Genomic DNA, 128,844 nt, shown 5'->3' with positions numbered 1-128,844 from the left:
CTGAAGTGGCAAAAATTGTCGGATACCTCCTAATATTGTACTGGACCTCATTTTGTCTGGTGTGGTGCAGAAATTTGACATGGCATAGGCCCAGCAAGTCATCCTGTATTAATACTGAGCCATGCTGCCTCTGTAGCCATCCATAGTTATGCAAGTGTTACTGGAGCAAGATTCAGTGCATGAAATGACCTATCGATTATGTCCCTTAAATATTCATGGGATTCATGTTAGGAGATCTGGGTGGCCAAATCATTCTCTTGAATTGTCCAGATTGTTCTTCAAACCGATCATGAATGATTATGTTATCCATAAAAATTCCATTGTTTGGGAACATGAAGTCCATGAATGGTTGCAGATTGTTTCCAAATAGCCTAACATAACCATTTCTAGTGTATGATTGGTTCAGTGGGAGCTGAGGACCTATTCCATTCTCTGTAAACACAACTGACACCATTATGGAGCCACCACCAGCTTACACATTACTTTGTGGACTACTTGGACCCATGGTTTTGTGGAGCCTGCACCACACTCAAACCCTACCATCAGCACTTACTAACTAAAATTGCTACTGATCTGACCAGGCCATGCTTTTCCAGTTGTCTAGGGTCCAACCAGTATAGTCATGAGCCCAGGAGAGGCACTGCAGTCAATGTCGTTATGTTACCAAAGGCACTCGCATCAGCCCTCTAACACCAAATGCCCCACATTGATTTCTGTGGTTGTTTCATGCAGTGTCACTTGTCTGTTAGCACCGACAACTCTATGCAAATGCCACTGCTCTTGGTCATTAGGTGAAGGATGTTGGCCACTGCATTGCCCATGGTGAGAGATAATGCCTGGAATTTGGGTATTCTCAATACACTCTTGACACTGTGGATCTCAGAATATTGCATTCCCTAGAGATTTCGAAAGTGGAATGTCCAATGTGTGCATCTGCAACTACCATTCCATGCTCAAAGTCTGTTATTCCCCGTCGTATGGCTATAATCACATCAGAAACCTTTTCACATGAATCACCTGAGTACAAACGACATCTCTGCAATTCACTACCCTTTTAAACCTTCTTCGGTACTGCCATCCATATACACGCATATTGCTACCCAAGACTTTTGTCATCTTAATGTAAGCTTACTGTTGTTGGCACTCATCACATTCTAGACAATAATTTTAAGGGCTGATGTACATTATGATGATTTAAAATACACTGAATATGTTGAGTTTTAAGATTCAATGTTTATGACAAAATCAGAGAGAGAGAGAGAGAGAGAGAAATATTTAAAATAAATGTATTTTGAAAATGTTAATTTTTGTAACTTATTTTGCACATTGTGTGATTCACATTGCCCAATAATCATCATAATATTAAAGGCAATAATTTTGATGATTTCAAAACTCAATAAAAGAATATAACTGTTCCTGTCTAAGCTTGCTTGCTTCATTTTTTTCCGCAACTGAATTATAAAATACTTGGAAAGACTTAATAGTATCCATCATGATAATGATCAATAAATAAAATTATTTTAGATTATTAAGGGGGGGAAAGCTAATGCATATTATAAATGTGCTAATTTGTTGTAAACTGAATTGGGGCATTCTCTTGTGGTTATACAATAGTTTATGTACACAAGAGCAGTAAGGAGTATGCAGATATTACACTGGTGTGATTCATGCTGTAACTGCAAGACTCTAAATCAAAATGTGTGGGGTTCTGTACACAATTAGTACAAATATTGTTTTTTGTCACTTGTTGATTTTTCACCTATGGCAGTACTTTATTAAAATGAAAAATAAGAAGTTGGATTGTAGTTCATAGTCCTTGTTAAAGCCAGTTCAAAAGTTGGAAGGAGACAAGGACATACCCCTCCAATACAGCCTTGCTTAGTGGAACTCTGTGGTATGCAAACCATTCTTCAGGTTAACTGGCACATTTCTGCTGTTTTCAAGAGCAGAGCTTTGACAGGTGATGAAGTCATTGCTCCAGTACAGATACTAATGTAGCAGTACTGTATTTGGTCTTATTTTGATGAATGTTAACTTGATGTCACTGTGGTTTTAGCCTGTCCATTACCTGTACAAATACGCCCACAGTAGTTGTGCCTCCTTCAAATGTGGCTGAAAAGTTGGTAGTTAAAAGTACCGGTAGACTATTTTAAACAATATTATCCACACCAAGATTATAATTCAGACACTTGAATTGCACTTTCATTGCCAAGTGAGCTAGTGATTATGAACAGCTTGAGTCTCATTTACTTAAATTATGCACAGATAAGCAGATATCCACATACTGCATTTGGCTGATGTTCGATAATGTGATTGTTTGAGTGCATTAACCTTACATTGAAGTAATTATTCACAAAAGTACAGTGTGGTAAACTAATATTCAACACCGCCACAGAATGATGCTCTTAATACACTATCTTTTAGATCTAACAGTCAAATTAGTATAAACATGATGCACACAGTAGTTATCACTGGGAAATAACACAATTCACAATCTGATCCTATTGTCAAGTGATCAGTAGACGTTATTATAAGATTAACACAGTCCATGAATGCAATTACACATTCACAGTCCAATTAATTATTTAAAACAATCCCTGGGTTATTAAATAAACCAATAGACAGAAAATCTAGATAAATTCTTGTGCTTCTTGTGAATTGTAATTTATACAACAACAACTGCAGTACATTTCCCTGTATCGACAGACATAGGTTCTATTCATTTCAGACTCACTGCAGACTGACTTAATATGGCCCCCAACATGCCTCTTTGGTAAGTTTACAATAATTAGAACAGGATGTAGTTATTGGTGTTTGCTTAATTTTCATAAATTACAACTAAAGATATAGATTACTGAGTAATATATATTAAAAACAAAGATTCCAAGACTTACCAAGCGGGAAAGTGCCGGCAGACAGGCACAATAAACAAAACACACAAACACACACACAGAATTACTAGCTTTCGCAACCGATGGTTGCTTCTTCAGGAAAGAGGGAAGAAGAGGGAAAGACGAAAGGATGTGGGTTTTAAGGGAGAGGGTAAGGAGTCATTCCAATCCCGGGAGCGGAAAGACTTCCCTTAGGGGGAAAAAAGGACAGGTGTACACTCGCACACACACACATATCCATCTGCACATACACAGACACAAGCAGACATATTTACAGGAAAAGAGTAAGGGCAGAGATGTCAGTCGAGGTGGAAGTACAGAGGCAAAGAAGTTGTTGAAAGACAGGTGAGGTATGAGCGGCGGCAACTTGAATTTAGCGGAGGTTGAGGTCTGGCGGATATCGAGAAGAGAGGATATACTGAATGGCGAGTTCCCATCTCCGGAGTTCGGATAGGTTGGTGTTGGTGGGAAGTATCCAGATAACTCGGACGGTATAACACTGTGCCAAGATGTGCTGGCCGTGCACCAAGGCATGTTTAGCCACAGGGTGATCCTCATTACCAACAAACACTGTCTGCCTGTGTCCATTCATGCGAATGGACAGTTTGTTGCTGGTCATTCCCACATTGAAAGCGTCACAGTGTAGGCAGGTCAGTTGGTAAATCACGTGGGTGCTTTCACATGTGGCTCTCCCTTTGATCATGTACACCTTTCGGGTTACAGGACTGGAGTAGGTGGTGGTGGGAGGGTGCATAGGACAGGTTTTACACCGGGGGCAGTTACAAGGGTAGGAGCCAGAGGGTAGGGAAGGTGGTTTGGGGATTTCATAGGGATGAACAAAGAGGTTACGAAGGTTAGGTGGACGGCGGAAAGACACTCTTGGTGGAGTGGGGAGGATTTCATGAAGGATGGATCTCATTTCGGGGCAGGATTTTAGGAAGTCGTATCCCTGCTGGAGAGCCACATTCAGAGTCTGATCCAGTCCCGGGAGGTATCCTGTCACAAGTGAGGCACTTTCGGGGTTCTTATGTTAGAGGTTCTGGGTTTGAGGGGATGAGGAAGTGGCTCTGGTTATCTGCTTCTGTACCAGGTCGGGAGGGTAGTTGTGGGATGCAAAAGCTGTTTTCAGGTTGTTGGTGTAATGGTCGAGGGATTCAGGACTGGAGCAGATTCGTTTGCCACGAAGGCCTAGGCTGTAGGGAAGGGACCGTTTGATGTGGAATGGGTGGCAGCTGTCATAATGGAGGTACTGTTGCTATTTGGTTGGTTTGATGTGGACAGATGTGTGAAGCTGGCCGTTGGACAGATGGGGTCAACGTCAAGGAAAGTGGCATGGGATTTGGAGTAGGACCAGGTGAATCTGATGGAACCAAAGGAGTTGAGGTTGGAGAGGAAATTCTGGAGTTGTTCTTCACTGTGAGTCCAGATCATGAAGATGTCATCAATAAATCTGTACCAAACTTTGGGTTGGCAGGCTTGGGTAACCAAGAAGGCTTCCTCTAAGGGACCCATAAATAGGTTGGCATACGAGGGGGCCATCCTGGTACCCATGGCTGTTCCCTTTAATTGTTGGTATGTCTGGCCTTCAAAAGTGAAGAAGTTGTGGGTCAGGATGAAGCTGGCTAAGGTGACGAGGAAAGAGGTTTTAGGTAGGGTGGCAGGTGATCGGCGTGAAAGGAAGTGCTCCATTGCAGCGAGGCCCCGGACGTGCAGGATATTTGTGTATAGTGAAGTGGCATCAATGGTTACAAGAATGGTTTCCGGGGGTAACAGACTGGGTACGGATTCCAGGCATTCGAGAAAGTGGTTGGTGTCTTTGATGAAGGATGGGAGACTGCATGTAATGGGTTGAAGGTGTTGATCTACGTAGGCAGAGATACGTTCTGTGGGGGCTTGGTAACCAGCTACAATGGGGCGGCCAGGATGTTTGGGTTTGTGAATTTTAGGAAGTAGGTAGGAGGTAGGAGTGCAAGGTGTCGGTGGGGTCAGGAGTTTGATGGAGTCTGGTGAAAGGTTTTGTAGGGGGCCTAAGGTTCTGAGGATTCCCTGAAGCTCCACCTGGACATCCGGAATGGGATTACCTTGGCAAACTTATGTGCGCTTGATCTGTATAATGAGGTGTGGTAGGTTGTGCCATTTTCTGTGTGATTGGTGAAGAGAGGTTTTTGACAGTTGGAAACAACATAAATTGCTGGGAATAGATCAAGTGAATGTTGTGTTGGAAGTTACTTGACACCATATAGATCTCTCCTACAGCCAATTCATAAGATTCGCTCATGGCACATGGAAAGGCACACCAGCACAAGTTAATACAAAGTGTAACAGCTGCGTTGTTGGGAACAGTGCTGACACTGTATGTCTGATGCGACAGTTGATATTTGCCTGTTACCTGTGATGATCAGAGGGGGTAAGTAACATTGAGCACTCATAACTGCTTTAGCTTATGAACAAGTATCCAAGAATCTTCTTGTAATGAGATGTTGTGAATAACATTTAATTCCTGAAATACGTTTCAATTGTACTTGTTATCCAACTGTAGCAAAATGACTATTGTAGTTTGCACATTTAACATAAGAGGCCTCACATGAGTTAACTGTATGGGAACCAACTCATTTAGACCACCTATCTTGGCTCATGCATTGTTCATCAACATTTCTGGAGTGTACACATTAAAATCACTGCCTTTCAGTGGTGCTATATACAGTGCATAATGTAAAACAGATGCCAGAATGGCTTCTTTGAAAAGGTTTAACTCAACTAAACTGGTGTGGCTGATTTCCATCCTCAGCTGTCAGCAATCGAAGCTTGTCTTCCATCTAGAATGACCTTGATGTCAGCAGGACATTATACCATAACCTTCCTTCCTTCCTTCTCTGAACAATAATAGAAGTTGGCAAATCTTGAGAATGAATGTCAGCAAGCAAGTTTGAAATCAGTAACATAGATTTGTTTATTTTCTACCATCTTGAATTATGCTTTAATGAGTCTTCAGGATGACTCTATGACTATGAACCTTGTGCATAGGATTATAGACGTCCAGCTGATTTTCCTAATAGACAATTGTGTTTGCTAAATATTGGAATTTTTGGCTTATTTCAATTCTTTTTGAAATTTCTTCTACTACCATTACAAGCAGTAATGGCAATATTTGCAGATGGTGACTTTGCGCTGTCAAGTAGTTTTCAGATAACTGTAGGGCGAAGTGTTCCTAAATTCTTTCCTTCACCTAAAATCTTAAAATGTCCTTTGTCTGCAGCTGTTATGATGCACCTCCCTAACATGTACCACAATAAATGTTACATTATTTCTTCATAATAACTTTGCTACATAATGTCTCTCATGTTGTGGGTTACTAGTTGGTTGCATTACATTAACCTGAGAAATTGTCCTTAATTTGTTAATATAGGTTCAGTGTCTAGGTCTCTGTTTCTGCTGCATAATATTCCATAAAAAGAGGCCCTGGGTTTTACCATTAACTTTGTCTGAAGAATTAACAATTTTGTTCACAATCAGTGTTAATTTGTCTCTTCACATCTGAACAAACATGCTTCATAATTACTACACTTTTTGAAATACACAATGTATAAAATATTTCTTTATCGTATCTTTCAAAAACCTTCATGCAAAACTATCTGACAGCAAGCTGAAAGTATCCTGGATCAATTCCATGAAGTACAAAACCAAACTGTAACTCTGCTAATTCAACTCTGCTGCAGTTGGTGCCAAAAATTATTCAAGAACCCTTGAGAACAGGTAGTCAATCAAATTGACATTAAGATAGCTTTTGTTATTGAAATTGCTTCTCATTTTTAATTCATATATTGCTTTCTGAAAATAGCTATTTACTTAAGACGTGTACCCCATATGGTTAATTAAAAAAGACTACAAGTTTTGAAAATATGAAAAATAGAAATTTCCTGTTATATTATAAATTTGATTTCTTTACCAATAGTAATGTTAATAAAATTATAAATGGAGACAGATAATGCTTGCATATAACATTGAAGGATAAAAATTATTGCTTCTAGTGTAGACATCTTTTCAAATGATATACCTTTAAAATTTTGACTGCTAATTTTCATGGTGTGAGATCCATACCTGAAAATATATTGATTTATAAACAATAAAAAATACTGATGCAACAATTGTATTTGACTGTCAGAAATCTCTATGCACATCTACAGATAAGACCTACGTGATTTATGTAAGAAAATCCACTCAAGCCTGGCTAAAATTTGATGGTATTGAACAATTCAGTAATATAGCAAAAGTTCCAATAGGATTAGATTTATTATGTGCATATGCTGCTGAAACACATTCACAGGATCAGTATTTGATTTGGGACTAAGCACCCTAGTCACTGCCACATTCAGATTTTGGGCAAGGTATTGCTGGAAATAATTTGTCAAATGTTTTGTACCTCCAAGTTTCTTGATTCTGCACTGTGTCACTCAGCAGCCTCCACATTTGGTCATTTTAGATTTTCGCCACTGGTCCTTGGCTGAGTAATGAATGTATTCTGTTGCAATCATTGTTGTCATAGCCCTCTGTTATGTCATGTGCTGGCCACCTGTGAGTTGCAGATGATCCTTACTGTCAGTAATGTAACTGTTGTATATTTTTACACTGTGCACGTTTTCTGATCAGCAAATTTATTTGTGCACATTATGCCTAAATATAGCCATGAAAATAAACAGCAAAGCGATATTTCTAACTGAAAATTTTAAGTTGTCTGCTCACTTTTTAAATGATCAGATAAATTTGGATGCTCAGCATGGGAATATTTCAAGAAAGAGAATGCATTTATTTTAGGTTCCATAGACCCATGTGTGAGCAGATCAGTGGGTATAGAGTGAGACAGATTTTACAAATTTTTTTTAGACAATAAGTGCACTGAACTTATGATAGTTCCAAATATAAGCTACCATGCATTACTTTAGTAAGAATACACAGAAATATATAAATTTGAGTTTAAGTTACACTGTACATTAGCAACTAATGATGAATACACCATACAGGCTACAAAAATAGATTTGAGCATACTAAGGAGATATGCACTGTGGTTAAGAAAGAAAGTCTTCTATACTATAAAATGATCCAGCTAGAAGTAACTGTCTTAGTTTTCTTCAAACTTGCCCATATTCCCTACCAGATCTTTAATTTGTGATACTTAAGCAGCATGGTGGTCGCTCCTAAAATAGTCTCTTGAAGAATCTGTGGATGCCTTGAAGAAACATAGAAATGTGTAATGACAGTGTGCAAAGCAAAAGTTATACAGAGTCAGGAATAATTTGCTCATATAAGTTAAGGACACCTTATTAAAAAGATGAACACAGAATGAGTAACAAACTTGGATACACATCAATAAGAGGCAGTTTTCTGAGGATATTATAATAAATAAGAACATCCAACAATTAAAAAAAATCAATAAACTATGTTGTTTTTTATAAGGCCAGTTTATTCAGTGACAGTAAGACTTCTCACAAGAAAATTAATTAATGTCAGAGTTACTGTGGAATATAGTGACAACACAGCTTGGTGCTATTGATTTTTAAGACACAATGTTAAAGTACAGTTCTAACCCGCATCATAGCTGAATGAAATATGGATACAAGCCCGTCATTCTGTGAGGAAAACTGTATGGCTGTATACATATAATTGATGTTCTCATGGCAAATGATGTGCTTTTTGCAGGCTGAAACTGCTAGTGGTTCCACGTTGAACTCGCTGGGCATACAACTCTCGGGAAACAAGCAACCATCACCAACAAAAGTCATGACAGTTTTACTATTGGGTCAAGAGAAACTAATGGAAAACATAAACATGCTGTGTTGGTTATTAAAGGCGGTGATAACGATGACAAAGAAAAGCTAACATTGTTGACTCTATAAGGGATCACTTTTGCTTTTTCAGTATGATACAGGAAGACTGAACTTGTGGTACTTGTAAAACATAAACCACATTCGTGACGTGAAAACAAAAGTGACTACTAGTTGTCAAGCATCCTCCACACCATTAACACGAGTTACATTTGCAGGCAGTGATGACTCATGCAAAATTGTACCAATGTGTTACAATGTGGTGGCCTACAGCCTTTTAACTTATGTTGGTAGTAAACATAACTAAGTGCATATGGGCCTATCAATTTTACATATGTAAATTGAACTGTTTAAATATATTTAAATTTTATAATTAATAGTTCAACTCTTCAAGGAATAAAATGAAATGAAAAAAGTTGGTATCAGCAGGACTGAAACTGGGGTCCTCAAATTACCTTTCTGTGCTTTAGACCACTCACCCATGGAGCCACTGTGACAACCGTCCCTTAAAACATTCTCATACTGTATATTTGTACTTCATGCTACACCCAGTTTTAAAGAAAAATACTGACCTGGTGCTGTGAACAACATAGGAGTCATAGTACTGGAAGAAATGGTGTTACATCAAAGCGTGCACAGCAGAAAACAGACAGCTGTATTGCTTCTCCGAGTTGACGGTCATTTCAGCACTTGACACTGGTTTCCAGTTGTCACAGAGAGAGCATTACAAAACATGTTTTCATCTGTTTTATTTGCATATTAGCACACATTTGAAGAGAAATGGCATAATTTTAGTGCAATTTCTGACTCACATTTGATGAGAAATGGCATATAATTTTAGGGTGATTTTTGGCTCACATTCAAAGTGAAATGGCATAATTTTAGTGCGATAATTACAGTGCACTGTAGCACATGGTAATGGGCCTCTGCTGTTCATAAGCAGTTCCACTAACTCTCTCACAGAATTGTTTGTTTCTGCTGTGTTTTCAGTCATGGTTTGTACAACTCACATGTTGTTGTTAAGAAATACCCTCTTTGTGCAAGTGTGATATTCTTAATGACACAATGCTGTCATCAGCAAGATTTAAACTGATTACCTTACTTTGTTATGAGTTGTTGCATTCACAAGCAGAGCTTTTGGCATTCTTATGAAAAACTTTAGGTTCCAATTTTTTTTTTTTTTTTTTTTTTTTTTTTTTTTTTTTTTTACATACATAAAAAGAACAGGAAGATGGAATCATGTTGTTCACTGGATAGCATTTGTTAAAGTAGAAAACTGTTATACTCCTATTATTTACAATTGTTGCATATTAATGGGTAGCATGGGATCATATTCTGTTATAGTTATAGTTAATGTTCTGCATGGTTTGAGGCACCATGTTGCGGACTGCAGGTTCCCTTCCGCTGGAGGTTCGAGTCCTCCCTCAGGCATGGGTGTATGTGTTGTTCATAGCATAAGTTAGTTTAAGTAGTGTGTAAGGCTAGGGACCGATGACCTCAGCAGTTTGGTTCCTTAGGAATTCACACACATTTGAACATGCTGACTGTGCAGCTGATGACAAACTGATGAGAAGTAAGGGCTGAATGTGGTTGTGAGTCTGTTGGAGGCAAATCCACAGCTAATGATGAAAACTGCAACACCACAAGGGACAGCAAATAATGAAATTATACTTATTGTGTATGTGCATTATAGTACAAAGAACACATTAATACATTTGTAGCTGATTGAGGATCCACAGAAACAGCAGACTGACATTTGTACATACAAAGCTGAAGTATATAGAAAGGTTCTGAAGCTAAACCACAGTTTTCAGAAAATGAAACATCACCAGAAGAGTCAAAAAAGGCAGTGCAGGCAGAAGGACCAAAATATTGGGAACACTGCTTTGAAGAAAGCAATAACTGCCTGCTGTCTGAAAAAAAAAGACAAGGTGGTAAAGAAAAGACATTTTAAACTTTACTTTGTATCAGGAAGTATTATTTTCAAGAAAAAAGACTGGTTTCTCACTTCCAAAAACTTCAACATTGATAAGATGGACATTATACTCCGCAGTTGATTTCCTGGTGTCTTTGCTGATGTTTATCTGTTAATATAACCATAGGCATGCACCAGAGGTTTCAAACAGTTGGACGGTGTGGAATTACTGTCTCGTGGGCGGTTTCCAGTTTCAATATAAACAGTTTGTGTAAAGTATTTTGGTTCAGATTTATTTTAAATGAATTTAATAGTTCAAAGAGTGCTTTAAAACAAAGAAATATTTCTGAATACCAAGTTGTAAATACAAAGGTGGCAGCTGCTCTGAAGTGGAAGTACTATCATTTGCACTCATCATCTACTAATAAATTCCAAGCAGATAATTTATTTCCCTGAAATAATTTTTATGGGAAAATATTGCAACAACAGTTAGTTGTTTTTGTCTACAAATTGCACACTGCATGAGCTACTGTTTTGCTTTTGCTCCTATGATGATATTAGTCAAGCAGGCAGTCACACTTAGTTTCACTGCAGGCCTAACCTTTCTTTTGCACACACATTGAATCTGTCATTTACTGGCTGGTTTGATGTTATCCATGATTTATTTTTAATCTGGCACAAAGTCTTCATCCTTCCACAATAAATGCTGATATTTTTTTAAAACTACCGGTTTGCTGGTTACTTTTTCTGCCCAGTTCTGGATAACATAGTAGGAGCCAGATGAATCTGCTCCTTTTTCTGGTAATCATTTTCCTTGGACTTCTACCTTCAACTATTCTTTTATAGTACTTCCTCATTTCTTACTTTATCTGTCCATTTAAAGCCGGCCGATGTGGCTGAGCAGTTCTAGGCGCTTCAGTCTGGAACTGCATGACTGCTACGGTCGCAGGTTCGAATCCTGCCTTGGGCATGGATGTGTGTGATGTCCTTAGGTTAGTTAGGTTTAAGTAGTTCTAAGTTCTAGGGGACTGATGACCCCTGATGTTAAGTCCCATAGTGCTCATATCCATTTTTTGTCCATTTAAATGTTAACAGCACTTTATAGCTCCTATTATTATTTTGTTGTTCACCATTTTTGAGTGCTGTCTCCTCCCAGAATGTTGGTAGCCATCATGGAATATTCTTCTCTCCTCTCCGGCATTCTAAGCAAGGTGACACTATTCAAGATGTTGGGTAGCTCTCAAAGCTTCTACAACTTTGAAACTTTTCTATACCCTTACCTGCCTTTTCCATCTATCTTTCCTCCAATGATGAGTTGCAGGAAACTGTACTTTTAACTTCAAAAATATCTCTAAAATACACCCTTTTTCTGTATTTGATGGTAATTTGGACTTTTATTCAGTGTTTTAATCAACTAGGTAAGGCACTGTGTCATTTGCTACATGATCTGTCCATGAGAATCTTAAAAACAGGTGGTACATCCACATTTCAAATACCTTTAGCATGTTCACAGAAGGATTTTCCCTTGTGCAGGCTTTTATTCTATACAGTAGTACTGATAAGGTTTGTCATTGCATGTTAAATCAAGGATCACATCTGCATACCATGTATTTGATGTTTAAAATATTCTTTGTTCAATGCAAATTCCAGTTTCTCTCTCTTCCATCTTGATCCCATTTTTCTTGTTAGCCTGAATTCTAAATATTTCTTTGCTTCCCTCTCTCATCCAAATTAATGATCTGATTGTCTGTCTTCTTTTTGCTGATGACGATGGCTTTTGTTGTTCAGAAACTGATATTAAGTCTAAACTCTTTAATGGCCTTGTCAGTTCTGTGAAGAAAGAATTGGAGGACTCATGTGATGTCAGCAAGAATTAGTTTCATATGGATAGCATATATTATTTAAACATTTGTCATTGATCTTTAGTCATTTATTGGCATCCAACCAAGGAATTTTGAAAAAGTGATCAGAGTATGTTTTGAAGGGAGTTGGAGATAATATGCTCCCTTGTCTGGCACCTTCAGTAGTTTGATCTTCTCTGAAATATGGTCTCCAGCCTGGAGTTGAGCCTTTTTATTCTAGTATAATTATGTAATTATTTTGATGTCTTTCCCATCAACACCGTATCAGTCTCAGTTCTTCTACAAAGATGTAATGTTTGACTTCACCACATGCCTTTTCACAAATTGTAAAGCAAGCTGGTTGAGATGTTTATGAACGAACAAGTAAGATCTGATTAGAAAACAGGACACCTTTTCTTCCAAGACCATTCTTAAATCCAAACTTTTATTCTGCTGATGTTCTGTTCTATTTTTGTACATAGCGGGCTGTGTGGAACTCTCAGATCATTAGGCTGATTAATCTGTGGTTCCTGCATTGTTAAGCATTAAGTGTCTTTGGCAAATCATGGAGGCAGATGTAAGCCATTCTGTCAATGTATTCCTGGAGTTATAAATGTGGTTGAACACCTTCTTAATTATGTTGACATTTGTGTCTACACGGTGAATCTGAACTCCAGCAACAACATTTTGGAGGGTGTTTTGGAATATTTTTTGAGTATTTTGGTAGTGGGGGCCAGTGGCCTCCTATCGTTTGCTTCAAAGTAAGTGCATTTCATTTGTGATTTTACCCTTGTTTATGGTATAACTTCAAGTCGAACAAATATATTTTAAGGAAGACGCAATCCATGAAAGTCACAGATCAAGTAAACAAAGTAAGACGTGTGTATACTTTAACAGTCAAATTATAACTGAGTCTGAGTCTAGCAGCCGCTGGCTGGCTGGCCACTTAGGTGGCTCTGCTGCTGCATGGCTGGCAGACAGCACCACATGTAGAGGACGTGCGTAACTGCGCGGTGGCACTTTGAAAGATCAGCGAGTCACAACAGTTTATCTTCGGATCTGTGTTGTGTCAGAAATATCTACACAGCAGTGAAAATATCAACAGTATGTGCTTTGTGTGTCATGTTTTGAAGGTATTTAATCTTACCAACAGCAAAGACACTTTATCCTTGTCCTCAAGCTAGTAATTAGCACTGCTTGGTTTCATCTTGGATTATTTCTCCAGCAGTGTTAAACGTACAGCAACAGTATCACACAGTAATATGGTTAGATTTCTTATGAAGAGTGTGCCAATACGTGCTTTGTATATGGGTACTCTGATTGCAATGGAAGAGTGGCATGACTACTATGTTTTGAGCTCTTCCCACAGCTCTGAGGGTTACTGCATAATGCTTTCGTAAATTTTGGTGAGTGCATGCTACAGGATTTTTCAGTACTGGGAAGGGTATTTTAACAGAAACAATGGTAACTGGGGACAAATTAAATAAATCATAATTACATTCTTACTCTTTGATGAACCGCTGGATACCATGGGTCCTTTATACCAAAATGCATTGAAAATACTCCAAACGAACTCCAAAATTTTGTCGATAGAGTTTGGGTTCACCCTTCGCAAGTTTGAGAATCTCTGTACTCACTTCTTCTGGACCAACTGTTTTTCCATTTGTTGCCTGGTTTAAAACTTTCCTTAATTCATCATCCAGAATTTCTGGATCCTCCAGCTGCTCCTCAGCATCACTGCATGTTGATGGATTATCAGTGAAGAGGTTTCTTTCACTTACTCTGCTTTATTCATAATGATATTGTCATCTGCAGCTAGTTTTTCTGTGCTGTATTACTGAGTAACTTGAGGTACTTCCTTTATCTTCTTACACAGATTAAAACTCAAGTTTAAATTAAAGTTGTTTTATTTATTTATATTGTTAGTTTATTCATGCTTCCTTTCTCTTTATTTTCTTCTTGATGACTCTTTGGATGTTTTTTCTTGTTGGTTTTCCCATTGTCTACATTTCATTTCTGTAAAATTCTGTACTTTGGACATGCAATTTCTGGAATTCCTTCTCTGTTCCATATGTATAAGGCACTAGCAGAGCCATATTACTAAAGGAAGCTGTCTACACATACGCCACTCACCTTTTGCTTCTTATCTAGCCTTCATGGGTAGTCTTACTTTTTAGTGAAACCCATGCATTTGAAACTATTGCTTGGTTTCATTATTACAAACTTTATATATACATAGATACTTTGCATATGTTTGCTTGTTTAGGTGTCTCACTGGCAACGGTTTTCTAGCACAAGTTGAAATTAAAATGGATATATGTAAAAGAATTACTTTATTGTTTTGTATTTTGTCATCATCTTTGTTGCTCAGTGTCCACTGATATAAATTTCCTGCATGCTGGAGGTAAGGTTTTAATTAAAAAAATATATACTTTGAAATGACCATTTGTAGGTATCCTATCTTAAAAACGGTAAAACAAAACTTTCAGCCAAACAGGCCATCATCAGAATAGACAACATAGACACCCTCCCCCCCCCCCCCCCCCCACACACACAAATGCAACTAATGCACACATGACCACAGTCTTTGGCTGCCAAGGCAGTAACACAAGATGGGAGAAGCTTCTTGTTTGTCATTGTCACCCACAGTCTTTTTACTTCTCTCCTTTTCACATTCACCCCCCTGCCTTGCCCACCACTCCTGCGTCTAACCTCCTGACTGTACCTAGCTGCACTAACCTCTCCTCACCTCACCCTATATGCTCCCAATAGCAACACTTTGCCGTCCTCCACCACTACCCTGCTATCCCTCCTTGTCCCCCCCACTCCAGTCTCCTCCTTACGCCCAACATGCAGCTGCTTCTCCCAACATGCGCTGCTGATCGCTGTCTGGTCTGAACAGCCAGAGACTGCAATATAGTGTGTGTGTGTGTGTGTGTGTGTGTGTGTGTGTGTGTGTGTGTTTGGTTGAAGTTTGCTCGACAGTCTTTTTGTAGTGCCTATCTGCGCTCTGCATCCCGCTATATGGTGAGTAGCAACTATCCTTTTCATTATGTTGTCATTATTCCATCCTGGATTTTCCAGTACAGTGTGGAACAGACATGACCCCTTCTTAGCACAGGCTATGAACAACTGCTACTAAAAAGAACAAAAACACTTGCAGTACAGTGACCTTACAAAATATCACTTTTACTTCCAGAGAGCTTACATTTACATTTAATTATTCATTTGTACAAAAGTTTTCAGGATAAATTACAAAATAGCAGTAATGACAATAATTTCAAATTTAATTACAGTTACAATATTAAATTGGGAATATGAAAAATAATTATGTTTGATCCATCATTTGTACATAATTTTTTTTTATTTTTGAATGTGATTAGAATAATGTTTTACTATTTGATCATTCATAAATGAAAATTTATATGAGTTCAGAAAAATGTTTTATGTATCAGACAGTCTAATTCTCAAAATATATTGGTAAGTACAAAATATAACAAAAATATGTCTGTGGATCACTTTCATTACCCTAGGCTGGAGAACTCTGTCACTTATTCTATCTCAGCGTCTTTCACAACTTTGATGTTAAGAAAGTCACCTTTCTCCTTTCTGGTACTAACACCACTTTTGTCTTCACTTGATTTATGCCTTGTATGATACTTCATGCAAAATAATGCTGTCTGTTTCATTCAAGCACTTTTCTAAACATTTATTATTAGTGCCAGAACTACAAAGGGCATTCAATAAGTAATGCAACAATTTTTGTGCCCAACTTCAGAAGAAAAAATGCAGAAGTTGGTGTGGGACATAATGGACTATTTCTGCTTCAACCTCTATAGTTTCACGAAGTTTCAATAGGTGGGGCTATACATAGCCTTCCAAATGGTATCTGCAATGGAGGTGCATTCCAAGTGGAGAGCTGCAATTGAGTTCCTTTTCATGGATAACCTGAGAATTGCAGATATTAGTAGGCAGTTGAAGAATTTCTACAGAGACGTGGCAGTGAACAAAAGCACAGCGAGTCAGTGGACGATGTGTCTGTTATCATCACAACAAAGTTACAAAAAACTGTCTGATCTCTTGTGTGCCAGCTGGCCACACACAGCTGTAGCTCCTGCAATGTTGGAATTTGTGGACACACTCAATCAAGGTGATCAATGGATCACAATCAAACATCTTGCTGCACATCTGAATGTCTCTGTTAGTGACATCCTCATCCACCAACTGAGGTTCTCAAAGGTGTGTGCCTACTTTCCTCACTATATGAAACATGGGTTCATCACTTTGAACTGGAGACAAAATGGCAATCCATAGAGTGGCGCCATGGCACAATTCCCTGAAGATAAAGTTCAAAGCCAAACCCTTAGTCAGTAAAGTCATGGTGGCAGTCTTCTTGGATTCTGAATGGGTTTTTCTGTTTGATGTCCTCCCTTATGGTGCAACAGTTAACTCTGAAGTGTATTGTGCTACTTTCAGGAAACTGAAGAAATGACTTCTGCATGTTTATCACCACAAAATGCAAACAAACTTCTCCTTCTTTATGACAACTCACGGCCTCAAGAAAGTCTGTGCACCTGAGAGGAGCTCACAAAACTTCATTGGGCTGCTCTTCCTCGTCCACCATACACTCTGAATATCATGTCTTCCGACTTCCATTCGTTTGACCCAATAAAGAATGCATTCCACTGGACGCAGTACATGGATGATGGGGAGGTTATTGATGCAGCAAGATGTTGGCCTTTTTTTTTTTCAAAGTTGACTGTTGCACCATAAGATTATGATGATGATGATCATGATGATGAGGTCCCATACTCCAAGGAGCATAGGGGATGATGTGGGAGACCCGCACCACTGTACTAGGCAAGGTCCTAGTGTAGTTAGTTTGCCATTGCTTTCCTCCGACTGTAATGGGGATGAATAATGATGATGAACAAAACACAATAATAGGGGACATCAAACAGAAAAACCCATTCAGAAACCCAGAAGATGGCCACCATGGCTTTAGTGACTGAGGGTTTGGCTTTGAAAATTTTTCATCAGAGGAAAGGTGCTATGACGCCACTCTATGGACTGCCATTTTGTTTCCGGTTCAAAGTGATGAACCCATTGTGATGAAGCAAGCTGGGATCTTTTTACTTCCTCTCTCATTTTCCCATCTGCCTCCTTAAGTTTGGTCCAATAAAGAATGAACTCCACTGGAAGCAGTACATGGATGATGGGGAGCTTATTGATTCAGCAAGATGTTGACTCTGATGTTGGCCAGTAGAGTGGTACCGTATGAGTATACAGGCCCTCCCAGTAAGGTGGCTCAAGGCTGTCACATTGGACAGATATTATGTTGAAAAATGGAGTTTAGTAGCCCAAAGAGTGGGGAATAATATAGTGTACTGGAATCCTGAATAAAATGAACCTGCTTTCAGAAAAAAATGTGTGTTAGTGCTTATTGAAAGCCCCTCATAATATGCCATTTGCAAGACAAAGCACTGGTGTCTGTCTCCTGTGCATCTCTTATGCTCATATTGTTAAATTTCTTTTACTTCCCTCATTGCTTCTTTGAAGTATTATTTGAACAAGAATGTTGAGTAGCTGCAAGTGTAACTTCACTGTTAGTAAAATGAACTTGTTCTGCTTGATCCTCCACTTTTATTATTCTTTGGCATTTCTAGACCTTGGTGCCTCTGTACTTTATCCCTATTTTGCTTGCAGTTTGTTATACTTTATTCCAACTTCAGTATTAAACGATATCTGTGGATTGGCAGTTATTGGAACAGGATTGCGGTACTGAGTAGGATTCATGCTGGCGCTATTAAATTCAGCAGCTTGGCATAGCATCACCAAGGAAAGTGGGCGAAGTACCATAGAGAAGTATTCGGCAGGTAAGTAGTAACATAAGAGGGTGAAAGATTAGTGAAGTAAAACTCCTATTTGATAGGACTGGGATTAAAATCTGATTTCGGCCATCCAGTTTTAAGTTTCCTGTGGTTTCCATAAATCATCTTGAGTTGAATAATTGGATGATTTCTTTGAAGTGGACATGACCAACCTCTTTCCCTATTTTTGTCCCATTCATTTGTAATGACAACGCTGCTGAAGGGATTTTAAACTGTGATTTTCCTTTGGTAAAGGGAAAAAAGGAAATTAGATTATCAGAGATTAAGCACGAGGTTTGATAAGCACTGGGGAAGGAATTGGTTGTGTCCTTTTCATAGAACCAGATCTGACATTCACCATAAGTGATTAAAGCAAACTATTTGAAACCTTAATCTAAATGACCAGTCAGATATTTGAATTCGCTCCTGCGTGTCCCAAGTGACGACCAATTGGAAGACTTGGACCAGGCCATTGAGCCACAAAAAATAAAAATAATAATTATTATTGTTCAAAGTTACTGGTATTAAAAAAAGTTGCAAGACAAATATGATTCTTTGTACAAGATGAGAAATAAAAGTGTTAAGTTGGAGAAAAAAGGGGAAAGAATTCTGTGGTTAAGTGTCAGAGTACAGATCCTTAAGTCTGGTGTTTGATCCCTGGTCAGTCCTAGGATTTTATCTGTCACTTATCACTTCTTTCCCCTTTAGAAATGTGAAAAATACTGAGTAGTACTGTGGGTGATAACGCAAGTTATACTGTAGTTCCCATATAAGTGACTGGATAAGTCAGGTCATTGGAAGACAAGGGCAGTCAACCAACAACAGCATCATGCCTAATAAAGCACTATCATGCTTCAACCAACCTTTGGATTAATGATAGCTTTAAATTTTTAAAAAAAATATTTGACTTCCTTATAATATACGAAGATTACTTGTAATAAAATTTTATTTTGAGAAATTAAATACTTTGTATCTCAACATTTGAACAATTACATGAGCAATATAATGCAAGGAACTAAGTCTATCTGAGATAGTTCACTCTCCTTAACTCCATTCACATAGCAAGGGAAAATCACTGTTTACAAACAACAAATCTCATACCACATATTACTACTGGAGATACTGAATGTATACAAAAAAGGGTGAAACGAATGGTCACAGGTTTGATTGAATAATGGGAGAAATCACAGAAATGTTGAAAATCTGAACTGGAGATATCTACATCTACAGCTACACTATAACCACTGTGATGTGCAAGGCTGAGAGTACATTCTGTTGAAGCAGTTATTAGGGCCTTTTTTCCTGTACCATCCACTTATGGATCACAGGAACAATTGATTGTTTCTGTGCCTCTGTGCATGCTGTATCCACCTATCAAACTTTGTCTTTGTGGTCCCTGTGGGAGTGTTATGTAGGGGCTGGTAGTATATTCCTAGGTTCATCTCTTGAAGTGGGTTCCAGAAACTTTCTAAGTAATTTTACATGTGATGGCTTGCACTTTATCTTCAAGTCTCTGGCAGATCAGTATACATTTGAGCCATATTTTAGGCTGAGTTACATGAGTGTTTTGTCTACAGTGTCATTTGTAAATTGATTGCATTTCCCCAGTATTATACCAGAGAACTGCAGTCTTTCATCTGCTTTATCGGCAACTGAGCATATTTGATCATCCCATTTAATGTCCCTACATATCATTACGCCCAGGTACATGTACAAGTTGACCAATTCCACCTGTGACTCATTGAGACTATAGTCACAGGATATTACATTTTTTTCATTTTGTGAAGTGCAAAATTTTGCATTTGTGAACATTTAAAGCAAGTTACCAACCTTTACATCACTCTGCAATCTTATCAAGATCTGAATGAATGTGAGGTGTGTTCAAAAAGAAACTGAACTCTTGAATAGGGTGCCAACCAGCAGAGGGAGCATGGTATGGCTACTGAGCACAAATAGCAGCAGGACTAGACAACAAATTGCCATTTGCCATGTTTCATTCTGACTGTTAGTAAGTGAACTACAGCCATTGAAGTAAGCACTTGCACAAGCTACACATCCGATTAATGCTGAAGTGACAATGACAGAGATTGAAGAACAATGTGTAAGTGTGAAATTTTGCTAAATACTTGGCAAAACTTTAAACTGGGAGGACTGTTCAAATAACACACAGTGCTATGAGTGGTTTAAGCGTTTTCAACAGTTCGGAATATCAGTCGGTGATGATCCCAAGCCTGGATGACCTCCCACATCAACAGCTGACAACCATGTCTAGATAGTTCATGCTGTGGTTCCTGGAAATTGTCATTTGACTGTTCAAAAAAGTTACTCAAAAACCTGTGTCAGCATGAGGGATGCTGTGCACAGGAAAAGGAATAGGCTGTGGAAAAACCAGACTTGGGTGTTTGAGAGGTTTGTGGTAGGTTGTAATTAAATGAGGGGCTAACTCATAAACAAATTCAGCATAGAGTCCAATGAGGATCTTTGTTCAGTTTTAAGGATTTCAGCTGTTTCTCAGCACCTCTGACATATATATGTATTTCACTCATCTTTTCAGTGGGACAATACTCCTGTAAAGGATACTTGAAAAGTGAATGAAGTGTTTTTGATTTTATTTGTTTAGTTAACACAGTTATGGTTGCATATGAATTGTTAATTTTCATTTTTGGATGACTAGTTTCAATCTTCTAGAGAGGTCATCATCAGATCTACATTCTGTGAAGAGGGACAAAACATAATGCTTCAGTTATAATCAAAATGGACATTAATATACAGTAATGTAGCAAAAAGGCATAGCAAGAAATACCCTTTTTACTGCAGCTTTTTACTACATTACAGCATATTAAAGTGTACTCTGCTTCTGAAGCATTATGTTTTATTCCTCTTCAAATAACATAGATCTTCTCTTGAGAAGATCAAAACCAGTCATGTAAAAATAAAAATTAACAACTTATATGTGAGCATGACTATGTTTACTAAATAAGTAACAAAATATTAATAGATCGCTGTTCACTTGGTATAATGTTCCAAAACATTTTTGCTTTTGCTTTGCTACCCTCAATTTCAGTTCCTATCTTGTCCATGATAGACTGGACACTAACTTTTGTGCCACTAGCAACCAATACATATGACCAGAATTTCTTTGGATTGTCTAAAAGAACATCCGGAGTATTCTGCAAAGGTATTTATTGAAGACTTAACATATTGCCCTCCTGACAGCCAAATGCACTTCATTCAACATCTATCTTTAGCCATCTACTTTGTTTTATATGTTATTTTTAGAATTGACTGTATAACATGGAGGACCTCTCCAGTTACAACCTTCTCTATTGGATAAATATCTGTCCAGTGCGTCGTAACTGTTCTTTTAATTTGAGGCATATTTTCAAGTTCCTCACCGATATATGTTATCCATAAAATCGTTTATAGTGGGAAAAATATTGAATACTTCCAGTACCTAATCAGTGAACAATCTTGGAGAGAAGTATATGATACCTCTAATACTAACAAAAATATGGAACATTTTTTGAACATTTTCAAGCATAATATTGACATAGCTTTTCCACAAAAGAAAGTTATTTCCAAAGCCCAGATAGATTCAGAAACTGGATTACACCAGGCATCAGAGTATCTTGTAAAAGGAAGTGGGAACTTTTTCTGCAGTCAAAAGCTAACAACAGTCCAGAATTTATTAATTATTGCAAAAAATACAAGCTAGTTTTGAAACACATCATAAAGGAGGCAAAAATTAAGGAAAATGACAAATATATTATGAAGTCATCCAATAAAACTAACTCCATGTGGAAAGCTGTGCAGGGTCTTATGGGGAAGAAGACAACTCACAAAAATATTGTGATATCACATGATGGCAAGAATGTCACTGACCTAGGGAAGTTGCAAACAGTTCCAATTCGTACTATGCAACTGTTGCTGGGAAATTAGTGAAGGAAAAATTTAGAAATCCACCTAATACAAAATGGAAAGAACTTTCATCTACTGAAATAAATAATATATCCATGTTTCTCAGTCCAGTAAGCCCAACAGAGCTCATAAATACCATTAATTCACTGAAGAGCAAGTATTCAACTGCTATTGATGATATTCCAGATTATGTTATAAAAATAACAGAAAGACAAATACTTTCACCTTTATTGTACATATGCAATTCATCCTTATCATGTGGTGTCTTCCCTCAGCAACTGAAAATGGCAAAAATAATACCGCTATATTAAAAAAGGTGATCATCAATGTATGAGTAACTATAGGCTTGTGTCTCTATTGTCAGGTTTTTCGAAAAGTATTGAAAAAGCGTTCCTTTCAAAACTAATTACATACTTTGACAAGAATAATAATATTCCTGAATGTCAACATGGCTTCAGACCACAGAGATCAATTGAAACTGCCACTTTCAATCTGATAAACCATGTCTTAAATGCAGTGAACAACCACAGAAATATCTCAGGTGTATTCTTGCACCTAACAAAAGCTTTTGATGTGATTGATTATTCTATATTCCTGAGGAAGCTCGAATGGTATGGTGTAAGAGGTGTGCCAAATCAGTGGCTCAAATCATATTTGGAATATCACTCTCAGGTAACTGAAATTGAGTACACAGAAGGAAATGAACTCCAGGTGCACCTTTCAGAACCATGTGAACTAACTCATGGTGTTCCACAGGGCTCCATTTTATGTCCCTTTCTTTTTTAGTCTACATTAATGATTTCCCATCACACGTTAGGGATTCTGAACCAGTACTGTTTGCAGATGACACCAGTCTATTGATTGAAGGGAATAATGAAGAAAATCTTACTGCATCTGCAAAAGATATTACAAAAGGAGTGTCTGAATGGTTTACCCAAAACAGACTAATAGTTAATCCCCAAAAAATGGTACTCATGAATTTCCACGCTGATCAAAATAAAAATCTGGCACAACCTGTAATATGTATAGGTAACCAAAACATTAGTTCTGTCAATGAAACTAAATTTCTTGGGATTCATATCCAGGAAAATCTTAAATGGAACACTCATATCACAGCTCTAAATTCAAAACTAGCAAAAATGAGCTATGTGGTAAGAAATCTCTGGAACAGTACTAATGCAGCAACAGTTAGGGCTGTATATTTTGCTCGAGCACATTCAATACTGAAGTACGGTATCATTTTCTGGGGAAATGTACATCAGGCCATAACAGTTTTCAGGAAACAAAAGTCAGTTATAAGAATAATGAGACAAGGGAGCAGCAGAAAATCATGCAAACCTTTCTTTAAAGATCTAAAGATCCTACCCCTTCCCTGCATTTATATACTGGAAGTAGTCACTCATGTCAAAAAAAGCATACTGAGAAAAGAAAACCTTTTTCCTAAAAAAAAGTGTCCATGATTACAGTACCTGGGCAGACAATGACATACATGTCAGTTATTTGGATTGTGCCAAAAAGGTGTATATCATGCAGGAACAAAACTTTACAACAGATTACCAAGACATATAAAATCTCTTACTGAACTACAAAGCTTTTAAAAATCTGTGACATCCTACCTTCTGAAAAACTGCTAATATTCAATCTCACAGTATCTTATGCAAGAATTGTAGCTGGTTACCAAGCCCCCACAGAACGTATCTCTGCCTACGTAGATCAACACCTTCAACCCATTACATGCAGTCTCCCATCCTTCATCAAAGACACCAACCACTTTCTCGAACGCCTGGAATCCGTACCCAGTCTGTTACCCCCGGAAACCTTCCTTGTAACCATTGATGCCACTTCCCTATACACGAATATCCCACACGTCCGGGGCCTCGCTGCAATGGAGCACTTCCTTTCACACCGATCACCTGCCACCCTACTAAAAGCTCTTTCCTCGTCACCTTAGCCAGCTTCATCCTGACCCACAACTTCTTCACTTTTAAAGGCCAGACATACCAACAATTAAAGGGAACAGCCATGGGTACCAGGATGGCCCCCTCGTATGCCAACCTATTTGTGGGTCCCTTAGACGAAGCCTTCTTGGTTACCCAAGCCTGCCAACCCAAAGTTTGGTACAGATTTATTGATGACATCTTCATGATCTGGACTCACAGTGAAGAACAACTCCAGAATTTCCTCTCCAACCTCAACTCCTTTGGTTCCATCAGATTCACCTGGTCCTACTCCAAATCCCATGCCACTTTCCTTGACGTTGACCTCCATCTGTCCAATGGCCAGCTGCACACATCCGTCCACATCAAACCCACCAACAAGCAACAGTACCTCCATTATGACAGCTGCCACCCATTCCATATCAAACGGTCCCTTCCCTACAGCCTAGGCCTTCGTGGCAAACGAATCTGCTCCAGTCCTGAATCCCTCGACCATTACACCAACAACCTGAAAACAGCTTTCGCATCCCGCAACTACCCTCCCAACCTGGTACAGAAGCAGATAACCAGAGCCACTTCCTCATCCCCTCAAACCCAGAACCTCTCACAGAAGAACCCCGAAAGTGCCCCACTTGTGACAGAATACTTCCCGGGACTGGATCAGACCTTGAATGTGGCTCTCCAGCAGGGATACGACCTCCTAAAATCCTGCCCCGAAATGAGATCCATCCTTCATGAAATCCTCCCCACTCCACCAAGAGTGTCTTTTCGCCGTCCACCTAACCTTCGTAACCTCTTGGTTCATCCCTATGAAATCCCCAAACCACCTTCCCTACCCTCTGGCTCCTACCCTTGCAACTGCCCCCGGTGTAAAACCTGTCCTATGCACCCTCCCACCACCACCTACTCCAGTCCTGTAACCCGGAAGGTGTACACGATCAAAGGGAGAGCCACGTGTGAAAGCACCCACGTGATTTACCAACTGACCTGCCTGCACTCTGACGCTTTCTATGTGGGAATGACTAGCAACAAACTGTCCATTCGCATGAATGGACACAGGCAGACAGTGTTTGTTGGTAATGAGGATCACCCTGTGGCTAAACATGCCTTGATGCACGGCCAGCACATCTTGGCACAGTGTTACACCGTCCGAGTTATCTGGATACTTCCCACCAACACCAACCTATCCGAACTCCGGAGATGGGAACTCGCCCTTCAGTACATCCTCTCTTCTCGATATCCGCCAGGCCTCAACCTCCGCTAATTTCAAGTTGCCGCCGCTCATACCTCACCTGTCTTTCAACAACTACTTTGCCTCTGTACTTCCACCTCGACTGACATCTCTGCCCTTACTCTTTGCCTTTAAATATGTCTGCTTGTGTCTGTGTATGTGCGGATGGATATGTGTGTGTGTGTGTGTGTGTGTGTGTGTGCGAGTGTACACCTGTCCTTTTTTTCCCCTAAGGGAAGTCTTTCCGCTCCCGGGATTGGAATGACTCCTTACCCTCTCCCTTAAAACCCACATCCTTTCGTCTTTCCCTCTCCTTCCTGAAGAAGCAACCATCGGTTGCGAAAGCTAGTAATTCTGTGTGTGTGTTTGTGTGTTTTGTTCATGTGCCTGTCTGCCGGCGCTTTCCCGCTTGGTAAGTCTTGGAATCTTTGTTTTTAATATATTTTTCCCATGTGGAAGTTTCTTTCTATTTTATTTACATCATCATTAATTTGAACCCAACAATTACGTTTGTTATTGTCTCTGTTGCATTTCGAAATCTTCTCTATCGTCTTACTTTCTCTTTTCGTTTGTACAAGAAGTTTCACTTTGTATTCATCTTCCATTTTTCCGTTATCTACCATACATTTTATCCTGCCTAATTATACTCAATAATACGTAATTTACTTCCAAACCATAACCTAAAATTTTCAACGCTTTCAACATAACCGTTGCTATAAAATCCATTGTTCCAAGTTTACAAACATTTCGTGTAAACTCGTGAATACTATTTCACAGCTTCAGTTCCTTTCACCCATTACACAACCATCTCAGTTTTTTCCAACAACTTTCGTTTTATTTCCATTCCCGTTTTTCCCACATAACTGATCATTTTTTAGCAGCTTCCCAAAGGTTTACACGTTATTATTTCTTCATCAAACAATTGTTAGCCTCATTCTCATAACCTGCCAGTACATAACCAGTCCTTTGAATACATTTACACACATGTTCTTCGAGATTTTATTCGAAAATTTTTTTCGAATTTTATTTTTTCGGAAATTATTTTTTCGAAACTTTTTTCGAAAAAAATTTTTTTTTTCGAAATTTTCTTGAATTTCCCCACCCTTTAACGTGATCTGGAGACAACATAACTACCCAACCTTTGCACCCATTGTTGTTCACCAACCTAAGTTCAGCACATGATCAACATAGCTCATCTCAAACCAACACTTTTTCGACTTTTTTCACACCTTTATCTCTCCCTATATAAATCTCTATTTACTTTCACTTTAACCTCATATTACCCTTTCCACCTACTAATACCATGTCAACCTCACAACATCCCTACAACGACCCCATTAAATTTTATTTACATTCCCTCCGCAAACATGCCTTCATCCTAGCCAGATTACACTCCCATATTTTATTTACTCAGGCTTGTCTGACATTTGGCATTACTCCCAAAGGCCTCACACTTAAAGTTCCCATCTCTGGCTGCAATCCTTCTTTCCATCAGTCCTTATACCAGTTCCAAACAGCACAATCCATAGCCCTCACCCGCCTAATCCTTCACCTATACATCGACTCGGCCAATGAAGACACCCGTCAACTCCTATCCCAAATCAAAGTCCTCAATCTTTCCTCTCCCACATCCACACCGGCTGTACATAGCATCCTCCTACAGGCCAACCGCAAATTAGAACAACATGCCACCCTCCACCTCAAAAAACTATCCAATCTCCTGGTTTCCCACCTACGGAAAGGCAACTCACTCACCCTCCACAACCTTTCCAACAAACCTCAACCTCCTCTCATTGCACACAGACCCAGTCTCTCCCATCTACTCAATCTCCCACTTCCAGCTCCACTCCCCCCAACACCTCAAAATTCTAGTCAACACAATCTGGAACCACAACACCCCAATTCAGTAGTTAACCTTAACTCCAAATCCCTCTCCCAATCCGAAACCTCTGTCCTATCCAAAGGCCTCAGCTTCAGCCCCACTCCCAGGTTCAACCAAACTGCCCTTGTCAAAGATTTACTGTCCTACACTCATAGTCTCTGCTGGAAATATCACTTTGCCACGAAGAAAAACAATCCTGATCCCACTCCTAATGATCCAACTCCCCAAGACACTATCCAAATTGAACCCTGCCTGCAACAGTTCCATCCTCCATCACAGCGGGACCCACCTCCTCTTCCTCAAAATCACCCTCTCCAAACCTTCCAGGAATTTCTCACTTCCAGCCTTGCCTCTCAATCTTTCTTGAAAAACCTTAATCCTACTCCCAACATCACCACAGCCGAAGCCCAGGCTATCCGTGATCTGAAAGCTGACCGATCCATCATCATTCTTCCGGCTGACATGGGTTCCACGACCGTGGTACTTGATCGTCGGGAGTATGTGGCTGAGGGACTGCGTCAGCTTGCAGACAACTCTACATACTAAGTTTGCCAAGGTAATCCCATTCCTGATGTCCAGGCGGAGCTTCAAGGAATCCTCAGAACCTTAGGCCCCCTACAAAACCTTTCACCTGACTCCATCAAACTCCTCACCCCACCGACACCTCGCACTCCTACCTTCTACCTACTTCCTAAAATTCACAAACCCAAACATCCTGGCCGCCCCATTGCAGCTGGTTACCAAGCCCCCACAGAACGTATCTCTGCCTACGTAGATCAACACCTTCAACCCATTACATGCAGTCTCCCATCCTTCATCAAAGACACCAACCACTTTCTCGAACGCCTGGAATCCGTACCCAGTCTGTTACCCCCGGAAACCTTCCTTGTAACCATTGATGCCACTTCCCTATACACGAATATCCCACACGTCCGGGGCCTCGCTGCAATGGAGCACTTCCTTTCACACCGATCACCTGCCACCCTACTAAAAGCTCTTTCCTCGTCACCTTAGCCAGCTTCATCCTGACCCACAACTTCTTCACTTTTAAAGGCCAGACATACCAACAATTAAAGGGAACAGCCATGGGTACCAGGATGGCCCCCTCGTATGCCAACCTATTTGTGGGTCCCTTAGACGAAGCCTTCTTGGTTACCCAAGCCTGCCAACCCAAAGTTTGGTACAGATTTATTGATGACATCTTCATGATCTGGACTCACAGTGAAGAACAACTCCAGAATTTCCTCTCCAACCTCAACTCCTTTGGTTCCATCAGATTCACCTGGTCCTACTCCAAATCCCATGCCACTTTCCTTGACGTTGACCTCCATCTGTCCAATGGCCAGCTGCACACATCCGTCCACATCAAACCCACCAACAAGCAACAGTACCTCCATTATCACAGCTGCCACCCATTCCATATCAAACGGTCCCTTCCCTACAGCCTAGGTCTTCGTGGCAAACGAATCTGCTCCAGTCCTGAATCCCTCGACCATTACACCAACAACCTGAAAACAGCTTTCGCATCCCGCAACTACCCTCCCAACCTGGTACAGAAGCAGATAACCAGAGCCACTTCCTCATCCCCTCAAACCCAGAACCTCTCACAGAAGAACCCCGAAAGTGCCCCACTTGTGACAGAATACTTCCTGGGACTGGATCAGACCTTGAATGTGGCTCTCCAGCAGGGATACGACTTCCTAAAATCCTGCCCCGAAATGAGATCCATCCTTCATGAAATCCTCCCCACTCCACCAAGAGTGTCTTTTCGCCGTCCACCTAACCTTCGTAACCTCTTGGTTCATCCCTATGAAATCCCCAAACCACCTTCCCTACCCTCTGGCTCCTACCCTTGCAACCGCCCCCGGTGTAAAACCTGTCCTATGCACCCTCCCACCACCACCTACTCCAGTCCTGTAACCCGGAAGGTGTACACGATCAAAGGGAGAGCCACGTGTGAAAGCACCCACGTGATTTACCAACTGACCTGCCTGCACTCTGACGCTTTCTATGTGGGAATGACCAGCAACAAACTGTCCATTCGCATGAATGGACACAGGCAGACAGTGTTTGTTGGTAATGAGGATCACCCTGTGGCATACCCAAACTTCACAGCCATCAACTGTTCTTTTGACAAAACGTAATTCTTCAAAGGAGGCTCATAGTAAAAAGAGTTCTCCATCTCCACCGAGGCACGTTTCTTCTCGTGCGCCACCCAGCGGTTGCCATCCCTGGCCGTCATCAGTTTCGCCTGGCCACACTGCTGGTAGCCGATCATCTGGCCTTTCACCGGCAGAGGAAGCTGCCGCTCCTGACTAGCTCAGGAAGGTGGCAGACGCAACTGTTGAGTTGATGGACCATGACTCACCACCTTTCATAATGACACTTCTTCAATTGAATATTTGCGGCATTTGGTCCAACCAACAGGAACTAAAATTGCTGCTTCGAATGCACTGCCCGCTTATCGTAGGTCTCCGAAAAATGAAGTTACGTCCATGCGATTGTATTGACCTGGTACACTATACCTCCGTGCGTTTTGACCTACCCCCTGTGGCAGGTATTCCGGCTCATGGAGGGGTCATTTTGCTGGTTCGGGATGATGTCTATTACAATCCAATCACATTGCACACAGATCTGCAGGCAGTTGCCATCCGAATTACTCTCCCCACTTTCACATTTTCCATTTGTACTGTTTCCACTCCATCATCGTCTGCCTGTACTAGGGCAGACATGGTACAACTGATTGCTCAGCTTCCTACACCATTTTTGTTGATTGGAGACTTTAATGCCCACCATCCCCTTTGGGGCTCTCCAGCCTCCTGCCAGAGAGGTTCCCTCTTGGCTGACCTTTTCAACCACCTCAATCTAGTCTGCTTAAATACCGGTGCACCCACCTTCCTTTCGGACACAACACATACCTATTCCCACTTGGACCTCTCAATATCCGCTATCCAACTTGCACATTGGTTTGAGTGGTTTGCGCTGTCTGACACATACGTGAGCGACCATTTCCACTGCATAATCCATCTCCTGCATCACACCCCTTCACCACATTCCACTCGCTGGAACATCTCCAAAGCCGACTGGGGGCTTTTCACCTTTTGATGCACGGCCAGCACATCTTGGCACAGTGTTACACCGTCAGAGTTATCTGGATACTTCCCACCAACACCAACCTATCCGAACTCTGGAGATGGGAACTCGCCCTTCAGTATATCCTCTCTTCTCGATATCCGCCAGGCCTCAACCTCCGCTAATTTCAAGTTGCCGCCGCTCATACCTCACCTGTCTTTCAACAACTTCTTTGCCTCTGTACTTCCGCCTCGACTGACATCTCTGCCCTTACTCTTTGCCTTTAAATATGTCTGCTTGTGTCTGTGTATGTGCGGATGGATATGTGTGTGTGTGTGTGTGTGTGTGTGTGTGTGTGTGCGAGTGTACACCTGTCCTTTTTTTCCCCTAAGGGAAGTCTTTCCGCTTCCGGGATTGGAATGACTCCTTACCCTCTCCCTTAAAACCCACATCCTTTCGATTTTCCCTCTCCTTCCTGAAGAAGCAACCATCGGTTGCGAAAGCTAGTAATTCTGTGTGTGTGTTTGTGTGTTTTGTTCATGTGCCTGTCTGCCGGCGCTTTCCTGCTTGGTAAGTCTTGGAATCTTTGTTTTTAATATATCTTTCCCATGTGGAAGTTTCTTTCTATTTTATTTACATCATCATTAATGTCTACTTGGGTAAACTAAATATAATTAGTGATAAACAGTTTGGATTTAGGAAAGGCAAATCCACAATGGATGCAAGGGACTCCCTCGTAAAATTAGTACTAGATGTGTTTGAGGCTAGAGATTATGCCCAGGCTACATTTTGTCATCTGAGCAGAGACTTTGACTGTGTACAGCATGACAATGTGCTGAATAAGCTAATTTACTATGGTTTTGATGACAACAGTATAAATATGTTCAGGTGTTTTCTAGAGAACTGTCAACAAGTTGTATGCATTGATAAGAAGAAATCAAATTTGGTTAACGTTAAGTACGGAGTGCCTCAAGGGTCGGTGCTTGGACCTTTACTGTTTATACTAATGATAAATGACCTGCTCTTGTTCATAAATTCCCACACAATATTATATGCTGATGACACAACTTTTATATATAAAAACTCTGATCTAGATACACAGAAAACACTGACTGAAAATACCCTTGCTCATTATGGTTCAAAGCTAATGGCTTCTTACTAAATGAAAACAAAACCCAGACACTATACTTTGGACTCAAAGAGATTCCTAACAACCAAGAAACTGTCAAATTTTTAGGTGTTACTATTGACAATAAATTAACATGGGAACCACACATTAAACATATATTGGCTAGGCTTTCAAGAGTTATTCATATAATTAGAAATTTAAAAAGACATGTTCTCAATGACTATTTGAGATCAGCATATTATGCCTCCTTTCAAAGCACCATCTCTTATCGAATCTCACAATGGGGTAGTAGCTGTCATGTAAATGACATTTTTCTTCTATAGAAGAAAGTAATAGGAATAATAGCGGATTCTAATAAAACAGAACGTTGTAAGCCTCTGTTTATTAAATTGCAGTATCTTACAGTAGTAAACTTATTAATCTACAATGTTTTATTGTACATTAGAAACAATGTCTCTAATTTTGTGTTGAGAAGTGATAGTCATAGCCATAATACTAGAAACAGAAAATCTGTAGATGTGCTATATCATATATTATCAAAATCGCACAACTCCTACCTAATTCTTGGCCTAAGGATGTTTAATACACTAAGTGCTGACTTTAAAGAACTGCCTGTAAATATTTTTAAAGCTATATTACGCAAGCTACTAGTGAACAATCTGTTTTACACCATTGATGAATTTTTTGAAGATGAAAATACTGTATTCTAATGTGTACCTATTTTATGTAAACCAATTTACATCAATATAGTAGTTTATGTAGAAATATTTGCTCTTGACTCTGTCTATTGCTGTAATCACCCAAATAACAATAAAATTTTATTATTATTGTTATTATCATCTTTTATTTGATGCGCACATTTTCTGCACAGAGCTTTGAGGTTATTCATGCACTTTTTGGTGATCTTGTTGCCTTTGCAGAGGATTAGTTGGCACTTCCTCAGCTTTATAGGTGATTTCTGTCCCATATCGTCTTCCTTTGCTTGATGTTCATGCTCTTTCACTCCCTTGAGTTCATACACCAGCTGAAGAACTTCTCTCTTTCCTTTTTCTTGTTCGTTAGTATGTGGTACATGACTCACGCTTTGTTGCCACCATGTCCAAGATGTTGTAGTAGACATGTATTGGCCATCTCCTACATGCAACCTTTGTAGTATATTTATGGTCATTTGATCAACTATGTCCTCCTCACACACTGTTGCAATGTACAAGTTTATGGTTTCAGGTTTCTTCTTTCTGCCCTTGCTTGTTGCTACTTCAGCATGCAGTGTACTTGGAAGAATGACATTTTTGTTCTTCTTTCCTTGTTATACAGTCATGGTGCAGTCTGTGTTGCCACTGTTGTGTAGGATGGTGGGGGAACATTGGGCTTCCTTACTTCATTGGGGATTTCACAATGCATCTTGTTTTTTTCACCCAGAAATGAAGTTTTCTTTCCTTTGAGTTTCATAGCAATCTGAAGGGACATAAAGAAGTTGTGCGTCATCGCATTTCTTCCTTGATTTACAAATGACTCCATGAGATGCAAAGCAAAGTGCTCTTAAATGGCTGTTCTCTCTGTGTGTATCCTCTTTGCCAATGCATGAGAAAGCATAATATACATACTTTGTCATTATATCGACAGCCAATGAGATTTTCAGACCATATTTGTCTGGTTTGTTAGACATGAATTGAATGAACCTGCATCTTGTTTTGCTTGGTAATAATTGCTCGTCAGTGGTTATTTTTCTGCAGGGCAATAAGAAAATACTGTTTTCAACGAACTTTTCCCAAATTTGAGATACAAGAGTGAATTTTTTGGATATTAGGCGTTCAGCTTGAGTTGATTTTTCATCGAAACAGAGATATCTGAGACGCTTCTGAAATCTGTCCATTATCATAATATCCTTAATAAAACTAGGCCGCCAAGGGTGATCATAGCTCAGCCACAGACATACCTTTTGTACAAATGATACCCCGAGTATGCACTACGGCTATTAGTGTCTCCATTTTCTCAAGTGACACTGTCAATGTAGTAATTGCATGAAAATGTAATCACATGTCAGTTCTAGTATAATATATTTGTCCAATGAATACCCATTTATCATCTGCATTTCTTCTTGGTGTAGCAATTTTAATGGCCAGTAGAGTATGATGCTACTCGCTTTTTCAAGAATTTTGGATAAAACTGCCAGAAGTGAGATTGGGCGGTAGTTGTTAGCATACGATCTATCCCCTTTTTTATGCAATGGTTTAACAATAGCGTATTTCAGTCTATCTGGAAATATTCTCTGCTTCAGTGAGCTACTACATATTTGTCTGAGAATCTTCTTATTTGTTGGGAACAGGCTTGGAGTACTCTGTTGGAAATGACATCAATTCCATGTGAGCTTTTGCTTTTGAGTGATTTTATTATTTTCCTAATTTCAATAGGAGAGGTGAGTTGAATTTCAATTTGATCAAATTGCATAGGTACTTCCTCTTCCATATACTGCCTTGCATTATCTAATGAATACGTGGATCCTATTTTCTCTGCAACACTTAAAACATGGTTATTAAAAATGTTTTCTAGTTCTGGCTTCTTGTTAACAAACTTTTCATCGCGTATGATAGTATTACAGTCTTCCTGTGCTCTTGGTTGCCCTATTTTCTTTTTCACAATATTCCAAATTGTTTTAATTTTAGTATCAGAAGTGCTAATCTCAAGACATAATTCACATATTTTTCTTAATACACAGCAGTAGTTTTTAAACTGTTTCAGGATCATTACTCCTCCTGGTTTGTACTACCTATTTCTGTGATGAATATCACTTATTTTGTTCAGGAAAATATGCACAACTGAAGCTGCAAATTGATTTGTGCTGCATCTCAAGCCTGCATCCTTCAATGTACATGCTCCGATATCAGATTGAACATGTTTAAAAATATTCATTATGTCTGCTTACACAAAATAATCCAGCCATCCAATTCAGTGTACAATAATAAGTTTCGTGGTGTTAAAGATGACATACAAAAAGGTACATTAGACACTTGTGGAGAAGGGGTGTCGATAAGCTAGAAAGAAACCATAGTGTTCGAATTCAGTAGAGAAAACACGAGTATTGAGCCTCAGATTTAAATGGATAGAAATAGAAAATGAAGCAATAATTTGCTGATGTGATTGACACAACATCTTCTCCAAGGTAACTGGAGGTTTTAGAGTGCCAAATGTCAAGCCTGAAAGCTACGTTGACTGCTGTTAACTGGGACAAATCATCAAAGCATTGGCCCCTGCATTGCGAAGGCGACAAAGTACAGAGAAAAGGAGAAAAATAGAGCGACAGAACCATACGGACTTTGGAAAATCATGTACAGGTGAGGTGCAAGACATTACTTTTTCTGTTATAAGACAGCCAATGGAACTGACTTTCACTAAATGTACATTTATCTTATATAATTTTTTGTTTATACCGTTTCTTAGTGTTTTACAGTTCATATCGTAGTTCTGCTTGTGCTACCACACTTCAGACAATGACATAAAAGATGTAAATTTCCCTTTATAAATTTTGAAAACTAAAATTTACGTAGTACTGTATTTTTTCGTCTTTATTAAACTTTTATTTCCAGCTATACTCAACATTAAAACCGTACAAAGCAACTTTATGGAGTTCGAGTGCCATTGATGTGGTAGCAGACGATATTTTGTCTAGGACGATTTTGAATTCATGCTGTCTGCAGAGCAGGAGAATATAATACAGTAATTAAACAATCTCATTTTTACAGTTGTATTTAATTTCAGTGTGTTTATATGTACTACCAGTGGTATTACAATGTAGTGATGGGCTGTAAGGATCAGGTTGCATTCGTGTTGCGCCTCGGGGTAAACACCACTGAAGCTCGCACGTCCCGCCAAAGCTTGCCTTGCTTCGTGAACTTGGAGCTGTAGTTGCTCGTCAGGTGCTAGCCACAAATCCAGTGCTGCCAGTAGCGGAGAAAATCGGCATTAATGGTAAGATGTTCATTTGACCCCAAGCGCTGCTGCGTGCGTCACGTCAGCTATCATATGAGCACAAAACACACGGGTAATGTTGCCAGTACTGCAGAACAGAGTCGGCGCTGCCCTCCCCTCTCCGCCTCCCTCCAGAGATAAACTGCGCGGGCAAGGCGAACCTCCTACCCATCCCGACAGCCACCGCGTGAATCGTGGACTTGCCGTAACCAAGCAGTGAGTACCAGTAAACCCCTCTTCTTCAAAGAATCTAACTTTCATAATAGCTTCAGACTTGTGATTACTTTACAAATGAGACAGTATGTTAAATTCTGACGTTACGCATGCAAACGAGGGTTTGCAATTATCGATATGTTCAAAGCTATTAGAAGTCGCAAACTGTACTCATTGTCAAACACTGAACGAGTATAGTCTGGAATTTGCTCACCGTTTTAAGCAAAAATTAGTTTGTTAAGCATCTCAGTATTTATGACGTTGGATCTCCTGAGCTATGTCTCGTACAATATTAATTTTGGAGGTATATCCAGTGGTATATGTGGGTACTGTTCGCAAAATGTGTTGCGAAAGTTAGACGTTAGAAGTAAATAAGTAATTAATTAAAACGTGTTACCTGATGCTAAAGTTTCACTGCACGAAAAACGAAAATGGAGAAATTGATGAACTTCTTTTATCATTTTGAGTGTGTGTATGCGGAGGGTGGGGGGGGGGGGGGGGGGAGAGTAGGGTGATAGCCATAAAAAAATCTGGGTTTTTACCCGCAGTGAGTTTATAATTCGCGCAAACTAAGTTGACACTTCGCACGGTGGGTGATGGGAGTGACTGTAAATGTGGAATGCCTTTACCGTCGCAGGAGCAACTGTGAATGTGGAATGCCTTTACAATCACGACCACCCACGCTCTGCATAGTGTCAACTTTGGTTGTGCGTGTAATATCTGTCTCAAGACGCACATACAGTTTGTAACTGCAGTGCCGGTATTACTGTTTTAAACCTTTAACAATAGATTACACCTATTAATGAGTGTATAAGAGAGACAATCTTCAATTGGTATTGGATGCTATAAACCGGGTTAGTCGTTTAGAAATATAGATCCTCTGCAGTAAGCTTCACAGCGGTCTTCAGAGTTCGTATGTAGATGCAGACATGAAATTCGAATAAAACGTGTGGGATAATGAGGGCATATTGCACAGTAATCCGACCTCTGTATGGAACGAAATTTCGCCGTAACCTCCACAGTTGTGTGTCGCACGGTGAAACAGCGCGACACAATTTGGGAAAACCTGACCTATGGTAAGTTAAGTGGCAGAAATTAGGAACCTAACAGCGCAGCCTTTGGTACTAGGGAACGAGAACACCGGCGTGTCTGAACGTGTTCAGCATTGCACCATGGATGAAAACTTAAAACCTACATCGGTTGATGTCAGGGAATAACAACAAATGGCAAAATAACGCCCAATCTGATCACCCAATCAGTAGAGTCCGTGCAGGATACGATGACCAGTGCACACTGACCAATTTTCGTCCAAAGCGCAGGGGGAGTTCATTCTTTTGTTTGGAAGGGGAGGCCGAGACTGTCTGTTACTTTTCGGCCAATCGGCAGTGACTGAATCGAGGCGCACGCCCTGGAGTCTTTTTCAAACGATTTTATAGGAACTATTTGGTAAAAAATCATTGCCATTATTTCATTAATGGTCATGGTTATTGTGATATTTACACAGAAGAAAGATACTGCATGAAATTCGAAAAGTTTGCAATGAAAAACAGGGTCACAATGATTTTGCATTTGGTGCATATTACGTAACGTTTTGCTGCATACGAAATGTAGCTAACATATACAGGGTGTTACAAAAGGGAACGGCCAAACTTTCAGGAAACATTCCTCACACACAAAAAGGAAATTTGTTATGTGGGCATGTGTCCGGAAACGCTTACTTTCCATGTTAGAGCTCATTTTATTACTTCTCTTCAAATCACATAAAGCATGGAATGGAACCACACAGCAACAAAACGTACCAGCGTGACTTCAAATACTTTGTTACAGGAAATGTTCAAAATGCCCTCCGTTAGCGAGGATACATGCATCCACCCTCCGTCGCATGAAATCCGTGATGCGGTGATGCAGCCCTGGAGAATGACGTATTGTATCACAGACGTCCACAATACGAGCACGAAGAGTCTCTACATTTGGTACTGGGGTTGCGTAGACAAGAGCTTTCAAATGCCCCCATAAATGAAAGTCAAGAGGGTTGAGATCAGGAGAGCGTGGAGGTCACGGAATTGGTCCGCCTCTACCAATCCATCGGACACCGAATCTGTTGTTGAGAAGCGTACGAACACTTCGACTGAAATGTGCAGGAGCTCGGTGGTGCATGAACCACATGTTGTGTCGTACTTGTAAAGGCACACGTTCTAGCAGCACAGGTAGAGAATCCCGTATGAAATCATGATAACGTGCTCCATTGAGCGTAGGTGGAAGAACTAAAATGAGCTCTAACATGGAAATTAAGCGTTTCCGGACACATGTCCACGTTTCCCTCCAATACTAAATTGGTGATCACCTGATGCTTCGGAACATGTCCTACCAACCGACCGATCCCTTCTTCTAGTCAAGTTGTGCCACAAATTCCTCTTCTCGCCTATTCTATTCAGTACCTCCTCATTAATTATGTGATCTACCCATCTAATCTTCAGCATTCTTCTGTAGCACCACATTTCGAAAGCTTCTAATCTCTTCTGTCTAAACTATTTATCGTCTATTTTTCACTTCCATACATGGCTTCACTCCATACAAATACTTTCGGAAAAGACTGTCTGACACTTAAAATCTAAACTGGATGTTAACAAATTTCTCTTCTTCAGAAACGCTTTCCTTGCGATAGCTAGTCTACATTTTATATCCTCTCTACTTCGACCATCATCAGTTCCTTTGCTCCCCAGATAGCAGAACTCATTTACTACTTGAAGTGTCTCATTTCCTAATCTAATTCCCTCAGCATTACCCTATTTAATTCTACTACATTCTATTATCCCCGTCATGCTTTTGTCGATGTTCATCTTATATCCTCATTTCCGTTTAACTGCTCTTACAGGTTCTTTGCTGTCTTTGACATAAGTACAATGTCGTCGGCAAACCTCAAAGTTTTTATTTTTTCTCCATAGATTTTAATTCCTACTCTGAATTTTTCTTTTGTTTCCTTTACTGCATGCTCAATATACAGATTGAATAACATCGGGGATAGGCTGCACCCCTGTCTCACTCCCTTCCCAACCACTGCTTCCCTTTCATGTCCCTCGACTCTTATAACTGCCATCTGGTTTCTGTACAAATTGAAACTAGACTTTCGCTCCCTGCATTTTACCCCCACCACCTTCAGAATTTGAAAGAGAATATTCTAGTCCACATTGTCAAAAGCTTTCTCTAAGTCTAAAAATGCTAGAAACGTAGGTTTGCCTTTCCTTAATCTATCTTCTAAGGTAATTCGAAGGGTCAATATTGCCTCACGTGTTCCAACATTTCTACGGAATCCAAACTGATCTTCCCCGAGGTCGGCTTCTACCGGTTTTTCTATTCGTCTGTAAAGAATTCGCGTTAGTATTTTGCAGCCGTGGCTTATTAAACTGATAGTTCGGTAATTTTCACACCTTTCAACACCTGCTTTCTTTGGGATTGGAATTATTACATTCTTCTTGAAGTCTGAGAGTATTTCGCCACTCCCATACACCTTGCTCACAAAATGGAATACTTTTGTCATGGTTGGCTCACCCAAGGCTATCAGTAGTTCTAATGGAATGTTGTCTACTCCTGGGGCCTATTTTCAATTTAAGGCTTTCGGTGCTCTGTCAAATTCTTCACGCAGTATCGTATCTCCCACCTCATGTTCATCTACGTCCTCTTCCATTTCCAAAATACTGCCCTCAAGTGCATCGCCCTTGCATTGACCCTAAATATCGTTGATGAAGAAACAATACAGCGTAACTGACAAACAGCCGATTGTTCGTTTTTCAGTCAGATGATGTCGCTGACCGTACGCGCATCCGCTCTTAACGCCATAATGCCGAATTTTTAATTATTTACCATGAAAAAATTATCTAAAACAATACCGCGTATGTGACACAGCAAATAAATAGATGCCAATACCGCGGAACTGTAGAGAATTAAATACCGCATATCCACAATCTATGAATACTGTAAACAATATCGCGTAAATACAAAAGCGCGCACAGCCACAGCACATTGTTACTGCATTATTACGTATTTAACAGTGCTTGAAAGTGGTTCAATGCTTGTAGCTTGATTCGTGATAATGGACAGCGATATAGATGACTATGTTTTTACTGAAGAAGAAATTGTTTCTCAGCTCATGAAAGCGGAGAATCGTTCCTCAGAGTGACTGACAGCGGTAAGAAAATTGTTTTATTATTTGCCTTTGAATCTTAGTAGCCCGGCAAGCGTCTTATTGTGATATAAATTGGAACGCCCACACTTCAATCGTTCTGTGCTTTATACATTTCTGCCAGATTTCTAGACTGTCCTCTTTCTTGTAGGATCTCCCATTAATGTAGAACAAACAACAGGCGAGAAAAGTCGTAACGCTGAAGTTACATTTACCGAAGAAGAATTATTTTCGTATATGGGGTTCCTGCAACATCTAATGACGCGGGTAAATTTTCTTGAGATTATTGTTAATAGTATTACTGATGCCGTCGTTCTCATAAATAGATGAATTTGAGCTTCATCTTTGTCTGCTTAAATGAATTTATAGATTTTTTGCATCTAGAAACTTCAGTGGCTGTATCCAACAATGCTCAAAATGAAACCACAGCCACAGTTTCCACTAGAGACTACAGTACTTCACATTCATTGCTATGCGATGGTGCTCATTGTTTGCCAAGCACTCTGGACAAATTATCGGACGATCATGGGAGCAATAATGATGCTGACAGTGAAGGCCAAGAATTTTATGATAACGTAAGCAGTGACAGGAAAAGGAAGTCTAAACCACATCCTGAAGATTGGAAGAAAAATGCCAATAAAATGCGTAGACAGGAATTGGATACAAAAGAACTCGAATTGGTAATATCACTCATGATACGCCGAGAGAGGCACGAAAATTAGGTTCTACATGTACTTCGAAGATGTGTCAGAAATCTGTTCAAAGGAAGTCTCATCAATTTTCTGCTGATGATAGGCAGGCAGTATTTAATACATTTTGGGAAACGATGTCATGGGATCAGAGGATGCTTTACGTTATCAATCTTGTGGACGTAATTCCAACCAAACGTCCAGGGAAGAACACTGGTGAATCCAGGAGAAAAAGGGCACTCATTTATTATTTGAAAAATGAGCCGGGGAAATATAAAGTATGCAAAAAAGATGTTTCTCAATACTCTTGGGATTAAAGGATGGACTGTCCGACATTGGCAGGGTAATTCCACACATGGGATGAGTCCTGATATAGAATCGTCACGACCACGAATCAAACAGACGAAGAAGAAACATGAGAGAACCTTCATGAAAGAATTCCTCGACTCTCTTCCGAAACTTCCATCACATTACTGCAGGAAATACTCCTCGAAGTTATACCTTGAGCCTATTCTACATTTCAAACAACAGCTGTATGGACTCTATGTGGAAAAATGTCATGCAGAGAAGGTTTCACCATCAAGTCGGGCTCCCTTTAACTTGATTTTATAAGATGGCAATATTAGCTTATTTTTCCCCAAGAAAGACCGGTGCGACTTGTGTTGTAGTCACAGGCTTGGTAACTTAGGTGAAGATGCGTGGAAGCAACACACAGAACGGAAAGAGCAGGCAAGGATGCAAAAAGATGCTGACAAGAAAGAAGCCCAGCGCAGAAGCTGTACTTGCAGGCCGTGAAAGGAGCTCCATTTTTAAGTGCAAGTGCAGTTTATTATAAAACAACGTTGGATGTTCATAACTTTTGCAATGTATAATTTAGCAAGTCGTGATGCAGTATGCTACTGGTTCGGTGAAACGCAAGGTGATTTGGTTGCCGTGAATCTGTTCTTCTTACAGATTGTCGTAGTTATTATGACAACATTCCTTATGAGTGAAAATTATCGCGGAGGTAACTGTGTGACGAGTATCAGTGCAATGTAATTCTCTGCTTTGAGGGATGTTTAGGATTTTTCTTGAAGAAATGTGGGGACATTATCGGCATTATGTAAGCAGTATATTTATTTAAAATGTTTCTATGCAATCTTTCAGTAAAAAATGATTAATGCTCCAAAACGTGTTCTTACTAGCTTTCTCAGCACCAAATACCAACTTAAATGTGCCGGGTGACTGACAAACAAATACCGTGTAAGTAATAAACAGATCATAGCATAAATACCGAGACAATTTCGCGTATGTGCCGTAATTAAGCTGTTTGGATTTTTTTGTTTATCATTTTTATTTGACCCAATATTTCCTCTACGATGCAAATTTAGCGCCGCTGTGAAATGTATTAGGCATTTTAGACAGTTTTTTGTCTCTCGTGTAAAATTCTTATCTTGCTACTTACGCGGTGTTGTTTCTTCATCGACTATATACTTCTTTCAACTTTATGCTTTCCCTTCTTTGCTTAGCATTGGTTTCCCAACTGAACTCTTGATATTCATGCAGATGGTTCTCTTTTCTCCAAAGGTCTCTTTAATTTTCCTATAGTCAGTATCTATCTTACACCTAGTGATACATGTCTCTACATTCTTGCATTTGCCCTCTAGTCACCCCTGCTTAGCCATTTTGCACTTCCTGTCGCTCTGGTATTTGAGACCTTTGTATTCCTTTTCGGCTGCTACATTTACTGCATTTTTATATTTCGTCCATTCATCAATTAAATTCAGTATGTATTCTGTTACCGAAGGATTTTTACTAGCTCTTGTCTTTTTACCCTCTTGATCCTGTGCCGCCTTCACTATTTCATCTCTCAAAGCTATATATTCTTCTTCTATTGTATTTCTTTCCCTTGTTCTTGTTAATCGTTCCCTGATGCACACTCTGAAACTCTCTACAGCCTCCGGTTCTTTCATTTTATTCTAGTCCCATCTTCTCAAATTATTACTTTCTAAAGTTCCTTCAAGTTTAATCTACAGTTCATAACCAATAAATTGTGGTCAGAGTCCACATCTGCCCTTCGAAATGTCTTACAATTTAAAACCTGGTTCCTAAATCTCTGTCTTATCATTATATAATCTATCCGAAACCTACCAGTGTCTCCAAGCCTCTTCCAGGTATAAAACCTTCTTTCATAAATATATGTTTAAGAATCATGAAAGAAGGTTGAATATTACATATAATCGTCATAAATGATCAATTACAATTTGAGAAGAATAGCAATGTCCATACCTATATCACTACAAGAAAAAATACTTTTATTATGCCTTATAAAAGCTGTCAAAAAGGAGCTCAATATTCATCAACAAAAACTTTTAATCATTTGTCCAATAACATCAAATATCTGGAAGGTAGTGTCGCAAGTTTTAATTGTAACTAAAAATACTTCGTTCTGGGCAGATCTCTCTATTTTATAGACGAATGTTTTTAAAAAACTGGTAGACCACAGAAAAACCTGTTTTTAACAAATTGTAGATGCATGAGTAGCACTGAAGAACATGTTCATTAACGATAAATTTAGGTCACTGTACCATTAGGAACTTGTAAATGGTTCGTGTGTAGCCATTCATTGAAATTAATCACGTGTACGTATTGTGTAAACTGACTCGCTCTCAGGTGCGGACCCAAGAGACTGGGGTTGTGGTGGGGGTGGAAATTGGGGATTGTAGTGTTATGGAGCCGATGACGACCCCCCACCCAACAAAAACAAGACAACTGTAATAAAAACTGATGTAAATAAGTTATTATGTTCCATTAAAAGATTTTATTCATAAACCTCCAGCATGATGCAGGAAAAATGGGTAGCAACTTACATTTATTGAAAATCTTATTTGTAATTCTGTCGAAGTTGCAGAGAGAAATATCCTTTATTTGCGTGACTAGTTTCTGACTTGACGTCCACTATTAAACAATTGCCACCATCGTAAATATTGAAACATAATACACTGCTGGCCATTAAAATTGTTACACCAAGAAGAAATGCAGATGATAAACGGGTATTCATTCTACAAATATTTTATACTAGAACTGGCATGTGATTCCATTTTCATGCAATGTGGGTGCATAGATCCTGAAAAATCAGTATCCAGAACAACCACCTCTGGCCGTAATAACGGCCCTGATACGCCTGGGCATTGAGTCAAACAGAGCTTGGATGGAGTGTACAGGTACAGCTGTCCATACAGCTTCAACACGATACCACAGTTCATCAAGAGTAGTGACTGGCGTATTGTGACGAGCCAGTTTCTCGGCCACCATTGACTAGACGTTTTCAGTTAGTGTCATAACTGGGAAATGTGCTGGCCAGGGCAGCAGTCGAACATTTTGTGTATCCAGAAAGGCCCGTACAAGACCTGCTACATGCGGTCGTTCATTATCCTGCTGAAATGTAGGGTTTCGCAGGGATCGAATGAAGGGTAGAGCCACGGGTCGTAACACATCTGAAATGTGACGTCTACTGTTCAAAGTGCCGTCAATGCGAACAAGAGGTGACCGAGAAGTGTAACCAATGGCACCCCATATCGTCACGCCGGGTGTTACGCCAGTATGGCGATGTCGAATACACGCTTCCAATGTGCGATCACTGCGATGGTGCCAAACACGGATGCGACCATCATGATGCTGTAAACAGATCCTGGATTCATCCGAGAAAATTTTGTCATTCGTGTACCTAGGTTCGTCGTTGAGTACACCATCGCAGGTGCTCCTGTCTGTGATGCAGCGTCAAGGGTAACCGCTGCCATGGTCTCCGAGCTGATAGTCCATGTTGCTGCAAACGTCGTCGAACTGATGGTGCAGATTGTTGTTGTCTTGCAAACGTCCCCATATGTTGACTCAGGGATCGAGATGTGGCTGCACGATCCGTAACAGCCATGCGGATAACATCCCTGTCATGTCGACTGTTCGTGCAGATGGTTGTTGTCTTGCAGACGTCCCCATCTGTTGACTCAGGGATCGAGACGTTGCTGCACGATCCGTTACAGCCATGCGGATAAGATGCCTGTCATCTCGACTGCTAGTGATACGAGGTCGTTGGGATCCAGCACGGCGTTCCTTATTACCCTCCTGAACCCACCGATTCCATATTCTGCTAACAGTCATTGGATCTCGACCAACGCGAGCAGCAATGTCGCGATACGATAAACCACAACCGGTCAACTGCTGTTTGTATATGAAAGATCGGTTGGAAACATTCCCAGCACGTTGTAAGTGTCGCCACCGGCGTTAACCTTGTGTGAATGCTAAAAAAAAAAAAAAAAAAAAAAAAAGGTTCCTCTGAGCACTATGGGAATTGAATGTTGAGGTCATCAGTCCCCTAGAACTTAGAACTACTTAGTCCTAACTAACCTAAGGACATCACATACATCCATGTCCGAGGCAGGATTCGAACCTGCGACCGCAGCGGTCTCGCGGTCCCAGACTGTAGCGCCTAGAACCGCACGGCCAGCTGGCTTGCTCTAAAAAGCTAATCATTTGCATACCGCAGCATCTTCTTCCTGTCGGTTAAATTTCGCGTCTGTAGCACGTCATCTTCGTGGTATACCAATTTTAATGGCCAGTAGTGTACAACCAAAGCATCTTCAAATAGCCACAGTCGGCTATCATGAGTAACATGTAGAAAATCATCAACAGCGCATTATCAGTGCTTCTTGCTAAACTGCACCAGGTCATGGTCGACAAATAACAGTTCTAGTAAAGGATTTTATATATTGCATTGTTTTTTTTCTTTTCAATGTTGTATTCCTGTTGCTGTGGGTTTATTTATCGATTGGCGCTTGTTATTTGTAGTTCACTGTTGCTGTCCGAGTTTCAGTATTATCATACGGAGTTAGAGAGTGGAGCCGTGGACGCTAAAATATAGAGTATCAAGTGGAGAATTCGACACATTTCCGACATATTCATCTGTTTGAGTTCAGTAGAGGGCTGGCAGCAGCGGAGGCAGCCAGAAACATTTGCATACATTATGGCGATAATACCAGTGCACAGAGCACGGCAAAAAATGGGTTCCTTGTTTCAAGAAGGATCGTTTTGACATTGGTGACTCTCCACATTCAGGAAGACCTTCTGGGTTTGACGAAATCGTTTAAAGGCGTTAATCCACAGTGATCCGCAGCAGTGTACTCGAAAACTGGCAGATGTGGTGAATTGTGATCAGTCCACCATCATGCGATATTTGCATGCATTGGGGAAGGTTCAGAAATCGGATGTGTGGGTACCGCATGCTCTAGGTCAAAATCACAAATATCAGCGGTTGGCCATTATGTGCACGTCTCCTTGTTAGTCATCAACTGGTTCGTGAACAACATATACCATTCCTATCTTGTGTCATTACTGGGACAAGAAGTGGTGTCTTCATGTTAACAAAAATGAAAGAAAGGTATGGTTGGGCCCAAACAAAGCAGCAACTCCCCGTACAAAGACCTGCGCGCATCCACAAAAACCGAGCGAGGTGGCGCAGTGGTTAGACACTGGGCTCGCATTCGGGAGGACGACGGTTCAATCCCGCGTCCGACCATCCTGATTTAGGTTTTCTGTGATTTTCCTAAATCGCTCCAGGCAAATGCCGGGATGGTTCCTTTCAAAGGGCACGGCCGACTTCCTTCCCCGTCCTTCCCCGATCCGATGAGACTGATGACCTCGCTGTCTGGTCTCCTTCCACAAAACAACCCCCCCCCCCCCCCCCGCATCCACAAAAGCTAATGTTATGCACCTAGTGGAACAACGGAGGTGTGGGGTGTTACGAATTGCTTCCCCGAGGTGTAACAATCACTGGTAACGTTTACTGTCAACAACTGAGACGTCTTACAGACGCAGTCCAAGAACAAAGACCTGGAGGGTTACGTGAAGAGATGCTATTCCATGATATTGCCCGCCCGTATTCTGAAAGTTTAGCGCTATACGGGAGTTGGGTACGGAAGTCATTCTGCACAGACCCTATTCACCTGATCTTGCGCTCTCTGATTTTCACCTTTTCCGCTGTCTATCAAACAATCTTCAAAGAACTTCCATTCCGGATGAAAATGCGCTCCAAACATGGCTCGAAAAGTTCTTCGCCACAAAACCAGGTGACTTCTACAGTTGTGGAATCGAAAACTTACCCCAGCTTTGGGAGATGTATATAGTGAATGAGAATGTATTATTGGTGACTAAAGTTTATGTTATGTGTACATGTCGTGTTTATTAAACTTATGGAATAACGATGCGAGCTTATGCAGCAACCCAGTAATTATCTTCAGTTCAGAAAATACCTATGTGACGGCAGTATTTGTACTCCCGTATCAAGAAAGGTTAAGGAGTGGAATTAAAATGAAAGGTGAAAGGATATCGATGATAAGTTTCGCTGATGACATTGCTATCCTGAGTGAAGAAGATCTGCTGTACGGAATGGACAGTGTTATGAGGACAGAATATGGATTGAAAATTGAAGAAAGGCGAACGTAATGAGAAGTAGCAGATATGAGAACAGCGAGAAACTTATAACGATTGGTGGTCACGAAGTTGAGGAGCCGGCCGGAGTGGTTCAAATGGTTCAAATGGCTCTGAGCACTATGCGACTTAAATTCTGAGGTTAAACCTAACTAACCTTTGGATATCACACACATCCATGCCCGAGGCAGGATTCGAACCTGTGACCGTAGCTGTCCGGTCGGAGTGGGCGAGCGGTTATAGGCGCCACAATCTGGAACTGCGCGACCGCTACCGTCGCAGGTTAGAATCCTGCCTCGGGCATGGATGTGTGTGATGTCCTTAGGTTAGTTAGGTTTAAGTAGTTCTAAGTTCTAGGAGACTGATGACCATAGCAGTTAAGTCCTATAGTGCTCAGAGCCATTTGAACGATTTTTTTCTTTTTTTGAAGTTAAGGAATAATGCTAACTAGGTAGCAAAATAACCAGTGACGGACGGAGCAAGGAAGACATCCAAAGGAAACTGGCACTGACAGAACGGGCATTCTGCCAAGAGAAGTGTACTAGTATCAAATTTAGGCCTTAATTTGAGGAAAAGTGGCTCTGTGCAGAATGGGAGGGGAAAGGAATATGTGGAAAACACTGACAAGGAGAAGGGACAGGACGATAGGACATCTGTTAAGGCACCAAGGAATGACTTCCATGATACTAGAGGCAGCTACAGAGGGCAAAAACTGTAGAGTAAGACTGAGACAGGAATATATCTAGCAGATAATTGGGGACGTAAGGTGCAAGTGCTACTCTGAGATGAAGAGGTTGGCACAGGAGAGCAATTCGTGCCGGGCCACGCCAAACCAGTCAGAAGACTGATGACTAAAAAAAATTTATCCATGTACATGTAAAATAACGATGGTGGCAAAGTACAACCATGTGTTATTCGCCTCGTTTGTCTGGATGGATTCTATAAATTCTCGGACAGTGTTTTGTGCTAGTCGTATGAGATGCTGAAGAAAATCCAGACACTTTCAAAGCATTGCCATAAGAATTCTCTTTTCAGTACTGTTGAAAATTTACGACAAATAGCTACGAAAGCAACGTCAATCTTTCCGTTGTATTCTCCGTATTTCTCCATTTATTGGTTAAGAGTAAACACGTTATTTGAGCAGGAGCGTACTGTCCGTCCAGAAACAGATTCGATCTTCACAGAGGATATACTGGATATTTTTAATAGCCGATTGGTGACTACTTTGGCGTAGACCTTCGGTTCAAATATGAGATGAATTTTGTATGGTCATCACGTGAGACCGATCCTAAGTGATTGTCATAGTGTCACACGAAATTTCAAACGGTTTGCAAGTCTCAGGCGCGTTGCACTGCCCCACACTGCTCGTGACTTGAAGTGCGAGATGTGAAGTTGAGCCATGTAAACAGCAACCAGACATAATACAAACAAAGCGAGAAGATAAAATCCCTTCCCCCATCCTGCCTCCACCCCCCCCCCCTCCACCCCCTCCCGAAAAAAATAAGAATCTGTGCATTAGCATGTCACGTACGTAACGTCTCACAACAGCTTCAGTTACTCCCATTAGTTTTTGTGCCGAATCACTGTACAAACTCCCTGTCGTCTAATTCCTTTTATCACCCTGGTGTGAGACAGCGTTCCTCAATTTAGGATCTCGCTATATAACAGTCCACAAATCAGCGGCGATAGCAGCCCATGCCTGCGGCCTAGGCTTGTCTGCAGTGCTCCACTCTCTGCCCGACTGCCTGCTAGACAAACCGCAGCGCACGCTGCTGCACGAAGCGTCCCGTCAGCTGCGAACAACTTGGAACGTAAGTCACTCAAATATCTCCGATAACAGTTTCTTCATGCTTTATAATGTAATTGAAAAAAAAAGACATTGTCCGTTGTAGGATGCATATTTAAATCATTTATTTTCTTTGGTGTTCTGTGAGTTATGCTTCGCACATGGTGCGAGGTAGGCCTGGAGTGAAAAGACGGAATCTTCGTCCTCGAGTTATACTATATACGGATCTTCTACATATTTTACTGTTTTTTTGTTTGTATTCGATACAGGGCATACTATTACTTAGTAAATAAACAATATAAATATACAGCCTACAACAGACAATGTTCTCCTTCACGAAATATTTGGAGACTGTTTCCCGCATATCAACAAGATTATTCTGTAAATTTGCTGTGTCCCGCGGCGTTACCCGCGGTTAAACAGTTGTTTATAAAGAAATGTTAATGCCTAAAATCACTTACCACGCGTATTCAGCACAACAAAAATTATCGCTTGGAGGTACTTGAGGCCACTTGCGCCCCAGCAAACCGCGCAACATAAAAAAAAATCACCAAATTTTGAGACGATGTGAGCTGACAGAATATGTATCGCTCATAACTCGCTCTTTATTTAAGGTAGCTTTCAGGGATGACCTTTACTCACGTTACCGATCCGACGGGAACACTAGTCGCGATGACCATCCCACGGGAACAGCGATTTTTTTTCGGAATAAAAGGTAGGTAGCCTATGTGTTAATTCAGGATATTGGCTACCTCCATTTCAAAGTTCATCCAAATCTCACCAATCGTTTCAGCGTCAAGGGGTAACTAACATACTAACTCGACGAGGAAAGGAAAAAAACAATTTCTAGTTCGGTGTAGAGCAAAATTTTATAATATTTGCACGTGCCTGTTACCATCGAACAGGGTCGCAAATCATAATAAAGTCGAGCCCTACTGAGAGCCTACAACGCTCTACGAGGATAGTCACGACTTCTCTCTCTCGTACAGCATTTACAAGACACCGTCACTGTGAGTCTTAAAGCGACTCATAAACTGTAAGATACGCCAGACGCTTAGCGGCTAAAATGCAAGGGGCTTGTTGGAAGTATGGATTAAACAGTTTGAGGATAGTACGAGGATTGGAACTTAAATAGTGGCAACTATTTATTCACAACAGATACAAAGAATTATATGTTTGCACCGGTTACTGTCCAAAGTAGTCACCAGCGTTGTGTAGAACCCGTTGTCAGCAATGTGGAAGGCGCAGTATACCGTTAGCAGAGCCTGTTTTGTTGACGATGCGAAAGGAACGGTGTAAAGTTATTCTCGTGTACGACTGTGATGGTGTTATCCTAACGCATTACGTTCCTCCACGGCAGTCTGTCAATGCACGGTATTACTGTTCGTTTTTGGAGCATCACCTGCGACCAGCTTTGCGAAACAAGCGGCGGCACTTTCTGCGCAACCCACCCGTTACGTTGCACGACAATGCGCGGGCGCATACAGCGCAAGCTGTGGCTGCTTTGTTCGGTCGATGAGACTGGGAAGTACTGCACCATCCACCATACTTCCCGGACTTAAGTCCTTGTGACTTTGATTTATTCCGAAGATGAAGGAACCACTTCGTGGCATTCACATTAGAGCTGTTTCATATATTCAACAGGCACTAGGCCGCTCCATTCGCACCATCAACAGAACAGGCTCCGCTAACGGTGTAGTACGCCTTCCACATCGCTGGCAACGGGTTCTACACAACACTGGTGACTACTTTGAAGGACAGTAACAGGTGCAAACATATAACTCTTTGCATCGGTTGTGAATAAATAGTTGCCACTATTTAAGTTCCAGCCCTCGTATAAGCATTGTATCCATTACTTTGAATTGTGTTATGCAGGTCATATTCAACAATAAAAGCATTTTCACAAATACGATACAGATCAAAAGTAAAAGAATAAGACACGGCGTGTAATCACCGTGTAGTATCTGATCACGGGTGGTGAAAATCTTGGGCACGTCATTTCACATACGTATTTAGGGGTAAATACTAAGTAGCTGTATAAAGTAAAAGGCACACATAAAAACAGTATTAGGGAAGGCGAATGGAGGACTTAGTTTTGTTGGAAGGGATGACCTGTTTTCGAAGAAGACTATGCGACATTTACGATGGCTGCCACCATCGCGAGTTTTGCTTAGAGATTATGAGGCTAAAGTTAAGAGACATGTAGACAGTCATTTTCCCTCGCTCAATATGCGAATGTAACAGGAAAGAGGAGAGATAATCTTGCTAATCTCGGTACGATGCATCCTCCGCCATGCACTGCTGATATAGATGCCACTTTTTGCCTTACACGTTACTTAACGTCAATGAAACTGCAAGGGGTTTCGCGGGAAACAACGTCCGAATGTGTTATCAAAAGTACATGTCAATACGTATAAATTTTCAATAACTATGGTTTGAATTTGGCTGTTGCAGAGCCACGGTGAAGGAGACCCAAGTTAGGTAGAGGTTAATTAGTGATTTAATCTTACAGACACAAGTAAGACAATTCTTAGTTTTTGTTGCGACTAGACATGACATGGGTCTGATTTACAGTGATATCCACCAAGAATTAAGTACCGCCGGCTGCGGTGGTCTCGCGGTTCTAGGCGCGCAGTCCGGAACCGTGTGTGTGATGTCCATAGGTTAGTTAGGTTTAAGTAGTTCTAAGTTCTAGGGGACTGATGACCACAGCAGTTGAGTCCCATAATGCTCAGAGCCATTTGAACCAATTAAGTACCATTGACGGAAAAACATCGCAGTACCAAAACAAAATTAATGTAGAGTAATGAAATTTCAGGAATACATTTGTCTAGCAACATATTTAACTGATTAACATTGAAAGGTAACAGGATAATGTAAGTACGAGATAAACCAAAGCAAATGTAAAGCATTAATAACTGGTGTAGCCGCCAGAATGTTAGCTGTAGCGTGCAAACGTACATACATTGTGTTGTACACGTGCCGGACGTCAGTTTGTGCGATGCAGATCCATACCTGTTGCACTTGGTCGGTCAATACGTAGAGGGTTTAACAGTTGTAGATGACGCTGGAGTTGTCATCATGTGATTTCCAATATGTGCTCGATTGGAGACAGATCTGCTGATCGAGCAGGCCAAGACAACTTATCGACATTCTGTGGAGCATATTTGGTTACAACAGCGATTGTGGACGAGAGTTATCCTGTAGGAATCCCCCCCCCCCCCCTCCTCCTTTGAAATGCTGTTTATGAATGGTAGCACAAAAGTTTGAATCAGCAGAATGAGGAAGAAATCTGCAGGCAGGGTGCGTGGGATAACCAAGAGAGTGCTCTTGTTTTCATACATTACGCATCCCAGACCATAACTGCAGGTGTAGGTCCAGTGTCTCTAGCACGCTGACAGGTTGGTTACAGGCCCTCAACTGGTCTCCTTGTAACCAACACACGGCCATCAATGGCACCGAGGCAGATCCAGCTTTCACCAGAAAGTACAACAGACCTCTACCCTGCGCCCTCCAACGACCTCTCGCATGTTACCACTGAAGTCGCAGATGGTCCAGTGAAATGTACGCTACGGGGCGTCTGAATCGGAGCTGTCCTTGAAGTAACCGATTGGTAACAGTTATTTCTGTCACTGTGGTGCCAACTGATGCTACAGATGCAGTATGATGCGCCAGAGGTATACGCCGAACACGATCGTTTTCCGTCTCGGGAGTGCCTCTTGGCGATCCGGAGCGCAGTCTTCTTGAGACTCAACATCACGTGACCACCGCTGTCAGAATGTACAATAGCTACATTCCTGCAAAGTCTTTCTGCAGGATCGCAGAAGGAACATACAGCTTCTCGTAGTCGTATTAAACGACTTCGCTCAAACTGATGTGTTGATATTGGCGTGTTTGTCGCCTTAAAGGTATTTTGGCTAACATAAACTCACCACGTCCGATCTCAACAAAGGACGCGCAGTCGGGAAGACGATAGTTTAAACTCGCGCCCGGCCTTCCTGATTTAGGTTTTCTGGCAAATGCAGGCATGGTTCTTTCGAAAGGGCACGGGCGACTTCCTTCCCCATCCTTCCCTAGTCCGATGGGACCGATGACCTCTCTGTATGGTCGCCTACCCCAAATTAACCAGCCAGCCAACCAATCCACTCTCAAAGGTAACTAACGCTCACGGCCGTTACAGCGTGTATTTAAAGTAAACGCGATTTGCATCCTCATAGTGCCGTTACTAGCGCCAGTCATATTACTGGCTAAAGAGTTGAATAGACAGCAACTGTTAGATGTAGAAGAATGCCCACCAACCTTTGTTTATGTCGCACAGCTCCTTGGTGTTGCGCTTTTTCTTTCTGTCATTGTCTTTAGGTACTTATTCAATTACAATTCTAGACTTATTTGTGGACAATTACGCTCTTCGTATGGCAGGGATCGAAAAATGGCGTCGTTGGAGACAACGCAACCTATATTGTATTAATGACGAAAATTACTAGTGCTCGGGTTGCCAGAATAAATTGAAAAAATTACCAAACACTGTCTGGGGAATGGATTTGCTGACCTATATATACTAAAGCTATTTACAGCTTTCAGCAAATTTTTGTTACCTTTAATTTTATGGTAAAAGTGGTTGCATGTTGCAAGCGTCAAATTACAACGAATTCCTAATTCTACTTTTATCATATCGACACTCAATTATTGACTTGATTGTGCAAATCAGTAAAAAAATTCGTGAAGTAAATGGAATTCTAAAAATACCGAACCACTCACACTTCGCTACCGAAAACAGGGCTGAAACACCGAACAGCTCCATAAAAAACCGAACACCTGGCAACCCAGACTAAAGCTCACAAACTGTTGTCGAAGAGAAATTGCGTAATGTCGCCGTACTGTGGAGGAAATTTTTGAGTGCATTCGTTACCTGGTTTATCGATCGCATGATATGAATAAGTAAACAAGAGTTTGCAATATCTGTTTGAACAGGTATGTTTATTCACCATGGGCAATCTGTTGTTGCACAACAGATAAGAGAATGCATCGAAAGGTGTTGCTATCTGAACAAACTATTAGATATGCATTGTTGCTCAGTAGAAAGCGGCGACAGTGGTTGAGAGGTGGAAACGGCCAGGCATCAGGAGACTATTTTCACGAGAGATTAGGCGTGCGTAGGACGGTGGGTTTTAAGGGTGAGTAGTGACGGGCCAACTCGGGTGTATGCGGAACCGGGTTGAAAGTTTGAACACAGCGGAATTCAAACCGAATTAAACCGAGCTGGGATGACAAAACGAAGATAACATTTAAAGTCGTTCTCTCTTTCGCGTCTGCGCAGTTACGAATCAGTTCAGTTAAGCCGAGCTGTGCAGTTTCCCAGTAGGTGATTATTAATTTTTTGTTTTTTTGCTTGAAATTTGTAGACAGGCTTGCGAAAAGCCTGTAATATGCTGTCGACTGTAGACTTTGACGGCAATGGGCGATCATAAGGTAGCCCGGCCGTTCAAGATTATGGCTGTATACCTCACTCCAGGCCGCAATAAGAAACACACACACACACACACACACACACACACACACACATACATATAGTGGTCAATTGATCGTGACCGAGCCAAGTATCTCACGAAATAAGCATCAAACGAAAAAACTACAAAGAACGAAACTTGTCTAGCTTGAAGGGGGAAACCAGATGGCGCTATAGTTGGCCCGCTAAATCGCGCTGCCATAGGTCAAACGGATATCAACTGCGTTTTAAAAATAGGAACCCCCATTTTTTAATATATATTCGTGTAGTACGTATAGAAATATGAATGTTTTAGTTGGACCACTTTTTTCGCTTTGTGATAGGTGGCGCTGTAATAGTCACAAACATATGGCTCACAATTTTAGACTAACCGTTGGTAGCAGGTAGGTTTTTTAAATTAAAATACAGAACGTACGTACGTTTGAACATTTTATTTCGGTTGTTCCAGTTTGATACATGTACCTTTGTGAACTTATCATTTCTGAGAACGCATGCTGTTAGAGCGTGATTACCTGTAAATACCATATTAATGCAATAAATGCTCAAAATGATGTCCGTCAATCTAAATCCATTTGGCAATACTTGTAACGACATTGCTATCAACAGCGAGTAGTTCGCCTTCCGTAATGTTCGCACATGCATTGACAATGCGCTGACGCATGTTGTCGGACGTTGTCGGTGGATCACGATAGTAAATATCCTTCAACTTTCCCCACAGAAAGAAATCCACGGACGTCTGATCCGGTGAACGTGCGGGCCATGGTATGGTGCTACGACGACCAGTCAACCTGTCATGAAATATCCTATTCAATACTGCTTCAATCGCAGGCGATTTATGTGCCGGACATCCATCATGTTGGAAGTACATCACCATTCTGTGATGCAGTGAAAGATCTTGTAGTAATATCGGTAGAACATTACGTAGGAAATCAGCATACATTGCACCATTTAGATTGCCATTGATAAAGTGGGGACCAATTATCCTTCTTCCCATAATGCTGCACAATACGAGGTGCATTGAGGTTCTAAGGCCTCTGATTTTTTTTCTAAGTAACTACTCACCCGAAATCGATGAAACTGGCGTTACTTCCCGACGTAATCGCCCTGCAGACGTACACACTTTTCACTACGCTGTCGCCATGATTCCATGGCAGCGGCGAAGGCTTCTTTAGGAGTCTGTTTTGTCCATTGGAAAATCGCTGAGGCAATAGCAGCATGGCTGGTGAATGTGCGGCCACGGAGAGTGTCTTTCATTGTTGGAAAAAGCCAAAAGTCACTAGGAGCCAGGTCAGGTGAGTAGGGAGCATGAGGAATCACTTCAAAGTTGTTATCACGAAGAAACTGTTGCGTAACGTTAGCTCGATGTGCGGGTGCGTTGTCTTGGTGAAACAGCACACGCGCAGCCCTTCCCAGACGTTTTTGTTGCAGTGCAGGAAGGAATTTGTTCTTCAAAACATTTTTGTAGGATGCACCTGTTACCGTAGTGCCCTTTGGAACGCAATGGGTAATGATTACGCCCTCGCTGTCCCAGAACATGGACACCATCATTTTTTCAGCACTGGCAGTAACCCGAAATTTTTTTGGTGGCGGTGAATCTGTGTGCTTCCATTGAGCTGACGGGCGCTTTGTTTCTGGTTTGAAAAATGGCATCCACGTCTCATCCATTGTCACAACCGACGAAAAGAAAGTCCCATTCATGCTGTCGTTGCGCGTCAACATTGCTTGGCAACATGCCACACGGGCAGCCATGTAGTCGTCTGTCAGCATACGTGGCACCCACCTGGATGACACTTTTCGCATTTTTAGGTCGTCATGCAGGATTGTGTGCACAAAACCCACAGAAATGCCAACTCTGGAGGCGATCTGTTCAACAGTCATTCAGCGATCCCCCAAAACAACTCTCTCCACTTTCTCGATCATGTCGTCAGACCAGCTTGTACGAGCGCGAGGTTGTTTCGATTTGTTGTCACACGGTGTTCTGTCTTCATTAAGCTGTCGTACCCACGAACGCACTTTCGACACATCCATAACTCCATCACCACATGTCTCCTTCAACTGTCGATGAATTTCAATTGGTTTCATACCACGCAAATTCAAAAAACGAATGATTGCACGTTGCTCAAGTAAGGAAAACGTCGCCATTTTAAGCATTTAAAACAGTTCTCATTCTCGCCGCTGGCGGTAAATTCCATCTGCCGCACGGTGTTGCCATCTCTGGGACGTACTGACAATGAACGCGGCCTCATTTTAAAACAACGCGCATGTTTCTATCTCTTTCCAGCCCGGAGAAAAAAAATCGGAGGCCTTAGAACTTGAATGCACCTCGTACATTAACCCGCCAAGGTCGCTGATGTTCCACTTGCCGCAGCCATCGTGGATTTTCCGTTGCCCAGTAGTCCATATCATGCGGGTTTACGTTACCGCTTTTGGTGAATGACGCTTATGAAACGTCCCCTTAGAAAAATTATACAAGACTGGTCTATGTGAAACGTCCTCTTTGAACAATTGTACACGACTGTTCTTAAACTGACACACAATAGTTTTTAGCGCAACGCAATCTGACTTTCAAAAAATCCCTACGAAAGAATGGCCCTGACTAACATTAACCTATACGTTTCACAAATCACTTACCTCACAAAAATCTTTGTTACTCAAGCTACTGCAATACAGCGAGCACCACTACTGCCAGCTAAATAAAATATTCAAACTACTGAAGGCACTAACTACTGACAGGCATAGTTAGCAAATGAAAGATTTTAATACAGAACAGACAATGTATTTACCTTAATATTCATAATATATAAATCAGTTCGTGACACCAATTCTTACAAATTTCAAAACTCCGCCATCTCTCTACCCACGTCCACCACTGCTGGCGGCTCACCTCCAACAGCGCAACGCTACGCGCTGTTAGCATCCAGCTGCCGCTGCCCGACACTACAATGGCTAGTATTACAACAATGCCAACCAGCCACAGACTGCACACGGCACAGCCAGTGATTTTCATACAGAGCGCTATGTAGCGGCGGCGTTACCAATAAAAAAAACTAAACAGCCTACTTACACGCTTCGTCAAATAGAACGAGTGCAGAAAATCTGTCATCGTAACATAATTTATCTTGTGCCGAGTGGCAGCCCTGTCACAATGTTCAAAGTCGTCGCCATGCAATTCCTGATGCATAGAAATATGGTACAGGTGCAATGAATGTTGATGTAGCATTCTCGACATCGACGTTTTTCAGATTCCCGATTCTTGCGAAATTTGTCTGCTACTGATATGCAGATTAGCCGCGACAGCAGCTAATACACATACTTGGGCATCATCATTTGTTGCATGTTGTGGTTGACGTTTAAGATGTGGCTCAACACTTCATGTTTCCTTAAATAACATAACTATCCAGCGAAGGGTCAGGACACTTGGATGATGTCGAGGATACCGAGCAGCATACATAGCACACGCCCGTTGGGCATTTTGATCACAATAGCCACACGTCAACACGATATCGACCTTTTCCGCAATTGGTAAACGGTCCATTTTAACATAGGTAATGTATCACGAAGTAAATACCGTCCGCACTGGCGGAATGTTACGTAGTACCACGTACTTGTCGTATGTGACTATTACAGCGCCATCTATCACAAAGCGAAAAAAGTGGTCCAACTAAAACATTCATATTTCCTTATGTACTACACGAATATGTAATAAAAATGGCGGTTCCTATTTAAAAAACGCAGTTGATATCCTTTAGGCCTATGGCAGTGCCGTCTAGCGGGCCAACCATAGCGCCATCTGGTTTCCCCCTTCAAGCTAGACAAGTTTCGCTCTTTGTAGTTTTTCCGTTTGATGCTTATTTCGTGAGATATTTGGCCCGGTCACTATCAATGGACCACCCTGTATATGCGTATAAGGGGCGTTCAAAAAGAAACGAGCCAGAGTCTGGATAGTGCAAACCAGTGACAGGAGGGTAGTATTGTGGTGTGTGTAACGAGGTGTGGTTCCGACCAGTGCATGTAAGTTCATAGCCCATCGCTAGATGACACGCGTGCCATGTCACGTGACTATACAGAGTTAGCAACTGCATGCATCAATCGTCCAACGCTGCCAATCGAATTGCAAACAGTGCATTGGAGGCGCCAAAAGAAGAGCAAACAGATGTTGTTCGTTTTATGTCAGCGGAAGGAGTAGGAGGAATGGACAGTCATCGAAGAATGTCACAAGTGTACGGCGAACACTGCATGTCCCTTGCAAGGGCAAGCTGTGGCACAAGCGCTTCAGGGAAGGATGGGTGTCGTAAGCCAATGATGCACGGTCTGGAGCACCACACTGCATTACCGATGGCGTAGTCCAGCTGGTGGATGCACTCATTACCCAGGACCACCGAGTGACAGTCAAAGCCATAGCCGCTGTGGTCGAATTGAACGACTGCAAATGTGCAAAGTGTATGCCCAATGGGTGCCCCACAGTCTTCAACCACACCAGGAAGCATGTCGAATGGACCACTGTCTCGCTTATCTGCTGCGCTATGTTTGGGAAGGGAATGCGTTCCTGGTACGACTGTTGGTTGGAGATGAGTCATGATGTCATCACTTCGAACCAGAATCAAAACGACAAAGTCTTCGGTGGAAGTATCCAGGGTCACCACCACCAACAAAAATCCATCCACACGAGTGCAGGAAAGGTTATGCTGACGCCCTTCTTTGACCAAGATGACCCCCTTCTGATTCCCTTCCTGCAGCACGGGGCAACAGTGAATGCCCAGCGTTACTCGCAAACCTTGACCACCTTCGCCAAGCAATGAAATCAAAACAACCAGGCAATCTCACCTGTAGGGTCATTCTGCTCCATGACAATGCAAAGCCTCATACGGCCAACACAGTCGCGGCACTCGTGCAGAAATTCAAGTGAGAGGTTCTCGGCCATCCTCCATACAGTCCGGACCTCTTTCCCTGTGATTACGCCATTTTTGGTCCCCCTGAAAAAGGCTCTGAGGGGCAAATGATTCACCTCGGACGACGACGTCCAGCTGTACGTGAGGAACTGGTTAACATCGCAGTCCTGGGAATTTTGTGAGGCAGCTATTCACCGTCTTGTGTCACAGTGGGACAAGTGCCTCAACAGTCAGGGTCAATACTTCTAACATACAGGTACTGGTTTCTGTAATTATGCCTCCTGCTCGCTTCGTTTTGAACGCCCCTTGAAACATTTAAAATATACTTGTGAAACATCCGAATTTCACAGTTTGAGAGTCAGTGGTTGATCGTAAAGTAGCTAAGGCCTGTTCAAGGGCATGACTGCATACAACGCTACAGGCAGTAATTTTGGATCTCTTGATAGGAATTTGGAAAACAGACTTGCGAATCTCCGAAATTTGCTGTAGAGATTTTGACAGGGGCGAAAGTAAGTTCACGAACAGCTTCTACTCTTTTGACATGAAATTTTGAAGATGGTGATACACTTGGAATTTGCTGTAATGGCTTGTTGGCGATCTGACAATATTATGGTAGCCAAGTGCCTCATCACGAACATTAATGGACGCCACACTACAAGCTGAAATTTGAAAATACACCAATAAGACATTTTGAATTTGTTTTAAGATTTGGACGGTTATCGGACGATCTTAAGATGGCCAGATGCCTCGTCGTCTCCATGAATGGTTGTCGTGCAATAGGCTGCATTTGGAAAATACATTTATGAGACACCTGGAGTTTTCTGTAAGGATTTTGACGACGATCGGGCGATCTTAAGGTACCCAAATACCACTGCTTGACCATGAACGGTGTAAAGTTACCGTTACATCTTCGATTTCCTCAGTCACTCTGTACTCATAAATTTCCGATTTGTCACGAAGCTTATGTTGTGTATAGACTCACTTGCAAAACACACCAAACGCTTCACAAATTTCGATCAAACAAAATAAATCATGATACGTTACTGCACTTTTAAAGATCACGGTGAGTGTCGACCCGTTCTGTAGGCACAGACTCGACTCGGCCTCGGTCGGCGCCAGGGCGATGAACTCCGACCTCGCGCGGAACCGTCATCGACAGCGGCTGCCGACGCATATCGCTTGAACACAACTCCAGCTTGTAACAGTCTAGCTCAGTTTGATTTGAAATCCCCAAACTAGGGTTGCCATATCTAGCTGGGACCTCGTTGGGACACTCTGAGATCGGGTGTAGAAATGAGGTAAAAAAATTATTTAATCTGCTTTCTTTTTATTTAGAACACAATTATATGGAACTTGTTGCGGCAGAACTAATTGGTACACCATATTTTTGGGAAAATTTCCTGTATTTCAGCAAGTCTTTTTTTCCCCCTTTTACGTATTTATAAAACTCCATGCAAGTCAGCTTGTAGTTAAGCTGGCACTGTAAGATTGATTCCACAGTCCCTGACAGCTATCGATTTCTTTCATCAATTTCGCTGGGCTGTGTAATCATCCGAAAAGTGATACTTTCCATCCTTGGGAATTTTCGTAAGCTATGATAAGTTTATTAGACGAGTAACAGTGACAAATAACACTTCAGTCATCGAAGTACACGTCACTATACACTTTATGCCCTATATAGCCGCTGTAAACACTTCAAACATTACTGTAATCCATTCATCATAAGAATAAACCAGATGTAAACAAACACAAACGCGATGATTGGTCAGAAGCCGTGGCACACGTACACTGGTGTTGTTACACTCTTGGAAGCAGGTCCAACTTATGTATTGGCTATCTTATTACTAAGTTAAGTTAAATTAAACGTTAAGATAATCAAATGTATTAACAACAAACAACGTTTTTGTTAATAACGCTTTAGATATGTAGTTTTTATTTCAAATATCGTATACAGTCTCAGCCTCTGCAGCGTTGTGCTCTGATTGTCGCGCTGTTTGTGCGCAGTATGAAAATGGCTGAAGCTGCTTTCAGTTCCGTAGTGAAACACGCGAGTGCGACACGGTTAAAAAGTGCTGAGAAATAGGCTGTTCTTAATGTTTTTCATAAATTTACGGAGATAATCAGCTCTGAAGTTTTCCTAGAGGTATATTCAATACAGCTGTTATCACAATTACATTGATCGTGTAGCGCAGTCGGTAGCGCATTGGCATGAGAATAAAAAGCGGATGTTTGTGCGTTGGTTCAAATATACCTGGGATCATTTGTTCGTACAATTTGAGATACCTTCATTTCGCAATTATAAAACTCATCATTTTTATGAATAATGCACGTCTTCTTGTTTCTAATTAGATATTGGACGCGAAATCCCTGTTTCCATTTCAAATACAAATTCTTGACTATCGATGTTTTCTGAAAGACTGTTAATGAAAGTCGCTTAAATTAAGAAAACATAACAATTTAATTTTTAAGGCGAAAATGAAAAACGAAATTCTCTTTATTTGGACTGTGTCCATCGATTTATATCACAGAGGTAAATAAGTATCGTAGAATCATGAAAAACAATCATTTTCACAGCATCGAGGACGTCGTATTAATGCTGCATTTTTACATTAGCTACTGTACCATTACAACATGAACCCAACAGAACTGACATGGAGCCAAGCTGCGGGATTTGGCCCGAGAAGTAACATGACAGTTAAGCTTCCAGACGTACTGGAGCTAACGCACGCAGCTTTTCCACACGTCACTGCCGAATGTTGGCGGGATATAGAAAGGCTCGTCATAAAAGAAGAGAAAATGCTACACCAGGTTGGCTTCGTGTATTCTGTTGGTGATAGGCTCGTTATCAACGTAGCAGGTGACACTTCCAGAACTGAAATATATTTCTCGGATTTGCATTAGGAAGGAACTAAGAGATTACCAGACGACAGACTATAAGTAATATCTTCAGTGGCTTCCATATTTAACTGTACGGTGAAATCCTTCAATACTCTCTTACGTTAAACACAGCTTATGCAGGAAAATTACCCTGAGGTTAAGTCAGGAATTTTCGTCATTCTTGTTTTTAATTACAATAGTAAGTTAACTAAAAACTATAACGTGTTGCGGTTTTCATCTAGTCGTCTAAGGAGCATATTGTGGGAGATTTGCAGTGTATTATTTCATTCTGCTTAAAAATTAAATGACATTCGAAGGTGTATTGTTCCTCTGTTTGTCTCTTTTTACGTGTGAACTACAGCAGGCTAGCTGTACCAGCACACCGGCCAGTGCCGTCCAAGCTAAATGCGCCGGTAAAGCTGTGTTCCTGAATTATTGCTATAACAAAAATGGTTCAAAAGGCTCTGAGCACTAGGGGACTCAACAGCTGAGGTCATCAGTCCCCTAGAATTTAGAACTACTTAAACCTAACTAACCTAAGGACATCAAACACATCCATGCCCAAGGCAGGATTCGAACCTGCGACCGTAGCGGTCGCGCGGTTCCAGACTGTAGTGCCTAGAACCTCTGGGCCACAACGGCCGGTTGTGCGTAACGCACAGCACGAAACGTACTATTATTACCGTACTTGACAGTAAACGAGACAGCTTGGTTGCAGTCTCACATGAAATGAAATCCAATGAGGTTCCAGCAAACGCGGAAAAATATATAGGCCAATGTTTACATCAGGTTTATTCTTATGATGAACGTATTGCACTCGTTGTTCGTATTACGTTTAGAAAGAATCCACTAATCAGATCGCTATTCAAATGTAAATTGCCAGATTCTTCTGCGTTGCGCTGCTTAAATAGTTCAGCCCCTTACTACTGGAGTAGTCTGGTCTTTTCTCGAATGGTGGTACCAGATCTAGAAGTATCGTCGATACAGGATACGCATCGTGCAGCGACACCTGTGATACGAACTTGTCAACATAAACTTGTTGACATGAATAAAACAACTGAAGCTGCATTTACAAGTTGCGCCATTAGATGGCGTTACTTCAGTACCTGAGCGAAGCTAGTAACTGCACTTCGCAAAATCGGGAGAAAATTGGGGCTTGTCAGAATGTCGGGACAAGACGGTCCATAACGGTGACGGTCTCGACATGTCGGGGCGGTTGGCAACCCTTCCCTCAATCAAGTTAGCTCGAGCTGACTCATCTCTCTAAGGACGTCAAACGGCTGCGCTCTGCGCAACAATGAACCAGTTCTGCGCAGTGTCGGTACATTGAAGGAAGTAGTTCGTTCGACACGGCTCTGTTTGGACGGCGTCTCTTGTTTCCCATTTTTATCGACGGGCGCGCGTGCACACTGCAACACACTGCTCCATTTTGCACTGTTGTGTACACCTCTGCGTTGCTCTGCGACGCGTGGAGCGGCGCGTCCAGCGTGGACACGTCTTTCGTTGTCACTGTTTTTTTTCTTTTTTTTTTGCATTTTATTCGCATTTCTTCTCATGAAAAGAGAATGCGAACTTGACTTACAACGAAACGGATATGAATAACAGTAGTAACAATCAGCTCAGAAAGATAATGGCGAGGTAAAGAGGAAAGGACAGGTTCTGTTTTAGCAATTTTTAGATTTCCAGAAGGCTTTCGACACCGTTCCTCACAAGGATTTTCTAATCAAACTGCGTGCTTACGGAGTATCGCCTCAGTTGTGCGACTGGATTTGTGATTTCCTGTCAGAAAGGTCACAGTTCGTAGAAATAGACGGGAAGTCATCGAGTGAAACAGAAGTAATATCCAGCGTTCCCCAAGGAAGTTTTATAGGCCCTCTATTGTTCCTGCCCTATATTTACGACATAGGAGACAATCTGAGTAGCCGTCTCAGATTGTTTGCAGATGAAACTGTCATTTACCGTCTTGTAAAGTCATCAGATGATCAAAACGACTTTCGGAATGATTTAGATAAGATAACTGTATGGTGCCAAAAAGTGGCAATTGACTCTGAATAAAGAAAAGTGTGAAGTTATTCACATGAGTACTACAAGAAATCAGCTAAATTTCGATTACCCGAAAAGTCACACAAATCTGAGGGCTGTAAATGCAACTAAATACTTACGGATTACAGTTACAAATAACCTAAATTGGAACGATCACATAGATAATATTGTGGATAGAGCAGACCAAAGACTGCGATTCATTGGCAGAACACTTAGAAGGTGCAACAGGTCTACCAAAGAGACTGCTTACACTACGCTTGTCCGCCTTATTCTGGAACACTGCTGTGCGGTGTGCGATCCGCATCAGGTGGGACTGACGGATGTCATCGAAAAAGTACAAAGAAGGTACTATCGCGAAATAGGGGAGATAGTGTCACAGACATGATGCGTGAATTGGAGTGGCAATCATTAAAACAAAGGGGTTTTTCGTTGCGACGGGATCTTCTCATGAAATTTCAATCACCAGTTTTCTCCTCTGATTGAAAACATTCTGTTGGCACCCATCTACACAGGGAGAAATGATCATCACGATAAAATAAGAGAAATCAGGGCTCGCACGGAAAAATTTAAGTACTCATTTTTCCCGCGTGCCATTCGTGAATGGAACGGTAGAGAGACAGCATGAAGGTGGTTCATTGAACCCTCTGCCAGGCACTTTATTGTGAATAGCAGAGTAATCACGTAGATGTAGCTGTAGATGTAGACGTTCCTTTATTCACTGTCATTCCTTTTAATGTGATACACGCTATGAAGACAAATCTCGCTACTCACAGTTGACTATTGAGCTTTGTGGTGCGAGACGTCGCTAACACTGTCACAGGAATAGCCAGTGTCAGTACTCATGCCCCTTCAAATTCAAAGAAGATGCTGCCAGTCATTCTAGTAGACGCCGGCTTGGCTGGCAGTTCAGACAATTTGAAACTGTAAAGAGTGCAGTTGTTAAATGTTTAGCTTTGACTTATATTTCAGTATTACTTAGAAAGAGTGACAGTTGAAGATAATTAAGTGGTTGCCAATACTGGAAACTTGCGAAAGATAAGACAATGAAGAAAGAGGGAATTGTGAGAAAGGATGCAAAAGTCGACGTGCTAATTAAAAATCAAACTTAGCCAGCTAGTTCCAGGCGGGGCTCGAGTCTAGAAACATCAGAGTGTAACAACGTGGTGAAAAATTCCGAGATTACAAAGACACATAATGGCGCGGAAACAATCATTTCAGTGGGCCGAGATCACGCATATAAAGCGAATGATGATGGTGTTTCAGTTTCGGACCACCCTCCGAACAGCATAATAAATGAATTCCTCCGAGGTAATATCACTAAACAAGGTTATGTGGCTCGGACTGTGGATTCAGTGATTCTTGCAGGCACTATATTGACTTTCCGAGGTGCTTCAAATGGTTCAAATGGCTCTGAGCACTATGGCAGTTAACATCTATGGTCATCAGTCCCCTAGAACTTAGAACTACTTAAACCTAACTAACATAAGGACAGCACGCAACACCCAGTCATCAAGAGGCAGAGAAAGCTCATAAAGGTGACGAATGCTTTCTAGGGATACATTATTTCATATCTGACTGATCTGTATGCGTAGTTATGTACAGAGCCGTCGACAGCCAGGACTGAGTCAGGGGCAAATGTGTGACTGGGCCCAATCTCCAAGTACAGCAAATCGCTTCTATCGTTATTTAAAGTAGGTTTGACATGACTGAACATAACACAATTCTGGAAATATTGGACATACACAAGAAAGACGCATTTTGATGAAATAGAGAATAATTATAATTTCTGATTGAACAGTAAACATTTCTTCACAAATGCAATCGGTCCGTGTACGGTACCAACATGTTCCAAAAAGCCGTGAGCGAGGAAGCGGTTTGTCAGGGGGTAATATCTTTGGTTCCACTGACATAAAGATAAGGGGGCAACAGTTTAGAATAGCCCTTGGCCCAGTGACGTTTTTATACTCTTCAGTAGAAGTAGTATACTGTAGCTGTTCTACAGTAAAAGGTCAAAATTTAAAAATAACACGCTTTCTCCAGCCCAGAAAGCACGTCGGTTGGTTCTTCTGTATTATGTGTGGTCTAGGGTGGACCTTAGGTGACTAATATTAGCAACATTTCTTCACGGGCGATTCCTGAGAAAATCTGTAAAAGCACAGGTATTTGGACACGAAAAGTATCAACTGCGGGGATAGCTACTTTGACAATTTCTATTGATGGCAGATCGTCATGCTGTTAGGTATGTTCTTAAGATAATATTCTCACGAGACATAGAAACTTTTTTCGACGTTGTTATCCGTTACCAAGATAAAGGGTTCAAAGTTGTCGTACTTATGGAGTAAAATATGTGCATAATATTCAGCCAATGGGGTAAATGTTGTTTTAACTGACGTTGTGACACATGGCAAGGGTTCTAAGGTCATTGCTAGGGTTTTGAGGTCACAAAACTGTTTTTAATCAGCATTTGATCACCAGTAATACTTTATGGTGCACTGTTTATGCATAATACATACCATACAAAAATGGCTAAAGTGGTATTCAAGTAATAAAAAACGGACTAAAAGGGATCTTAACTTGTCTGAAAAGAACTTAAAATGATTGAAAAACACTATGTTAAACTGGGAAGACTGCAAATTCAGTAAAATATTTTTACTCTTAGGGCGTTATCGATCAGTTGTGTTCGCCGAACAAGGTATTGAGAAGAAACGTGAAGCTAATGATTTTGTGTTAACCTTATATTGTGCATACTTCTTTGTTGTTTGTATGTTACTAAGTATTTAAATATACCGAAGTGTATAAACAGTAAAACTTTACTGACCTGTAGGATTCGTTTTTACAGGGTGAACATTAATAAAAAGGACAGACTGCAGAGACGGATTCCTGATTGTAAATGGAGGAAAAAATAGGTCCTATCAATGTGTCCGGAAATGCATCGTTGCCACGGTAGATGGCGATGACGAATAAAAGTGTCTCTGGCCATGTGCCGTGTGTTCCTTGTGTGCTGCAGGCTGTGTGACTGACACAGCGTACTGCAAGCAGCAGAACGGATCGGTATTCATGTCGGGAACGAGCGAGAGGCAGCAGGGCTGTACCAAAACAAGTACCCTCACAGACATCAACCACATGACACAACGTTTCGAACCCTTTTTGGGCGTTTGTGTGATCATGGGTCTTGGCAGACAGGCGAACGTGCAGGGAGGCGGTGGACTGTGCTTACACTAGACTTGAAAGACCAGATTCTTCAGGGAGCTTGTCGGTTTTCCAAATCTGGTGAACGCGAAGTCCACCCCCTCCCTGCACGTTCGTTTGTCTGCAAGGACCCGTGATTATACAACTGCCCCAAAAGGATTTGAAATGTTGCGTGATGTGGTTTGTTTGTGTGATAGTACTTGTTTTGATATAGCCGCGCTGCCCCTCGACCGTTTCCATTTGCTTGGCCGTACACGAACTCCATCTTGGCTTGTTTTCGACATGAACACCGGATCACTCTGCTGCAAAGACGCATTTCTGGACACTTGTTCGTAGCACCTTTTTTCCTTTATTTCCAGTCAGAACTCTGTCCTTGCAGTTTGTCGGTTTTATTAATGTTCACCCAGCTGTATGAGCTGCATAGCTGCTGTCTCAGGGAAAAGAAGGGAATCGGCGGAAAAATAATCCTGGCGGACCACAAACAGGCGAATATATTCCCCTTTAAGAGACTCTGACACGTAAGAGGGGAGCCAGCTGCTCCAATCCTCATTCCGCCATCCTCGCCAAAAATTTTGACATTCGATCGTATTCGCGCGTTTTTGTGCTGAAAGAGAATGACAGGGAGGCAGTGGTGGTGGTGGTGGTGGAAGAGAAAGGAGACAGTACCAATGGAAGAGAGGGGAGAGGAGACAGTGACGGTAGGAGAGAGAAAATGCCAGTGAAAGGGAAAGAGAGAGAGAGAGAGAAAGAAAGAGAGAGAGAGAGAGAGAGAGAGAGAGAGAGAGAGAGAGAGAGAGTGAGATGAATGAAGACAGATGAGTGGACAGCATATATGGACCCTGGGGCTATGGACCCTCTCAGACAAGCGGGACATAGGTACAGGGGAACGTGCATTTTGGATGAAAATTTTAAACGCGTGGGTATAGGGGATAAATTTAGTTGGACCCTCCCACCCCAGGTATTTTGGATATAAATTTTAAACACGTGGATATAGGGGATAAATTTAGTTGGACCCTCCTACCGCAGTTTTTGAGCTGGCGAAGTATAGTGGAGACAGCGGCAATGGCAAAAAAAGACAGTGGGTTATACTGTAAATCAGTAGGAGAAATAAGTGCAGAGGGAGGGAGACATAGAGACTGTCAGTGAGAGGTAGATGCTGAGCACTAAGGCTACAAAGAGAGACTGAATACAAGAATTTAGAATGTTCTTGTTAAAAGAGCGCAAATATGTTTCCATGCTTAAACTTTTGCTGAGGAAAGCGGAATGACGACTTTCCAGTTAGTTCTCTTTTTTCAGTAGGGACATATTGGCCTTGTTTGTGCTCCGACAGGAGCAATTTTTCGCTGGTTTATATTAGTTACTGTACGTTGCACGATCTACTGTTGGCGGAATTCGAGCGAATTAATAGATGTTCATGGCGCAGTAGATTGGATTAGAGTGCGCGGTAGTTTACACACCCGTATCATCGAACCACTATTAACAGTACAAACTCTGGTTGCATTTTTTGTGTAGTGTTGCCTTGTATTACAGAACACGTGAACATTCGAAGAAATTGTACAGGCTGTGTGGTGTCATTGCACTGTATTTAGGAAGCGGATGCCCCCGAAGAAACAGCTCGAAGTATTCCGACGCACAGCAGAAAGTTTGTATACTGGCGTATCAGAGTAACTGTGCCTAATTTTCCGTTTTCGTAAAGGACAAGAAAATGAACATCGTTTGTCAGTAATACAGTGTTTGCAAATGCTTCGTTTTCTACACAAAAGCCAGTGCTCATCACTCATATTTTAGACGCTTTAATTTCGGTTGTTTTTCTTACCATTGAACAATGAACTACCAAAATTATTAGGTTGGTCCTTAAATTTGTAGCGTTTTTGCTTTGCGTGTTGGTATTCCGGTTGTTATGGATTTATTTATCGATTGCCACTTTTTCTTTGTCCTTTACTGTTGCTATTTGTGTTTACATGCTGTCATTTTGTCATTTGGAGATAGTCAATGGAGCAGTGGATGCTAGAAGATGGAGTGCAAATGGGAACGTTTCTGATATACCTTTCTGTTTTATTTCAGTAGGGGATGACAGCAGTGGAGACGGGCAGAACAATGTGCATCGTATATGGAGATAATGCTATTGGACAGAGCATAGCAAGAAAATGGTTTTCTCGTTTTGAGGAGGATAGTTTTGACATTGGTGACTCTCCGCATTCAGGAGGACCTTCGAGGTTTGACGAAGATCGTTTAGAAGCATTAATCAGTGTGCTCGAGAAATGGCAATTGTGACGAACTGTGATCATTCCACCAGAGTACCGCATGCTCTATGCCAAAATGGCAAATATTAGTGGATGGCCATTATGTACACCTCTCCTTGCTCGTCAACAATTGACTCGTGAACAACATTGACGATTCCTATCCTGTATCGGTGCTGGTGACGAGAAGTGGTGTCTTCATGCCAGCATAAGGGGAAAAAAGGAAAGGTTGAACCCAAACAAAGCATCAACTCCCCGTACAAAGATCCACAAAAGGTAATGTTATGTATCTGGTGCAATAGCGATGGTCTGGTATACTACGAATTGCTTCCCCGTGGTGTAACCATCATTGATGACATTTATTGTGTACAACGGAGACGTCTTGCAGGCGCGATCCAAGAACAACGGCCAGGAAGACTGCGTGAAGTGATGATACACCGCAGTAACGCATGCCCGCATTCTGCTAGGCTAACAAAAGACAGTACACTGGAGCTGGATTTGGAGGTCATTCCGCACCCACCTTATTCACATGATATTGCGCCCTCAGATTTTCACCTTTTCCGTTCTCTATCGAACAACCTTCAAGGAACTTCCTTTCCAGGTGAAAATTCGCTCCGCACGTCGCTCGAAGAGCTCTTGGCCTCAAAACCACGTGCATTCTATAGTCACGGAATCGAAAAGTTACCACAGCGTTGGCTGACTATTGTAAAAAGTGAAGGAGAATATATTAGTGATGACTAAAGTTTCTGTTAGTTTATCTGTTGTCTTTATTAAACTTACGAAAAAAAAGTTTCTGTTACGTTTATCTGTTGTGAAAAAAAAAAACCGCTAGGACCTTACGCGCGAACCCAACAGTTGGTTACTATAAGTCGCAAACTATATTCTATAATTTTTTTCTTTCAGTTTCCGTAATAGAAATACGCAACATTGTTTTTCTACGGAAGTGGGAAAAGATAGGCTTCCTAATTACAAAAGTGACTCTGAAAATTAAATTTGCCGTCTCCAGTACGTAATTTTTTTCCAAGCACACTTTCTGCATTCTCATTTCTGATTTCCACACATATTTTTAATCAGTATTACAGCAGATTGCGGTAGCTACGAATTTAAATAACGTTTATAAGTATGTTTGCAATTTTCGTTGCATATAATTGTAATTATTTCACAGAAAGAAAACAGTTGGTAGCACACCTGCGTGATGTGCCTTTGCTGAGACCATGTTCCGAATTTTATACTCGTTATGCAATGCAGTCCTACCAGCACTTTTATTATAATTTACAGCTTCCTTCATTCCATTGTAATTTCAAAATGACACATTACTAGGCCGGCCGGGGTGGCCGAGCAGTTCTAGGCGCTACAGTCTGGAACCGCGCGACCGTTACGGTCGCAAGTTCGAATCCTATCTCGGGCATGGATGTGTGTGATGTCCTTAGGTTGGTTAGGCTTAAGTAGTTCTAAGTTGTAGGGGACTGATGACCGTAGAAGTTAAGTCCCATAGTGCTCAGAGCCATTTGAACACATTACTGGACATTGATTTAATAAGAAAAATGTTTAATTTCGTGCCCTGTTATTTCAGAAAACTAGTAATAGCTACTATGATACACCTTGTGAAATGTTACATTACAGTCAACATGATTTGGAATGCAGTAAAACAAAAAATAATCGTATTCCATGTCTCCTGTTTTTCACTGCGGGTTATCAGGAGCCAAAGGCCACCACAGCTAGGGAACTGGATGATAGCTTGACCATGACCTACACGGCAAGCGATAAATTTACAAGTTCATCTTCAGAGGCTACTCAAAATGAATTTCTTTAAAATATAAATACGCTACATTTAATTTCATTTTTTATGTTGGTTTAATTTATTTTCACTTCACTTTAAAACAAAAGGCTATATATTATACGGATTTGTACATTAACGAAATGTCTTGCCAGTAACGCTGCGATATGGAGTGTTCTGTCCCTGCTCGTTCCTTGGCAGGGTCACACATTTCAGTAAGCAGACATCAGCAGTCTCGCATGTAAACGGCTGTGGGTCGTGCAACGGCCTTGCCTGTAATCAACGCTGTCAATGGTGTTTTGCGAGATATTCGCTCAGCAACGTTTGAATCACATCGGAGCCTAGGTGCCTTGCCAAATTACATTCAGCTGCCGAGATCCCCGACACAATGAGAAGCTGTTGATGAATAGTTGATATGAGACAGTTTTTAACACGAACCAGGGTGCTGAATAATCTTTCAGCTTCAAATACAATCACAGGAAATGTATTAAGAATGCGCAAAGCTACACACACATTCAGTAACAAGATTGAAATTGTAACCTCGTACATCTTATTCTAGAGGTCTAATGGTTCCAAAGCAATGTATTCAAACTTTTAAGTAATAATTGTTGTCAAATATTTAATTTCTTCTTCTAAATCTGTTGTAACATCATTACGATATTCATTGATAAGTAACTCACATGCCTGAGCGATCTGATCGTCAGTCACTTTAGACTATTTTCCATACAGCCCAGATGTTTCACGTAAAATCTTCACAATTCCATATTGGATTTTCATGTTAGACACTAAATCGTCAATAATAATATAAAATATATTTATCTTGAACAAATCTTTTGATTTTACATCTGTCATTTCATTCCTGGTTTCATCATGAAATCATTTCCTCTCCTTAGAGCGCAGCACCGGAAATTCAGGATCGATATTAATTGCACAGGCAACAACTTTAGATAAGGGAGAATGGCTTCCCATTTTTCTCGGAGATATTTTAAGTCATTTAATAAGCTCTCAAAGTGTCTTAACGCAATATCAGTTGTAATATTTCGAGCTTGTAGTACTTTGTTTCGGTAGTCAATTGGTAACAACTACTATGCTAAACTGTTTCCATGATTAAACACTTGAATGATTTCACACAGGCAAAACACGCGGTACCACAGAACGTGTTTCAGCTGACAAATTTAACGTACTGAGAGTTTCAGCATCAATAGCAGTCTTATCCAAGTGAGCTGAAATTGGTATTGCAGAGTCAACCCAAGCACTCCAACGAGTATCAGACATGGAATACGTACTGTTTCAGAATTTCCATCGTTGTGGACTGCTACTGAACAAGTTGTAAAGAAATTGAATCACTCCGAAAAAAAATCTTCTTCATGACAAGTCCCAACTGCATATACTTCGAATAGTGGTGTGACAACCACACAGAGAAAACTTTACAAGACGGCTTCACGAATAGAAGTGTCTGAACTCCTTTATAAGAACCTCTAATATTACTTCCGTTATAATTACCTTGTCTGCAGCATTCACTGATAGAAACTGAGTATTTTGTACGTGTTGATCGACTCAACAGCAATTCTCGTTCTACGAATCCCAAAAACAGTTCATTTATTTCATATTTATAAATTTCCTTCTCGAAATAAATTTAACGCAGGTTAAATGTTGTTCTTTCAATATGACTTCAGTCAGGAGTTTCATCAACAATAATTTTCTTTCGGTTCCAAGAAGACATCCGTGATACGATGGGCACAACTGCAAATAAATCCATAATGAAAATCACTTGACAGTGCGCTTGTAATCGCTTGTCGGTATCAGACCTTGCTAACCTGTTTTGCAAGAAGTGGATCATAGTGATTCAGGAGCTTTAAAGAGCTCTAATATTCGTAGGAAATTTCCATTATTTGGATCTTCAATTTTTTGAGCGGAACCTCTGAAGGTTAAGCATCTTTGACCAAGGAATAATGTCACATCAAGTAACGAAAGAGTTCTCATGTACGTTGTCTATTCTACGGACGAACAAATAAGAAAATTATCTCTTTACTTCCGAGCACCAGTATGTCATTTCATTTCTTTACTTTTACATTTCTTCCAGGACAAATACACACAAATAGAAATATTTCACTTTGTGTTAACTCGTGACTGCAAAATACTTTCTATATATTCGTTTTTCATGTAAAATCATTCTGCGATGGAATCAAAAGTGCCTTATCTTTGAATGTTGTTGGCAAACTTATCAGATTATAACAAAGTTTCACAACTGTTGATGTGTACATTTGTTGGAATTTCCAACATTTAAAGAAAGCGCGTTTTGGACTGCATCACAAGGTGGTTTTAGTGCACGATGTCTTATGAAAATATTGAGCATTCATGGTTGCCGCCCACTGTGACCGAGCGGTTCTAGGCGCTCCATTTCCGAATCGCGCTGCTGCTACGGTCGCAGGTTCTAATCCTGCCTCGGTCATAAGATCAGTGTGATGTCCTTAGGATAGTTAGGTTTAAGTAGTTAGAAGTAGGGGACTGATGACCTCGGATGTTAAGCCCCATAGTGTTTAGAGCCATTTGAACCATTCATGGTTAAACACGAAATAGAATTGTGTGCATTTGTCCTGTATGACTCATAAAGTTGAAGAAAAGAAGTCTAAAGGAAGAGCTAGTTTGTTTACAGTGGAACTGGGGTGATGTTCTTTTATGTATTGTATGATACAAAATTTGTTTTACAACAGCAGTCTGATATTCGCCAACTTAGCACCCTGGAGAATACGAATCTTGATAGACTTTGGGCCTCCATTAGGCTTGGCCCTGAGCTTTAACACCCTCCTCTCCGCCTGCCATACCCTCCCGTCGGGCGTGGCTACGTAAGAGATGTAGGAGGAGGAGTCGCGGGAGTCACTTGTAGTCCTAAGCTCGAATGGAGACAAATCTGGCGTCGTGGTGGCCAGAGGAGCCGCTGCACGTCTTGTAGAGCATGTTGAATTTCGCGGATGGCGTGTGAGATAGTTCTAAGCGTTTGGAATAGCACATCGTCTTCCTGTTGCAAGAATTGTAACGCGCAGACTGGCGGTACCCAAGATCGTACTGTACCAGCGTCGCTATGCGTTTATTGTATGGCTTTCTACCGCGCAAAATACTTGGGAGAACCAATCGACCACTACAGCTTTAATTAGGTACAGTTTTTAATTTCACAATCGATGTTATGACTGCGGATCGCTATCTGATTTTAGAATATTCCAGTCGCAGTGGAGCGCCTGGCGCCTACTCGTGAAGTCTAGCTCGTACCGTAATCGCCCTCTCAAGGAACAAATTGAAGACAGATCACCCTTCGCATAATTACTACTGCGGCAACCTCAACCACTGACTATGCAGCCGGCTCGAATGTCGAATAATGAAAGACAGCACCCATACTTTATACAACGTCGAGATAGAACAATGGCACTATTACACAATGAATAAACACATCCAAACATTCTAATGACAGTGATCACCAATATCAAGCAGCAATTACGAGACAGGCCGATTTAGATAACAACTATCGTTATCTAAGCTACTGGTCGAATCCAAGCATCAAATCTCTTTAAATACATTACCTATTGATATTATGTCGAGATAAATGCCCCGAATAGCTTGCAATTGTTCTCCCACACAACGAAATTCTCACAACGCAGTACATTATCTCTGTAAAAGACTCGTAACTTTTTAATTACTTACAAATTCCTATTCCTTACACCGTCTTGTTGTGACCAGTTTGTATTAAGACGCTTCCACCAATATCGGTAAGAATTGAAATAGCTTATGCTACGAGTAAATCTCTTTCCACTTAGCCCAGCGATGTTGTGTAAATAATATGTCACGTACTTCACAGATTTACTTAACTTTGTTCTTGGTGTAATTGTTGACCTTTCGGTAATAAATTACAACTTCAATTCTACTTGCATTTACTTAGACACTGTTTCCGTCAATGAAATCGTTTTAACTTTTTAAAATATCCACCCCTGTAGGTTTCTCATGGTTCCACTCAATCAATGACTTTTAATTAGGCCAACTTACAAATACCAGTGTATACTTGTGTCCTGCAACACAGTATTAAAATCTCTGGAATTCGCCATTTTCTTTTCACGTAGAATTTATATACAAACACCAGATACTAATTAAATGCACGTAAGGTTTATGTTAACATAAGAAAACTTGAATTTATTTTCTCTAGGTATTCCAATACAATTTCATTCACGTAAGTGAGCGAGTGCCATCAAAGACTTCACCCCACAACACGGAAATTCAGTAATAAAAAAATTAAACAAAAACCCTAAGTGCCAACACCTCTTTAAATCTAACCTTAAGTGACAATTTAAAACAATTCTGAATCTCTTTAGGCGTTGACAATACGCGACCCATTAAGTTCCCTACTTGAATTCGTCCATACACCATTCGACACATACACCAACCACTACCAAACCACTTCAATAAAACGGCTAACAAACCAATTACCCCTGGGCGAGCCGCGACCACTAATCGTACAACACGCACAGGATATCGGTTCCACCGATTCCCAAAAACTCAGCACCTACAAATCTACTTCTCTCTCTAATCAGGCTCACACTAGTTTTTCCACTGCAAACTTTACGACCGAAACTGCCCACAAGACGACAATCAATTGATAGCTCGTGCACCTAAATTCACCAGAACCAGTGTATCACCAGCGACTATTCAGAAAATCCCACAGAATCTCTGTATATTTCGTTGCTCAGCGTTGGGAGGAACAACCGTCACAGCCACGTATGTGAGCAGGGGCCCAACACACTAAATAGCCACGCTGCCTCTGCGAACTGTACCCAAATTAAAATACTGGTACCACCAATCAAAACTCCTTTCCCTCTTCCATGCCTTAACCACCAGCTGCGATGCCTCTTTACACCATGCAGTGGGTCGCCCTACTATCGGACCTGGACGCACACCGATGTATCCACTTAGTCGGTGAGAGGTCTAACTAACTCTTTATGTCATACCATAGGAACCATTTAAAACAAGCATACACGCAGCGCCACGTCAACTTTTGACAATTAACTAATTATTCGTTGCTGCTGTCGGTTCTCTACGACAGCGGCCGGCTACTGGACGTCGCTCAGGCCGCATCTCTGGACCCAGCGAAGGCGAGTTGTTGCATCGCTGAAGTCGCGCGCGCTCACCACCTGTTTTTTCGTCGACGTTCGCGGCTCATGTTCAACAATTTTTTTTCTTAATACATTGTACACGTGTATTTACAGTAACCACCAGGTGGTGTTATTAAGTTATCGAGTAGGATGCTCAGCGCTAGTAAGGGCGAACGTAACCCGTGCGTTTTGACACAGCACAGAATGGCATGAGAACTGGTCGAACAGCTTTCCGCATGTATCTAGCGCTGGTCGGCGTTTACACCACAAACACCAAAGATGGTTGTATCTTATGGCAACCCAGATCGCGAGGCCTGAGGTAGGACCAATGTCTCTCAAACGAATGCATTGTTCGAGATAGCATTCACCAGGTCTACGTCGTATGCGCAAACGACCATCCCTTGCATGGAGGCAGCATCCACTTTCATCACTGAAGACCACAACGCGCCATTTCGCTCTGCAGGTGATTCTCTGACGGCACCTATCATGCAGCGCACGTCCGTCCTGTGGAGGTGTGCGTGCCTGTAGTCCCCACTGCTAGTAACCGATTCGCAACAGATCATGTTGACATTTACGTGGTCATGTTTGATCTCATATGTGCTGTCGAAGCTATGCTATCTGCCATTTCTGCCCTTATAATAGAACGGTCTTGATGGGCGCCTGTGCTGTACGGGCGTCCACTATCTCGTCTACGAATGTGGGAAAGCGCATGTGTTCACTGTTGCCAGCATCACGGCACAACTGACGTGGTGTATCGAACTTGGGTGGCCGTTCTACTAAACGACGATCCCACCATTCGAAAGGCCAGCATTTGACTTCTCTCAAACTCGCTAACTTGCCAGTAGAAAGCGCGAGTGCGTTTTCGTGGCATGGTGCCCATTTACGCTACACGTCTGCACCATACCGAGCTTTATGGCCAGGTGCATTCCCTTTTAACGGTGAACACAAATAGCGCTCTGGTAGCCATCCCATTAAGCCATCAGCCGGCCAGTGTGGCCATGCGGTTCTAGGCGCTACAGTCTGGAACCGCGTGACCGCTCCGGTCGCAGGCTCGAATCCTGCCTTGGACATGGATGTGTGTGATGTCCTTAGGTTAGTTAGGTTTAATTAGTTCTTAGCTCTGGGCGGCTGATGACCTCAGGAGTTAAGTCGCATAGTGCTCAGAGCCAAGCCATTAAGCCATCTGTTGATGGCGTTGAATCCACGATCAGTACATCTGCCATCCCCCATGTGGCACCGGATCAATATCATGAAGTATGATGTTCAAGATTCATTTGGAGTTCATTCCTATTCGTGTCAATGTTTACTATAGGAAAGAAAGAAAAAATACTCACATCAAAAAAAGTTTTGCTACACCTCGGTTCCCAGAACTCCCGAAGATAGACGTTGACAGTGGATATTCCATCACAGACAGACACAGTCCCTTTGAATGTTCAGAAATGTCACTAAACCCGACCAAAGATGTAAACAACCATGCATAAGCAGCGTCTTTTAGACAAATGGGGTCCGACAGCCGATCAGTTCCAGTTATTCCACCAGGAAGGAGGTACATGGCTCGTGTTGTCTGTAGTTCGACCATGCCTTGGCGGTCCATACCGCGGATCGCGTCCGCATTGTTACTTTGTGGCAGGAAGGTCTCACAATAAGGGAAGTGTCGAGGCGTCTCGGAGTCGACCAAAGCGATGTTTTTAGGACATGGAGGAGGTGCAGAGAGACAGGAACTGTCGATTACAGGCCTCGCTCAGGCAGCCCAAGGGTTACTACTCCAGTGGATGACCGCTACCTACGGATTATGGCTCGGAGGAACTTTGGCAGCAACGCCACCATGTTGAATAGTGCTTTTTGTGCAGCGACAGGACGTCGTGTTACGACATAAACTGTGCACAATAGTTTGATGCGCAACTTCACTCCCGATGTCCATGGCGAGGTCCATCTTTGCAACCACGACACCATGCAGCGCGGTGCAGATGGGCCCAACAACATGCCGAATGGACCGTTCAGGACTGGCAACACGTTCTCTTCACCGATGAGTGTCGCATATGGCTTCAACCAGATAATCGTCGGAGGCGTGTTTGGAGGCAACTCTGTCAGGCTGAACGCCTTAAACACGTTGTCCAGCGAGTGCAGCAAGGTGGAGGTTCGCTGCTGTTTTGGGGTGGCATTATGTGTGGCCGACGTACGCTGCTGGTGCTCATGGAAGCCCCGTAACGGCTGTAGGATACGTGGATGTCATCCTCCGACCGATAGTGCAACCATATCGGCAGCACATTGGCGAGGCATTCGTCTTCATGGACGACAATTCGTTCCCCCATCGTGCACATTTTTTGAATTACTTCCTTCAGGATAACGACATCGCTCGACTAGATTGGCCAGCATGTTCTCCGCACATGAACCGTACTGGACATGCCTGGGATAGATTGAAAAAGGCTGTTTATGGACGAAATGACTCACCGGCCACTCTGAGGGATCTACACCGAATTGCCGTTGAAGAGCGGGACAATCTGGACCAACAATGCCTCGATGAAGTTGTGGAAAGTATGCTGCGACGAATATAGGCATGCATCAGTACAAGAGGACGTGCTACCAGGTATTCGAGGTACCGGCGTGTACAGCTATCTGGACAACCACATCTGAAGGTGTTGCAGTATGGTGGTACAGCACGCAATGTGTGGATTTCATGAGCAATAAAAAGGGCGGAAGTGATGTGTATGTTGATATCTAATCCAATTTTCTGTACAGATTCCGGAACTCTCGGAACAGAGGTGATACGAAACTCTTTATGATGTGTGTACTTTCCGTGTCAGGTCAAAGTATGCCTTGACACCCTTCTTGCTTTACATCCCGCGAAATGGTGAGATGCATTGAAACTGAGGATAAGTAAGTACACGTCGTGCGATGCATCCTTTGCTATGTGGTCCAAGCACTCATAGTACTGGAGACCTCAGTAGAACTCTCTAGGAATTTCACCGTGGTTCAACATCGTTGTAGGTCAACCACCATCTGTATTGTGTTTAGAAGATCAGTCGTTATTGCTGGGATGCCAAGACCGACAGTAGTACAGTCAACGAATCAGACATGATCATTTTTTAGTCCAAGTGGCCTAAAGAAGCGGTCAGCTTATATGATAACTGCCACCGCAGTTAACGATGACCTCTCCTGATACAGGGCTAATGATCGTTCAGCCTGCAAATCAGGGTGAAATAAGCGCTATCAGTATATGTCTCATGAGTTTATTCGGCCGTGAGTTCTTCAGTCGCCTCTGGTCGCTGTACTTTCACGGTTGTCAAATATTTCTGTCGGTAATATTCAGTGATTTAAATTTAATGGGCTGATAGATGTTGCACGAAGTGAGGAGCTTTGAAAAAGGCATTTTGAAGTGCTGGTTCGTCCCATCATCTGGGAAGTAAGATAATTTTCCTGTTAAGTAAGAGGACTAGTATTCAGCAACGCTTTTTCTGTATCAGAACAAAGCAAAAGCCAACAATGTAATAAGTTTTTATGCGTGCCAAATCATTACGACTATCGGCTTAATACCGTGTTGGTCCACCATTGGAAGCAATTCCCGTAAATTACGGGTAGATGCGTACGAAACTGATGTCCCATAGGACCCCAGATATTTTCCGTCGGTTCATATCGGGCTAACTGGGTATATATGTTTTTGGTTAGGGTCCGCCTTTAGCAAAACACAGTTTTGTTTTTTAAACCAAACATGTTTCACTGCAGTTGCAGCATCCTAACTGGGTGCGCAAGACAACAACGTGAATACGCTACCATGGACCTGAAACCACTGTAGCACGATTCTGGCCTTCTCTAGCGAACAGGTAACCTGCTGGGAGATACCATCGCCATCAGTCACCATCAGTCAGTGACAATCAGTCATGAAGGGGTGCAGATGCCCACAACATTATTCACGTAGTCCATAGCTTTCATGATGCCTTCGATGACTATTACAAATCCTATGGAGGCTCTAGCGAATTCATTGCACATTGTCCGTATATACATAGTTTCAGTGCACCTAATTTTTCATAACGATGGGATCAGCAAAGTGAACAAACGAGGCTGAAGGGGGACTGAGGAAAAATTTAGAATTGGATACTACATACCAGTCACGAGACAGAGCCCAAATCCAGCAGAGGGAAAGTTGTCATGAGTTTACGAGGCAGCTTCAGATAAATAGGGACGTGTCTCGCAATGAAAACTGCTTTAAGGGCTACCAACTACCCATTCGAGGCCATCGAGTATGTTACGACATGTTTGTAAATTTGACCAGCAGTCTCCTCACTCCATAAATATTTTGAAAAAGGACAACGACTTAGTGGCTGACAAGTGTATGGAAATGTGTGCTAGGGACTTCAGGCTGCTCAGCAGTATACAGGCTTTCTAAATTTGGGCCAAACATGTACTATTTACATTAACATAACATGAATAATGAAATTCATGTTCGCTAAAATGTATTTGGGGTATTTAGAGTCAACTACTTTGGCCACTTAGAATAAATTCAGCGAACCCCCACTACACATCCTGGAAAAAAAATTAAAATTGGACCGAACGAGGTGGCGCAGTGGCTAAGCAGTGGACTCGTATTCGGGAGGACGACGGTTCAATCCCGCGTCTGGCCATCCTGATTTAGGTTTTCCGTGATTTCCCTAAATCTCTCCAGGCAAATGCCGGGATGGTTCCTTTCAAAGGGCACGGCCGACTTCCTTCCCCGTCCTTCCCTAATCCGATGAGACCGATGACCTCGCTGTCTGGTCTCCTTCCCCAAAAACAACAACAACAACAATTAAAATTGGTGTAATTGGGGTCTCATTTTGCAGGAATACTTTAAGATTATAGAAACTAGACTGTCAAAATTTTACTTTTGTTGGCATTGAAGATAATGGACATCTTCAGGTTCTTAGGTGCAAAGGATCTTGACTTTCAGAGATGGCTCTGCATACTACAGAATATATGTATTAAAAGTGACATGATGATGGTTCGAATTGAGAAGAGCCAGTACTAACAGAAAGAGAGTGAAGTAGCAGAGAAAACTCTTCATTTGGAAATACGCCGAGAAGCGAAAAAACTATAAGAAAAATCTATTATTTTCTGCCTTAGAATGACCGAATCGAGCGTATATTTCATTGAGCCTCGTCTTTTGACACTTAGGTACAAAAAGGCTTTTCAACAACTTCCGAACCCTATTCATAACACAACACTGAAAGAGTGCGGAATAAACTGACACGTAGTCTAGACCAACAGGCAGGCAGGCAAGAAAGACTCCTTTAGCCTGCTTGGATTGGGCACAGCTTGGTTTGGGCGGGAGTAAAGCAGCCTACTCGTTCTGCTGATAACGTGCGCCACCTTGCGTGTCAGGCTAACAGGCGGGCAGGTCAAAAGCGGAATGCGTACTCCTCTGGAAATTAGGGAAGAGTCAGGGGAAAGCAATGCTGCGAGAGAAACTCACCTTAGAGCCCTGAAAAAACTGTGTATGTAAGTGTCTAGCGCACAGGGCCAAGGCCGTCAGTACCACAACCGAGACGTCGGAAGCCATATCACAGCTGATTCTCAAAGTGATTGTAGAGAGACTCGTTGCAATAAAAGTACATGAAGTCTGAACGCATCTAAGCGAGGACAACATAGTTTCCAGTGAGTATCCAACAACAGTTATTATCTTGAGGTCTCTGCCTGTTAAAAGAAGAATAAAACGTTAGAGTTTGTCTCTGGTAGCAAAGAGTAGTGTTTGATGTTTACTGTTTGTCAGACTGTAGGGAAGAACAAGCGCCGTCTCTCGCTTTCCTCTAAGTTTGATTAAGGTATCAGATTGTGCACAGTCGAAACGAGTAAGGGTGAGTTAGAACATCATGGTTGAAATGGCTCTGAGCACTATGGGACTCAACATCTGAGGTCATTAGTCCCCTAGAACTTAGAACTACTTAAACCTAACTAACCTAAGGACATCGCTCAGATCCATGCCCGCGGCAGGATTCGAACCTGCGACCGTAGCGGTCGCACGGTTCAAGACTGAAGAGCCTAGAACCGCTCGGCCACACCGGCCGGCTAGAACATTATGACTACCTACCTAATAGCCATTATGTCCACCTTTGGCACGGATAACAGCGGTGTGGCATGGGAGAAATCAGGCCTTGGTAGGCTGCTGAAAAGATTTGACACCATATCTGCATATCTGCACACACAAGTCACTAATTCCCGTAAATTCCGCGAGGGGGGGGGGAAGGGGGGGCATGTGTTTTGACGCCACGTTCAATCGCATCCCAGATGAGTTCGATCGGGTTCAGGTCAGGCGAATTGGGGGGACAGCACGTCAACTGGAACTCGCCGCTGTGTTCCACGCACCACTCCAGCACACTCCTGGCCTCGTGGAATGGTGCATTATCTTGTTAAAAAGTGCCTTTGCCGTCGGGAAACATGATCGTTATGAAGGGGTGTACGTGGTCTGCAACCAGTGTGCTATATTCCTTGGCCGTCGTGGTGCCTAGCACGAGTTCCCTTGACCCAGAACAGAATGGAGCCGCCGTTACCTTGTCTCCGTGCCCCAGCGCAGGTGTCAAAGGGGCTGTTCCGTTGGAAGACGACGGATTCGCGCCATTCCATCGGCACGATGAAGAAGGTATTGGGATTCGTGAGACAATTTGGTCTTAACATTGGCACATGCAGGGGTCGTCGTCTACAGAGGACCATCGTTAGGGGTGTTCGGTGCATTGTGGGTTCAGACACGCTTGTGCTCTGTCTGATGTTAGCTCAGCCACAGTTCGCCACCTATCCTGTTTTACCAGTCTGCCCAGCCTACGATGTCTGACATCTGTAATGGTGGGTTGCCGCCCAACCCCACGACGTGTGGACATGGTTTCACATTGGTTTCGCTACATGTTGAAGACACTCACCGCAGCACTCCGCGCTCATCCGTGAGGTCGTGCAGTTTCGGAAATGGTCGTCCCAAGCCTCTAGGCCATCACGATCCGTCCTCGGGAAAACTCAGATAGATCACGCGCGTTCCCCATTCTACACACGGACAGCACGCCCACTTACACTACATGCGCTGTGCATGTGTCTGACTAGTAGCCATTCCCCGTCAGGTAACGCTGCTGTCACCTGGACGGGTTTACATCGACAGTAGGTCGGTGGTCATAATGTTCTGGCTGATGAGTGTATATTGTAAATGGGAAAGTTTGTGAATGTGTTTGTGAATGTGTTTGTGTTAATACATTTGTTACTCCTCTATGCTCAAACGGCTGGGCAGATTTCAATAATATATGGAATGGAAGTAACTTACATCTTGAATTAACACAAAGGCTACCTTATATACGGCAACGGCCTTGCTGCAGTGGACAAACCGGTTCCCGTGAGATCACCGAAGTTAAGCGCTGTCGGGCGTGGCCGGCAGTTGGATAGGTGACCAACCAGGCCACCATGTGCTGTTGCCATTTTTTGGGGTGCACTCAGCCTCGTGATGCCAATTGAAGAGCTACTCGACCGAATAGTAACGGCTCCGGTCAAAGAAAACTATAAAGACCGGGAGAGCGGTGTGCTGACCACACGCCCCTCCTAACCGCATCCTCAACTGAGGATGACACGGCGGTCAGATGGTCTCGATGGGCTACTTGCGGCCTTAAGATGGAGTGCTACTTTATATACGCCTGAGGTGAAACAGAAATGTAGCCCATGACTCACGAATACCCATACTTTATTCATCCAGTCTTTGAGAATGAGAGCACTTAGTGACTTGTAACAAGCTTTACAGATAATATCAAACCTTTACGAAACTTCTTCTCGCTGACAGCCCCCATAAAATGATGGAAGACATTGGCTCTGACGTCGTCCAGTAGAGTGTACAATGCGGACATACATACCGTCCCAGTAAAGTGGATTAAGGCCGTCGCATTGAAAGGAGATTATGCTGAGAAATAGGGTTTTTTAGTCATGAGAGTGGGGAACAATATGGCGTATTGGGACCCTGAATAAAACCAACTTTCTTTCAGAAAAAAGTGTTCCCTTACCTATTGAACTTCCCTCGTAAGTACACTAAGTAAAAGTTAATCACCTCAAGGGGACATCAGGGTAAGACCTTCTCTTTCTTTGATAGTAGCCGCAATTCAGCGAGGAAGAGAGTCCAATATGCACCTCAAGCCACTCATTGATGATTAAATCCTGTAGAGCAGTCGCTTCAGTTGATTAAATATCCACGAGCTTTCGGGCGAAAGCACCTCGGCTAAGTGGTGACCACTTGACAATGGCCGATGAACACCCGTTCGACATATCGTGGATACTTAACCGCTTGACACAGCTGGGAGCTAGAGAAAATTCCATTGGTTGAAATCACTGTGAGACCAGGCATTCGTGCAGTCCGAGAAATTTTCTTTGGGATTAAGTTCGGCTGATGTAGCGGGTAATTCGAGATGTGGTATGTTATCTGAGTGATCATCAAACAAGGAACGCGTGCTTGCAGCCCTGCGAACACGGTTGTCGTCATCTTGGAAGGGGCGGCTGTCCTCAGCATACTCATCGTGATGATGTGGAAGGAAGGTCAACGCTTGATTACTGAAATGCTGAAGTTAGATTCATGGTTTAGGTTCTCTGTAATCTGAATTTATCTGGCCAGGTCACGGTACAGGAAAACAACCGGACAACATTCCAGACAATCTCTGGCCCGGGCTACACCCTTTACACACACACAGGTTTAAACGATTTTTTACACGATTGGTACCCTTGACTCCTAACTTTATTTGAAAAGGGGCTAAATTATGAATCATTGAATCACCACACATACACCAGTCACCTATTATCTAGTTTTATAATTTTATGCATACCATTTATTTTCTCAGAAACTGTTGTATGTAATTCAGAATAAAATAGTCACGAGTTGCACAGTTACCTTTTTGCGCATTACGGGTTTCAGTAGATTAATCCGTCATCTTCAGAAGCCTCCAGACTTTGGGATGTTGTAAACCATTAGAATTTGGCCATAGAATTATGTAAAGTATAAGAAAATTATTACAAAAACTTACTTAATATTTTTTAGCACTTGTCAGTATCTTCTTCACAAAAACCTAATATCATGGCATGTCCAAAATTGTGCAAACAGTATTGTATGTGATAATTATGAAGATAGATTAATAATCTGCAGTAAAGAAATAAGAACACCGTGAATTCATTGTCCCAGGAATGGGAAACTTTATTGACACATTCCTGGGGTCACATACATCACATGATCACACTGACAGAACCACAGGCACATAGACACAGGCAACAGAGCATGCACAATGTCGGCACTAGTACAGTGTAAATCCACCTTTCGCAGCAATGCAGGCTGCTATTCTCCCATGGAGACGATCGTAGAGATGCTGGATGTAGTCCTGTGGAACGGCTTGCCATGCCATTTCCACCTGGCGCCTCAGTTGGACCAGCATTCGTGCTGGACGTGCAGACCACGTGAGACGACGCTTCATCCAGTCCCAAACATGCTCAATGGGGGACAGATCCGGAGATCTTGCTGGTCAGGGTAGTTGACTTACACCTTCTAGAGCACGTTGGGTGGCACGGGATACATGCGGACGTGCATTGTCCTGTTGGAACAGCAAGTTCCCTCGCCGGTCTAGGAATGGTAGAACGATGGGTTTGATGACGGTTTCGATGTACCGTGCACTATTCAGTGTCCCCTCGACGATCACCAGAGGTGTACGGCCAGTGTAGGAGATCGCTCCCCACACCATGATGCCAGGTGTTGGCCCTGTTTGCCTCGGTCGTATGCAGTCCAGATTGTGGCGCTCACCTGCACGGCGCCAAACACGCATACGACCATCATTGGCACCAAGGCAGAAGGACTCTCATCGCTGAAGACGACACGTCTCCATTCGTCCCTCCATTCACGCCTGTCGCGACACCACTGGAGGCGGGCTGCACGATGTTGGGGTGTGAGCGGAAGATGTCCTAACGGTGTGCGGGACCGTAGCCCAGCTTCATGGAGACCGTTGCGAATGGTCCTCGCCGATACCCCAGGAGCAACAGTGTCCCTAATTTGCTGGGAAGTGGCGGTGCGGTCCCCTACGGCACTGCATAGGATCCTACGGTCTTGGCGTGCATCCGTGCGTCGCTGCGGTCCGGTCCCAGGTCGACGGGCACGTGCACCTTCCGCCGACCACTAGCGACAACATCGATGTACTGTGGAGACCTCACGCCCCACGTGTTTAGCAATTCGTCGGTACGTCCACCCGGCCTCCCGCATGCCCACTATACGCCCTCGCTCAAAGTCCGTCAGCTGCACATATGGTTCACGTCCACGCTGTCGCGGCATGCTACCAGTGTTAAAGACTGCGATGGAGCTCCGTATGCCACGGCAAACTGGCTGACACTGACGGCGGCGGTGCACAAATGCTGCGCAGCTAGCGCCATTCGACGGCCAACACCGCGGTTCCTGGTGTGTCCGCTGTGCCGTGCGTGTGATCATTGCTTGTACAGCCCTCTCGCAGTGTCCGGAGCAAGTATGGTGGGTCTGACACACCGGTGTCAATGTGTTCTTTTTTCCATTTCCAGGAGTGTATATGAAGGATGTTATATATAATACATTTGGAAAACTTGGCACATTGTTCGACATAAGCTATTGCTGATATTAATATATCAAAGAATGGGCTAGTTTTCTCCATTAAGAGCTGATATAAAATGAAAATAGCGTTTATTTTTCAATGCAAGCTGATCGTTCAACAACTGTTTGGAATTTAGGTAGGAATGCTTATATATTTCAGTCTCTTCCAAGAGGTTCATTCTGCAGCCCATTACTTACAGATATTAAAGTCAGCAATAGCTTATTTGGAACAATGTGCCAAGTTTTTCAAATATACTATGTACAAGGTAGCCCGCCCTGTTAGCCGAACGGTCTAACGCACGGATTTCCGGATTGGGAAGGAGCGCCTGGTCCCCGGCACGGATCCGCCCGGTGGACTTCTGTCGAGGTCCGGTGAGCCATCCAGTCTGTGGATGGTTTTTAGGCGGTTTTCCATCTGCCTCGGCGAACGCGGGTTCGATCCTCTTATTCCGCCTCAGGTACACTACGTCGGCGATTGGTGCGCAAACAAGTACTCCACGTACGCGTACACCACCATTACTCTACCACGCAAACGTAAGGGCTACACTCGTCTGGCGTGATGCGTTCCCTGGGGGAAGGGGGGGGGGGGTCCACCCGGAGCCGAACCGCACAATAACGCTGGGTTCGGTGTGGGGCGGCAGAGGGGGCGGCAGAGGGGTGAAGTGGACTGCGGTAGTCATCGTGGGGTTGTGGACCACTGCGGCGGGAACGGGGCCTCTCCGTCGTTTCTAGGTCCCCAGTTCACGAATGGAGCAAGTTAATAATGCATTGGTCTGCCCCAGGTCCTTATACAAGCGGTTATTCGGCTTGGCATTGATTAAAAGAGTTGTTGAATGTCCTCATGAAGAGTATGGAACCAAACTCTGTCCAATCGACGCGATAGATCGTCACAATCACAGAATGATTAAGAGATCCCTGCTCAAAATGTTCCAAACGTTCTCAATTGAGAGAACCAACTACCTTGCTGGTCAAGGCAAGGTTTTGCGAACACGAAGATAAGCAGTAGAAACTCTCGCCATGTGCGGGCGGGCATTATCTTGTCGGAGTGTAAGGCATGCATGATTTGCCAAGAAGAGCAACAAAAGGAAGCGTAGAATACTGTTGACGTGTAACTATGCTGCAAGTGTGCCAACGATGACAACCAAAGAGGTCCTGCTATGAAAAGAAATGGCACCCCACACCGTCACTCCTGCTTGTCGGGCCATATGGCGGACGACAGTGTAGTTCGTATCCCACCACTGTCTGGGACGTCTCCAGACTCGTATTCGGGTTCATCACTGGAGACAATTCTACTTCAGACAAGGAGATTCCAGACTGAGGACCCCTGGACAATGGTGGGATACACCCTGACTGTCGCCCGATTTACGGTACGTCAATTAGGAGCGATGGTCTGGGATGCCATTTCTTTTCATACTAGGACCCCTTTGGTTGTCAGCAGCGGCACCCTTGCACATTATTCTATATTCCGTTATGTTGCCCTTCACTGCTTGTCATCGTGCTTGCCAAATCTTACCTCGGCCAGCAAGATCACCGAATGTCTTCCCAATTCAGGACGTTTGGAACATTATAGTCAGGGCCCTCCAACCATCTCAGGATTTTGACGATCTGACACGCCAATTGGACAGGATGTGACACGATATAACTCAGGAGGACGTCCAGGAACTCTATTAACCAATACCAAGCGGAATATCTGCTTGCATAAGAGCCAGAGGTGGAACAACGCGTTATTCACTTACTCAGTTTGCGAAGCTCTTTCTCTTAAATAAATCATCCATTTTTTCTGACTCTGTATTCATTTGCTTATTTGCCCATATACACTACTGTAAAGGCACACGTTCTAGCAGCACAGGTAGAGAATCCCGTATGAAATCATGATAACGTGCTCCATTGAGCGTAGGTGGAAGAACTAAAATGAGCTCTAACATGGAAATTAAGCGTTTCCGGACACATGTCCACGTTTCCCTCCAATACTAAATTGGTGATCAACTGATGCTTCAGAACATGTCCTACCAACCGACGATTCCTTCTTCTAGTCAAGTTGTGTCACAAATTCCTCTTCTCGCCTATTCTATTCAGTACCTCCTCATTAATTATGTGATCTACCCATCTAATCTTCAGCATTCTTCTGTAGCACCACATTTTGAAAGCTTCTAATCTCTTCTGTCTAAACTATTTATCGTCTATTTTTCACTTCCATACATGGCTTCACTCCATACAAATACTTTCGGAAAAGACTGCCTGAGACTTAAAATCTAAACTGGATGTTAACAAATTTCTCTTCTTCAGAAACGCTTTTCTTGCCATTGCCAGTCTACATTTTATATCCTCTCTACTTCGACCATACATGGCTTACCTCCATACAAATACTTTCGGAAAAGACTGCCTGAGACTTAAAATCTAAACTGGATGTTAACAAATTTCTCTTCTTCAGAAACGCTTTCCTTGCCATTGCCAGTCTACATTTTATATCCTCTCTACTTCGACCATCATCAGTTCCTTTGCTCCCCAGATAGCAGAACTCATTTACTACTTGAAGTGTCTCATTTCCTAATCTAATTCCCTCAGCATTACTCTACTTAATTCGACTACATTCTATTATCCCCGTCATGCTTTTGTCGATGTTCATCTTATATCCTCATTTCCGTTTAACTGCTCTTACAGGTTCTTTGCTGTCTTTGACATAAGTACAATGTCGTCGGCAAACCTCAAAGTTTTTATTTCTTCTCCATAGATTTTAATTCCTACTCTGAATTTTTCTTTTGTTTCCTTTACTGCATGCTCAATATACAGATTGAATAACATCGGGGATAGGCTGCACCCCTGTCTCACTCCCTTCCCAACCACTGCTTCCCTTTCATGTCCCTCGACTCTTATGACAGCCATCTGGTTTCTGTACAAATTGTAAAAAGCCTTTCGCTCCCTGTATTTTACCCCTGCCACATTTAGAATTTAAAAGAGAGTATTCCAGTCAACATTGTCAAAAGCTTTCTCTAAGTCTACAGATGCTAGAAACGTAGGTTTGCCTTTTCTTAATCTTTCTTCTAAGAATAAGTCGTAAGGTCAGTATTGCCTCACGTGTTCCAACATTTCGACGGAATCCAAACTGATCCTCCCCGAGGTCCGCATCTACCAGTTTTTCCATTCGTCTGTAAAGAATTCGCGTTAGTATTTTGCAGCTGTGACTTATTAAACTGATAGTTCGGTAATTTTCACATCTGTCGGCACCTGCTTTCTTTGGGATTGGAATTATTATATTCTTCTTGAAGTCTGAGGGTATTTCGCCTGTCTCATACATCTTGCTCACCAGCTGGTAGAGTTCTGTCATGACTGGCTCTCCCAAGGCCGTCAGTAGTTCTAATGGAATGTTGTCTACTCGAGGGGCCTTGTTTTGACTCAGGTCTTTCAGTGCTCTGTCAAACTCTGCACGCAGTATCGTATCTCCCATTTCGTCTTCATCTACATCCTCTTCCATTTCCATAGTATTGTCCTCAAGTACATCGCCCTTGTATAAACCTTGTATATATTCCTTCCACCTTTCTGCCTTCTCTTCTTTGCTTAGAACTGGGTTGCCATCTGAGCTCTTGATATTCATACACGTGGTTCTCTTCTCTGCAAAGGTCTTCATTATTTCTTTAGAAATAATTATGATTACCATTTCATAGTGCCTAATGAATGAATAGCATGAAGTATGCTAAATTTGAAACATTATTGTCAGTATCAGTATGAGTAATGTTATAGAATAAGACGTGAGTGACGTCGACCATCAGTTCCTTGAAGAACCTTAGTGAAAACATTAGTCAACTGAGGTCTGGAGAATGTACAGGCAAAGCTGTGGGGCCTCCGCAACTGCAGACTTACTGGGTTGCAGTAGGCGAGTGTAGAACATCAGTTCTGTACAACGCTCATCCACTGTACGCGTTGTCTGTCCTACTACACTACTGGCCATTAAAATTGCTGCACCAAGAATAAATGCAAATGATAAACGGGTTTTCATTGGACAAATATATTATACTAGAACTGACATGTGATTACATTTTCACGCAATTTGGGTGCGTAGATCCTGAGAAATCAGTACCCAGAACAACCACCTCTGGCCGTAATAACGGCCTTGATACACCTGGGCATTGAGTCAACTAGAGCTTGGATGTTGTGTACAGGTACAGCTGCCCATGCAGCTTCAACACGATACCACAGTTAATCAAGAGTAGTGACTGGCGTATTGTGACGAGCCAGTTTCTCGGCCACCATTGACCAGATGTTTTCAATTGGTGAGAGATCTGGAGAATGTGCTGGCCAGGGCAGCAGTAGAACATTTTCTGTATCCAGAAAGGATCTGCAACATGAGGTCGTGCATTATCCTGCTGAAATGTAGGGTTTCGCAGGGATCGAATAAAGGGTAGAGCCACGGGTCATAACACATCTGAAATTAAACGTTCACTGTTCAAAGTGCCGTCAGTGTGAACAAGAGGTGACCGAGACGCGTAACCAATGGCGCCCCATACCATCATGCCGGGTGATACTCCAGTATGGTGATGACGAATACACGCTTCCAGTGTGCGTTCACCGTCATGTCGCCAAACACGGATGCGACCATCATGATGCTGTAACCAGAACCTGGATTCATCTGAAAAAAAGACGTTTTGCCATTCGTGCACCCAGGTTCGTCGTTGAGTACACCATCGCAGGCCCTCCTGTCTGTGATGCAGCGTCAAGGGTAACCGCAGCCATGCTCTCCCAGCTGATAGTCCATGCTGCTGCAAACGTCGTCGAAATGTTCGTGCAGATGGGTGTTGTCTTGCAAACGTCCCTATCTGTTGACTCAGGGATCGAGACGTGGCTGCACGATCCGTTACAGCCTTGCGGATAAGATGCCCGTCATCTCGACTGCTAGTGATACGAGGCCGTTGGGATACAGCACAGCGTTTCGTATTACCCTCGTCTACCCACCGATTTCATATTCTACTAACAGTCATTCGATCTCGACCAACGAGAGCAGCAATGTCGTGATACGATAAACTGCAATCGCGATAGGCTACAATCCGACCTCTATAAAAGTCGGAAACGTGATGGTACACATTTCTCCTCCTTACACGAGGCATCGCAACAACGTTCCACCAGGCAACGCCGCTCAACTGCTGTTTGTGTATGAGAAATCGGTTGGAAACTTTCCTCATGTCAGCACGTTGTAAGTGTCGTCACCGGCGCCAGCCTTTTGTGAATGCTCTGAAAAGGTAATCATTTGCATATCACAGCATCTTCTTCCTGTCGGTTAAATTTCTCGTCTGTAGCACATCTTCTTCGTGGTGTAGCAATTTTAATGGCCAGTAGTGTGCATCACTTCTACCGAGTTCCTCCCATTCGGATAATTCCTCCGTAGTGCGTTTTTTTTCTTTTTTTGTGTTCAGAGTGTATTTGGTGAGTAAATGTAGAAATGCTGTTCTCAGTTGAGCAATCCCGTTAAAGTACCAACTGTGACTCCATAAGTAAATTGTCTGTACTGTAGTGTTATACCTATCTTGAGCACGTTACCTTCTGAAATATTATGGACAAAGTTTTTGCAGAGAAATTATGTGATAGTTACTTAGGAATTTCCTGTCACCATTCTCATAAAGAGATCATGTATTCTGCTTGTTTTCAGACGACCCGTGAATCATGCCTATAGTTCTGTATCACTTTGCTCCCAGCCCACCGTCCAGAGTAGTCTTGACTGTTGCTAAGGTTCTTGGGATCGATGTCACCCTGAAAATCATCGATCTGTTCAAGAATGAACACTTACAAGAGGAGTTTCTGAAGGTAAGACACTGGTAGTGTAGTAAATATTCGTTGTGTCCTTCAAGACTCCTAACACCAGATCCGTATTAAGTGGCTCATTCATTCTCTTATGGTTGTGTGCTATTTATTTACAGTAACGAGTCGTATTTATATTTATATAAAATTCATAATTAGTTCTGCGTTTTTGAAGCACACCCACGCAAACACACACACACACACACAAACAAACACATGTTTACATGTTTACATATTCTTCCATGGAGAAAGTAGAAAGATAGAAAGGACTGTAATTTGTTAAAATTTTCTTTGTTCGTGCATCATTTTTTTCAACTGGAAGGCTATAAATGTATTTTAGTAAAGTACTTAAATAGTCGATAACTGATGTATTTCCTCCTAGTTATTATTTATAAATCTCATTGTTTTCGTACTACGTCACGTAACTCAGTTTGTTGTCACCATGACTGACTTTTAAAGAGTTGCGTACGAGACAACTGGAGGATGCACAACTCAAATCATCGCGTTTTACACATACTTCATTGTTGTTGTTGTTGTTGTCTTCAGTCCTGAGATTGGTTTGATGCAGCTCTCCATGCTACTCTATCCTGTGCAAGCTTCTTCATCTCCCAGTACCTACTGCAACCTACATCCTTCTGAATCTGCTTAGTGTATTCATCTCTTGGTCTCCCTCTACGATTTTTACCTTCCACGCTGCCCTCCAATGCTAAATTTGTGATCCCTTGATGCCTCAAAACATGTCCTACCAACCGATCTCTTCTTCTAGTCAAGTTGTGCCACACACTTCTCTTCTCCCCAATCCTATTCAATACCTCCTCATTAGTTACGTGATCTATCCACCTTATCTTCAGTATTCTTCTGTAGCACCCCATTTCGAAAGCTTCTATTCTCTTCTTGTCCAAACTAGTTATCGTCCATGTTTCACTTCCATACATGGCTACACTCCAAATACATACTTTCAGAAACGACTTCCTGATACGTAAATCTATATTCGATGTTAACAAATTTCTCTTCTTCAGAAACGCTTTCCTTGCCATTGCCATTTTATATCCTCTCTACTTCGACCATCATCAGTTATTTTACTTCCTAAATAGCAAAACTCCTTTACTACTTTAAGTGTCTCATTTCCTAATCTAATTCTCTCAGCATCAACCGATTTAATTTGACTACATTCCATTATCCTCGTTTTGCTTTTGTTGATGTTCATGTTATATCCTCCTTATAGACTCTGTCCATTCCGTTCAACTGCTCTTCCAGGTCCTTTGCTGTCATCGGCGAACCTCAAAGTTTTTACTTCTTCTCCATGAATTTTAATACCTACTCCGAATTTTTCTTTTGTTTCCTTTACTGCTTGCTCAATATACAGATTGAATAACATCGGGGAGAGGCTACAACCCTGTCTCACTCCTTTCCCAACCACTGCTTCCCTTTCATGCCCCTCGACTCTTATGACTGCCATCTGGTTACTGTACAAATTGTAAATAGCCTTTCGCTCCCTGTATTTTACCCCTGCCACCTTTAGAATTTGAAAGAGAGTATTCCAGTCAACATTGTCAAAAGCTTTCTCTAAGTCTACAAATGCTAGAAACGTAGGTTTGCCTTTTCTTAATCTTTCTTCTAAGATAAGTCGTAAGGTCAGTATTGCCTCACGTGTTCCAACATTTCTACGGAATCCAAACTGATCCTCCCCGAGGTCCGCATCTACCAGTTTTTCGATTCGTCTGTAAAGAATTCGCGTAAGTATTTTGCAGCTGTGATTTATTAAACTGATAGTTCGGTCATTTTCACATCTGTCGGCACCTGCTTTCTTTGGGATTGGAATTATTATATTCTTCTTGAAGTCTGAGGGTATTTCGCCTGTCTCATACATCTTGCTCACCAGCTGGTAGAGTTTTGTCATGACTGGCTCTCCCAAGGCCGTCAGCAGTTCTAATGGAATGTTGTCTACTCCAGGGGCCTTGTTTTGACTCAGGTCTTTCAGTGCTCTGTCAAACTCTGCACGCAGTATCGTATCTCCCATTTCGTCTTCATCTACATTCTCTTCCATTTCCATAGTATTGTCCTCAAGTACATCGCCCTTGTATAAACCTTGTATATACTCCTTCCACCTTTCTGCCTTCTCTTCTTTGCTTAGAACTGGGTTGCCATCTGAGCTCTTGATATTCATACACGTGGTTCTCTTCTCTCCAAAGGTCTTCATTATTTCTTTAGAAATAATTATGATTACCATTTCATAGTACCTAATGAATGAATAGCATGAAGTATGCTAAATTTGAAACATTATTGTCAGTATCAGTATGAGTAATGTTATAGAACAAGACGTGAGTGACGTCGACCATCAGTTCCTTGAAGAACCTTAGTGAAAACATTAGTCAACTGAGGTCTGTAGAATGTACAGGCAAAGCTGTGGGGCCTCTCCGACCAATCGAAACTGTCTTGGACGGCATTTTCAAATGCACACGCACGTTGCTGCGAAAATGTTCTGGCGCGTCATCGTGTATGAGCCACATATACAGTGTTCAAAATGAGTTCGGGTTTGCAGCCGGTCGTCGTAAACTTCATTGCTGGACAACTGCCAGCCATCTTCAGGTGAGCCGAACGAGGACTCGCGAAGGCGTTCTCCGCTCCGTCTTAACATAGTGAGCTGATAGTACTGTCGCACATGCGTTGCAGTCGCGGACACAGAAGGACCATACCACCCAGCGATAGCGCCCTCGCTGGTGGAACTGCAGTACTCAGTTGCCGTTGGTATTGTCGCTGGCCGCAGCTATCGAGGTCTTCTGGAGTCTTTGTCTCGAGAAAATTTCGGAGATGACGAGATTCCATGCGTTGTTCAAATGGTAACCACTTTGACGGCTCATTAGATTTCCCGCAATGCTTATTTCAACGGATTGTTTAATAATAGAGTCCCAAAAAGATGTTGCTATGGCCAAATCGAAGTTTTGTCGTCATCCATTGAATATCCGTTAGAAATACAATGTTCCGCAACTGCAGACTTACTGGGTTGCAGTAGGCGAGTGTAGAACATCAGTTCTGTACAACGCTCATCCACTGTACGCGTTGTCTGTCCTACTACACTACTGGCCATTAAAATTGCTGCACTAAGAATAAATGCAGATGATAAACGGGTTTTCATTGGACAAATATATTATACTAGAAATGACATGTGATTACATTTTCACGTAATTTTGGTGCGTAGATCCTGAGAAGTCAGTACCCAGAACAACCACCTCTGTCCATAATAACGGCCTTGATACGCCTCGGCCATAGTTCATCAAGAATAGTGACTGGCGTAGACGTTTTCAATTGGTGAAATATCTGGAGAATGTGCTGGCCAGGGTAGCAGTAGAACATTTGCTGTATCCAGAAAGGCCCGTACAGGACCTGCAACACGTGGCCGTGCATTATCCTCCTGAAATGTAGGGTTTCGCAGGGATCGAATAAAGGGTAGACCCACGGGTGTTAACAAATCTTAAATGTAACGTCCACTGTTCAAAGTGCCATCAATGCGAACAATAGGTGACCGAGTCGTGTAACCAATGGCACCCCATGCCATCACGCCGGGTGTTACGCCAGTATGGCGATGACGCATACACGCTTCCAATGTGCGTTCACCGCGATATCGCCAAACACGGATGCGACCATCATGATGCTATAAACAGAACCTGGATTTATCCGAAAAAAAAGACGTTTTGCCATTCGTGCACCCAGGTTCGTCGTTGAGTACACAATCGGAGGCACTCCTGCATGTGATGCAGCGTCAAGGGTAACCGCAGCTGTAGTCTCCGAGCTGATAGTCCATCCTGCTGCAAACGTTATTGAACTGTTCGTGCAGATGGTTGTTGTCTTGCAAACGTCCCCGTCTGTTGACTCAGTGATCGAAACGTGGCTGCACGATCCACTACAGCCTTGCGGATAAGATGCCCGTCATCTCGACTGCTAGTGATGCGAGGCCTTTGGGATCCAGCACGGCGTTCCGTATTACCTTCCTGAACCTACCGATTCCATATTCTGCTAACAGTCGCTGCATCGCGACCAACGCGAGCTGCAATGTCGCGATACGATAAACCGCAATCGCGATAGGCTACAATCCGACATTTATCAAAGTCGGAAACGTGATGGTACACATTTCTCCTCCTTACACGAGGCATCGCAACAACGTTTCACCAGGCAGCGCCGGTCAACTGCTGTTTGTGTATGAGAAATCGGTTGGACACTTTCCTCAAGTCAACACGTTGTAGGTGTCGTCACCGGCGCCAGCCTTTTGCGAATGCTCTGAAAAGCTAATCATTTACATATCTCAGCATCTTCTTCCTGTCGATTAAATTTCTCGTCTGTAGCACGTCATCGTCGTGGTGCAGCAATGTTAATGGCCATTTGTGTATATAGGCCATACCACATTGACACGGTATTTTGTAAATTGCCGCCTCCCGCAGTAGAAAATCATCCTTCACCGATCCCAGCAAATCCTAAATCTTAGAAGGAGGACGAAAAAGCACTTTTGCACGAAAATTATTAAGAATCCTCCCTATCTTGAAGGAGATATTTCCAACGAAGGGAAGAAAAGCTAGGGGCTTGGCTGGCACGTTCTCCTGTGTATTCACTTCCCGGTTCCTCGCTCTAGTTGAGAAGGCATTGTTATTTGCCGGATCGAGTATCCATTGTCTCTGAACACCGCCCTTAAATGTGCTAGTTCTTTAGGCAAATTCTCTGCAATCGAAACCGGATGTGCCCTATGCACAAGAGTTTGAAGTACACTGATGGTCTGGGATGGATGATGGCAACTAAAAGAATGCAAGTACAAATCAGTGTGAGTGAGCTTGCGATAGACAGAATGTCCAACCGAGTCGTCACCTTTCCGTTTAAACAAAACATCCAGGAATGGATGGCAGCCATCTTTCTCTTTGGAACTAGAATACAAGTACAAATCAGTGTGAGTGGGCTTGCGATAGACAGAATGTCCCACCGAGCCGTCACCTTTCCGTTTAACATCCAGAAATGGAAGGCAGCCATCTTTCTCTAGCACCAGCCTTTGACTGCTGCCTGACTGTGTGTGTGGGTAGCTCTTCACTCTGCCACCTTCAAAGGTCTGCGATGTTGGGATCCATGCATCTCTGAATGTGCCAAGGTCCAAACGTAGGACTCCTCTGCCCTGTGAGATTGGGGCAAGATGCTGTTTGCCGCTTTCTCGGTGACGGCAGCCGACTCTTTGCCATCGTGCTACAGGTGGGAAATTCGACACATACTCGGATACAGTAGTAACGGCAGCACAGAGCCTGCGCTACTGCTGGCCAGAGGAGATTGAGAGCTAAACACACCGAGAGACAAGGTGTTGGTGTATCTGTAGTGCTCGCTAGGGATCAACACTAGCAGCATCGAAGACAGAATGACTGTAAATAAACAGCAATAAAGAGTTTCTTGCAGCCACGAGCTGCCTTCTTCTTCTGCAGCTACATCCAAGTCTGGTGGTGAATCACTATCGACACCAAGCTATCGTAGACATGCTATGAGATTTCCGCCAGTCACTAGTGAAACAACCGGCTGCTGTGGCCGAGCGGTTCTAGACGCTTCAGACCGGAACCGCGCGACTACTACTGTCGCAGGTTCGAATCCTGCTTCGGGCATGTGTGTGTGTGATGTCCTTAGGTTATTTAGGTTTAAGTAGTTCTAAGTTCTAGGGGGCTGATGCCCTCAGATGTTAAATCCCATATTGCTCAGAGCCATTTGAGCCAGTGAAACAGTCTAGTGAGTTTAGTATTTTAGTATTCATTTGATTATGTTAGTCCCCAAAGCTCTGATTTTTACTAAATACTGCCTCTGTTATTTCAGATAAATCCAGAACACATGGTACCAGCCATAGATGACAATGGTTTGATTCTTCACGACAGGTATGTCCAGCGGTGATTTTCTGTGTCGGCTCATATACTCCATTGTTCCATTCTCACAATCTCTGTAACGCTGTAATAATGTTCCGCTTGTGGCAGCCACGTAATCGCCACTTACCTGGTGTCACGCTACGGAAAGGATGAATCTCTCTATCCGAAGGATGTGAAGCAGAGGGCGCTGGTCGACCAGAGACTGTATTTCGATGCGACAGTACTTCTTCCTCGTCTAAAGGCTACAACAGTAAGTGTGTTTATATAGATTTTGCAAGGTTTTGTTACAAAACATGTTATGAACGAAGCGAACAGTTATTTGAATGAATCTTGCTAAAATTTCAAAGTGATGCGAACATTGGAATCAGCCTGTAAAAGTTCAAGTGTATAAAGTATCAAATTTTTCACTTCACGAAAGCAAAAACGTGGAATTATCATGCTAAAAGTAGTGAGCAACAATTTTTAAATCTCTTGTTGTTTTTTTTAATGAAGCCATGTGCATCATCGTAATCTAGAGATATTTCTCCCACTTTTCAACTTAATCTCCATTTCTTTGCACACGGTTTCGCCAATGTTCTGCAAGTCTGAACATACCCTTCCGACAGAACTATGTTCCAGCTGCATGAAGACAGTGTTGCCCTGCTTTCTGAAAGTCCTTCGCCGTCTCGTAGTGTTAGCTTTCCATCCTTACAACTTTCATCTCCTATCACAATACTCGTCCAAAAACCATCACCTTCATTTTGAAATCTCTGAAGATTTTGGCCGATGGTTCTTCTCTGTAGGTTACCGTCTTCGGGCAATAATCATGGAGCCCATCGGACACAAACTTGCAATAACTTAAGCTTTGTATCGTTTTGCGCATGCACTGTGTCCTAATGCACGCTTAGCAGCGATTTCGTTCACTGTAACACGCGTGTCCTCTGTAATGAGCTCACCAGTTCTTTCCTGGTTGCGTTCCGTGGAGGAAGTTTGCGGGCAACTGCTACGAGGCTCATATTAGATACGCGTTTTCCCATCTTGGAAATGCTTCAACCACCTCCTAACCCTGCTAGCACCCATGCAGACATAGGCACGTTGAAGTCTGATGTGAAATTCAACAGCAGATTTGCCCTCTTTAACAATGAATTAAATGACAGCACCCTGTCGAAACGAAAGATCGATGTCTGTCATTTTGGAAAATAGACATTAATGACGTTTCATTATCGTAACGTGTGTTGGAAAGTCTGTAGATTATGATCCTGAGTCCTTTTTGTTACATTGTTGGAATTTGAATTTTAACAATGGGTTGCTCACGAATTTCAGCAAGATCCTCGTAGTATTCTGTGACTGCCGCGCGGGATTAGCCGAGCGGTCTCAGAAGCTGCAGTCATGGATTGTGCAGCTGATCCCGGTAGAGGTTCGAGTCCTCCCTCGGGCATGGGTGTGTGTGTTTGTCGTTAGGATAATTTAGGTTAAGTAGTGTGTAAGCTTGGGGACTGATGACCTTAGCAGTTAAGGCCCATAAGATTTCACACACACTCATTTGAACAATTTTGTATTCAGTGATTATACAGCCCATTTCACACTGGGACACTGGTGACGGTCACCAGCGACGGTCACAGGCAGAGATACATTAGTTTGAACAGGAGCGTTCACACCGGGACACTAGACTGCCTCACCGAGCCACTGTGACCCAGCAGTGACTCAGCCTCGCCACATGTGACTGACAGGGTCAGTGTGTTCACAGCAGTCACCGCCGGATATGCATTAGTTTGAATTGGAGTCAATGGGACACAGATCACAGACACAGCGCTGCAGATTTGCCAACTGACAGGCAGTAATTTCTGAGACAGTGCCTCCAAACATTCATTGTACATTATACTGTACGCACTGTTGCTATGAGTTTAGATTTGATTAACACGGAAGATTTTATAAGTGAAATAGAAAGTAATCCTGTTATTTGGGATGTGAAAAGCCCCAACAAAGTGATGAAAACGAATGCGTGGCAAGAAATTATAACGAACTTTGTGCCTGATTTCAGTGAGAAGAGCATGGATGAGGAAAACAAAATTAGTAATTTGTATGTTCTTTTTTAAAATTTAGCACCTTATTTTTCGGACCATAAAACTCTAGCGAAATTTAGTTGCTACCCATGTACGAGTCCATTTCATTAACTAATCAGCTAGCAGTACCTGCGGTGTCGGGCACAAGTGATCCGACAGTGTTCATCACAGTCACCGGTGTCCCAGTGTAAAACGGACCTAATAGCAATGAGTCACTATTGGAATCTATCACTCATACAAATATCAGAGACTAACGCTTGGTAGGGATATGAAATGGAATAATCGTATTAGAGCAAACCAAAGACTGCGATTCATTGGCAGAACACTTAGAAGGTGCAACAGGTCTACTAAAGAAAATGCTTACATCACGCTTGTCCGCCATATTCTGGAGTATTGCTGTGCGGTGTGGGATCCGCATCAGGTGGGACTGACGGATGACATCGGAAAAGTACAAAGAAGGGCAGTTCGTTTTGTAATATCGCGAAATAGGGGAGATAGTGTAACAGACATGTACGTGAATTGGAGTGGCAATCATTTTTTTTTAAAGGCGTTTTTCGTTGCGACGAGATCTTTTCATGAAAGTTCAATCACCAATCACATTCTGTTGGCACCCATCTACATAGGGAGAAATGATCATCACGATAAAATAAGAGACATCAGGGGTCGCACAGAAAAATTTAAGTGCTCGTTTTTCCCGCGTGTCGTTCGAGAGTGGAACGGTGGAGAGGGACAGCTAGAATGTCGTTCATTGAACCCTCTGCCAGGCATTTTATTGTGAATAGCAGAGTAATCACGTAGATGTAGATGTAGCTCAGTCGTTTATAATGCAAGCAATCAGCCGACTTCGTTTCATTGGCAGGATACTTGGAAAATGCAGTCAGTCTACAAAATAGATCGCTTACAAAACACTGTAGTATTCTGCTCAAGTGAGCAGGAACCATATCACATAGTACTAATAGGGGATATTGAAAGTACACAAAAAAAGTGCAGCACAAATGGTCAAGTTTATGTGAACCGTGGAAGAGAGTCTTTGAAATACTGTTGCATGAGAGGTAACGCAGGTGAAGCCAAGATGTCCGCGACTTGCCGTTAGTTTCCTTAATCACCAACTCTGTGACACCACGACGGATATCACTGTGCCTCGCCAAAGCATTGGAGGTGTAGGACTTCTTCCCAGGTCGCCGCCATGCCTGCCGACGATGATCGTCCTGGGTACTGCAGTGCGATGCCATTCATCAACAGTCCATGTTTCCTGGCCACGGAACCACTCCAGGCGCAACTGTCTGTGTTGTGGTGTTAACGGAATCCTTAGTCCGCCCCCTGTATCTGAGTGGACGCCGGCACGGTAGCTCAGCGTGTTCGGTCAGAGGGCTGCGTGCTCTCTGTAATAAAAAAAAAAACCTCAGTGAAGGAATAAACGATCAACTTGAACGGATGTCTTGTGACGTCCGCAACGACCAAACACAACGACTCCCAGCTGGGTCGGAGATTTTCTCCACTGAGGGACTGGATGTTCTTTTGTCCTAATCATCTTCATTTCATCCCCATCGACGCGCAAGTCGCCGAAATGGCGTCAAATCGAAAGACTTGCACCAGGCGAACGGTCTACCAGACGGGAGGTCACACGGCATTTACATTTCACGGCATCCTTCGCTTGGGACAGTAACTGCCTAGTCCGGCTGCTGGTAGTGTCCGACCACTGGTGCGGGATGCCACAGACTGTAACTTGTTTTACGACGGCAACTGCATATGTGAAGAGGCTACTGTTAGCTTGTTACACAGTGCGTGGTGGTCAGCCGTGGTCGACTGGAGCCTTGACGACGAGAATGTAGCCCTCGCGTTCCGATGTAGACCAGAAATGGGCCACTGTCACATTCTAATGTTCCACAAATGTGGATGTTGCACTATTCGACCAACTTGGACCTACAGTGCGGATCCTTTCAAACTGTGGCAAGTGCTGATAACGCTGTCTGACATGAGTACGTGGCACATCTGTGTACCTCAATATCTGAAGCTGTTGACGTCGCTATGAACCCTACCACGACTGGTTACAGCACTAATGCAGTCAGGCGCCCGCTCTACCTGTCAAATACCCGACGATGGCATCTACGTATATGATGTTAAAGACATCCGACCATGTCTTTTGGGGCACATCTGTGTGCCTCAATATATGAAGCTGTTGACGCCGCTGTGTGCCCTACCAGGACTAGTAACAGCACTAAAGCACTCTGGCGCCCTCTCTACCTGTCAGCCGACCGCGGTGGCCGAGCGGTTGCAGGCGCTACAGTGTGGAACCGTGCGACCGCTACGGTCGCAGGTTCGAATCCTGCCTCGGGCATGGATGTCTTTGATGTCTTTAGGTTAGTTAGGTTTAAGTAGTTCTACGTTATAGGGGACTGATGACCTGAGAACTTAAGTCTCATAGTGCTCAGAGCCATTTGAACGATTATTATAGCACAGTTTTCTGCAAATAAATCTACTCTGAATTCATTCAACAGTGTTTCGCTAGAGCTATGACGTCATTCTTCCTTTTAAGTTCCCCGACCATTTCTGTTACACTTGGGTACAGGCCTACCGACCTTATTACGATACAGACAACTCATGTCTGGATTTGTTACATGTCTGTTGTCACGCACACTCCAAATACTGAGCCAGTACACTAGAACTGGTCGGACTACCGCCTATCATGTGATTTCCTTTACACTTGCATTGCATTTTAACCTTGTAATCGGATAATATCGGATTCGTTTTCTTTATTGAGGCTGTTATCTCACACGTGTCCAGCTTTAATGAACGCTGCTATCTGTGCAAGTGCTTTAAGATTTGGCCGGTAGGAAGGACTTCAGAAGCGATTGGGCATCCGCTGTTTAGGAAATGTCTGCAGGGTGTGGATCCAGAAATGCCAAAGTTTACTACTGAAACTGAATCATAGCATGGTTTGTTGTCTATTCTTAAGGAATACAGAAATGAAGTCTGAAATCTTTTGTACAATGTGGGACCCTCATGGCCGGAGATGAGCGGAAGGAAGGTCTAAAGGTCTGAGAGCTGCCTGAGAACAGGGAACTTCACTCGGCCACACTCCTCAGGCCGCCCCCAGGAACCCACGTGACCGATTCTGTTCCTGTGACTGGTTTCGTCCTGCATAGTTGATTGACAGCGTTAGCGATGTTTGTCCGTGGCCTTACTTTGTTAGCAGAAGTTCACATATCACGTAAATAGAGCGTGAAGTGGCTGGCATCCGGCTGACAACCGGTGTCAGCCAACACAGACCTTGTTGAAGCTTAGGAACGACTTAGCGAGTTACCCATTAATGAAAATTTAAAGAAATAAATCGATTTGTTGCGTATTATACCTATCCACCTTGTACACATTAACTATACCTAGTGGAAATATTGTTCAGATTTTTCTGAAATTTGCTACGCTTGTCCAGCGATGATACTTTTCTGTTCAGCCGTATAGTGCTGCTGATCCTAGCTGGTAAGTAGTTCCTCTATTCAATAGTTCATGTAGATTGAAAGCATCGGAGGTCCTATTACGCTTTCACCGGGCACACGTGATGTTACTTTCGTTTCTGTAGAGCTTTCACAGTCCAGTGTAACATACTGGGCTTCATTCGTCAAATATTCCTGGAGGAAATCACATGTCCGTGAAGATACTCCGTACGATCGAATCTTTATTAGCAGTTGACGATGCTGCACTGTGTCAGCGCCTTTCAGCATTCTGGAAATGCAGAATCTGTCTCAATAAAACAGCCTCTTTTCCGGGCGTGTTTAATATGATGTAAATGGGTCTAAAAAAAAGTAGAAATTACCAGTGACAACAATAGGACGCTTATGATTTTCAGTGTGACACTTATAATGAACAACCAGACTAGATTAAAAAGATGCTCTTGTACTCTTGCATAATCTATGGGTAGGAGTGATAATATGTCTTGTACGAGACGCAAAACCGACTTCTGTCCAGCTTTTTTTCCCAAATTTTAGCGTAGTTAGTCTACTTCCAGCTGTTACTAACATTTGACCCCATCCCCCTACGTCTTGCCCCCCCCCCCCCCTCTCCACGTCTTGGCTGGTTTATTAAGTGAACGTCAGCATTACATTTACAAGGGGCTCCAAAAACCGCTCTTCGTAAACCGGTTTTCCAATACTGCTTCTGGCTGATCTTGTAAAAAATAACTAGTATCGATTCTGAAAAGCGGTTCTAAGTGCCGAATACCCACATCCACATTCGACTTTGTATCCCATGTAAACGCTCAACGTTTTTGAAACTTGCTCATTTTCCGTCTTTTTTTCTTGTGCAACAAAGATGTAGTAGGAAATATTAGACTGAGTTACATTTGACTGAAGGGAAACAGCCATCGTCCTTACCACATAGGACAACAAAACAGCTGATTTCCTGAGGCCATATGGTATCTACAATCGTCTATCCGAGAAGAAACGTTTGACTGGGTCACCAAAAGAAATTCAGAGTTTAACATGTAAACTCGTCGTCGGATATCGGTCTGCGACACACGAATTTCGTCTTCCGGAAGTTATGTTACACTTAAACAGAGTAACTGACATCTTTTGGCAACACCCCACCCTAAGTGCACTGAGCCGACTGTAAGCAGCAATCGGCGACTGTTTGCTTCTACTGCTCTAATGTACGCAAAAGTGTCGTCGTTGAGTTGCTCTAGCAGTATACGGGATGAATCGAACAGAATTTCTGTTTTGTACGATGAACGGTAGCTTGGTATAAATGCTGGAAAATGTAAGTTAACACTGCAGTAGGCGCGTGCTGTATCGTTACTGGGTTAGGCGCGTAGAGGACTCCTGTCCCCCATTTGTGTTTCTTAATTACTCATTGCAATGATTATCAAATGTTCTTTAGTTTCTTTTTCTATGTTTGTATATGTATGGGATGGAAATAAAACACAGATATCCAAAAAAATATTTCAATAATTTATTTCAGAGACAGCTAACACATACGCTTTGCAAATGTGGCGAACATATCCACTTTTCACATTTATGACATCATTTTCTAGTTGACTTGTCTTTCTACCTTCCACACTCGTAGCCACGTCCTATGGAACCTTCTCTGGAATTGTCTTGTGGTGTAACTGTTAAATTTATGCCCAGTGGAACACGTGCACCTTGCCGTAATTCAGTGTTTTTTTTTTTTTTTTTTTTTTTATTTATTAGAACTTCATAGAGTTCCTATTAGGTAGAGTATACCGAAAAGTGCTCTTATTTCAGTCTCATCAGTGAATCTAGCTTCTATGTCTCTGAAATTTGCTTTTCAAATTTCTTACATAACTATTTCTGCAGTTGAATATAGTTTTGTAAACACTGCTGTGTAAGAAAAAATCTTGTAGCTTTCTGAAAGTATTGCAGATGCATGCATAGTGTGGCCAGGTAAATGAGTTATTATATTCTCTGACCTTGTTCTTGCGTTTCTTTTAGGAAAATGAGATCATTTTGTTTTACTGTCCTTCCCAAGATAAAAGGAAATACGAGACTCACAGTTCTTATTATCGTATTCATCTGCAGATTGTTCAGTTTCGCTATTATGATCGCTTTCCATTAGATGACCATCTTCATTTGAATAAGATTCTTCAGAATCAAATACGTCATTTCCATCACTCTCTGCATCTTTCTCGAGCAGCTCATCCACACTTCAGGGTCGGAAGTCACATCCACTCTTCTTTTCTTCGGATCTCACATCACTAAAATAAAAACATATTTATGAGTATCAGTTTCTGTAAATTATAGTACATGTTGAAGACTGCGTAAGTAATCACTTTAGTTAACATAGTTATTTTATTCAGATTAATAAAAATTTTAAATATTGCACATACAGGGAATTTACTATGAAAAATGTTTTAAAAAATAAAACACATACCTTAAGAAATTCTTACGCAGATAGGCGCGTGGTGGACAGTTTTACCCCAACTCACTTCAACGTCTTGCTGCTCTGTGTTTAGCTGTTCAACTGACATTAACTGTAAACGGATCTTCAACAATGCACCGATTTGAAAGGTACTGAGCGTGGGAACGCTGCAACTTTAAATGTAACGGAAATAATCACAATGTAAAACCGCTGGCTGACAGGTGTACCTCACGCGCCCACTCCTGGGTTAATGCAGATGAGTAGGAACAACGATCATGTAATGTTACAGTATAAGCTCTGTGCCTGACACAGTCACATCTCTTGGTGTAACGTTCCGAAGCGATGTGATACGGAACAAGCACGTCAGATCGTTTGCAGGGAAGGCGAACGGTCGATTTCGGTTTATGTGGAGAATTATGGGAAAATGTTGCTCATTTATAAAGGAGAACGCGTGCAGAACACTAACACGACCAATTGCCGGGTACTGTTCGTCTATTTGGATACCCACCAGGTCAATTCAATCAAGACTTGGTAGCTGTTAAGAGGCGTCCTGCCAGATTTGTTACCGATTTTTGCTATCAGCTCATGAGTATTGTGGAAATGCTCCGTAAACTCAAATGGAAATCACTGGAAAGAAGACTGTCTTTTCTCGAAATACTATTAGAAAAATTTAGATAATAGGATTTTGCGACAGGCGGAAGAACATTTGTACTGCCACCACGTGCATCTCGTGCAGGAGCCACGAAGAAAAGAGAAATTAGAGCTCTTTTGAAACATACAGACAGTCGTTTTTCTCTCGCTCCATTTACAAGTCGAATAGCAAAGGGAATTACTAGCAGTGGTACAAGGTGCTCTCTGCCAGGAACCATGTTGCTGCGGAATATGTATGTAGTCATAGTTGTAAACTCACTGGTTGGTGGGAGCTTGTGCAGTGCTTTGTTGTTGTTGTCGGTAAGTGCGTGGTCATGGGAAGACAGAGTGCGAATCTCAGGGGTGGTGCATGGGCCACTTATTTTCCGCCACGAGTTGCTTGGTACGCATTGGAATTCACTTGCGTCTTATGTGTGGTGGTGGTGGTTAGTGTTTAACGTCCCGACGACAACGAAGTCATTAGAGACGGAGCGCAAGCTCGGGTTAGGGAAGGATTGGGAAGGAAATCGGCCGTGCCCTTTCAAAGGAACCATCCCTGCATTTGCCTGAAACGATTTAGGGAAATCACGGAAAACCTAAATCAGGATGGCCGGAGACGGGGTTGAACCGTCGTCCTCCCGAATGCGAGTCCAGTGTGCTAACCATCTTATGTGTGTATAGCCGCATTTCCCTTGAGAATCAGTATGCTAGAAAATGAAGGTGAAAGGCTCACTTTCTAAAAACAAGCCTGAAACTATCTGCCAAGTAGTTGCAACTGCATGTATGGCAGTGTGAAGTCGTCGCTATGGGGAGCAATGTAGTGGTCACACTACCCACAGGGAAGGCACTGCACAGCGGCGCTGAACCGCGATGCCCCCAGGCTTTAACGTCGAGGATTGCGAGAAATAAAAGGAAACGTGGGACAGTGTACACCAGATGTAGCCTACATCTGCAAATGTACTCTTTTCTTAGAATGTGGCATTACTTTTCCTTAGCGCTCCGAGCCGCAGCGGCGAATTAGATTGAGGGGTAAGGAGGAAGCGGACAATGAATGCTGCAGCCGGACACCGGTAGAGCAAAGCATTCGGCTTTTCAGATTTCGAGCACTTTGCTGACAGTACTGTTTGCGTTAAATTACAATTATGTTCTTCTCTAGAAATACTGCTGGCGTCTGTACCGATGCCAAAAAAGGAAAGTGGAGAAGCCACATCGTTCAATGACAAATGGAAATTACATTATTTTTTCGAATCCCTTAAAGGCCACGCAACTTGCTTAGTATGAAGTGGCACTATTATGACAAGGAAAAACATTCACTGGATCGTCATTAAGCACTAACCAGAAAGAGCGTATGACTCATTTGCCTTCTGATGAACGACGGTGAATGCAGGCGGAACTGAAAGAGTCCATTAGGGGAAAAAACTGAGTTTACAGTGAGAAGAGTAGTGACAAAATCTTTTACGATCGACGTCACTAATTATACTGTGTGATCAAAAGTATCCGGAGACCCCCCCCCCCCCCAAAAAAAACATAAGTTTTTTCAAAATAGGTGCATTGTGCTGCCACTTACTGCCAGGTACTCCATATCAGCGACCTTAGTAGTCATCAGACATTGTGAGAGAGCACAATGGGGCGTTCCGCGGAACTCACGGACTTCGAACGTGGTCAAGTGACTGGGTGTCACTTGTGTCATACGTTTGTACGTGGGATTTCCACACTCCTAAACATCACATTCAGATGTGATAGTGAAGGGGAGACATGAGGAGACACGTACAGCACAAAAGCGTACAGGCCGACTTCGTCTGTTCACTGACAGAGACCGCCGACAGTTGAAGAGGGCCGTAATGTGTAATGGGCAGACATCTGTCCAGACCATCACACAGGAATTCCAAACTGCATCGGGATCCACTGCAAGTACTATGACAGTTAGGTGGGAGGTGAGAAAACTTGGATCTCATGGTCGAGCGGCTGATCATAAGCCACACATCACGCCGCTAAATGCCAAACGATGCCTCGCTTGGTGTAAGGACTGTAAACATTGGACGATTGAACAATGGAAAAACGTTATGTGGAGTGACGAATCACCGTACACAATGTGGCGATCCAGCGGCAACGTGTGGATATGGCGAATGTCCGGTGAACGTCATCTGCCAGTGTGTAGTGCCACCAATAAAATTCGAAGGTGATGGTTTTGTGGTGTGGTCGTGTTTTTCGTGGAGGAGGCTTGCACCCCTTGTTGTTTTGGGTGGAACTATCACAGCGCAGCTCTACATTGATGTTTTAAGCACAATCGTGCTTCCAGCTGTTGAATATCAATTCGGGGATGGCGATTGCATCTTTCAAGACGATCGAGCACCTGTTCACAATGCACGGCCTGTGGCGGAGTGGTTAGATCCTTGTAATAGACTGACATGCACAGAGCCCTGACCTGAATCCTATAGAACACCTTTGGGATGTTTTGGAACGCCGACTTCATGCCAGGCCTCACCGACCTACGTCGATACCTCTCCTCAGTGCAGCACTTCTTGAAGAATGGGCTGCCATTCCCCAAAAAACCTTCCAGAACCTGATTGAACGTATGCCTGAGATAGTGAAAGCTGTGATCAAGGCTAAGGGTGGGGCAACACCATACTGAATTCCAGCATTACCGATGGAGGGCACCACGAACTTGTAAGGCATTTTCAGCCAGGTGTCCGGATACTTTTGATCACAAAATGTATATGATTCATTGAGTGTCTTAATGCAAGGGGAGAATTATTTGGTAAGAGAAATGGCGGACAGGATTGGCGATATCAATAAAAAGCAATCCTATGGAAATATCAACTTCAAGTTCATGAAGCGAAACATTTCTTGTAACTCAAGGCAGTCATTCGTGGACCAGACACGATGACTACGTTTTAGTAATTGAAAATTTCACTATGAGATCTGAAAGAGAAACCGAGAAATAGCACAAATGAAGATGGGTTTCGATTTATTTGGCAGACCACTTTCGCTTTTCGCTGTTGATGTATCTTATTACTTCCGACGTGGGGTAATAGATGTACAGTGAAGCACCCAGATCAGCAACTTGTTTGTCCAATCCAGAAATTTACCACGCTTTTATAAAACGTTACCCCAAAATCAGTATCCTCAACTGCACAGACAATCCGCTAAACTTATTTCGAGGTTCGGTTCAACAATCTGTGTGAACTTTTCTCTTCTCTTATGAAAGTGACTAAGTCCCGCCAGCGTTCACGTCATAATAGGTCATAACTGCGTAACTCCATGTGTTTGACTGTATCACGAACCATACTTCAAGCATTATTATATGTTATAAAGTTAAAACTTTTGTAGATTTACAAACATGACAACGTAACTATCATATTAGATTTTGAGTTCAGTTCGCGTGCTTGCAGAAAAATAATAATGAATTAAGGAAGGATCCACCTTTTCGCAAGTACATAAATTATTGTTTTGTGTTACGACCCAAACATGTTTCACGACAGTTGTGGCGTCCTCAGTGGCTTTTTTTATTTTATTTTACTAATACTTTTTAGAGTGTGTGTATCCTGTGGCTACCAACCAAAATCAGCCACAGGTCTGCGTTAGTACACCATGTCGTCATTGTAGTATATGGATAGTCCTGAGCTGTGACCTCCTGCTCGTTTGTAAATACTGCATCTTGCTAATTTGCTATGGCTAGGACACATGTGTTCAAGCCACAGCAGCATAGTGAGACTCAGTGTTTACAAACTAGCAGGAGAAAACGTTCAGCTAAACTACACAAAAATGAATTTGGAACATAACAAACCTGTGGCAGCTCAGGACTATCCAAATATTACAATGATGACATGGTGCGCTAATTTAGCCCTGTGGCTCATTTTGGTCGGCAGCTACAGGACACATACAACGAGAAACAAAACGAAAATAAAATACAAAAAAAGCCATTGAGAAAGCCACAACCGGCGAAACATGTTTGGGTGATAAAACAATAATTTGTGTACTTACAAAACGGTGGACCCATTCGTAATTCATTATCGCAACATAAAGATAAATGCCTGTATATAATGTTTCTTGTGTTTCTGCTCACCTTATTAGCATTAGATAATACAGTTATTTGATCCAGTAATAAAAGTAATTGCTTTGTCAGAAAAATAAAAAGTTAAAAATACACACACGGCATAAATGCCTGCTTATAAAAGCATCCAGCAACATTCTTCTCTTAGAGGTAGCTGCATTGTGTTGAAAACGCGCCTTCCTACGTTTCCTGCTTGTGAAACCTTTAGCAATATAGCCGTCTCACTCACAGCTGCTCGGAATAGCAAAGTGGTGGGGGAAGCTGGAGCGCTCAGCACTCAACTGCGCTCGTGGAACGTTAGCGCCTTCTGGGAGCGCAAATGTTGGCCCGGTATGATCTGTCTGAAAGAGCACTGTAAGTTCTATTAGTTGGAGGGGTTGTCATGAGGTTATAATTAGTACCTCGAAAACAAAATAAAGTTGCGTGATTAATTTTTTGTTTGTTTGTAGATACATTTCTGCAGTCATGGTACACATTGAAATTCCTGCACCACAGTGCAGCAGCACACCACTAGTGGAGGCAATAGAAACTGGCGTGACTGATCTCCACTCTGTCAGTGGGCTGCGCCATTTTGTTTAGGCACCTCTAGCAGCGCGCTATGGTACTGTGGCTCCGGGAATGGTACCAGAATCGCGATGAATAATTACATAACATTAATTTTTCGATGGAACAATTATATGTTTGTCACTGCTGAGAAATTGTTTGACGTTGCTAGTTACTAAGATTGTGGGGAACACGCTTACGACGTTGGGAGATTGTGGTCAGACGTTGACCGAGATGGCTGCATGTAGACCGTTGTCTTAAGCTTTCCCATGTAGGGCGAGTTTTCTGTGGACGTTTTTTTCGTTCTAGTATGTTGTGGAGCGTAAGTGATTTTTAACATTGGTTGCTATCGGAACTGCAATGTTATATTTAGCGTGAACAGAAGCAATTCACAGAATTTATTTTCACTCATGGTCGTAGGATTTGTCGACCTGGAAAAAGAATTCGACATTGTAAAATGGTGCAAGATGTTAGAAATTTTGAGAAAAATAGGGGTAAGTTATGGGGAAAGATGAAGTGCTCGCACTAAAAAGGCCTAAGACAGCGACTTAGTCATTCGCCTCTACTGTTGAATCTGTACATTGAAGGACCAATGACGAAAATAAAAGAAGGGCTCAAGTGTGGAATTAAAATTCAAGGTGAAAACATGTCAGTGATAAGATTGGCAGATGACGTTGCTATCCTCAGTGAAAGTGAAGAAGAATCTGTTGATTAGAAAGAACAGTCTAATGAGTATAGAATATGGTTTTAGAGTAAATTGAAGAAAGACGGAAGTAATGAGAAGTAGCAGAAATGAGAACAGCGAGAAACTTAAAATCAGAATTGGTGATTACGAAGCAGTTAAAGTAAGGAATTCTGCTACCTAGGCAGCGAAATAACCAATAACGGGTGGAGCAAGGAGGGCATAAAAAGCAGACTAGCACTGGCAAAAAGGGCATTTTTGGGCAAGAGAAGTGTGCTAGTATCAAACATAGGCCTTATTTTGAGGAAAAAGTTTCTGATAATGTCCGTTTGGAGCGTAGCATTGTATGATAGTGAAACATTGATTGAGGAAAAAGGGAAACAGAAGAGAATCGAAGCATTTGAGATGTGTTGCTACAGACGAATGTTGAAAATAAGATAGACTGATTAGCTAAGGAATGAGGAGATACTGTGCAGAAACGGTGAGAAAAGGAATACATGGAAAACACTAACAAGAATGTAAGGTGCCAGGACATGGGCACTCACACGTTACCTTACCAACATTTTAATAATAGGGGGACCGGCAAGGGCATCAGATGGTGACTCTATTGAATTATGATAAATATGAGGCACTCTCGAGCAGCATTCCCTGCATGTCTGCATGATTAAGTCACTAACTTAAAGCGTTGGTGAAAAGTGTCGGAAGTTGAGAATTGTGGAATATAAAATCTGCAGCTGGCCGTAGCTTGCCGGGCCGCCGTGGGCGGCAGGTAGCGGTCACCGGTAACGCGGGAGAATATGGCGCTTTTGGGAGTAGCCCGCCATCCGGAGCCACCTGTGCTGGGCAACACGTGGCGAAGATGGGAATGTCGTTTGCCTAAGGGCAATATGACCTACTCGATCATTGGCTAGATCTCAGAAATACCGTTGGAGGGATTTCGGCGATCATAGAGCGTTCGACATTGGCCGAAACGGGGTATTCTTCCGTCGCGTTTTCGTACGCGTGTGAGACAGGAGAATTGTGGAGAGAGAGGACTTCGCTTTCAGCCATCGAGAGGTACACACTTGCGGACGGCGTCTTGGTTATCGTCTTCGAAGGGAGATATACGGTCTGTATCGCAGCATTGCACCAACGCGTGTTCCGTGCAGAGTTCTGCGGTTGGAGCTCTTTGTGTGTTCAGAAGCGAGATTTTCACCAACGCCTAACCACTTCCAACTACTTACCAAATATTCTTGATCTGGTAGTTATTCTTGCGAGACGCAGAGTATTTACCAACGTAGCTGCCGGTAATAGGGGCGCGTAATTGCAAATTGTTAATGTGCCATTCTCAGGAGTGTGTGGATTGACAAAGAAATTCACATTTTATTTATAAATTTTGTCACTTGTGAGGAATATCAAATTAAAATGCCAGTATTACAATAGAATGATCGATCTCATTGAAGCTAGTATTTAGCCTGTCACAGTAAGCTTTGCCGGCCGGTGTGGCCGAGCGGTTCTTGGCGCTACAGTCTGGAACCGCGCGACCGCTACGGTCGCAGGTTCGAATCCTGCACCGGGCATGGATGTGTGTGTTGTCCTTAGGTTAGTCAGGTTTAAGTAGTTCTAAGTTGTAGGGGACTGATGACCTCAGAAGTTAAGTCCCGTAGTGCTCAGAGCGATTTGAGCCAGTAAGCTTTACATGTACTCTAGTCACTGCGCAGCTTGCCCATACGGGAGGGAAAGAAGGTTTGCAGTCTTCTAAGTCAGCGACGGACAAACAAACTTACAAGAAGAAATGCCGGGAGGTAGGATTTCTGTTAAGAAATCGGGGAATAAGTTACACGATACTAGAGGGAGCTGTAGACGGTAAAAGCTGTACAGGAAGACAGAGATTGGACTATATACAACAAATAACTGATGGTTTTGGTTTGCAGGTGCTGCTCTGAGATGAAAAGGTTGGGACAGTAGAGAAATTTTTTGTCGGCCGCATCAAACCAGTCAGAAAAGACTAATGACTCATTTAACATCCCCAGAAATGGAACAAAGGGACATTGCGTCCTGACTCCGTTTGCCCTCCCTTTAGACACACACACAAACTCCGTCTTCAGGCCACAAGTGGCCCTACGGGACCATCCGACCGCCATATCATCCTCAGTGAGGATGCGGATAGGAGGGGCGTGTGGTCAGCACGTCGCTCTCCCAGTCGTTATGACAGTTTTCTTTGACCGGAGCCGCTACTATTCGGTCGAGTAGCTCCTCAATTGGCATCACGAGGCTTAGTGCACCCCGAAAAATGGCAACAGCGCACGGCGGTTGTATGTTACCCATCCAAGTGCTGGCCACGCCCGACAGCGCTTAACTTCGGTGATCTCACGGGAACCAGTGTATCCACTGTGGCAAGGCCGTTGACTTCCCTCCCTTTAGAACAGAGACAAATTCTACGAGGGGCATTCAGTAGCACATGGAACAATTTTTTTTTCTCGACAAATTTCAGGTGCTGAACAAATGTAGAATTTGTTGTGGAACATCAACTTCGCCCCTGCAGTTTAATGAAGTTCCGATAGGTGACGGCGCTGTACGTAGCCTTCATAATGGCTTTTCTAACGGGGGTGTATTCCAAGCAGAGACCTGTCATTGAGTTTCCTTTAGCAGAAAACCAGAGCATCGCAGATATTCATAGGCTTGGAGGGTGACTACAGACCTGGCAGTGAACAAAACTTGGTGAATCTTTGGCGAGGCATCTGCCGTCATCCGAGTAAGGTGACGCAAGATTGTCTGAGCTCCCGGCGCTGGCCGGCCGCACACAGCTGTGACAGCTGCGATGCTGGGACGTGCGGCACTCTCATTCGATGTGATCGACGGACCACAATCAAACAGCTCGCCTCCCAAATGGACTCATCCAACAGTTGGAGTACTGAAAGGTGTGTGGCCGCTGGGCTACTCGCAGCCCAACAGAAGGTCATAATAGACCACGAAGGGCGATCCTGGATGTAAGGCGGCTGATCGTAGCAATCGTTTGTCGAACATCGTCAAAAGCTCCGACGTCGACCATTAGAGCAGTACTGTGCGGGCGTGCAGGCCCTCCGTGTAAGGTAGCGTAAGACCGTCGTATTGAAAGGAGTTTATATTAAAAAATAGGATTTTGTAACAAAAAGAGAAGGTAATAACATGGCGTATGGAAATTCTGAATACAACTAACCTACTTCCAGAAAAAAGTGTTGCATTACTTATTGAGCGCCCCTCACATGTTAGGCTAAAATGTAAATGTAGTGTGACTAGGGCGTCCCATCGGGTAGACCGTTCGCCGGGTGCAAGACTTTCAATTTGACGCCACTTCGACGACTTGCCGTCGATGGGGATGAAATGGTAGTGATTAGAACAACACAACACCCAGTCGCTGAGCGGAGAAAATCTCCGATCCAGCCGGGAATCGAACGCGGGCCCTGAGAATTGACATTCTGTCGCGCTGACCACTCAGCTACCAGGGGCGGACGTATGTTAGGCTGCTTAGGGCAATTAATCAATTTCTCATTCAGGTACCTGCTCATGTAACCGGTCCCGGCTCTACTGGTGCCGTAGACAAATGATGACGATAATTCTGGCGCAACGGTCTGGTGGAAATCTTTCAACTGGTCGTCACTTCGGCGTCATGTGTGGAACTATAGTTTAACGTAGAATCGGAATCACCTGTCGTTACTGCTGAAACTTCACATCACTGAGAGGTTATGGGTATGTTAAAGGGAGTCTGAAGTATTCTGTTGTCCAACTGGGATTCGATTTCGAGACCTCTCGGTTTCCAGGCACGCGTCTGACCGTTAGACATCCAAACCTGAGAAGCAAGTAATATAAGTGTCATTTTCTTCTCCTCAGACAATACCGTTTGAAGCCGAAAATGGGTTCACGAAATACATTAATGCCGTAGAACGTTCACACTTTGTTCCTCTCAGAATTTCTTATTTACCTGATCCATCCATCTTAATTTGGGCTATATAAAATTCAGTTTATCTGAGGATGCCCTTTTAAGCAGAAAAATCGTTCATGAAATAAATCAATACAGGCGAATATCCACTATTTATGTTTTTCATTGACAAATATGAACTTATTGTGCCAACAGCGAAGGATGAATCCTGATCGCTCTTTAAAACAGTAGCTTTGACATTTCCCACTGTATATGCATTATTACTGTTATTCTCTTTTAAAAAGTTGACAGATCCAACAACAAATTTTGTAAGGGAGCGTATGTTCTGTGATGTCAGCGCTAGAACATCGAGATTGTTAAACAGTCCTACATGAGTCCGGTTAATTAACATCATATATGATCTGTGACCTAAAATATTTTTGTCATGGGATAATCTACCTAAAGTATTATAGCATGTTACATCAAGAAATGATAGTGTGAAAAATAGTTTCTGCGTATCACTGGTGCTAATAACCTTACAGTTAAGGCAGCTGCATTCGTATTTTGCAAGAAGTCGTGAATACAATCCTTCCACCAGAGTTAAGAATCGGGTATTCTGTATTATACTTCAATTAAAACTCAGTTTTTCAGTTGTGATTCAATATCTGTTTCAGAATTCAGATCATATTTGAATCATCCTCAGTTATATTTGTGTTATTCACAAACAAAACAGCCCTAGCGTTAGCAGTTGCAAGTTGCAGTTTAAAACAGATAACTATTGTATATCTGGAAAAGAAGTAGCACTAGCCTGGAACCCTGAGGAATACTCCATGTTTCATTACTCGCGGGAGATGCGAGCTCATTTCCAGTGACTTAAAAAGCTAAGTCTGTGGTCTGTATTCTATTATCAACTTAAGAAAGACTGAAACAGCTGAATGCCTTACCTAATTATGTTCAAATGTATGATATACATAGTCAAATCCTCTTTTTGCTTCATAGAAGGTACTTAATATTCATAGCTTTTTCTATCCATCCCTTTCACATAAGGAGGAATATAACGTCCCATATGATCACCCAAAAACCAACAGCCAGACATTATCAACGATATATGTGCTCACGTGGCGAGCTTAGTTACTTGTATCGGAGGGTGTAGTTATAAAGTAATAAGTAAATCAGTAAAGTAGATTATGAATAAATTACGATGAGAACAGACACACTGTGCAAATGTAGAATCTTAAGTTTCCTATTTTCTGATTTCGTGTGAATGTCTGTATTTTTATCGACAGTGTCCAGTCATTATAAATATCCATTACTGTGTGTTCTGAAGTTTGTATACCTGTACATAATATTGCTAACGCTTGCGTCAATTGCAGTATCCGGTTTTCTTCCTGGGCAAAAAAAATGTGGATGCGGACGCGAGAGATGCCATATACGAGGCTCTTGGAAACCTGGAGAAGTACCTGGAGCCAACTGGATGGGTAGCTGGAGATCATGCGACCTTGGCCGACATATTCTGCTCGGTTACAGTTGCCAGTCTGGAGGTAAGCTGCACCACGATCACGTCTCATTATCTCGAACAGCAGTACTTCTGTTAGAAAAATGGAAATACGAGCTGTTATGAAAAAGTTTCCGATGTATTTGTATGATAATTAAAATTATTATGTCTTACCTAGACCTTATTGTACATCTTTGTCCTCAATACTAACTTTTCTGCCACTTTTGAAATGCGTCCTGGATGCCTGTCTTTGTTAGGATGTTTAGTACCTCTGCGGTTCTGCTTAAGCTTCCTCCACTAAACAAAATCGCTGCGCATTCAGTTTGATTTTCATTTTGGGAAAGTATAAGATGTCTTATGGAGCAAAGTCTGGAGATTAAGACGCTTAGAGAACAACTGTTACCTTCTTTTTAGTGAAAAATTGCTGAATTACGTAGGCCGTATGCTGTCGTGCTTTTTTTTTATGGAGAACCTAGTCGTTCGTACACCACTTATATGGATGTTTTCTGTTTCTGGCCTAAGGCACTGTTTCCAAAAGTTTTGGCCAGTTTCTGTAGTGAATTGTATAATTTTAAAAACAAAAACTTTACAGACCAGTTGCACTTTCAGATCAGCCGCTCAAACCGCAAAATTCACGGGAACACGACAATGAAAATACTATCGCCAGCAACTACCTAAACCAACCTGCTCGCAGTCGCTGATGATACTGATTCAAGAAAGATGTATGAAGAGAAACAGAGTGGTATTTCTGCGTACTCGTAACCATTTCAAAATTCAAATTTTATGTACTGTTGGGTACCATTTTATAACTCCGGAACGAGTCGAACAATTTTAACCAATCTTAATACGCAAAAGGTTTACTGTCTGGAAAAATATACTGTGGGGATGAGTTTCACTAGATCAGTACTAGTAGAGGTTGTGGGTAACAGTAGAGGAGTCACATGCCTGGAGCAATTTCACCCAAACACATGTACATGAACTGGAAATCACTATCAATTAGTTAAGACATGTCTGTCACCTCTATGAGCGAGGAGGAGATGGTAAGGGTATCGCAAATAGAAATAATCGGAAATATTTATATTAGTATCAGGTCCACATATTTAAGGATCCGTCGTCTTATTGGTGAGAGCCACAATGATATTTGAATTGAGTTCAGTCGAACAGAACTATGCAAAATGTCTTGGAAATTTCCTAGGTTGGATGAGGCAGAAGAAAGTCGAAAAAAGGAATTTAAATGTTTGATGTCCAGTCGATGATAAGGTTATTAGAAACCGGCGACAGGAGGTGGATGAGAAGGGAAATCATGCCATGTTTCTATGGGAACCATCCTAAAATTGGCATTAATCCATTGCGGGAAATCACGGAAAACCTAAATCATTGTGGCTGGATTCGGATTTTAACCATCATACTCCTGAATGTAAGCCTAATGTCTGAACCACAACCACTATGACAGCTCACTTATTGAGGAGATCAGAGCTATAATTGTTAATTGCGCCAAGATAATGTTACAGAGCTATTATCTCCCTCCCCCCCCCCCCCTCTCTCTCTCTCTCTCTCACGCACACACACACACACACACACACACACACACACACAAATCTGTTAGTTACCCACAAATGAGCTTCATAAGGAGCTTGTGTATGTTGAGGAGCTTGCCTCAGTTCATTAAAGTTTCTCTGGATGGATAGATGTGGAATGTTTCTTCGAAGAAGGGTACCTTTTTAGAATCTTTATGTACTCGTATGTGGTAAGTCTGCATCTATACGACTAACTTCTTATGGTAACCTCTAACCATGAGTGTACTACATGCGATCAAACTGTAAACATTGGCGCTGTTCAAAACGCATAGCATTAGTTATGTAGTTGTAAAAACTGTAGATGACAAATGCGGAAAGAAAATTACATTAAACAGTTCGAACAAGCGCAGAACTAGGACTTATCTCATGTTACAAGAAGTACTATGAAGCCTCAATGAAAATGATTAAAAAATTAAATATTCTCTGTATGACGTCTGAAATTAACAACTCAGTTACCGCAGTTGAATATATGACCAACAGTTAAAAGCGAAACCATAAAATCAGCTAAGGAATGTGAGAATTTATTTACTACAAAGAAAGCTACGGAATAATGTGAAGGCACTCAGATAGCCTACATATGAATTAATCATGTCCTAGAAGTACTGTGGAAGATTAATTTGGACAGTTCAAAGGATGAAGCGACAGAATACGTACCAGAATCCATGGCCAATACCATATACATACAACAAAATGGTTGAAATGGCCCTGAGCACTATGGGACTACTTAACCTCTGAGGTCATCAGTCCCCTAGAACTTAGAGCTACTTAAACCTAACTAACCTAAGGACGTCACACAGATCCATGCCCGAGGCGGGATTCGAACTTGCGACCGTAGCGGTCTCGCGGTTCCAGACTGAAGCTCCAAGAACCGCTCGGCCACGCAGGCCGGCTTACATACAACATCTTACAGTTACTCGATTGTCTACTAACAAAAAGTAAAAATATAATTAACTCTCTCAAAAGCAGAAACCCACATTTGTTGTAGGTTTTTCATGTGTATTACTAAAATTATTCTCTCCAAATACACAAAATATGCAATACATCACAGATAGACTGATGCATACTGTTGTCAAATCTCCTGAAAAAAAGTGCTGAGATAAATGTAAATAATACTAGGCCAGGCTCATTGCTTGAGTTCTCCTCAAAGTTACTGGAAACAAGAGCGCACTTTTGATTCTTTGACGGGAGGGGGGAAGGGGGGAGGACTAGACCAGGGGTATGGAGTCTTTTTAATATTTTGGAAGACGAATGGGGACTTTAAAGTAGCTATACAAACGTCCCAGTTCCGAGCCTATTAAAAATCTGTGTAATACTGGCTCTTAAGTGATTTTCTTGAAAGAAAAACAACCCAAGTACGCTATTTTTTTTTCTTTTCATCGTCCTACGTGCAGAAGGTCGCATTAATAAAGGCAAGGATTGGTCACAGTGGAACATTATTTTCAGAATGGGTTGGCTGGTTTGGGGGAGGGGACCTAACAGCAATGTCATCGGTCCCATTGGATTAGGAGAGAATGGGGAAGGAAGTCGGCCATGCCCTTTCAAAGGAACTATCCCGGCATTTGCTAGAAGCGATTTAGGGAGATCACGGAAAACCTAAATCAGGATGGCCGGACGCAGGTTTCAACCGTCTTCCCCCCGAATGGGAGTCCAGTGTGCTAACCACTGCACCACCTCGGTCAGTCAGGATGTGGAACAAAGAAATCACTGTAGGGGCACCACAGGAAGATACTGGAACTATTCTTGTTACATCTGATTAATCTTCCATTATGTATCCAAGAAGCGGAAATAATTTTTTTCGCCGAGTATTATAATCAGGCTTAATCAATAAATCTTGGTACCTGGAAATTGAAATACAATGTTCTTGAAAATTAGTAATTGTTTTTTGTAAGTGGACTAACAGTGTATTTGTACAAGGTGTTTCACAATTCATGTTACGCACTTCTATATGTTGTAGAGTGGACATAGTGTCAAACTTAAAGACGCCGGTGCCTGTAAGTGTATAAGCAGGGTAACAATTATTGAACTATTTGATAAAAAACCTAAATTAGTTACAACTACGGCGGCCACATACTTTATTCAACGTATAAACGTCATTGCAGATATTTAGATTTAAGTAATGACATGTTCGATATGCCTGTCATGATAGGCAATGATGTGGCGCAGACGAATAGCGTTCTGCATGATCCGCTGAAATGTCGGAACATCGATACCGTCGATGACTTCCTGAATGACCGTTTTCAGCTCAGCAATGGTTTTTGGGGTTATTGCTGTACAGCTTGTCTTTAATATAACCGCACAAAAAGGGGTTGCATGTGTTCAGATGGGGAGAATATGGCGGTCAATCGAGGCGATGCCAGTGGCTTCTGTGTACCCCAGAGCCAGAATGCCGTCCCCAGAGCGTTCCTTCAGGACATAAAATACTCTCCTGCTTCGATGGGGTCAAGCTCCTTCTTGCATGAACCACAACTTGTATATATCACTCTCACTTTGGATTACAGGGATGAAATCATCTTCCAAAACCTTCACGTACCGTTCGGTAGTCACCGTGCCACGAAGTAATATCGGACAAGTTATCCCGTTACTGGACACTGCACACCACACAGCCACCCGTTGAGGGTGAAGAGACTTCTCTATCGCGCAGTGCGGGTTTTCAGTCCCCCAGATGCGCCAATTTTGCATCCAAATGAAAGTGGGATTCGTCGCTAAACCAAACCATACAGCGCGTACTGACTCTCACCATTCCCCGCGGCCATCCGTCCAATTTGAACTCCTAACGTAAACGGTTCAGAATTTACGACGATCTTATTTCGTGGTGTTCAATGATTGTTACCCTGTATATACCCTGTGGTTCCGTGATGATGTTAAAGACGTTCAAGGATGATGGAGTAGGATAAATGTGTTAATTTCAGGTAAGAACCACTGCACTGGTAATGAACAAGCCGAAAATTATCAGTGAAAACCGTTCTGATATTTCTGACGCTGGGATACATGTACCAGTATTTGATTTTGGAGAGGATAAAGTAATAACAGAAGTAATTGAAGGTGACCTCAAATCAGCAGTACATCTGCTAAACCATATATGTACAGAATATAGTATTAAAACATCGTTACATAAGAATAAAGTTACAGTGTTTCAGGGTATATTCCCAGTATGGTCGAAAATAGAATTACCAACGAAATACGTCTCTGGGCTGTTATGATTTTGTTAATGTTATACATGCAAAGATGCACAGATTTCAGGAAATACGTGGTGCAATAAACGTAACATTTAGCTACAAAACCGGATACTTTATAAAAATTAAACTTCATGAAACTATGTTTATGGAAGCGAGAGTTGCCTAAATAAAAATAAAGATGAGAGCAAAGCGTAAGAAGCAGAGATCTGATTATTGGGGATAGAGAAGTGGTGGACAAGTAGAAATTTAATAAAGAATGAAAACACCTGAAATGGACTGAAGTAATTGGCTAATAACAATGATATAACTGATTGAACTGCAACCTAAAGGAAGGTGGAACATTGGTTCTCCATGGAAAACGATGAACATAAACTTCGTAAAGACCGATCAGATAGGTATGTGAATCCTATATGTGAGGTGAAGCTAAACATGGTGAAAATCTTCCCCAGAGATTGAATGTTTCAGTAACAGCAAAAGGGAGTCATGTACAATATTAATTACATATCAGGAGTCTTTGGAACTAAAACTAATGGGTAACTGTCGATATTCAGACATGTTTCATTGTTCATAGTACGTAACGCATAGACTTACACTGGCTTCTTCCTACATCCACCAAGGGTATATTTTGTGTACTTTGTCCCACCTGCATCGGTGGCATATCCTAACCAACAGGAAATTTTACTGAATTTCGAACATGATTTTTTATACAATTTCAAATGACATGGCCACTATATACATTCAAATATTGTAATCTTGATGAGAACTACATTAAATAAATCTACTAATAAAGAATACCAGGGGAGCTGGATGAATTCCACGGCAGAGAGAACAAATTATTACAGTATCTGACTGGTTGTGTGAGTTTTTTTAACACTGACGTACTGGGTGGTTATAACTAAAGTTAATTAAACCTAGCTAACCTAAGGAGATCACACACATACATGCCCGAGGCAGGATTGAAACCTGCGTCCGTAGCGGTCGAACGGTTCCAGACTGTAGCGCCTAGAACCGCACGGCCACTCCGGCCGGCTTGCAGTGTTACATTTACACTTACAAAATTATGATTTCGGCTTCAAAGTGCCTTTATCAAATGTTTTAAGTGTTATATTGCCTGGGACGGCATACTGTATTAAAATTCACTATTAGACGCATTGTATAAGAGTCGATATTTCTTGACTGCAGTCAAGATGGTGAACACAGTAATGAAACAAAACAGTAGGCTCTGCCAGAAATATCGACTATTAAACAATGTGTCTAATAGCGTTCTTTTAATATGACAGTATGCCATCCCAGGCAATTTATAACACTTAAAACACTTGATAATGGCACTTTGAAGCCGAAATAATGATTGTGTAAGTGTAGATGTAACACTGTAAATAAACAACAGTCTAATGGCGGTACTGACTTTAAAGAAATATGTTATGACTGTGGCCCCACATTATGAAAAAAAATCATGGAACTATTCGCTATCGCCCATACCCAAGTTAAACCAGACAAACTGCTGACCTTTCTTGGGCTCAGCTATTGTTTTATTAATCAATTCAGCTCTTACTTGCAGTTAAATTTAATGTACGTGCTACAGTTTCTGCTTTGGAAGACAGCAGCTGCGTCTAAGCCACTGTTTTCATAGAAGATGAGGTAACACCCCATGTTACTCATCCAGTCAAGTACGTAGCTAAAGTCCGCAGCTCGTGGTCGTGCGGTAGCGTTCTCGCCTCCAGCGCCCGGGTTCCCGGGTTCGATTCCCGACGGGGTCAGTGATTTTCTCTGCCTCGTGATGACTGGGTGTTGTGTGATGTCCTTAGGTTAGTTAGGTTTAAGTAGTTCTAAGTTCTAGGGGACTGATGACCATAGATGTTAAGTCCCATAGTCCTCAGAGCCATTTTTGAACGTAGCTAAAGGGGAGGAGGGTCCAGTACGTCCGGACCCCTCCACCCCAAATCAGCCAAATGAAATTACACGTGGCCTATTTGCCATGTAGTGAAACTGAAAGATATTTTGATTTTTAATAGTACAACGAGAAAGGGATTTGCACTATCGATAGACAGCAAGGCCAACTAAAGATTTAAACTGTCTATACATCCATAGCAGTATTGCCTATCGCCCAGCCCCATTTTAGCCAAGACCTATTGATGGTCTTGTTTGATCTCAGTTGTTGTTTTGCTAATCAGCCCAGTTCTTACTTGCTGTTGAATTTAATGTATGTGATACCGTTTATAGTTTTTGTGCTTTGTGCTGTTGTGATGGTTTCTAATTATGGATATGTTTGTAACAAGATAGAAGAGGAAAACCGCTTTTTATTCGTCTGCTGGAGTTATGTTGAGTCAAAAATAAGTACACACTACTGTAATAGCTTATTTACCTATCTACGACAATTTAGTGCTAGTACTGGAGTCGTTATGTGGTGGCTGGTAGAACTTTGAGATTGCGGTAGTTCAGTATTTCACAAAGCAGTGGAGTGGTACATATAATTAAAAATAACATATAATTAAAATCATTGCATGAAAACATATTTCGATTTTTCTCTGTTGCTCAAAAATCGCGGCAATCAACAAAAACTTCGGCCAAAAGGCGATAGTTGCATTTCTTTAACAAATTTACTGAGTATCCTATCGTGCCCAAATGGCAAAATATAGCCTAATCTGGTCACATGGGCGGTACTCAGTTATGGAAACCAGTTCCGGTACGGAAAGATGGGGTTGGATTTGTGGAGAGCAAAAGGTGTATGTGATGAGAGCACATTCTGTCGATTGTCTCCTAAAATATTTTTTCACCGGGCTGCCCGAATCCGTCCGCGCCAACTGCCACTGCAATGCTCCCTCCCCCATTCGTCCAAAATTATTTATGCTCTTGTAATAATCCATACATATTATAAAGATGTGTGTGTGTTTGTGTTTTCTTAAGGGACTTAACTGCTAAGGTCATCAGTTCCTAAGCTTACTCAGTACTTAACCTAAATTATCCTAAGGACAAACACACACACCCATGCCCGAGGGAGGACTCGAACCTCCGCCGGGACCAGTCGCTCACTGCAGGACTGCAGCGCCCAGACCACTCGGCTAATTCCGCGCGGCGCAGCATTGTGTATGACTTTTAAATTTGTTACTTCTTTGCTTCTAACTCAATGCGCAACACATTCTGTCGACAGTATCCACTTATGCCACTGAATGTACATGATTATAATATTTTTTATCACTTTTTCTCACGTAGATCAGGAGATATGACATCATAAACACCGAGATTCCGCATTAACACATTTGTATATCTAAGTTTCGCTGTCATACGTTGCTTACAGCCCAAACTGGACATCTGTGAGCACCTGCATTTAATTATAACCACATGATATAGTAATTTCACCGAGTAAATGGCAAGTAATGACTTCAGACACACAGCCTAATGGAATGCAACTGTGTATTTACTAATTATCTCTTATGTTAAGAAACACATCAAATCATAAAACTTTACACCTAAAGTTTCTCTGTTATTTTATTTGTCATCACTTCACACTACATGTGCAACAGCAGTGATAACTGTTCAGCAATTTAATGAGCAGAATCGTCATTACATATTTCTCTGTTCAACAGGCGATAGGAGTGGACATGAGTGCTTATCCGAAGATTCGTGACTGGGTGAAACGCTGCAGAAGCACATTCCGTGGCTACGAGGAAGCAAACGCGGAGGGCGAAAAACTGCTAGGAGACGGCATCAAGAGCGTCGTGGGACCCAAGGCATACTTGAGATAGGTGTAACAGATTGTAACACATCTGACGTTTAATAAAAGGAACTTCCTGAATTGCTATGGCAGTGTTTTCAGTGCTTTATTCTTGCAGAAAAATTTAGTTAAAAAATCTTTAGACTGTGCTGACAGCAGCGTTGTCCCTGTTTTAAATGAATGAAAATGTCTACAGTGACCCAAAGATGTAAGTGAGATTTGGTAATAAAGGAAAACAATTCTTGTTTGTGTCCGTGGTCATTGTGAATATTTTGTGGATAAAACCGTCTGAATCCCTTAATAAATTTGTTTATGTATTCATTCTTTTGGCTACTGTTCTCATCATATGTCTGCATTTAAGATTAAAGAAACATAAAGAGCAACAGATATTTATTGAACAACATCAGCCTACAAAACAGGAACAATTAAAAATATTTTTAAAAATGTTCACTCAGCAAAGATAATGTAGAACTTGCTAAACAAGGGTTCAGTGACAGTATTATAAATGTATGCCTAATGCAGATGTCAACTAACAATTTGGTTCGCAACATTATATAACGGTATAAGGTCTAGCCGAAAGGTGGCGGTAGTTTGAGGGACGTTGCTTTGAAATTTTAATTAATTTTTTGTTCATACTTATCAAAAGACAAAAATTTTTACATTACAAATATTCTAAGTCAAATTAATCGTGTTGTAGTATTTATATTGAATATTTGGAATACGGTGAAATATGTCACAAGACCTGCTCTCTGGGCAAGAGGATCGTGGAGGTTCAAGCATGACACATTGATGATGCGCGAAGGCGTCGCTCGCTTGGGAAGAATGTCTTTGTTTGCTATTGGTCAAACAAGGTTCTACTACACCCCGTATGTAGTAAGTAGCATGTGAAAACCTTTGCTGTGATTGGCTCCAGAAGCTCTCATGTGATGACAGAAACTCTGATGACATTCCTTGTAGCGAGCCACAACATAAAGTAGCGTCGGTTATTAATTATTTCCCTAGATAAAAAAGTCTTAGTCGATAGCCAGTGATTAGCGTGGATGTGTACGTGAGCCGGGACTGATTAAAGATTTCATTTGCGAGTGAGGTTCGAATTTTAGGATTAAACACATTGTGCACCACACCATGTGTGGTATTGACGATACTATGATAAAAAAACTGTAGGAATTAACAAAAGGCATACCTTGCAAAAGAAAAAAAATATTGTGCTCCTTACTGCAAAGTATTTAAAGACTTTCTATGTTTACTACAATTACAGCACTATTTCTATACGCGGTCATGACTGAGTGCCTCCACCACAGTGAATGGACAACATTAGAAGAAGTAAGGAGATTGGTTTACAGGGAACAATCGCGAGATGTGACAGACTTTTAAATTTCCGAATAACCCTGAGGTGTACACATCTTCTGTTAGCACCAGAGACCAGAGTACGTACTGAACAGTGATTTTACGACAGTAATAACTCTTTGAACAGCGAAGAACTGCAAATCTTTAGCTCAATGATAAAATTCGAGACTACAGAAGAAAATGGAACGAACATCTAAAAGAATGGAAAGTGAAAGACTTGCCTTAAAGGCAAGAAATTGTAAGTGCCATGGGGGAGGAGACAGAGGAAGACCCGACAGTGATGGGTACCGTAACAGGCAATTCCTGCCTAATACCTGAAGAGAAGATGAAGATGAACGGCGTCAGAGGTCGTATGAACAGCGATGATTAGTAGTACTGTCAAACGGGGTGAAGTTAATTGATTTTGGACTTTAAACTTCAATATTACTGAAACCAATAAAATTAATGTGATGGTTTTTCTTCGGTACTGAGCAACGGTATGGAGCTGCAGTAATACGTTTTTGAACTTTGCTACTTTTTGCTCTAACAGATGTTAAAGTGAAAACAGCTGTATCATTTCTTTTCAGTCCCGACTGGGAGTGAAGTTGTCTGTTATGTAATAATTGCGGATTATTTATGACTCTAGGGTGACCGTGACTGTTCTGAAACTTTGTCAATAATTGAAAAATAACGGTGGCTTAATAATTAAATTGTAATACAATTTGAAAGTAACATACAAATAAATTTTAAGGGCTAGAAAATGTGATCAAAAATTTGCTTTACGAACTTCTGTAAAAACATTCGTCTTCTTTAGCACTAAAAACTAATTGATCACTTTGTATTTTACTATGACGATCATAAATCCTGTGTATCTGGGTTCCTTCGAAATTTCTGTGAGATGGTTCTAAAACATCCTGGCTATATTTCTTCTTTCTTCCGCTTAGTAACATGCTTAAATTCAGCGGGTTTATATATATATATATATATATATATATATATATATATATATATATATATATATATATATATATAATGTATAAATAAGTAGGTAATATATAAAGGGAAATGTTGTTATCAAAAAATTCAAAAAGTTCTTGACTGGTGTAATTCTGATTTTTACACTATACTCTAATGAATATTTGGGTGGTCATAAACTACAGAAA

The 128,844-nt window shown here is 42.2% G+C and overlaps 1 protein-coding gene across 3 annotated transcripts; it reads left to right on the top strand.

Moving 5' to 3' along the window:
* The first annotated feature begins 35,557 nt into the window (after positions 1-35,557).
* On the top strand, positions 35,558-126,616 carry LOC126281405 (glutathione S-transferase D7-like). 3 transcript variants are annotated; one of them, XM_049980341.1, is made up of 7 exons: positions 35,561-35,687; positions 48,666-48,826; positions 92,675-92,829; positions 98,653-98,711; positions 98,808-98,949; positions 117,769-117,936; positions 126,228-126,616. In XM_049980341.1, the coding sequence occupies exons 3-7, from the start codon at positions 92,689-92,691 to the stop codon at positions 126,384-126,386; spliced, it is 669 nt and encodes a 222-aa protein (XP_049836298.1). In that variant the 5' UTR covers positions 35,561-35,687; positions 48,666-48,826; positions 92,675-92,688; the 3' UTR covers positions 126,387-126,616. The 3 variants fall into 3 exon arrangements, with proteins under 3 accessions (XP_049836299.1, XP_049836298.1, XP_049836300.1); XM_049980343.1 differs by lacking the exon at positions 35,561-35,687 and adding an exon at positions 69,370-69,821; XM_049980342.1 differs by lacking the exon at positions 48,666-48,826 and having other exon boundaries at positions 35,558-35,687.
* The last annotated feature ends 2,228 nt before the right edge of the window (positions 126,617-128,844 follow it).

The sequence above is a fragment of the Schistocerca gregaria genome, chromosome 7, assembly GCF_023897955.1.
Source record: "Schistocerca gregaria isolate iqSchGreg1 chromosome 7, iqSchGreg1.2, whole genome shotgun sequence".
NCBI classification, from domain to species: domain Eukaryota; kingdom Metazoa; phylum Arthropoda; class Insecta; order Orthoptera; family Acrididae; genus Schistocerca; species Schistocerca gregaria.
Note: the sequence above shows the minus strand (reverse complement) of the source record. Positions and strands in the feature narration are given on the sequence as shown.

What these genes read in the sequence shown, in the direction of transcription:
- LOC126281405 (XM_049980342.1), top strand. Translation starts at nt 92,689, where the DNA reads ATGCCTATAGTTCTGTATCACTTTGCTCCCAGCCCACCGTCCAGAGTA. An exon ending in TACAAGAGGAGTTTCTGAAG is followed by an intron (nt 92,830 to 98,652) that starts GTAAGACACTGG and finishes CTGTTATTTCAG; the next exon opens with ATAAATCCAGAACACATGGT. An exon ending in GGTTTGATTCTTCACGACAG is followed by an intron (nt 98,712 to 98,807) that starts GTATGTCCAGCG and finishes CGCTTGTGGCAG; the next exon opens with CCACGTAATCGCCACTTACC.